Genomic DNA, 125,749 nt, shown 5'->3' with positions numbered 1-125,749 from the left:
GCCACCGTAGTTTTCTATCGCCGCCGTAATTGTTTGCCGCCGCCTATCATAAATACCGCCGCCGTGCAAACACGTTTTCGGCCACCCGACGTAGGGAAGATTAGAACGTGTCGCTGTCGATCAACCGCCGCGTACAAACGGGTCAGAGCGCGTATCGTAAGTACCGCCGCCGTAATTGTTTACTGCCGCCAAGTATTGTGATAATTAGCGCTATCAAACGTAATCAATCGTGCCTCCGGAACTGTCAATCGTTAATCTCCGTGCCGTCGATACGCCGACTGCCGTTAAGTCATACGAACGATCGTTGTTATTCGCGTCGCCGACTGTTGTTATTCGCGTCGCCGATTATTGAAGACAACAGCGCCGACAGCATAATATTTGAATATTATTATTATATTATAATTTCGCAGATTTGCACCGGTACCGACCATTCGTTATTCACGCCGCCGAATCATACTGATATCAACAGGGACTTCGGACGTTGCGGCACATATCTGGCAATAGCAGTAATTGTATATATATATATTAGTTGAATCTGCGAAACCGTAAGTGAATTGAAACATAATAATTGTGAATGGGAATCTATATAATTTCGCGAGTTATTTTATATTCATCAGCGTATTACCACCGTGAGGGTTTACGTCACAACGCATCTTATATTCTATTTGTACTCTTTTGTATTTAAATTAAATAAACATAATATATTATTTTGAATGATTTAATAAAGATTAATATGATTACCATTAAAAATATGTGTTATATTTTGTAAACGTAATAGGAATAGGTATCATTCCTAAACGTCACACGCTTGAGGGATGGGAGGCGATATCGTTGATATAGGGCTCTTCCTCTGCGTTTGTTAGCTATTAATATACGAATATATTCAGGGATCGAAGGGGAGTGGTTAAAGTGCTGCCTGTGTGTAGTGCTAGCACCCCATGCTGCAGTTTGAATAACAATCGTGAAATTATTAATGGCATCATCAATTTCTTGGGTGGTTTTAAGACTAATTTTAAGGTTAATGTTTCGATTAACCAAGTCATGGAATTTTTGCTTATCAGTGGTCGAGTGGAAAAGCTTTGGTGGACAGGAACGAATTGGAGGAGCAGCACTAACCGTTAGAAGGATAGCGGAATGGTCCGAGCTTGGTTCAAGCAGGTTGCTAGTCGTATAGTAAATGTTGCTCGGTGTGTTGTAAACAAAAATGTCAAGTATATCGTGTTTTTTGCGAAGTGAGGTTGGCAAATAAGTTGGTCCTTGAAGAACCTTGTAGCCTTTCTGAGTTAAGAACTTGTGAAGTACATTACCTCTAGGGTTGTTTGTGCGGCAGCCCCAGCTGTGATGCTTGGCGTTATAGTCACCGCCTATAATAAAATTATGGCTAAGAGTGCTAAAGTAATCTGCGTCATTTTGAAGGTTCATATTATGTCGTGGTGGAGAATATATTGCAGATATCGTGGTCGGTATGTTGTTGAGGTACATAAATATGGCACAAGACTGTAAATTTGGTTGACAGAAGTTAGGGAGGGTTTGGTATACCAGGGAGGTTTTGATATAAATTGCAGCACCGCCATGCGCAGTATTATCTGGGTGGTTGGGTTTTAGAAGATTATACCCAGTATTGGGAATATGGGAATACTTTGTGAAGTGCGTTTCTGATATTAGAGCAATATCAATACGTTTTTCCTGTAGTACTACTTGTAATTCATTTTGGTGATTTTTGAGACCATTAGCATTAAATAGGAGAATTAGAAGTGAGTTGCTTGTAGGAGATGACATATTTTTTATCTAGAAGTTTTGTGATTACTTTAGTTAGTAGGGCGATTAATTAATTGTTTTGAAAGGAAATAGATCCCGTTAAGATGGCCAAAAGGGTTTATGTATTTTTTATAAATAAAAACGCAATATTTCAATAACTCATTTTTATATTAAGGTCGGCCGGCATTCCATACAACGGTTACAAATGAACTGCTAGAGTAAAAAGTGAATAATACACACATGACAAACAAAATATATAAATGTAAAACTGGTCTGGCACGGGCGGCGATCGGTCGCTCTCGATCTTATCAACCGATAACGAACAATCCCCAGAAAACCCGCAATTATATAAACGGACTAAGGTATCCGTACGATTAATTTAATACTTTATGAACATAAATTCTTACAGTTCGGCCATTCTGACCTTTGTTCGTCTCGAACAAAAATTTTTTTTATATATACAGTAACTTAAGTTTTAACACTGATAATGGCAATCTTAACCTCGTACCACATAACTATGAGGGGAAACATATGAAAAGTAACAAAAATAAAAAAAATAAATAAATAAATAAATAAACATAGTATGTAACGCTTATGCGGCGTATCGCGGAACATTATACAATATTGAAGTTACATTAAACATACATCAATGAATATTACATCTTTTATAGATAAACTCATAAAATATAAAGTTTACATGTAAATAGAAAATAAGCAAAATAATCATAATAATAAATCGATTTACATCTATACTTGTGGTGAATGAAAAGAAACAAAAAAAAAAAATAATAATAATAATACTAATAATAATAACCAAATGCACCTATTTAGCAGCATAATAATAAATAACTTTTTTTTTTAAAAACGGATCCACATTTTCATGCGGTCCGGTCCAACGATACCTTCGTACGGACGCTGAGTTAATTGGAACCCCTCTATATCACTTACTATGTATCTATCCCGGTCTAGCACTTTCCTTATTACGTAAGGTCCCCGGAATTTCGGTATTAACTTTTTATTGTGTCCTAATGTCACATCTACGTTTTTTATCATTACATAGTCGTTTTCCTTGTAAATCGTCGGTTCCTTACGTTTTGAATTATACTGTATTTCATTCGATTTCTGTGACTTAATTATCCGTTCCGCTGCCTTAGTTCTCAGAACCTCCATTTCGCGCGGGTTATCGGTCACATTATTTTCGAATATTCTCCGTATCTCGTCGTTAATTTCACCTACCTGGTGTACACCAAACAATAACATGCTAGGGCTTTGGCCTGTGGAGCTGTGCGCCGTGTTATTGATAGCGAATTCTACCTTATGTAACACTCGATCCCACCTACTCGTTAACTCCGTTAACTTAGCCAGCATTGGTACTATATACTTATTCACTATCTCTACTTGACCGTTGGCTCTAGGCGTGCCTGTTGCAACTAACGTCAGTTTTACTGATTCGTTTTTTAAAAACTCCTTAAAATCAGTGGCCGTAAAAGACGTACCCCGATCACTAACTATCTGACGAGGTTTGGAGTAAGTTTGGAAATAACTACGCAAATGTTTAATCACTTCATCGGTTTTGGTCGTACGGCACGGGTAAAGGCGTACGAATTTACTGAACGCATCGACTACCACTAAAATGAATTTATTTTTATAACTGGTTTTCTCTAACGGGCCTAAATGGTCTATGTGTAAGATAACAAATGGTTTATCACCTTTCGGAATACTGAAAAGAAAACCTTCTTTTTTACCACTAGGTCTAGAGAACTCAATACATTTTAAACAATTATCTAAATAACGTCGTACTTTATTCTTCATATCGGGAAACCAATACACGCGAGATATGTTCTCAATAACTTTTAGCAAACCTACGTGGGCCATATTATTCTCCATTGTTTTCGGAACGTAAAATCTAATGCGCTTGTTTTCTTTGCGATAAACCAACCCATTACGTAATTCATAAAATGTATTATCGCTTGTTAGTAATTTATTTTTAATTTGTACAATATCGTCGTCTGTACTTTGTCGAACGGCGAGTGTTTGTTCAAACGTATTCGATTCCAACACGAGAATCGCGTGACAACGGCTGAATGCATCGACGTGTTGCATATTTCTATTCGGACGGTGAAAAATACTGAAATCGTAATTTTGTAAAAATAGAGCCCACCTGGAAATTCGAGTATTTACATCCTGTTTATTTAACGTTAACCTGAAGCTATCGCAATCCGTCATTACTTTAAAAGATATGCCGTATAAGATATACATGAAAACGTTTTATCGCATATACGACCGCCAGGCATTCTAGCTCGAAGCTATGATACTTCGATTCAACCGGAGATGTGCGCTGGCTAAAATAAAACACGGGTTTAAATTTATTGTCAGACTGTTTTTGAAGCAATATTGCACCGAAACCAGACGAACTCGCGTCGCAATGCAACTCAGTTTCCGCTGTGGGGGAATATATAGCTAATACGGGTGTCTTTGTTAGTACTGAACTTAAGTATTTGAACGCTTCCTGTTCTTGCTCACCGAAAATAAAATCGACATTTTTCTTTACAAGGTCATATAATGGTTTAGCTATTACCCAAAAATTACAAATAAAACGTCGAAAATAACTAGCTAATCCTAAAAACTGCCTGACCGGTTTTTGGTTTTTCGGGACCGGGTAATTAAGCATCGCGTCGACGTGTTTCGTACTAGCCCGTATACCGTGCTCATTTACTATATATCCGAGGTATTCTACTTCATAATATCCAAACGAACATTTGTCAAAATTAAAACGTAACTTGTGTTTTGCAGCTATACGGAAAACCTCACTTAATATTTTAAAATGTTCAGGGAAAGTCTGTGTTGCTATCAACATGTCGTCTAAATACACAAGCAGTTCCCCCCGACAAATTAGGTCATGGAATATAAATTGAATATACCGATTAAAAACTCGAGGTGAATTTGACAACCCAAACGGCATTCTCAGGTATTCATATTGCCCTATAGGCGTGACAAATGACGTATATGGAATAGAAGCTTCGTTCATGCGTACATGATGAAAACCATTTTTCAAATCTAACGAAGTAAATATTTTTTTCCCTTTTAAACGGTCTAATTGATCATCTATTAAAGGCGCTGGGAAATTATCTTTAACTGTAATTTTGTTAAGCTCTCGATAATCAACACACAGCCTGAAACTTTTATTTTTTTTTTTCACTAATACAATCGGACTACTATAGGGGCTATTACTTGGTCTTATTATGTTTTCGGATAACAATTCGTCGATAATATTACGCAAACTACCTTGCTCGCTATAAGACAACCTTCTCGACCTAAACGATATAGGTTGTTCGTGTTTCAACACTATTTTCATTTCAAAATTGCAATTATTATCACTATGTGGTTCTACATTTATTCGCGATAGGTATTCAACGTTATAAATTTTAATAAATTTATCATTTACATCACAGTCTAACTCGGGATTTACGTTCACCGTATCTGTACACACGTTTACGTCTGAGTTAAAATCAATACATAATATTTCGTTCCAATTATCGACTGTCTCTTTCACGGTCTCATTCTCGTTCACCTTAATTATGTTTACCTCATTATTTATAAACTCGACTTTATATCCCGGTTTTGTTAAAAGGTCTCTACCCAAAATCGCACTTGCACTCATAGTATTGTTTGATACAATATAAAATGTAACATTCATCATATTATTATTTACCAATACTTTTGTTTCAAAAATACCTAATACATCGACTTTCGCGCCATTAATTCCCGAAAAATTACAACCGTCCGCGGATTTAAGTACAAAATTATTATTCGGAACAAAATCGCGTTTAAGTAAGCTTACAGGACTTCCTGTGTCGACCATCGCGTTGAATCTGACATGACACTCCTCTCCCTCCACTGGTACATTGTATTCGCACCGAACTTCATACGGCATCGGGTACTCGTCTGTTGGCCCACTGTCGCCCTCGACGTCAATATTCATCAGCCCAGCCGACCTCGATTTTCCGTCATCACCGAATCGTTTCTTACGTGTAGGGCAGGTTCCTATTTGATGATCTGTCGCCGCGCATTCGTAGCACGCGCCCTTCTCCCTTCTCGGCTTTGGACATTGCGGCGAAATGTGGTCTTTCGAGCCACAGTTATAACACGAGCGCGTAGTTAGTGTTCCGGTTGTTACAGTTTTTGTCTGATCTTTCTTCGGTGTAGCTACAACAGTTGATCGCGTTACACCTGTTTTGTACGTGTCCTTTTCCTTAGCGTCGATAATTGTATGACGAATGCGACTCGAACGTGACGCATCCAAGCGTCCATATTCGACTACGTCGCTTAACAATTCGTCTTCGTCTCTGTGATTACGACTTAATAAGTAGACACACAAATCTTTAGAATATAAGCCTTCTAATATTTGTATCTTCATTTCATGGAAAGACATTCCAACCATCTTACAAAGATGTACTTTTTCGTGGAAGTACTCGTGGATGTTTTCATTTCGAACTTGAACACGACGGGACATTTCTTTCCACCGGTCACCGGTCATAACGGTACCAACAAATGTTTTGTGAAATTGTCTTTCGAAATCCGGCCAGTTTTCGATGTCGCGTGACGCATACCAATGTCGGGCTGCACCGTCTAAGTTTGCTCGTACGGATTGTAACTTAAAATTATCGGGCCACCGATGTAAATTGGCAACTCCATTCACAGTCCTCAGCCAGTCTAACGCTTGATAACCAGTGTTAAGACCATTGAAAACCGGTATCGACTTATTTAAATCCGGAGCAATGGTTATGTCGTTGAGTGGTTTATGCTGTTGCAATTTTAATAACTCCATGAGCATATTATTTTGCACCATCAGCGTATTGAGCATAGCGTTCGTATCGACTGCATTCACGCTCTCGACGTTCGATCCATTTTGCGAAGTTTTTTCCGAATTATTTTGTTCACCTAGTGTCCCTCCATTGGCGAATATATCGTGCTGCGAATTTTTCTCGATTAGTCGCACAGCACTTTGTGCATTTTCGTTCTGTTGTGCAGTACCCATGACGTTCAAATTTCCTTCATTCGCGCGGGAACGGGTAGTCATACCGACGATATTATTGGTATTCGGCATTTCCCGTATTTATTAAATTAACTTATTGTACTTTCAAAATTAATAATTAAACATTCAAATTAACATTAACATTCACAAGTAAAAAAAAAAAAAATTATCACACGCGCGATCTATAATCCCACTTCTGAAAACTGAAAGGAAATAGATCCCGTTAAGATGGCCAAAAGGGTTTATGTATTTTTTATAAATAAAAACGCAATATTTCAATAACTCATTTTTATATTAAGGTCGGCCGGCATTCCATACAACGGTTACAAATGAACTGCTAGAGTAAAAAGTGAATAATACACACATGACAAACAAAATATATAAATGTAAAACTGATCTGGCACGGGCGGCGATCGGTCGCTCTCGATCTTATCAACCGATAACGAACAATCCCCAGAAAACCCGCAATTATATAAACGGACTAAGGTATCCGTACGATTAATTTAATACTTTATGAACATAAATTCTTACAGTTTAAACTCGTCAATGAAGGTTGACATTATTTTGTTTATGTCTGGAGCAGGTGAAGGTACCGTATGATTGGAATGAAAATTGGAAGTAGCTTGGGCGTAGGTAGTAGTCGACTCTGAAGGGTGCGTTGTGGAGGCTTTCACTGTGTGGGTATCTTGTACATGGGTATTTTTATAGCTAAAATTATTAGATAAGTGGTTACTTGATTTTGGATTTTTTCTTCGTTGTAGATCTTTATATATGGTGTAGCCTTTGTAATTTGATGGATGATCGCCAGAGCAGAGAGCGCACTTGGGTGGGGCATCACGGGTGTTCGGACAGTCTGCTGATAAATGATGGCCACCGCAGCGAACGCATCGAGCTGGATAGCCGCAATACGATTTAGTATGTCCGTATACTTGGCAATTAGTGCATTGATTAATAGTTTTAGGCTTATAAGGTTCTTCCACCTTAATTTTTGTGTGGAGAAGTGACGAGAGTTGGAAGATGTCGTTGGTTCAAGGTCCACCAAGAACAGTGGTAGTGGATTTTTATTTACTTTATGCAGGACGGCTGAGACCTGCCTGACTTCAAAAAGACGTTGTTCCAGCTCAGATTTGATTAACTCCGGTGGAGTAGTTGGGTGAAGATTTCGAATGACAACTCGAGTTGGTTTATCTTCTTTGAGCTGGTAGGTTAGGTTAGGTAGGTGTGAAATTCGGCTTTTTCTTCTCTTAAGAAGCGGACCAGCATTCTGTATGAGTCTGGATTGGTTGTTATTATTTTGAGGCGGTATGCCAGAGCTTTGCAGTGAAAATTGTCGACACCAATTATCTCAATGAGCTTAGTGCACAGATCAGTAAAAGTAACATGTAGTAGTCTTAAGAATATTGGTGGGGGTAAAGCAGTCTTAGGTTCAACGTTAAGGGATGCCTCAGGTTTTTTAATGTTATTAGTTGTATCAGTCGTTGGAAGTATTGACTCGTGATCATTTGGTGATAGTACTTCGTAACGATTTGCGGAAAAAAAAACTATTTATTTTTATTTTTATTCACCGATGTTCGCGGAGAGTTTTGTTCGGAAGAGCTAGAATGATTTCGTTTACCATCCTTTGATGATTGGACCAAAGTCCATGTTTTCGATAACGTCTTCATGATCATTAGTTGTGTTTAAATGAGTAGATTGTGTATTATTATTAGGACTAAATACATGGACTAAAGACTAAGACCAAAAACACACCTATAAACAATAATGATTTATCAGACGATGAATAAGTTTTACTAATTGTTGTTAAAAAAAAAATATTGTATTGTTATATTTTATTAGTTATGAACTAAATATTTTTTCTGTTATTTCATTTTTATTTTTTTTTACGGTATTACTAAAGATTTTATTTTATTATTATGATACTTATATATTTTATTAAGTATAAAAAGAATAAAGTTGAATAAAGTTAAATTGTCAAAATGTGGTTTGTTAATTGCCTACCCCAAAAAATTGTTCCAAAATATGATAACTACGTTGGTATTATGTAAATGTATTCAAAAGTATATTAAATAATTTTTTTTTTTAAATATCATCAATATGTTATTTGTATCGTATGTACATGATCTACAAAATATAATATGAAAATATAATTTGTAGCATGCAATGGTGATTCATAAATTGGAAATGATGTATTTTATGGTTTTATAAAATTTTGAAATTGCTCTCTTGAAAAGTTTACTTTTTTCACATATCAGCTTTTGGCTCCCAACCACAGATATGATATGCACTCACCAAAGATGGGATTGCTGTGTGCCTCAGACGGCGGCGTTGTGCCTCTCCTTCTATGTAGTCATGACCAGGGATAAAATGCCTCGAACACAACTTCGAGCTTAGGTTTACAGGAAAACCTTGGTTCACCACGAATTCCACCCACTGAAGACGACGCACGTCAGTTGAAATTCTAAGGATGAATGTGATTTATAACATGTTATGTTATATTATTGTTATATGTTGGTTGAGATCGTAAATACCTGTGTATTGAAACGTCGTTGTCACCATCCATGTTTCCACATATGACACATAGTTTCACCATTGTGAATAGCCTGGATATGGAATAATGATATGGAATAATGATATGGAATAATATAATAAAAACATTGTTATAGAAAAATATAATAATAACTAATAAAATACTTGAACACTAAATCACAAATACGAAAAACAAATCATCTCGGTCGTTGTAATCGAATATTCGAATATTATTATGATGATATCAGTATGTTATCAGTGGTGATATATGCACCTTGGGTAGTTTAGTGTTATTTTTAGAATACTATAAAATGAATATTGTTAATAGTTTTAAAAAAAATGAAAAAACGATATACCGAGCTCGTATAATGTTAAAGCCACGAAACAAAATAGAATGAATGGGTAGATACGTCATGTTAATTTGCGTTTACCTAAGACACAAACAGCCTCATCAGAACGGCTAACGGGCCAACGTGGACACACAGTGTCAGTCACCAGTGAGTCCCAGTACGAATGTGGATATAAAAAACTTTAAAAACGAAACGCGCCATGGTAAAAATTGTGTGTACAATGTTTGCAGTGTGTACAGAAGCAGCCATTAACGATACGCGCTGCCAAACGCGCGGATAGGTAATAATGCTAATATTATTATGTCTACTGTACTTACCGGTATCAAAAATCACCTGATCCAAAAACAAAAACCCGGAATAAGGAAAGCACTTGTTAGAAGTCTAGAAATATTAAAATGTGCAAAAGAATCACCAAGGTTTCTGTGCATATACAACCTTCTCGTTCGAACGATGACCGTAGTCTGATGTTGGATAACACGGTACGGATCCGCAAAGCTTAGTTACCCTCTCCATTCCACTTCCGAGCGATAAGTTTTAACAAATTAGGGTCCAAAGGGCATTTAATGTTACGGACAGACGGTAATAAAAGATACAAACTATTTTTTTATAAAAAATGTGCAATTATACTTCCTAATAAAATAAATAACATATAAATACGTAATATTATATTAATCAATACATACATACATATAAACATGTACCGGTAGTGTATATATAATAATTATTTGTTATAAAAAAAAAAACGTTAAAAAAATGCAAAAACAAAAATACATTTTGTATGGATAGTCGCCGCCCAAAGTGCGCATGACGGATTCGAACACGGACCTACCTAGACACCTACGTTTGGGGATCCTACGCCTAACCTACCGAGCCACAGTTTGAGATGCAAATTATTGTCAAAACTTCAACAATTAAGCTGTGTGTCTATTATGTTTGAATAATAAATTTATACAATATACCTACGTAAATTATGTCTACAATATTTATTTAATCAAAAACATTTATATATCCCATACTATAAAATAATGACCTTAGTTATAATCAGGGCTCGGAACTTTATGCATTTGCATCTTTCTCAGGAAGCTGCATATTTAAAATCTGATTCGATACAAATTCGTTTCATGAACCATACAGTTGAAATACAAAAGTTGATGTTGCATATTTTTGCATATTTTACCAAATTTATATGATTATGCATATTTAAAGATTTTGAGTATATAAATGCATTTTATGGCAAAAATGTATAAGAAATCAACAACAAACAAGTTTTTGATAGTTGAATATTGTTTAAAATGTTTTCAAGAATAAAATATTTATTTTTCCAATAGCTGTCACTATTACCGTCGGCGACGCTCGCCCGCATAGTTTATAGTGTTTTTACTAAGAAATAAGAATTGGCTGTTACTCTTACCGTAATGACTGCACAGATTATAATTTATATTGAAGTCGCTCGTTAGATAAAATTAAACAAAATACCCATATACCAATGGGCAATGATATTGGCATATTGTATATTTGTGGTGTGTGTTAGTATGTGTTTGATCGTGTGTCGAAAACATATTCGATAACGGTGGTCTGTTACTTTAATAAATTAGTGTGTTCACTGTGTTCGTAGTTCGTATTGTTCGCTTACCGTGCTCGATTACCGCTTATGTGCCACGTAATATTCTGATTTTAATATTTGTCAGACAAAAGTTAAAATGCCTAATGAAAAAAAAAATTTAAGTAGTCGTTTAAATACTTTCGTGTCTGAGTTCGGTAAAAATGTTTTTAGTATTGACACTAGGGTATTATTTTGCAAATATTGCGAAACGAAAGTCGATTCGGAAAGAAGATCCAGCGTAATACAGCACTTGAAAACAGAAAAACATTTGCGTTCTGTTAAACGTAAAGAAAATCAAAAAGAGACCAAGTGCCAACAACTATTAACCAATGATTTACCGTCTAAAAAATCGAAGTTCAACCTGGATTTATGCAAAGCTATGGTCTCGGCTAATATACCACTAAATAAACTATCAAATATAGAGTTTCGGACATTTTTGGAAGTTTATTCTGGAAAAGATGTCCCCACAGAATCTGTGCTTCGAAAATTCTATTTAGACGACTGCTACAACGAAATGATGGAAAAAATTAGGCAACGTGTTTTCGACCGAAAAATTTGGGTGTCACTTGATGAAACAACAGACGCAGAAGGTCGGTATATAGCTAATGTAATAATAGGGACTTTAGAAGAGGATACTGCTGGTCCAATTTTTTTACTGAATACTGAAGCCCTAGAAAAGACCAATCACTCTACAGTTTGTAAACTTTTTGACAAATCTTTAAGCATTTTATGGCCTCATGGGATAAGACACGACGACGTTTTATTATTTTTGTCCGACGCTGCGCCGTATATGGTAAAGTGTGGAAAATCTCTGAATGCACTCTACTCTAAAATGGTACATGTGACTTGTGCTGCTCATGGCCTCCATAGAGTTTCGGAGGAAGTACGAAATCAATTTGGTACTGTTGATAAAATTGTAGCTAATGTAAAAAAAATATTTAAAAAAGCACCATCACGCATACAAATTTTAAAAAAATACGCACCGGATATCCCTTTACCTCCAGAACCAATCATAACCCGATGGGGTACCTGGATCAATGCTGTACTTTATTATTGTAAATATTACGAAAAAATTCGTGATGTTGTAAATATGTTGGACTCCAATGATGCTTTAAGTATAAAAGTTTCAAAAAAAAATTTGGTAAAAGAACACGTTCAAAATAATTTGGTTTATATTACTTCAAATTTTAAAGTTCTTTCTGAATCAATTTTGAAACTGCAGACTAAAAACATGCCTTTAGCTGAATCATTGAGTATCGTGGACAATGTTCAAACACAATTAAAATCCGTTCAAGGTGAACCAGGGAAAAAAGTCTATGAAAAAATGGAAAATGTTTTGTCTAAAAATATCGGTTTAAAAACATTAAAACAAATCTCGTCAATACTTAGTGGATCTATCTCCACCATGGATGGTCTTCCCGAAGATCTAACAACAAATGACCTTATTTTCTACAAGTACGCACCAATTACGTCAGTGGATGTCGAAAGATCATTTTCTGTTTACAAAAACCTTCTGAGCCACAACAGACGATCATTTAAACTTGAAAACATAAAAAAGCATCTTATCATTCAGTGTAATTCAGGTAAATATAATAATGAATACCTAACATGATTTAATAATCGCTGTATTTGATAAATTCTATTTTTTTTTTAAATTTAGGACTCTGGGAATAGATCCAGTATAGAACAGCTTCATTATCAAAAGAAAAATACAAATAAAATAAAAAAAATTTTGTTTCTGTAATTATTAATTATGCTTTTAAATACATCTTTTATAAAATAATAAATGCATATTATACCGCATATTTTGGTTTTTTTTTAGTGCATACGTATGCACATATTTCATGGTTTTTTAGCGCATAAAGTTCCGAGCCCTGGTTATAATTTTACGTTAAGCAATATAATGCGTTATAACAATATCAAGCGGGATATGTCGATATTCAATATTCGTACAAACCCCCATTACAAAAAAGCAACAAACTACGAACGCTATAAAAATTCTGTCAATTATGCTACGAACTACGCTGCTGCCGCGGCGAAGGTACGTGATTGGTCGCGCTATAGGGAATCGATGGGATGGGTCCGAAGGACTGGGGAAACGGAGCGGTGTTTAATTTTTTCCACCATGAGATCATCCATGAATTCCCTATAGATCAGCTGTTTTTCTTGTGATTTTAGAGTATTAGACTAGCTCTCAGAGCGTCGCTGGGGAGACCCCCAAACCCCCCCGGTGACGGTCATGAGTGTTTTCGATGTCAAAGCCACAGTGGTCTTGTGGTCTGGTCATCGACTCGAGCCGACACGGTGTATGGGTGATACGGTGGTCTGGTGATAAGGATCTGTGAAAAAAAAATAGTGATAAGGATTTTGGATTTATGATAATAATGGTGGACTTTGATAAGAAAAGTGGATTACTGATAAGGATGTTGGATTAATGATAAGAATGGTGGATTTGTGATAAGGATGGTAAATTAGTTTACCGGACAGCTGTAAGTTTTTTACTGCCGTCAAAAAAACCAAATCAAGTAATGAAATTCAAATATTTCAGATGGTCCAACTAATCATAATTTAGCCAACTCGATTTATTTGGGCCATTTGGGGTCTAGCAGGTCAGTCACCTCGAATGACGTTCACCGTAGTAATAAGGGTAGGCTATTTGACTTATCGTATGCCTGTATATAGTAATACCCACTCGGCGGCGGTGATATCGGCATTCGGCTCTCGGCGTCGTCCCGTGGCCCCGGGACTCGTACCGGAGAAAGTACGGCCAACCACGGCCTAGAAATTTAGCGGGGAACGCGAATACGTCTTCGTCCCGGAGGTCGGACCTCTCTAGGGGGGTTTGAGGCGACCCGCGTCGAAAATGTTTGAAAAATCGTTAAAAACGTGACGATGCCGCGACCACGGCGACGGATTTCTCCGCAAAGGCTCTCTCCGCGAACGGGGTGCGGCCGCGCGTGGCCTATAGATTTAGCGGGGAACGCGAATAAGGGGCGAACGGGGCCCGGAGACGTGTCGAAGAGGGCTAAAACTCAAATTTTTTTAAAAAAAGGCAAAAAACGCGCGCGATGGCGGCGGACGTAAAGCGCGTCGCCTCGGCCGCGGAGGGCCCGCCGGGAAAAAAGTGCGGTAGCGCGCGGCCTCTAATTTTGACGGGGAACGCGAATAAGGTCCGAACGGGACCGCCCGGGGACCCCCGGGGGGGTAAAAGTCGAAAATCTAAAAAAATTTGAAAAAAATCGCGAAGAGTGATCAGAAGGAGTGATAGCGCAGCGACGGCTCCGCCACCGCCGGGAGACCCGTTTTCCCTCCATTCTCCTCTATAGAAGTACGAAAAGTCGCCATAGGGGGCGCCCTCGGTTTCATGCTTTATATATAGGGATTATATATACGGACTAGCTCTACAAGCGTCGCTGGGGGAGGCCCCCTAACCTAACCGGGGTTGGCAAGGAGTGTTGTCGATATCGGAAGCCGCATTGGTCTCGCGGAGGTCTGGTGATAAGGATCTGTGAAAAAAATTAGTGATAAGGATTGTGGGTTTATGATAAGATTGGTGGATTAGTGATAAGAATGGTCAAATTGTGATAAGTAAAGTGGATTAGTGATAAGGATTTTGGATGACTGATAAGGATGTTGGATTAATGATAAGAATGGTGGATTTGTGATAAGGATAGTGGATTAGTTAACCGGATAGCTGTAAGTTTTATACCTCGATTTATTTGGGGTCTAGCAGGTCAGTCACCTACCTCGACGTTGGACTTATATGTCTCGGCAACAGGTATGCACTATGCATCGTTCATTAGTGCTACAGAAACTTCAAATTAAGTCATAAATTACGTGAAAAAAAATGTAAAACATTTCGGGCGTCCATGCAAATCATATAGCCGCTGTCTTTTTTTGAGTGTCTAGTAGGTCAGTCACCTCGAATGACGTTCGCCGTAGTAATAAGGGTAGGCTACTGGGCGGACAATGTACGACGGCCGGGTCACGTCATCAGGTATGCAATCCAACTGCGTCGAATCGCGAACAGCGTTCATTACTGTCGCCGAAAACGCAAAATTAAGTAATAAATTCCGTGAAAAAAAAATTCAAAACATTTCGGGCTTTTATGCAAATCATATAGCCGCCGTCTTTCTGGAGTGTCTAGCAGGTCAGTCACCTCAGTTAATGAGGTTTCAACGGAACTGTACGGAGTCCAAATAGGCGGTAAAACTCGAATTTTGAAAAAAATCGTAAAATTTTCGTTAATTACGAATAATATAGGCGGAAGTGATAGCAAAAGGTAAATAACGAAAAAAAAATATGGATTATCACGGCCGCCGCAAATTAACGATAATCCCGGCGACCGGCATCTAAACCACGATCCGCAAGTCATCCGCACTAACCTAAACCTACCTACCTACCTATCGAGTTGATGACTGACGTCAAATCTATGACTCTTAAACCGTATTGCGCAAAAAAATCTATCCCTCCGACGCATATATCCAAGCCTGTATATAGTAATAACGACGTGACGCCGCTAAATTAATTATTGTTGTTTATCAATTACTTATTTAAAAACAATATTTACTACACGTACCTACATAAGCAATATCAAACAGTATAGGCATATCATAATACAATTTAACTGCCAGAATTTAATTAAATACATAATAAGTTATATTTTGTCTATTAATATACATAATTTGACTCACCTAAAAACTGTAATATTTTATTATATATTTAATATTTAACCACATAGTCGTTTAAAATGTGCTCAAAACCTACATATATATTAGTTTTTTTTTTTATTTAAATAAGGCTTCAACTCCTGAGGTTATTAGGCTGGCCTACCTATATAGTATCCTCACAATATTATTACCTCAACCAAACTCACTTGAACTGTAATATATTAAGCACAACATAGTATACATGTACGTAAGTTTTGTTATTATTGTCTATTCTATAGTTGATTTCATATAATACTCATAATTAAACCTACCTATATAAGTTTCAAATAGTATATAGTCATATAATCATACAATTTAATTTCCAGACTTTAATTAAATACATACATTTTTATTTTCTTTATTAATATTGTATTATTTAAAATCTGTATCATCATTTGTATATTGTATGCTACAACAAATTTGACTCACCTAAAATCTGTAATGAATGAAGTGGGTACTACATAGTATACATTTAGTTTAGTTATTATTAGATAATAAAAGCAATAGCTGTGTATATTTTTTATTTATTAATTTGATTTTACGCTAAGCATTGAACCTACCCATATAGCATAAAAATATCTTATCAATATCATATAAATATTTGAGTTTTAATTTGAATAATATAATTATATCTCAATAAAGACTCTGCCGTGTTTTTTAATATTCAATTAATATCATATAGATTTTTTATGAACCAAGAAGTATTATACCATAATTATTAATAACTCATAAACACCATTTTGATACATTTTTTATATATACTTAATATGTTATGAATAACAAAATTATAATACTATAAATTGTATTCTTGCAATAAATTTTGATATCTGATGAATGTTAAATATATAACTATATTTTAATTATACATATATATATATAACAATTTTATATCTATATATTATACTATACAGTGTCCCACTGAGATCTGACAAATGAAATAACTTTTGTTCTAATTTTTTTTTTAAAAAATTTCTTTTAAATATAATTCATAGACTATTGCGCTACATTTTAGTATACATTTTTATTTTTTATTTTTTAATACTGAAAATAAAAAACTTAAAAACTGATAAAAAAAATTCCAAAATACCCAAAATAGCCAATTTGTAAATCTGATTTTCAGAAAAATTTATATCATAAAAACATTTATTTCAGTCAAGTGGCTGATTTTTTACCATTTTTTAAATATCATTATACTTGTTAAGTAACATACGATCTAGTTTATGTTAGAAACATTATAATTTCAAAAAATATAAAATTTTGAAATTATTTTATATGAACATTTTGAAATAGGTGCATGTTTAAATCTAACTATTTTTTTTATTTTATTTATTATAATAATAAGTTGTGTACTGGTGTATAAACTATATAATTCATGTGCTTATTACCAGAAATGTATAATACTATTTTTACAATTAATGTTAGTGTTTATACTTTTCATTTTAAATAATCCGTTGGCAGAATACAGTTATTTCAAAACGCAGTAATAGAAAAATAGAAGACGCTTTTAGCGTTTACTGTTCACACTTGCCTGTGGTATTGCGTAATCGCGGTGGCAGACGAGTTATTACCCGTCCATAACCTGTTAACACAAAAAAAAATCATCCCCACCCATAACTTACACAGTTATACAATATTATTCTGACACAATAAATATAATGATAATCACAGAATATGTCCAATTGATAAAGACGTTGATTGTTTATTACGGACCACGGACTAAGAATAGAATAAATGGTAAATTATCTTGGGCCGTGTTCTTGATCAATAATATAAGATATTATAATCACAGATTTCTAAAGTTAGTGATTATAATTTATAGCCTTAAAATAATAGTGATAAATGATAAGATACCATGTGGTTGTTGGTTGATAATCTGATAACGCTTGTGTTAGTTCTTCATAATTTTTATATGACTGTTAAAACACTTAAAACAAAAAGTCAAACTAAATTTAAATACGCATCTAATTATTTCATTATTTCAATCAAGTTGATATTTTTAAGTCATTGTAATTAGTGCGTTTGAATTTTTGTTAACTGGTTTAGTTTACTATACATATCTTTGTGTCTAGCTTATTTTAATATACTAAATGAAAACAATAATTCACCATTCAGATAATTTTATGAACAATATGTAGATGTGAATATTGTAGATATGAATATTGATTTATTAATAAATAAATTATTATAATAAAGCTTACAAGTTTAATTAATTGGTTATTTTTAATACAATGTGTCATTACAATGACTGAGTATTTATTGTCCGTCACTGCCCAGTAAACATTTATACGAATATAAAACGTATAATATACGTACACATTAAACTAACCCTACGTATATTATACGTACATATTTAGTTTAAGAATAGTTTAACTGTGGCATATTTTTGGGTCAAAAGACAGATATTTCACGAATATTATACGTTTAATAAACATTAAGTTTATACGTTTATTGATCGTATAACCTACGTATAGATTTGACGTATATGTTTCGTATAAAATCAGTATATATATATAAATATAACACGTATATTTTCCGTGTAAAACTGGTATAAATACAAACATTTCTTACATATATTTTCGGTGTAAAACTGGTATAGATACAAATATTTACCACGTATATTTTTCGTTTAAAAGAGGTATAGATCCAAATATTTAACACGTATATTTTCCGTGTAAAACTGGTATAGATTCAAATATTTACACGTATATTTTGCATATAAAACTGGTATAGATACAAAATGTATATTACCCATACCAAATCTGAAATTATGTAATCAATATTATATTAAATAATGTTGTATACATTATATATAGTAAAATATTATACAGTATTGTATATCATGTCTGATACACATAGATATTAAAACAGAAGGGATTCTAATAAATAAATAAATAATTACGTATTAAGTATTTCACTGTATATTGCAATACAGTAAATGTATTAAAATCAAAAACTTAAAAAACTTATTCCATACCTATATGGATATGTTTACATATTATATATAAATGAAAAAAAAAAAACAATATTATGTATCACTTTCTCCTTGGTGTTTGTTTTAACCAATCACTAATTTGGTTTTTTATGAGTGCTACAGGTTCATCAGGAAATAAGTGTTTCACACTATCTATAACAGAATTGTATATAGAGATAAAAAATGTATAATAAGTTGAATAGATTTTATAATTTTGACATCGATCAATCATCTGATCAGTATATAGTATTAATTTAATAATATAAATTAATTAACTTACCAATTAAAATAGTGTACAAGTCCATTTTAACAAATGCTAACTTTATGCCCCTTTTGCCATCGACATTTAAAAGTTTAGCTACTCTATTGTCCATTAATATTTTTAGCATTTGATAAGTAGTACGCTTGGAATCAAATGATTTCCCATTTCTGCGAAGTACTTGAGCCTATTTGATAATTAATTAACTGTTCAATAAAATAATAATGTTATATTTGTTTTAAACTTACTAGAATTTTTTTTTGTTCATCATTTGATTCCAGTGCCTTTAATTCTTCAACATTTTTTACTGGTATTTTTAAATTAGATCTATCAAAATAGCTTTTATCCTTATTATTAAATCCTTTGTTATTTACCATTCTGATTAAATCAACAAGATATTCTTGGTTTTGGCAAGGTCTACTTTTAATGTTTCGTTGTCTTTTTTTAATACATTTATCTGTCCTGCAACTGATAAAAGAGCTTAATAAAACAAATTGTATTTAAAATAAATATAATTTAAACTGTGATGTATACCATTTTTTAAGACATGACCAATATTCATCAACATTTGAGTAGTGTCTGGTACATGATCATCTATAAATAGTAAGTAATCAAAAATACAGTTGTTGAACATATTTAATTGATTAATGATGATAATATAGATTATTACCACAGATAGTTAATGGCTGACTATAATCTTCTACTAATGGCTGACTATTTTCAACTAATTTTTCCACATTTGGTAAGACAGTGATTTGAGTTGATGAATTTAATATAAATTCCAACTCATTAGCAGATTCATCACAATTGAATAAATCAAATGAATCTAAAAACATAAAAATTAATAGTTAATTATAAAAATATATTATTTTACGGTAATTATTTTCACAATACCTGTTGGTTGTGGAACTGTATCTACGTGTTGAATATATAGTCACTTTCATCACTATAATTTGAATCAATAGTTACTTTTTTGTTTTGTGTTTTCTTTTTACCTAAAAATGTAATAAACCAATTAAACCTAACCTTTAACTATATAGGTAATATTTGTAACACAATAAAAAAAAAATTACTTGAATGGGTATTCAGTTTCTCTTTTTCTTTTTTATAGTCATTATTAAGGTCTTCATCACTGCTATATGAGTTAAAACGTTTCCTCTTTATATGTTTTCTACGGTTTTCTGTCTCTTCTATTTCTGTTGAGCTGGTATAACAGAAATTTAATATTTTTTTCTTCGCCAATGCATGAGTTTCTGTCAATAGTAAAATAAAATAGTTTATCAAATTAAACATTACAATAATTGTATAATATTACCAACCGAAAAATTTACGTGGCAGACAGTCGTGTTCTTCCCACGAATTTAAAGGTTTTTTTTGTGATAAAGCAAATTTAGATATGTTTTTGCCTCCAGGCCAACAACAAATAAAACGCTTTGATATATGATCAACTTTAATCCAACTACAAGGTACCACTTCAATAGATTGTTCATTTAAAAATTCAACTATGGCAAATTTACTTTGATTGATTTTAATTTTGATTACAATAAAATTTGCTTCTAAATAGGAATCTAAAAAATATGAGAGAAAATAAACATAGGTACACTAAAAATATATGATTTTTGTACAAATAATTCATCATCAAAAAATAATGTATAAAACTATCATAAAAATAATAAAATTAATTTACCGGTTATATCTTAAACCTGTCCAATTTTTTTATCCCAATTAAAATCGACTTTAACATTTTGTTCAGCTTTTTTAGTTCCATGTTCAGTTGGCCAATACCATTCGTACATTTTTCCAACTACAGGGATTCCTGACTCCTTATTTATTATCCATGACTTTGGAACGATTGTTTGGATGTTTTCATTGTTACCCGGGGAAACAATGATAAAGTACGAAATGGCATTCGTCATAATTAACTACTAAAAAAATTAATTCATTATAACCACACAATTATGTTAACATTATTTCTATTCTTAACTAAATATACCTGATTAACAATTCGTATGTAATAATGTACATACATTGAAAGTTGAATGTGGAATTATATTAGTAGTTGGAAAATAACAGGCTTTAAATTTAATACTATTCACATGATATAATTTTAAAGTAGACGATAATTTGCTACATTCATACATTCCAACAAACATAGATGAACATGGTAAATTATAAATTGGGACAACTTTCTCAAATATAGAACAAACTATAAATATGTCACCATTTCTATTTATGACGTTTTTAACTAGGCCCACTTTATTTGAGGCCATAATAATACAATCATCTCGTTTGTTAGACCTACGTTTTATATTTTCTATTCGTATAGTAAATGTTTTCATAAACAAAATTGAATACTGACTAACTGAATCACAAGAAATATCTTCAGGTAAAGGACCATTAAAATGATAACCATCTAAAATGGGATAACTAACTAATGATTTAAAAATAGAAGATTCACATGCACGTTCTTCAGTGATACGATTATAAAGTTGGGTTAAAGGAAATCGACCTGGTTGTACTATTTTTTTTATATGTTGAAGATAATTTTCATATGGGAAAGAAGAAAAGTTATCTAAAACCCCATATTGTTTGGCATCTTGTGACAAATGAATAAGAGAATGTACATTATAGGAGACATTTCCGCGGCCATAAATCAGACAAAATGTTTTTACAAAATGCTTGCTTAAAGAATCAGCATACTCATTTTGAGTATAAACTGTAGTCTTGCAGCTTAATATACGCATAATGACATGGAATATAAAAAAATTGTTGTCAACAGGAATGCTAACTATGTCTTTAAAAAGGTAAGGTCCCGTGTATAACATAATTTGTCTAAATTCAGTAGCCTTAAAAGTATTAAAATTGTTTAAATCATTTGGAATTTGAGCAAAGTCTGAACAGATCCATTTCTTAATAATTTTCATTTTTTGATTTATTGATATAACCTGGTCTTTAGACAATTTAATATTATTACAAGCATCTTCCACTCGAGTTCCTTTAAGAATAAACTGCAGTATTTTTTTCATTATCCCAAGGCAACACAGATGCATATAATCCAGTGGAATAAAAGAGATAAGTCCAAGACCAATTATTCTCAATAATGGGGACGTTCCTATGTGATGCTCTTCATTATAACGGTTTGTGAAAGACTCATCAGTCCGTAATTGAGCTCTATATCCAGGAAAAGAAAGGCTTCCTGATAAATATTCACCTTCTTCTTCACACTTTTCACATCCAAAGTACCCAGAATGTCCCTTTACTTGTTTTATAAATGCACGAGCAGGAGCGTCGGCAATTATACCTTTAATGCAGACATTTAAAATTAAATCATCTATTTGTAAACCATTTGTTAATATTTCATTAAGTTCTTCAACAAATTCAGATAAATATTCATTTACACTAGAAGGTTTTTTTATTCCAAAATATGAACCAACAATAATAGGCTTTATAGAGTCATTTATACATAGACCGCACAATATTGGCCAAAATGAGGATCCTTTCTTATCTATTGGTAATCCATCAATATTGAACCATAATTCAATTACAGATAATTGATTCACATTTGGCTCAGTCTTATATAAATTAGTTAATCCATGCACAATACCAAAATGAATGTACTGACCACCACCAATAGATAAAATATTTATTTATTTATTTATTTATATTTATATTTACGGGTCTAGCCCTTTTGAAAAACAAAGTTTGATATATACAGATTTACAATAAAATTAATAAAGATATACATATGTATGGTATAAGCATTAACAGAGGCGGGAGGCGTCAACATTGGCAAGAGACATTAATCTTGTGATAGGTTCGTTTGCTAAATAATTTGAGGTGTGAGAAGGAATGTAGAAAGGAGCATTATTTCGAGAAATACGTTGAGGTACTCTAAAATTGATTAGGCTTAAAAGGTAAGGCGAATCTATGTTACCTGATATCAATCCATTTAGAAACTTAAACCCTAGAGTAATTCTCCGATTAGAAAGGGTGTCAATATTGAGGAATTCGGAAACAGGGACGTAATCGTGAGGCTGATGATGTATATTTAGAATAAACCCAGCGAAACTAAGGAATTTTCTTTGTACCATTTCTTTGTTGAGAGTTGTCTGCGGTATGTGGATTCCAAAGAACAGCACCATACTCTAAAATTGGACGGACAAGTGAACAAAAAAGAATTTTTAAGGATAGTCCTAGCTTAAAGTCGTGAGCCAATCTCTTTAAGAACCCAAGCATTTAGTAAGCTTTACAGCATATCATAGTGATATGCGGTCCCGGATCAAGAGAACGGTTGAACTTAAAACCTAAGTCAACTATCATTTCAACACGGGAGATTACCGAATTATTTAGACTGTAGGACCAATTAATTACAACATGTTTTCTAGTGAATGACATAATATGACACTTATCAAGATTCAGAGTTAAACCTAGTTCTTGAGACCATTTGTAAAAATTGTTTAAATCAGCTTGAAGTTTAAGGCAATCATCAGGAGAATTTATTTGCATAAATAGCTTCATATCATCAGCAAAACGGAGTAGCTTACAATGATTTAAAACTTTGTTAGCACTATTTACAAATACAGAGAAGAGAATTGGGGACAGATGACCACCTTGCGGAACCCCTGAAGAAGCTTTCAATACCTTAGAAGTAGTACCAAATACTTTTACTACAAAATATCTATCAGAGAGATAAGAAGAGAACCAAGTTATGAGAGGTTCACCAAATCCTGAATCTCTGAGCACACGAATTAATAGTTCATGACTCACTGAATCAAATGCTTTTTTAAAGTCAGTATAAATGACATCAACCTGACTATGGTTTTTAAATGCATCATAAATTAATGAGGTAAAAACAAGATTACATGTAAGTGTAGAACGACCCGGGCGGAAACCATGTTGCTCTTCCATCAAAATTCCATTAACCTTTGGTTGAATGTATTTTAAAGTTATAGATTCAAATAGTTTTGAGATATGTGACTGAATTGAAATTGGTCTATAATTCAAAGCACGAGATAAATTACCTGATTTCGGAATCGGTGTAACATTACTCATCTTCAATATTGAGGGAAAAATACCTTCATCCAGTGAACGCCGAAAAAGAGAGAATAGTGGAAATGCAATTATTGACCTTATTTGATATAAAAATTCACCACAAATTCCATCAGGACCCACTGACCAATTACCTTTGAGAGCTGACAGACCATTAAGAACATTATCCAAATATTGATGTTATTTGATCTAGGAGTGGACAATAATGTTCTTGAATCCATCGGAAGTGATTTTAAACAATCTAAATTATCTACTGATTTCAGTAATCTTAATAATTCTGTAGCATTATTTCTTGCAAGCCTTGAAGAAATTACTAGTGATGCTAATTTTGATTGAAAAGACTGTTTCCCAGAGTCACACTTGTCAAGATCTATTTTATTAAAATTTTTTTCGGATTCTTGTAAAACACTACAATTTATAAACTCTACTGGCTCAACTCTTTCATACAAATTTTTATTTACAATTATATTAGGATTTTGTTGAGATAATGATGTACTATCTACTTCAAGTACATTATGCTCAAATACAATTGAACTATTTGTAACATTAGCTAATGTGTCACTAATGGCTTTCAGTAATGACTTTTTTATTTCTCTTCGTCTTTTAGTGTGCTTAGATAAACTAGAACTTGGTTTATATGCATATTTTGGCATCTTCTAATAACAAATAAATCATATAATATAGGTATTAATATGAGTACCTAATGGGCATTTTAAATAAATGCCTATTATTATAATAACTAAACCTATTATAAAACACTTTACATACCTATTTAGTCTGAAATAGAGTGTTAATAATTTAGTATGTAGTTATATATACTTAATAGCATTAACAATTTTTTTATTGTGATAGCTGTTATAATATACCTACCTAATACATATATTATTTCAAGCTATATAGGTACCTATATAATTATATCTAATGAATTAATAGGTAATGTATAGTATTCCCTTATCTTCTTCTTTACATTTTGAATATTAATTATTTAATAGTGGGACATAGAGATTATAGAGGCAATATATATATTGCATATGCTGTCATTGAGATATTTTGTGAAAAAAAGTTTAACTTAATTTAAATTAATAATAATTAATAATTATTGTAATAAATAATAGATAACAAATATATAATACCACAAATTACTGCAGTAATATTGAAAAATATGCATAAAATGTTATGTACATTTTATGATATTAATATCATGATTGTATATATTTGTTTTACATAGCAGTTAAATTGTTAGTGTAATGTAAAAATTGTTATCGTACTGCACTTCAAAAATCTATAGTTCTATTACTTAATTACCATATTGTTATCTGCTTTACCAAAATTTAAAAAATTTTAATTCTATATAAATAAGTATTTAGAATATTTATAGATACATAACTATAATATATTCAAACAATAATTAATATAGGTACAATACATAGGTACATGTAGGTACTTACAACTGTATAGTAAAGTGCAGTATAGTCTGCTGTGAATTTCCAATGGCACTGGCAATTTGGGCAGATTAGCACAAAAAACAAACAGCGTCTCTTATAATTTATAAACGAATACGATGGAGTATGGACGAAATGCTTCGTCACGCCAACGGCCAAAAGTCAAATCAATACAACGGCTTTAACGGCTTTAACGGCTCGTACATGGTACATCAGCATAGGCGATAGACCGTCGAACGAAGATGCTGTGAGGCGTGAGCGGGGAGGTAGTTGCTTCTAGAATATTCTACGCCGACAGCGCTGTCGGCGGACTAGTTGTACTTTCACACGACGGGTAAACCGACGGACCCCGCGTAGCTTACCCCGCCTACGAGGAAGTAAACGTTGTCTGATTACGGGTAAACAAGGATCTGACACACTATTAAATCGTGATCTGACATCATGTTTCAGAATTCAGATCATAGGTAAACGTAAATTTAACCGAATCAGCTGATCGAGTTTCGTAGTTTCGCTTCTATATTGTTCTATGAGTAATTACCAGATGTACAAAAAAATGATTACCCGAATCGGTCGAGCCGTTACAGAGGATTTCACAGTTTCACACACTAACACCGTGACACGAGATTTTATATATTTAAATGATTAAAAACTCAATCATTTTACATGGACTTATAAGCTCCCCACGGCTCTGTGTTCTGAAAATGATCTGGACCCTCCCCATGACAAATTCCTAAATACGCCACTGCCCACTGTGGGTAAACTAAACGAATATTTTTCGCCCTATATACACGTTTCTTCGACCAACCAATTATAAACGTACTGTCGACGTTAAATAAACGTAGATACACCACGTAAGGTAAACGAATATAGCTCTACCTATCTTAAACGAAAAATAAACGAATATTTTTCGTCCTATTTACACGTTTCTTCGACCAACCAATTATAAACGTACTGTCGACGTTAAATAAACGTAGTTTTATCACGGAAAATATACGAATATGTATCAACGTATTTTAAACTTAATATATTCGTATATCCTTACACGTAAATCGATGTAAGTTCGACCAACCGATAATACACGTACGATCGACGTTAATTAAACGTAGTCTTACCACGGAAAATATACGAATATGTATCAACGTATTTTAAACCTAATATATTCGTATATCCTTACACGGATATCGATGTAAGTTCGACCAACCAATATTACACGTATGGTCGACGTTAATTAAACGTAGTTTTACCGCGGAAAATATACGAATATGCATCAACGTATTTTAAACCTAATATAATCGTATATCCTTACACATAAATCGATGTAAGTTCGACCAACCAATAATTACACGTAGTATCAACGTATATTATACGAATATTAATTACGTATATATATACACCAACATTATCTTTAGTATACACGTATATTATACGTGCTATGTTTACTGGGTGACTGTCAAAAAAGTCTATGTATAAAATGTAAGTATTAATAATTTGATTATACTAGGGATCCCAGATTTATTTTTTAAAAATACGGGACATTTTTTTAAAATCATATCTATACTTCAATATTTGTAATTTGCATTTTCATTAGTGTTTATTTGAGGAGGGGGGGCAGAGGGGACTTATGTTTTTTTAAACTTATATTTTTCTCAGTTACTAAATATTTAATATACTATAAAATAAAGTTAAACACAATACTAGATAGTAGAAACAAATATAAATTATAATTAAAATTAAAAACAAATATTATGGTCACTTTCCTATAATAAAATTTTAACAAAAAATTATTAATTTATAACATAATATATTAGGTGACTTCCCTATGATAAAATTAAAATAAAAAAAAAAATTAAACAAAAATTTAAATAATGTAGGAACATTTAGTTTTAGATACTTATTTTTAAACATCATTGATTATCTGCATATTTTTGACTAGAATGAATTTCTCTTTGTAGTTTCTCATTTTCCGAGAGAAGATGATGAAACTCAGCACAACTTTCATTGAAAAATAGTTTAACTGTAATCATAGCTTTTACTGTTTTTGTTTTTAATCTATTTTTCTCATCAGTCCACAAACAGTTCATGTGTGAAAATACCCGCTCAACACTTGCATTTGTTCCTGGGATGCATATGAAGAATTCTACAATTTTTTTTAAGTTTGAAAAATCTACATTTTCAACAGCTGATTCTACTTTGAAAACATCCACCCACATGTATTCTAATTTTTTGTTTGTTGGTGGAGTGTAATTCATTAAATTTTTCTTCAATAAAGTCATCTCATCAAACAATTTTGTTTCATCCAAATTAAGGTCAGGTACAATAGATTTTATTAAGCTAATACTTCTCAATATATTATCCCAATTAAAGTGTTCTTGAATATTTTTCAATGTTATCCAGGATATACCATTAAACTGGCTTAAAGTAGGTCTCACCCATTGATCAATATATTCTAAGCATGTTGAATAAAATAGATTTTTGTATTTCTTATATTGTATTTCAGTAATACACCCTTCATTTTTTAATTGATCAAAAAGAGTTTTTTCTTTTGATGTAATGAAATTACCTTCTTGTCTTCCAATTAAAATGTCTTTTAAGTAGTCTACTTGTAATTTAACTTCTATCACAGATATATCATTACCTTCAATTGACCGAATCACTGATGAAAACAACTCACATTGGACATTTAAAAACATTGCCAATAATAATGAAATCGGATTTTCAAAAAAAGTTTTGAGGACAAATGGGCATTTTTCTATTGAAAGAAAATATGATTTTAATGGACCAAACATTTCTATCAAACGTGTCAAAGCTGGATGCAGGGATAGCCATCTAGTTTTTGAATGTCCTAAAATAGTTTTGTAATCACTATTGACAAAATCACAAAATTCTTTAAGAGTATTAACACGAACCGAATAAATATAAAAATGTTGAAATATTTTGGATATAATCAATTGTAGATCAATTGGTAATATATCTGAAGCACTTTGAATGGCGTTATTCAATATGTGTGCTGAGCATCCGATTCCAATCATATTGTTTTTAACATTACCATTTAAATGAGTGAAAAGGTTATTTTTCCCTCGTCTAACTATACCTCCAAAATTTGTATTGGTATTGTCTGCTGATAGTGCAATTATTTTTTTTTCAATTTTCCATGTCTTTAACAATTCCCAAATATAGTTTGTTAGTTGTAACGCTGTTTCCCCGGGCAAATCAGTAAATTCTATTATAACTGTTTTTACACCTGTTTCTGGCAAAAAATAACGTACTAAAAGTGGAACAATCTTTAGATCTTTATGGTTAGACGAATCAATCATTACTGTCACAAAATTAGCAGCATTTAATTGATTCTTTATTAAGTTAATTGCATAAGGGAACAATACATTTACAATTATTGCTTGTGTTTTAGTAGCACCACAAGTAAATTTACTATCATACATTTTACGTAGTAACCCCGACGTACAATCCATTGATGAAAAACTTTGATTGTGTATGCAAACATGATAAGCCCAAGTACCTTCATTTATACAACGCAATTTATCAGCAGCAACATACATTTTATTTCCAAAAAATTCATTAACTTTCTTACTTTTACTTGATTCTACAGCTAATTTATGACGTTTAGTACCAATATGTTGTTTTATGTCAGATTTGCCGCCATGATCAATACTGAAAATAGCACCACAGCAAATGCATTCAATTTTTCCTTCATTTCCAACTCGTTCACACAATTTTAAAAATGTATATTCTTCCTTTAGTACGTCAGTGAATAAACATTTACGTTTAGGCATTTTTTTTGAAAAGTTTTAAAATAATCTTAGACTTAGAACTTTGAAAAGTAACGATAACCTACGCTCTACGTCTACAATGGTCAGTGATAAATTATAATACAATAGGCAAATCGTTCATATATTTTCATGATTTCAAACCGACGGTCATCAATATAGATAAGAATATTCTTATCTATCTCTATGCCGGAAGTCGAACGGTTGATAGCCGATATAGTATCAGTGTGACCTCAATACCAACAAAAAAATCATAGGAGATAATTATAATTTTTTTTTATAATCCAATATTTATTTATTATTTGATTTAGATAGTATAGTTTACCAATAATTTAAAATTTAAAAAGCTAAATAATACAAAAAAATTTAATTTTTAAAATAAGGTACATACGAGACGGATTATCCAAAATACGGGACAAAAGTGTTATTTTTAAACTTTTGTCGGGACACCGGGACACTTCCTTCAAATACGGTACAATCCCGTAAAATACGGGACGTATGGGATCCCTAGATTATACTATATATTTATTATTTTTTTACATACTATTTAAATTGTATTTTATCTTGTATGTAGTTCCATAAAATATGATCCAATTACTACAAGTAACATAATGTTTGATGTGCCGCAACATACAATGTCATACATTGTCAAAAAAAAAAAATCAAATAGAAAGTCTTACCTCAAAATGTAAATATAACTGAATAAAATCTTTACATTCTAATATTAATAGATATTATTAATTAATATTTTATCATTTTATTTTATCTTATAGGTAAAAGTAGCTTTTGAAATGAATTTTGTGATTCAAAATGTATACCTACAACATTGATGATCACACAATCAATATCTTGTCGGTTTAAGTATTAACATTCAAATAGTATGTAGGCTATATACACTACTAAGTTAATAGCATGATTAAATTAATTAAATTATTTAAAAAAAAATGTTATAGGTGTTATAATTAGAATCTTAGGAATACTGGGAAAAATCTAAAACTTTATAAAGTGCTAAGCAAAGAAAGGTTATTCTGAATTCACAAAATATGAGACTTATGGTCGTAAACTTCTAGGTTATAGAGACCTTTTATTTGGTTCTAAAATATGATTATTTCAATAATTTAAAAAAAAAATTTAATTTATTTCTCCGTCACTAATGAGGTGAATTATAAACAGATAATTATTTTTTTTTTTTTTTTTTTGTAGTAATGACTGAATTTGTTTAGTTACTAAGAGTTTTTAGATTATACACAAATACTCTGCTTATGCAATCCGTTAGGTATAAATTCTAAAAGTTTTTAGTTAATTAAGTGAATTTAGTCAGTATTTCAGAAATAAAATTATTTTACTAAATTTGTATCTTAACAGCAATCATTGGCGTGCACAGTTGTATACCGTTGACATAGGTTTCCTTCAATAATTAATAAACTATACTGCAATACTAATAAGCATAAGGTATACATATAGTTTAAAAATAGTTATGATCATGAATATTAGTTGTTTAATGTTCATGAACTGTTTATTTATAATAATTATTACTGTTATATTACAATTAAAATTAAATAAAAAAAGTTGATTTTTAAATTAAATGTCTGAGCATGCCTAAAACAGTTACATTAATATTTGATGCTTTTTTTAATATAACATGTATATTTTAATATTTTTCTACTGCTTAAAACAATTAAATCAAACAAAAATAATTTCAATCCACAATCTTCTTGATTTGTATATTACAAAATGGATAATTATTACAATAATTTAATTATTAAATAAAAGTTAACCATCACAGATATTGATTTGTGCAAGTTTGTTAATGTTGCTGTTAAGATACTTAAAGATAAAGAAATTGATATTTAATAATTATTATAATAGGGTTTTTTTATTTAAATTAAAACAAATTATATGTACAACAAACATATACTGTTACGGCCAGCATTTAGGTTGCTGGTAATGAATTTTTTCATTTTTGAACAGACAAGTTTTTCTATAAATGAAATCTTTGATTCAAGTGGCTGTAAATTATCTATTATTACATAATTACTCATATTAGATGAGAGGGAATTATGTAAAATTTGTTGCTCCTGAATGTAAATAATTTTAATTTAGTGAAATGTGTTGGATATTTTGTTTATTTGTGTATTTTATTATTTACTAAATTTATTTTTGCCAATTTCTTTTCTTTGTAATCTATTGCAGTTTTATCATTCACCTCAATAGTGGCCAATTTTTGTTTGAGTAATTCCTATAAAAATAACACTTAGCATATTTTTTTTAAATAATTTTTTTACTTGTACTTACAATGTCGTTCTCTAAACCATCATTTTTTGTTTTGAGTACAGACTATAAAAATATTGTAATTTATAATATTAATGCTATAAGAGTGTATTTATACAATTATAATGTTACACCTATAATTAGGGTTAGGATGTTTATGCACTAAAAAACAGTTAAATATGCATAAAAAAATAAAGAAATGTGAAAAAAAATGCATTATAAATATGTAATATGTAGAGATAAATTAAATTATTAATAAAAAATCATAAAAAATTTTTTTATCAGTTTTTAAGTTTTTTATTTTCAGTATTAAAAAATAAAAAATAAAAAAATGTATACTAAAAATGTAGCGCAATAGTCTATGAATTATATTTAAAAGAAATTTTTTAAAAATATTAATTAGAACAAAAGTTATTTCATTTGTCAGATCTCAGTGGGACACCTGTATATATATAATACATATTATATATATACCATTAGTAGCATAATATAATAATTATGCTGCAATGGTATACTACAGGGTGTAACAGAAAGAACTGACAAAAAAATAAAATAAACATTATGTTAATTAAACGTAAGACAAAAATTATTAATATTATATATTATGATGAGTAAATAATTGAAGAAATATAAAATTAAGAAAATTCCCAAAAATCATATTTTTAAAAAATATTACAATGTTCCAAATTAATATAGTCAAAAAAATATTTATATTTTAAAAATTCTAAAAAATAAACTATTGGACTTAGATAAATCTTTTTACCATCAAAATTGTTCTTATGATTATAGATTCATAAATTGGCTATTTTGAGGCCGCGTGCTTATATTACTTATATGTTATACCCATGATCATTATGATCTGCTGGAGCTATAGGCGACGTGCATGTGCGCAATATGCGCGCCCTAGTGGACAACATTCGAACTGTTGATGGTATACCGTATACGTCAATTATTGTTAATGGATATTGGCGATATTGCATATCTAACAGTAAATTAATCTAATGTCTTGTTTATGCGATTAATTTACGTATAATTATTAATTAATATAATTAAGTATAATAATATAGTAATTAATACAATACGTTGGTATTACGGGTTTATTTACCGCATCACAGTCATCTAACTGTAGGCCGTTTTTGTTTTCGGTCAATGAAATCATTTTTATTTGGTAGGTAGGTACCTATTAAAATATTCAAAATTGAAATGAGTAATCAGATCTGTTGTGTTGTTGGTTGTACAAATACATATAAAAACACGACGAATGTTAGTTTTTTTCGTTTTCCTGGTAAACCTCATGAAATTCTACAGGAAAATAAATGGATTCAAGCAGTGAAGCGAAAAAGGTATGTAGGTATCTAAAACTAAAACCCACCTATTTTGAATTAAACCCCCTTGTAAACCTTATATTATAACCTTATGTTTTAATATGAAAAATTAACTTTTACTCATGTAATATGTACTTAGTTTTAACTAAAACTGCATATAATTATAATCATTATATGTGGTAATTATCTGTTAAATTTTAGCTCTAACAATCAACCATGGAAACCGAATCAAAATTCAAGAATATGTAGTGAACATTTTATTGATGGTAAACCATCCAAACACCCAAATAGTCCATCATTCTATCCAACAATATTTCCTAAAATATACAAACAGAATGTTCCAGCACAAGAGAGTGTCAGTCGCTTCAATCGTTTACAAAAAAGAAAATCTTGTAGTACAATTATATCTACCAATTCAAGAATATCTAATAATTTAACTGTATCAAATGAACATGTCGGCCCTGATGTTGTAAAACACACTGAGGATAAATCTACTCAAACTTCTATGAATTTAATTAATAACAGTTTTGAATTTTCTTGTATCTTTTCCAATAACAATGTTAACACTCAAGCAAATATTGTTGGCTTAGATTCAATTTATTTTAAACCTAAAATGGTTGATAAATGTGAAGGTAGCGTAAACTATGACATCTTAGAATATTTTAGTGGTTTTAAGTCTTTAAAAAATGAAAGTCATTTAATATCTTTATGTGGTGTTAACTTTGAAACTTTTAATATTTTTCTAACATATATTGATGATCAAAATTATTCTAAAAAATCTAAAGAAGATAGACTTTTGTTGTCATTAGTGAAGTTAAAACTAGGAATTAGTTTTACATCAATTTCAATATTCTTTAATCTACACCGTTCCACATGTTCAAGAATTTTTAAAAATGTTTTAAAAATGCTTGCAGTTGCTACCAAAAAATCTGTGTTTTGGCCTAGTAAGAAATCTATTGTTTCCACCTTACCCCAATCTTTTAAACAACATTATCCAAACTGTAGGGTTATTATTGACTGTACAGAAATCAAAACTGAACAACCACCTCATGTTGATCAAAGAGCGTTTATGTACTCTCATTACAAATCTGCTTTTACTTGTAAATTTTTAGTTGGAATAGCTCCGTGTGGTATGATCATTTTTGTTTCAAAAGCATATGGTGGTAGAGCTAGTGATAGCTTCATCACTAATGATGAAAACTAGTAAACATACTATTATTAAACATATTTATATCTTTTAAAAATGATTAGTTATACGCAATTACTTTTTTATGTAATGTAATAAAATTATTAATAAATAAAGTATTGATATCATATTGTACAGTGTACACTGTTGTCCCATCAAAAATTAGATTTTTATCCACCATGCGCGCTTGAGTAGCATTCATATCAAATGCACGTCGCCTATGGTTTCGATGTCACAACCTGTTAAGCAACGATACATTATTTGTGCAATTTTATTCAACGATTATACTTATAATTAAATATTGTTTAGCTGATTTAATTAGTATAGGTACTATAATATGTGTGTAATATACATTGACATGTATTCGTACAACCGTACATTATTAGACTATTAGACTATAATAAAAAAGTTTTCTTAAGTGCATTTTATAATATAATATTATAATCCTGATTCCTTTATTTAAGATTTAAATACAAAAGTAACAAAATTAAATACTATTATAACTGTTTATTTTATGTCTTCTGCATAATATCTGTTATAACTAGAGACCGGAAATTTATGCATTTGCATGTTCATACTGAGTGTATGCACTTATACGAGGGTTTGAAATGTCAGCAAATCAGACCTAACTGATTCCATAGACCAAATTTAATTTTGCATATAATTGCATATTTGGAGGGTTGGGGCATATTTGTTCATAAATGCATATAATGTGCATATTTATTCAGTCTTAGTAAAATAATCAAACTATTTCATGTTTTCATTTTGGAAACTGGAATTTTTAAATATTGGTGAAAAAAAATGACTGTCAACACTCAACCTGATATAGAATATTATCTCGTATATAGTTCGATAAACTATTATCTGACAAATGAAATTATCTACATTAAACATACATGTCTTAAGGTTTTAAAAAATTTAGGATTCATTTATTGGCTACACTGCATATTTGAAAAGTGTGATATTAAACTGATATTAATTCGTAACATTTCACGTATCAGTGTATCTGGTATCACACTATCACGTTTAATTTACTGTTTGGTGCCAACGTGCTGTACTGCTGTGGTTTGGTGTTTAGTCAATTTACTAACATTTTTATTTTGCGCCTTTGTATCAAAAATCAGAATGTCTAAAATACGTAAAAATAATAAGTGCTTGGTAAACCAGTGGATTCAACAATATAATAAAGACACTATTGTATTTACGAACGATGGAAACATAGTCTATTGTCAGGTATGCGATCGACAAATACCATGTAATAAAAAATTTCAAATTACACAACACGTTCATACATCTTTTCATACTGATTCTTTGAAACGAAACTTGAATAATAAAAAACAAATGCTATTGGGAAATGTTTACAAATCTAAAACCAATAATTTTAATGAAGATCTCTGTCTGTGCTTAGTAGCCGCTAATATACCGTGGTTCAAGCTTCAAGTTCCACAATTTAGAGATTTCTTGCAAAAATATACGAATCAACATATACCTGACGAGAGTTTACTTCGAAAATCTTATCTCGAGCTATGCTATATTAAAACAATTGAAAACATAAGAGAAAAAATAGGGGATTCATATATTTTTTTAATTGTCGATGAAACTACAGATATTAATGGCAACTACATAGCTAACCTTTTAATAGGTGCACTAAGTAGTGAAAACTCTTACAATCCCTTTTTAGTTGCTTGTAAAAAACTAGAAAAAACAAATCATTCTACTATTTCACGCTTCGTCAATGATGGTTTAAGAATTTTGTGGCCCAGTGGTGGTAATGACGAAAAAGTTTTACTGTTGTTATCAGATGCAGCACCATATATGATTAAGGCAGGTAAGACATTAAATGTATTTTTTCCCAACATGATACATGTCACATGCCTAGCACACATGATTCAAAGAATTGCGGAAAAAGTCAGAGAATTATTTCCAAATGTTAATACACTGGTAAATAATTTAAAAAAAGTCTTCTTAAAAGCTCCTCATCGTGTAGAAATATACAAGGATGCCATGCCAAATGTACCCTTACCACCAGAACCTATAATCACTAGGTGGGGTACTTGGTTGGAAGCTGCCATCTTTTGTGCTGATCATTTTGACAAGCTAAAGATAATTATCATTGAAAAATTGCAAGATAAAAATGTGGTCAGTATACAAAAATGTGAAAATATGCTTAAGTTAGAGTCTGTTAAAAACTAATTTTTTTATACTTGTTAAAAGCATTAAAAAATTAGAATCATCTAAATTATCTTTGTTTGATGCAACAAAAATTGTTGATGAAACTATATTGAATATGGAAATCGTATCTGGAAATAATGGAAAAATTATTAAAGAAAAAGTTTTGGATTTACTACATAAAAATTATGAATTTAAAATGTTGAAGCAGATATCAGATGTTTTATCAGGAAGAGAAGGAAGTGTCTTACCCCCAAATTTTACACCAATGATGAGTTCTTGTATGAAATTTGCGCCTATAACTTCTGTGGATGTTGAACGATCCTTTAGTACATACAAAATGATATTAACTGAAAAAAGAACAAATATGACCCCTCAAAATATGGAAAAGTATATTGTAATTAATTGCTATGAAAACAAAAAATAATGGTGTTTTTTTAATTTAAATATTTTGTTACTATTAAGATGTTGAAAGGTCCAACACTTCTATATAATTTTGTTATGTTTTATTTCTTTAAATTGTTTTAAAAACATATTATAATGATGTTTTTTAATATTTTGTTTGTTAACTATTTAGATGTTCAAAGGTCCAACACTTTTATATAAATATATAATTTTGTTATGTTTTATTTCTTCAAATTATTTTAAAAAGCATATTAAGATGATGTCATTTTTATATTTAAATATTTTGTTGATTATATACAGGTATAAAGTAATATAAATTTATGATGCATATTTGAGCATATTTTTCAATTATTTCTGCATATTAATGCATATTTGGACCCTTTTGCTTTGCATATTTGCATCATATTTGCCACATTTTTAGTGCATATAATTCCGGTCTCTAGTTATAACAATTAACAACGCCTTATAATATATACGTAATTATATTAATACTTTTTCACAACAATTATTTTAATTTTAATTTTTTTTTTCCGTTCTGGATTTTGATGTAGTCAACCATTTTCCAATTATCAGAGCAATATCGTCATCACATGAATTTTTAAATTTGGACTTACGAGTTGCATCTATAAAAATAATTATGAAATAATATTAATATTATTTTGTTTATAATAAATTATAAAATACCAAAAATTACCAAATATTGCTTTATTTATCAGCAAATTTGAAAAGTTGTATTTGTTCCTCAATCCATGATATGTAAACTCCCTCAATAAGGAGTCCGCAAAAACTTTTTTCATAATTTTATGTATCATGTCGGGTAAGGATTTTCCTCCAATTCTGATAAGCTCACCAACCTAAAGTATTTAATAAGATTAATAGGTAGTAATAATATAAAGAATAAAAAAGTTTCAGTTTTAAAAACATAAAACACACAAAACTGTATAGGTAAGAATACAAAAGACCAAAGTAGAGAAAAAACAAGTAAAAAGTTAAAAATAAAATAATATGTAGGTAAATATTTTTAATGTCTAAGTATTAGATAATATCAATTTAATTTTAAATATTTATTAGTGTTGTAGTATACTGAAAAAATTTTTTTATTTTTTAAGGCGCCTATAAGTTTACTTACATTTAAATATATCTAAACTGTTTTACTTAGGTATAGGTATAAATATTGTTTTTATAAAAAAAAATAAAAATAAATCAAATAATGAATTACTTATTCAGCAAGTTGTTATTCCATTATACTACCGGAAATTATATACTAACAATAGTGAATAGTGATATAATATGACATTTCATTAAAAAAATCTTAAACATTTTTAATTTAGTAGCATTACTACATAATATTGTAACGAGCTGTGACTACGTATATAATAATAATAATGATATATTCAATAATAGACATAAATGCTGCAGGGAGCACGTAACCCCGGGCGGCATACATCGATAAAACTAATAGTAGTAATATCAGTAATCCCGGAAAGCCTAATAGTAATAACATCAACGGTACCGCACAATACGTGATAAGTACATGCACGCATTATCCGTATTCTAGGAAAAACGAATATTATAATAAGCGTAAAAGATCATGACTTTGTACAAAATATATACTCCTAAAATAACATAATTATACGAATGACGTCTAAAGGTGACCTCAGGAGTACACAGAGATATACCGTTTTTATACTAAAAATGCCATAGGAGGGAGCTATTAGGAATAACCGACGAGGTACGTCGATGGACAAGTGTCCATCAGACGAGCACCAGCAGAGAAACCACCAAGTCAATTATTAAGTCACATCTCGTTTACCAAGTTATTAGTTAATTATTTTGGACTTAGAATATTTACGTTTAAATTACAAATAAATCTACATAACTCATACAGTCAACTTGTTAATTTATTTCAAAACACTTCCATTATTTGAGCTGAAGTAGTTGGTTCGTTACAAAATTGGCGCTGTGGACAGGGTGTCTCAAAAGATACTAAGAAGAAAAGAAAAACAATTACAACATTTTTGAAATTTTTCAAAAATTTTGAAAATTTTTCCAATCTTCTTAATTCAATCAAGGAGGAAAATTCTTCACTGGATCACCGTTGGGAGAATTGATCACCTTCCAGCAACTCCGAGAAAGAATCCTGTACAACTACGTAATATAGCCAACTACAATCAACAGTAACCAAATGGAAGCACCCGCTGTACCAGCTGCGTTGTTGTGAGTATGCAGTATACTGCAATATAATTAATATCGGTGTTCGTCTCCTATGGTATAGTACTTGACCATAGTATATAATAATAAGTGAATAAAAATTAGTCGTGTTATATTATATACGAAATTTTAGGAATTTGTACTTTCGTTTCAATAAAACAAATTGTGTGAAATTTTACAATTGTTTAAATAAAATAAATCAATAGTTTTTCGAAGATTAAATTAAAATTACTTTTGAATAAAATAATAATTTATTTTGAAATAACGTAAATAATTATTTTAAATAAATTAAAAGTTATTCAAACCTTTAAATAAAATAAATTAATAATTTTATTTTCAGGAATTTTATGCTTCAATCAGTTTTAATAGAGTAAGCTAGATATTGTTCAGTACTTTAAGTTAATTCAAATAAAATAAAATAATAATTTTATTTTACAATAAAATTATTCAATCATTTAAATAATTTAAAATAATAAATTAATTTAACTTAGAATTTTCAATCATTAAATAAAATAAAATAATAATTTTATTTTACAATAAATTATTCAATCATTTAAATAATTTAAATTAATAAATTGTTTTAACTTAGAATTTCAAATCATTAAATAAAATAAAATTTTACAATAAAATTATTCAATCATTTAAATAATTTAAATTAATAAATTGTTTTAACTTAGAATTTCAAATCATTAAATAAAATAAAATAATAATTTTATTTTACAATAAATTATTCAATCATTTAAATAATTTAAAATAATAAATTAATTTAACTTAGAATTTTTAATCATTAAATAAAATAAAATAATAACTTATTTTACAATAAAATTATTCAATCATTTAAATAATTTAAAATAATAAATTGATTTAACTTAGAATTTTCAATCATTAAATAAAATAAAATAATTATTTTATTTTACAATAAAATTATTCAATCATTTTAATAATTTAAATAATAAATTTAATTTAAATCAATATTTTTCATTTTAATAAAATAAAACAAAATTTTAATTTTACAATAAAATTATTCAACAGTTAAATAAAAATAAAATAATAATTTAATTTTAAACTTAACATAATTATTTCAATTTCAATTTAATTTCAGATATTTGATTAAATTAAAATAGTACCTTGATTTTAAAATACATTTTCAATCATTTGAACAAATTAAATTAATAATTTAATTTTAAATAATTTTAATCATTTAAGTAAATTAAAATAATAATTTAATTTACAATAGATTTTCAATCGATTTAATTCAAACAATTTAACTGTTCGGAATTTTAATTTCATATTTAAATACAAATTTTTCAGATCGATTAATTATTGAACATTTATACCAAATAGTTAAAATTATTTAAGCTGAACAATTTCTATTTTACGTATCAATTAATCGAATTCAATTGTGTTGTGCATAATAATAATTTGAGTTAAATAATAATTTTATAGATTAAATGAAATACTTTTAAAAAAAAAATAGATATTGAAGTACAACGGAAATTCAAATTAATTATTTAGTGAACAAATAAAGAAAAGAATTGTTTTATTTTATTAATTATTTCAGAGAATAATTATTTTGAGAAACATTTTTATTTTTATTTTACTATATTAATTAATTAATGTTTATGAATAAATAGCTGAATTTATTTAAGAAGTTTATTAGGTAACAATTTCCAAATTTAGAGGTAATTAATTGAAATAATTCGTGCTAGTCATTATAATAACTTAGGAATTATTATTAAATTTTATTTTAATAAAAGGGGGTTAAGTATTATTGCTGAATATATTGGGGAATATATTGAGAATTTATTTGGAAGTTTTATTTAAAGGCCGTGAAGTAAGTCCTTATATTTGTTATTTTATTAAGACAATTGATGTCTGTATTTGGAAATTTTATTTAAAGGCCGAGAAGTAAGTCCTTATATTTCGTGAATTTTATTAAGACAATTGGTGTCTGTATTTGGAAATTTTATTTAAAGGCCGTGAAGTAAGTCCTTGTATTTTGTGAAATTATTTAGACAATTGTTGTCTGTGTTGAGATTTTATTGATTTTATATAGGCCGTGTTGTAAGTCCTTTTGTGTTATTTGATTTTTACGACAATTGATGTCGAGTTATTTTATTGATTTTATATAGGCCGTGTTGTAAGTCCTTTTGTGTTATTTGATTTTTGCGACAATTGATGTCGAGTTATTTTGTTGATTTTATATAGGCCGTGTTGTAAGTCCTTTTGTGTTATTTGATTTTTGCGACAATTGATGTCGAGTTATTTTATTGATTTTATATAGGCCGTGTTGTAAGTCCTTCTGTGTTATTTGAATTTTACGACAATTGATGTCGAGTTATTTTTGTTGATTTTATATAGGCCGTGTTGTAAGTCCTTACGTGTTTTTGAGTTATTACGACAATTGAAGTCGATATTATTGAATTTTATAGGCCGTGCAGTAAGTCCTGATATTTGTGAATTATTTGAAGACAGTGAGTCTATATTTTGAATTTTATTTTACAAGGCCGAAATAAGTCCTTACGTGTTGAAAAGAGTAGGTTAAATTATAAAAAAAAAAAATATATAATTAATTCAATTAGTACAGTTAATGAGAGTTACTATTTTTGAATAGATGTCGTATTGGCTGATTAATCTGAACTAATGCAAAAAAAAAAAAAAAAAAATTTAAGAGTAACTATTTAAATTAAAGTTAATTTTAAATCGTATTAATTAATTAAATTAAATTAATTCTAAGTTAGACAAGTTAAGTCAAAATTCTTATTATTAATTAATTCACTTTAAATAAATTATTAAATAAGTAAATTTGAATTGAATTATTGAAGCGATCGGATTGATTGTGGATAACTAATAACAATTGTTGTTCATTATCTATAGTTAATTGTTTGCTGATTTGTTTGATTATTTGTTTATTTATTTAATAACTTAATTGTTATTATACGTACTGTAGATGTTATTTATTGATTAAATTTCATTAGCGAATTAATTATTACGTACGATTTAAATAATTTTATACTAGCGTGTCAATTAATTTTAATTCTGTTTTCGTTTGCGTTGTTTAATTAAATGATTATGACTATTGATTAATGAGTCAAAAGGATAATAATACTAGTTTAACTGATAGTGAAACTGAAAGTGTACAATTAATAAATCAGGAAAGTAGAGAAATCGTATTAATTAAATCAACGAGTTCTGAGATAATTAATAACAAAGATAGTGAATTAAGTAACCCAATCTCTAGCCCTAAAGAAACCAAGAACGATACAAATAACGATATAACTATTATTTCTGATAATAAGGAACTATTAATTGACTTAAGTACAGAAGAAGGTTATCAATATTCCATAGATTTTGATAGGGAAAAATATTTAGGGGCTATCAGGGAAAAGAATTTATTAAATACAAGTATACGACCGATAATAGTCAGTGAAACTGAACTAAGACAAATAGGTACTCGTACTCAGAAAGGAATTATACACACACAGTTAGAACCAGTTAAACGAACTCGAAAACCCAAAATGCCTAACAAAATTCCGTTAGACAAAGCCACCCTTATGATCCCTACCTGTACCGGTGAAAGGGACGTGTACCAATTTATTAAGGCTTGCGATTTGGCTTGTTCAGCCGTGGAAAAAGATGACCTACCCATACTTATGAAATTTATTAACACCAAGTTATTTGATCAGGCGTTAAATGTATGTCGATATAGGGACACCAGTGATTGGGAGGGTATTAAGTTAATTCTGTTAGATGCATTTGAACCACAACAATCGACATCTTCATTGCAAGTAGCATTAAATTCCGTACGAATGAGAAACAATGAGGACGTAGGTGCATACGCGCGTAGAGTAGAACAATTATATTTCAATCTATGTGTAGCAAGCACTAAGGGAAAAACTACAGACCAAGCTGATACAATTCGCGATCAATTAAAAGAACAGACGCTGGTAGTTTTTATTAAAGGGTTAATACCTAGCTTAAAGACCATCGTAAAATCCCAAAAACCACCCACTTTGGAGTTAGCAATCCAGGTTGCTAAGGACGAAGAGACCGAGATTAAGTCTGAGACCGATGCATATCAATATTATGGAGGCAATAGTTCAGGTAGACAAGTAAACAACTCCACCGCGAATACCAGAAATTCTAACGGGCAAAATAATAATTACAATGCTCCGAATAATAATAGACCTAATTATAATTTATCTAGACAAAATTACAATCCGAGAGGAAATTTTAATCCAAATCCAAATTTTAATCGATCACAATATAATCGAAATACGAATTTTAATAGACCTGATATAAATCACGGTAATAGGAATAATGTTAATAGTAGTAATCAATATCAGCCTCGAGGTAATAATAACTTTAATCGCAATAATAATTATACACGTAATTATCAGAATAATAACCACGCAATGGCCACTATACTATGTTACCAATGCGGAGGAAATCATTTCGCTCGAGACTGTGTTCAAAATCGTCATACTAATAACAATAGTAACTCGCGTCCAACTAACAACAATTTCACGCGACAGCCTACTAATTACAACGCTCCGGTGAACATTATATGCACGTATTGCAAAAAATCTGGACATAACGTCTCTAAGTGTTTCAGGAAACAAAATAATGATAGGTATAATAATGATTCGGGAAACTCGCAAAGATCGGGGGACATGAGTGGCGCTCGCCCGATAAATTTAATAGCCACAGTCGAGGAAGATTTCGACGATGTTTACACATCGTATCAGTCTTAAACAACAATCACGTCACTTGTCAGTCTGCCAATATAAGAAAAGAATTTATAGAATTACTCATAGATACTGGAAGCGATGTTAACTTAATAAAATTTAGTGCTTTGACAGGTGACACATTAGTACAAGAAAACAGAAAAATATATTTAAAAGGAATTAATGATAGGATAGTGTCAACAATAGGACAAATTAAAATAACTTTAAGATTTAATAATGTTAATATAGAAACAGAATTTCAAGTAGTACGTAATTCGTTCCCTATACCTAAGGATGGTATTTTAGGACAACAATTTTTAATGAAAAATAAGGCAGTAATTGATGTAGCTAATAATTCGTTAATAATAAATAATAAGATAGTCAATAATGTAATTAAGGATGATTTATGTTTTAAGTTGAATCCACGGACAGAAACATTGGTCTCCGTACCAATTGCCGATCCGGCTATGGAGAATAAGAATATTATAGTATATAAACAGGAATTAATTAAGGATGTTTACTGTGCCAATGTGGTAGGAACAGTAAAATCAGGTAATGTTATAGTTAGTATACTAAATGTTTCCGAAGTAACCAAGGAAATAAATGAAAGTGTTATGAATCGAATATTATATGATACCGCGACAAGTTATGATATACATATGGTACATACTGAAATTAACAACGATAATCGTGTAAATAGGATATTTAATTTAATACGAAGTGACCATATGAGCATTGATGAGAAACAATCCATCTTTGAAATATGCGAACAATATTCCGAAATATTCCATTTAGAAGGCGATCAACTCATTTTTACAAATGCAGCCGAGCATGTTATTAATTTAAATGTTAACCAACAACCTATTTATCAAAGACCCTATAGATTGCCACATTCACAACAAGCTGAAATTAAACAACAGTTAGATAAAATGGAGCAGGATGGAATTATAGAACCTTCCAGTTCACCTTGGAACGCTCCGCTCTTACTAGTTAAGAAAAAGATAGATGCAAGTGGTAAGGAAAAGTTCCGTATCGTAATAGACTTTAGAGCTTTAAATCAAGTAACTTTAAACGAATTTCATCCCTTACCTAACATTACGGAAATACTCGATCACTTAGGACAATGCCAATTGTTCAGCGTGATTGACCTTGCTTCAGGTTTTTACCAAATTCCGTTATCTGAATCTTCACGAGAACTTACAGCTTTTTCTGCTAACAATGCACACTACCACTTTAGACGAATGGCGATGGGGATGAAAACTAGTCCCTCGACATTCCAGAGACTTATGGATAACGTATTATCTGGAATCATTGGAATTAAGTGTCTAGTATATCTTGATGACATAATTATCTATGGGAAAAATTTGATAGACCACAATAATAAGTTAATAGATGTATTCGAGCGATTACGAACGCATAATTTAAAGATTCAGCCAGATAAATGTGAATTTGTCAAACGAGAATGTATATATTTAGGACATGTTATATCTGAAACTGGAATAAGACCAGATCCAAAGAAAATTCAAGCTGTTCTTGATTTCCCTGAACCAAAGAATGTAAAACAAATTAAATCTTTTCTAGGATTATCTGGATACTATCGGAAGTTTATTGAGAATTATAGTTCAATAGCTAGGCCTATAACAAACCTATTAAAGAAAGACGTACCGTTTATTTGGAGTGAAGACTGTGATAGGGCTTTTGGAAAATTAAAACACGCTTTATGTACTGAACCCGTATTACAATATCCAGATTTCACGAAAGAGTTTATATTAACAACCGATGCTAGTGGAAAGGCGTTAGGTGCAATATTATCGCAGGGAGAAATAGGAAAGGATTTGCCCATAGCATATGCCTCAAGGACTTTAAGTCCAAGTGAATTTAATTACTCCACAACAGAATTAGAATGTTTAGCTATCGTTTATGGAATTAAGCAATTTCGACCTTACCTTTATGGAAGAAAATTTACTATCTTAAGCGATCACAGACCATTAGCCTGGTTATTTAATTTAAAAGACCCTTTATCAAAATTGGCTAGATGGCGAATACAGTTAGAACAATACGAATATGTCATTAAATACAAACCCGGAATTCAGAATGCTAATGTAGATGCCTTGTCACGAATGTATAGTATACAGGACATAAAGGAGGAGAGCTATAACCAATTTCTCGTAAAATTCAAAACCACATTGATAACCAATGGAAACGTTAAGGAAGTACATGGAGAATTGTTAGAATCACCTCCCGAATATCACATAGTTACTGAGATAGAAAAGTATTATAACTTTAGGACAGGAATTAACTACGAAATAAAGCAGAAATTCGGAGACACCGTTATTTTGAAATCTAATAAACAAGTAGGCGAAGTAACAAAAGTTAAACACGAAGATAGATATATAATATTCCTAATAACTAAAAGTAAGGCTAGACAGATCACTACGTACGAAAACTTATATACTACTCTATTAAATTTAAAACATTTTAGTGAGAAACATTCCTTAAATAAGCTTATAATGAAACAGTTAGGCCGAAAGGATGGTTTAGAATGGGACAAAGTCAGAGCTATGATTAGATATATATTCAGAAACACTGGAATAGAAATCCTAATTTGTTCAAAAATGGAATATACAGAGGTAGAAAAGTTAACCATATTCAAACAATTTCATGACTCAATACTTGGAGGACATGCAGGGATAGGCAAAACCGTTAGGAAGATAAAATGTCAGTTTAATTGGCCAGGACTCAAATCTGATGTTGAGGATTACATTAAGAAATGTGAGTCCTGCCAAAAGAACAAGGTCACCAATAGGAAAGTTAAGCAACCCATGGTCATAACCACTACAAGTTCAAAGCCATTCGAAAAAATATTCTTAGATATAGTAGGACCATTAGTAACTACTGCTTCTGGAAATACTTATATTCTAACAATGCAGGATGATTTAACTAAATTCTCTTTGGGAGTACCATTACCAAATCACACAGCCAATACCGTCGCTGAGGCTTTTGTCGTACATTTTGTTTGTATTCATGGAATACCAGAGACCATACTTACTGATCAAGGGACAGATTTTCTAAGTAAAACATTTACCGAAGTATGCAGATTACTAAAAATTAATAAGATAAACACTAGTCCATACCACCCGCAATCCAATGGGGGATTGGAAAGATCGCACCGAACCTTAGCTGAATATCTTAGACATTACGTAGACAAAGATTTAAACACCTGGGATCAATTATTACCTTATGCGTTATTCGTTTACAATTCGACAGAACATTCGTCTACAAACTATCAACCATATACATTGTTGTATGGAAAAGAACTAAATATTCCAGTAAATTTGAAAAGTAATCCAGAACCTAGGTACAATTATGATGATTATTTATATGAATTGAAGCAAAGAATGCAGGAATCTCATAAAATCGCTAGGGAAAGGTTAATTAAAAAGAAAATCAAATCGAAAGCTAATTATGATAGTAATGCGCATAGTGTAGAATTACATGTAAAGGATACTATATTGTTACGAGATAATACTCAACGGAACAAACTAACACCTTTATGGAAGGGACCTTTTGAAATTTTAGAAATATTAGATACTGAAAACATTATTATTCAAAGAGGAAGAAGAAAGGTTACAGTACACAAAAATGATGTAAAAAAGTATCACGAAAATCCAAGTTAAGGAATTATTAGAATTATACAAAGAAATTATTATTAAGAAATAATTAAATTAATAAAAAAAAAAATTATAAAAAAAAAAAAAAAACGTATATTATTAAGAACGTTGTTGTGTCAACAGACAAGCGGCCGAAAAGGGAGTACCAATAGGTACGGCGACCATTATTTATAGGGAACTCAGGCCACCGACCATTACAGGCCACGAAAGTGTAGAAGAATTAAAGACCGGGTGGGCACTATCGAAACGAGTGGCCAGAAACTTTTACGAAAACAATCCAAAGATCGACCGTCAAGCATGGACCGACTACGGAGTGTGGTGTATGAAGAAAGTAAAGGGTAAACCCATGCAAATGGCCGAGGAAAGGCGTAGGGGAAATTGAATTGCTGATAAACTATTAAATATATATATATTATTACTATAGACACATATTGTTTCATTTATTGAATTCTAATGACCCAATTACCTTAGGTAAAACAGAGGAATCTGTTATTGCAAGATTCTAACATGATATGACCGACAATAGGGAATGGTTAGGTGAATGTTTTTGTGAATTATTGTTAGATTCCATGGAGTGTATACCAGAACCAGAAGACCTACTGGAATACAAAGAATAACCAGTTAATTATATTATAGATTATTCGGTATACTGGCGATTCATGGACAAGCAGGGGTTACAGATGATGGAACAAAGGATAATAGAATATTGCTTAATGAAAAGACACCACTAGGAGACCTTGTGGTACAAAGCATAACTGGTATTCAGAACAAAGTGATAAGGTTACCAGACATATATAAACAAAATTGTAATTTACAATACATACGTATAAAATGCAATGGAATAATTGACGATGACAAACTATATCAGCAAAATGAGATATATCTATCCGTGTTCAATGCACTTACTGGGAGCAGAAGGAGAAGAAAACGAAGGAACAGCTGTAATACAACTCGGATTGACAGGAGAAAGGATAGTAATTAAACAAACACTATTTTTAGAACATACCAGAAATCCAGAACATCAAATCAATAACTATTCAGTAAATACGGAAAATTTAGAAAAGGAGACCAAGAAACGATCGCTACCCGACATTTTAGAAACAACCACCCAGTTGAACACTGCTGAACAAACAATGAAACAACCACCGGAACAATTGAAATCAAATGCAATTATCACTACGTCTACTACAGTCACCCAGTTACAAGATAAAGAAATTACCACGGAACAATTGAGCACAACAACAACCGAATCCAATCTTGTCACCACTGACAGTGAATCGCGCGTAACTACCACAACTAGAGAAGAACTCACCGAAGCCAATAATCTAAGGGATGTAACCGAATCCAGTGAATCAATAAGGTCTACTACAATATGCAAGGAACCAGCTAACAAAAACGGGTCAGAATCAAAATATATACATGTGTTAAGTTTTATAATGGGAATAATAATAATTACCATAATTATATCAGTAATTATGATAGCACGTTATTACAAATTGGTAGAAAGAAATCGATTAAATTATTTAAATACAATGAATCTTACTTCATATAAATCTTATGATGATGTAGACCTCGCAGATACCCAATTATAATTAAAAATATTCTACAAATTCCAGTGCTTCGAAGTTAATGTGAATCATGGTACACGACCTTTAGTAAAAATGTAGCCATGTGACACAGAAATGGAGAATGGACTGGGGAATTATAATATTAAGTATAGAAAGGGAAAACATAAGTATAGGTATGAGAATAGTTATAAGTATAGTAAAATTGTACTCAACAGAGGTACATGTAGCTAATTAAGATAGAGTTATTGAATTAAGTATATCAACAATTATTAGAACATGAATATATATTAACAATAGATATTACGATTTATTATTATTGGTTTGATACATTGAAGTTGACATGGAACATGGTTACATGACCTTTAGTAAGACTGTAATCATGTAACATGAAAACAGAAATTAAAAACAAACATTTAACATAATTATAGAAAAGTTCATAACAATATATTGTTATGATGAATTTGAATTATTTTCTTATATAGGTTGTTATGCATCCCTATCATTCAAGGGCAACTACCGTACATTAATGAAGAATTTAAAAATGAGACAGCTATATTTTTCGAAAATCAGGGCGAATTAAGAATTGTAGGAGCACACTGGGAACTTGTAACTTATGTACCTTTAATTAATTACGATATACGTTATGATCAATTATCAAATGAAATTACTAATATGTCCCACCATTGTAAGGATATAATATCTGAATACGAAGTATGCACTAGACTCGCACATGTAGTAAAAACTGTGTTTAAAGAAATAGCGACACAACGAGAACAAATGTATGAATCCATTGGTAGATATGTAGGTACTAACAACAAAATGTCTGCAGTTGACAGAAATAGGAGAGGGCTCATAAACATTATAGGTAGTGCTATGAAAACACTATTTGGAGTATGCGACGATGATTGCACCAAAGAAACTAATAATAATATTGAAAAAATTGAAAATAGTAATGAAAATATGTTACACATTTTAAAAAGTCAGACCACTGTTGTAAAAGCAGCAGTACAAGGAATAGGGAACACGACCACTGAAATGAATAAACTACATGAGGAATTAGTAGAAAAACAAGGTGAAATTTATAAAAATTTAAAGGCAGCAGTTAATCATACATATACTATGGAAACAATGATACTTAGTAATAGGATACATAACATTTTTACTGCACTAATCACACAATTTTCTTATGAAACTACGACTATAAGTGCCATAATAACAGCTGCTAGAACAGGGATCTTACACCCGAGTTTAGTAACTCCTAGAGAACTGGCTAGACAATTAACCCAAATCAAATTAAATTTACCCGTTAATCTAAATTTACCCATGGGGTCAAAACCAAATGAAATTTATGAATTAAGTAAGATAACTAAAATGGCCGTATATTATAGTAGAAACCAAATCGTTTTCCTAATTAAAATACCTTTAGTAATCGAACTAGAGCTAACATTATTCAAAATAATACCTATTCCACACAAATTTGACTTCCATCATAGTATAATTTTAAAACCAGAGTTCCAATATGTAGGAATAACCAGAAATAGAAAACAGTTTACAACTTTCACTGAAACTCAATTACTAAGTTGTACAGAGACTGAAATTTTCAATATATGTCCAGAATTTCAACCCATACAACATGAATCAATTATGCAACCTTGTGAAGTTTCATTATTCAAAAATCCGGATGAGCTACCCAGTAACTGCGAAGCAGGAATTATAGTAATTACCAAAAATATTTATCATAAACTAAAGTATGCCAATACATGGATTTATACCACTACTAGTGACACATTAACTATAACGTGTCAGGGCGAACAAGAACCATACATAGTAAAATTACAAAATCAAGGGTTAATCAATTTAAAGCAGGAGTGTAGAGCTTACGCCAACGATATAGTTTTAAATCCCACCAGAGAGGTTAGGTCAAAATATTATGTAAATTTCATACCCAAATTAGGAATAGGAAGCTTGACATTAAGAATTCCACAACTCGAAGCCATAACAATACCAAAATACACACAGAAACATGATGTACTAAAATTAGATAATGTACATGAGTTAACCCATTCTTTGAGTGACATCCAATCAATGATAGATAAGGAAACGGATAGGCAGAATGGAAACGTAGAAGACACTAAATATTATATGTCTTATGTTTTGTTAGGATTGATTTTATTTATATTAATTTTAATACTAGTAATATATATAATGTATCGTTACACTAATGTGTTGAAGAAACCCCGTACTAGTAGGGCAATACAAATAGGTGAACCTATTAGTAAAAGTAAATTTTATACACAACAAATGTATGAAACAATAAACAAAGATAACCCATATTCATACGAGTTACAATGACCAGTAGTACAATGTAAGTCGTATGAAGATAACGAGATAATTGAAAACAAAATTATGCTAAGTAAAGAAATGGCAAGTACAAGTAAATTAAATGCAGGTACTAAATTGCCGTCAATAATAAACAATTGAAATTACCGATTTGAACAAGAATAACAAGTTAAATATTATTAAATTTAACATAAGTACATTTGAAATTTGATTGAAGCATGGTTACTTGACCTTTAGTAAAGCGGTAACCATGTGACATAAAAATGGAAATTACTTATTGTTGTTATAGTAAAAGCACACTTATTATTATATTGGTCTATAATGCTATAGGAGATTTTAAATATTATATCATTTGTGAAATATTATGATTAACAAACATTATTGTAATTAATGAGAATCTAATCATAAACAATTTACTAATCATATATTATTGTATTAAATTAAAAAAAAAAAATGTATTAAAGAAATTTTTATATTAAAATTATTATACTATGAAAAATGAACATTACTATATTATATAAATGAAACAGTTATATTATATAAGATGAAAAATATATATTGTTATGTTATGAAAACAAGAATACTGTTATGTTATGAAAAACAAAATATTGTTATGTAATGAAAATGTGATATGTAAAAAAAAAAAAAAAGAAATTTATGTAAAATGAAAAACCATTATGTCATGAAAAGAAATTATGTAAATTGTCGTTATGACAATAATTAATAATTTATATATAATATTATTGTAAACTTATGAACTATGTAATTATGTATGTTGTCCATTGTTTTATGTAAACTTTCTTTCATGTACACATTTAAAGATTTTTGTAGTTCTACAAATTGTAGCCCTACAAAAACCTTTGAAAGGGCGATGAGGTGTAACGAGCTGTGACTACGTATATAATAATAATAATGATATATTCAATAATAGACATAAATGCTGCAGGGAGCACGTAACCCCGGGCGGCATACATCGATAAAACTAATAGTAGTAATATCAGTAATCCCGGAAAGCCTAATAGTAATAACATCAACGGTACCGCACAATACGTGATAAGTACATGCACGCATTATCCGTATTCTAGGAAAAACGAATATTATAATAAGCGTAAAAGATCATGACTTTGTACAAAATATATACTCCTAAAATAACATAATTATACGAATGACGTCTAAAGGTGACCTCAGGAGTACACAGAGATATACCGTTTTTATACTAAAAATGCCATAGGAGGGAGCTATTAGGAATAACCGACGAGGTACGTCGATGGACAAGTGTCCATCAGACGAGCACCAGCAGAGAAACCACCAAGTCAATTATTAAGTCACATCTCGTTTACCAAGTTATTAGTTAATTATTTTGGACTTAGAATATTTACGTTTAAATTACAAATAAATCTACATAACTCATACAGTCAACTTGTTAATTTATTTCAAAACACTTCCATTATTTGAGCTGAAGTAGTTGGTTCGTTACAAAATTGGCGCTGTGGACAGGGTGTCTCAAAAGATACTAAGAAGAAAAGAAAAACAATTACAACATTTTTGAAATTTTTCAAAAATTTTGAAAATTTTTCCAATCTTCTTAATTCAATCAAGGAGGAAAATTCTTCACTGGATCACCGTTGGGAGAATTGATCACCTTCCAGCAACTCCGAGAAAGAATCCTGTACAACTACGTAATATAGCCAACTACAATCAACAGTAACCAAATGGAAGCACCCGCTGTACCAGCTGCGTTGTTGTGAGTATGCAGTATACTGCAATATAATTAATATCGGTGTTCGTCTCCTATGGTATAGTACTTGACCATAGTATATAATAATAAGTGAATAAAAATTAGTCGTGTTATATTATATACGAAATTTTAGGAATTTGTACTTTCGTTTCAATAAAACAAATTGTGTGAAATTTTACAATTGTTTAAATAAAATAAATCAATAGTTTTTCGAAGATTAAATTAAAATTACTTTTGAATAAAATAATAATTTATTTTGAAATAACGTAAATAATTATTTTAAATAAATTAAAAGTTATTCAAACCTTTAAATAAAATAAATTAATAATTTTATTTTCAGGAATTTTATGCTTCAATCAGTTTTAATAGAGTAAGCTAGATATTGTTCAGTACTTTAAGTTAATTCAAATAAAATAAAATAATAATTTTATTTTACAATAAAATTATTCAATCATTTAAATAATTTAAAATAATAAATTAATTTAACTTAGAATTTTCAATCATTAAATAAAATAAAATAATAATTTTATTTTACAATAAATTATTCAATCATTTAAATAATTTAAATTAATAAATTGTTTTAACTTAGAATTTCAAATCATTAAATAAAATAAAATTTTACAATAAAATTATTCAATCATTTAAATAATTTAAATTAATAAATTGTTTTAACTTAGAATTTCAAATCATTAAATAAAATAAAATAATAATTTTATTTTACAATAAATTATTCAATCATTTAAATAATTTAAAATAATAAATTAATTTAACTTAGAATTTTTAATCATTAAATAAAATAAAATAATAACTTATTTTACAATAAAATTATTCAATCATTTAAATAATTTAAAATAGTAAATTGATTTAACTTAGAATTTTCAATCATTAAATAAAATAAAATAATTATTTTATTTTACAATAAAATTATTCAATCATTTTAATAATTTAAATAATAAATTTAATTTAAATCAATATTTTTCATTTTAATAAAATAAAACAAAATTTTAATTTTACAATAAAATTATTCAACAGTTAAATAAAAATAAAATAATAATTTAATTTTAAACTTAACATAATTATTTCAATTTCAATTTAATTTCAGATATTTGATTAAATTAAAATAGTACCTTGATTTTAAAATACATTTTCAATCATTTGAACAAATTAAATTAATAATTTAATTTTAAATAATTTTAATCATTTAAGTAAATTAAAATAATAATTTAATTTACAATAGATTTTCAATCGATTTAATTCAAACAATTTAACTGTTCGGAATTTTAATTTCATATTTAAATACAAATTTTTCAGATCGATTAATTATTGAACATTTATACCAAATAGTTAAAATTATTTAAGCTGAACAATTTCTATTTTACGTATCAATTAATCGAATTCAATTGTGTTGTGCATAATAATAATTTGAGTTAAATAATAATTTAATATTTAATATAGTATAACTCATACAGTCAACTTGTTAATTTATTTCAAAACACTTCCATTATTTGAGCTGAAGTAGTTGGTTCGTTACAATATTATAAAGCAATAAGTCGCTTCCCGCTGTCTGTATGCTTAGATCTTTATAACTACGCAACGGATTTTGATGCTGGTTTTTTAATTGATAGAATGATTCAAGATGAAGGTTTTATGCATTAAACACATGCATAATATAGTAGAGAAACACTGATAATTTATAAAAAGGTTTCTTTATTTTGAGATTTAAGATGAACATTTTTGCTTATTATATATGGTTATCATGGGTTTTATAATAATTATAGGTTGCCTTTGGTTTAAAATGGTTGCTACTAATTATAGAAGGTATTTGAAAGTAGGCTGGATTTTACTTACAGCCGCTTATCTACTCGATAAGCTGTCGCACATTGCCTATCATGGTGGCTTAATTCCACTTACTGCAGTGAGTTATAACCAGGGCTGTGAATTTAATGCACCAAAAAACTATTAAATATGCACTAAAAAATGTCAAAATATGCATGAAAATATGCACTGTAAAATATCAAAATATGCACTAAAAATATCAAAACATGCATAAAAATATGCTATTAAAATTTCGTAAAATATGTACTAATTTTTCAAAAATATACAAAAAACAACAAAAATTATTTTTTTAAATACTTAATATAATTGTTAAATATTTATGGGTATTACATGTTTATATAAATTTAAATTAATTGCGATCTTCATCATCGTCATTTACGGCATCTATATAAAAAAAATAAATATAAATATAAATTTAATATTTATTATTTTACCTCTAAAGTAATTATTGCATTGTACGATTAATGATTTTTTGAGATTTTAAAACTTGAAAGACCTCCTGTTTGGTGACAATATATTCTTATATAAAGAAAACGATCGTTCTACATCTGCGGATATTATTGGTGCAAACTTAAAATACGCCATGTCGCTACTGGTTAAATCTTCTGGTATATCCAAATCACCTACATTCTCTTCTTCGCCAGTTAATATTTTTGAAATATTACAAACAATTTGAAATCCTTTGTTTTTGTTGAGAACTGTTTGTAATTTTTCATTAATATCAATTCCAGCGGTACCTGTTAATTGACTAAACTTTGATGAAATATGTTCGATCCGTTTGATAACAGAATTGCCGCCGTCGGTGGTCACGCTCGGCCGACCGCCGCAACAACCATGTTCGTGTGCGCTGCGCGCCGGCAGCCGCAAGGTTGGCAATACTACCGGTGACCGTTACCGGTGCTCGACGCAGGCTATACGAATGTCTCTTCGCAGGAAAAAATTTTTGTCGGATCCATATCCGTGACGTTACTGTTATCTATGCACGTCTCTGTGATACCATTCTGTAATATTGAATGTCGTCGTCTTTTTAATAATTTAATTATATATTAAATATATTTAAATTATTAAAAAGACGACGACATTCAATATTATTGTATCGCTGATAATACAGAATGGTATCACAGAGACGTGCATAGATAACAGTGACGTCACGGATATGGATCCGACAAAAAATTTTTCCTGCGAAGAGACATTCGTCGCAGGTGAGCTCGGTCGTCCGCGCCACACTCTCCGGTGTCACGTTTTTACGACTGCTCGTCGACAGGGGTGGAGAAAAATCAATAGTCGTAACCATCGATAGCTTCCGATTGTTTGTAGTTATACTATCGATAACTATTGATAGTTTTCTATAGTATTTTTGTCTAAGTGCTGATGATGAAAAACAATTTTTTTTTCAATTTTGAATCGACGACGCCGCGGAAACTGCTTTCACAATAGACTTCTTGTCGAAAAACTTACCTAAACACTATATTAATAGTGATAATAAATAAAAACAGTATGTCATTATGTCAAAATAAATGATTTATTTTATTGCGTACAAATTATAACATTGTAAAATAAATATTTAATAATGAACATAATAAAAGGAACTTCAACAAACTTAGGAAGTATAAAATAAATAGTCCACTGTTTTGTAACAACATAAAAATAAAATTATTTAACAAATATGATTAAAGGAACTTTAACAACTTAAATAAACATAAAATAAATATTCCAGTTCTCTAATAACATAAAATGAAAATAAGTAATAACTAGTTTTTACTTATATAATTCAACAAAATAAAATGTTTAAGATGAAATAGGTAATTTAACAAATGATAAAAGGGACTTTAACAAGCTTAGTAAGTATAAAATAAATAGTCCACTGTTTTGTAACAACATATAAATAAAATTATTTAACAAATATGGTTAAAGGAACTTTAACAACTTAAATAAACACAAAATAAATATTCCACTGTTTTGTAATGATATAAAAAGAAAATAAGTGATAACTGGTTAACATCATTTAACAAATTAAGTACCTAAGTTTAAAATAAAAAGTTCTCTGTTTTTAACATCATATAATGTAAATAAGTTAATATCTTTATTAACCAAATAAAAAATAAAAATAATAATGTTGTAATAAAATGATTCAACAATTATGAGCAATTATAATAACCAATCATTTTGATTTATAAATATCAACATATTTAAATTTTTAGCTTTTAATCTAGACCGCCTGTCTGAAACAACTATACCAGCCTTACTGAATATCCTTTCAGATGGGACTGAAGTGGCAGGAACACATAAGATTTTTTTAGCACAAGTAGGAATAGTCCCAAGACTATCATTATTAATCTAAAATATAAAAATTATAATTTTAAATGATTTTAATTTTTAGGTAGGTACTTACATTCCAGAATATTAAAGAATCCATATCATTATTTGTATTAGGACGTTCCATGTATTCTTTTAAATAAATTATTGAATTGGCAGTCACTGTCCTGTTTTTACTTTTTTCAGCTATTCTTGTCTCTAGAAAATCAAATAATGATTTAGAAGTAAAGAAACTGTACATTTAGCATTATCAGAATATCTAAAAGCCTCTTTTTTCAATCTTGGATCTAATATTGTAGCTAAACGAGGTAAAGTACGTTCCTCATAATTAAATAATCTTGTTGTAACACTTTCAACTGTCTTTTGTAGTATACTCTTTCCTTCTGAAGTACTTGGTTGTAGATTAATAAGATGATTATAAATACCATATACTAAAGGTATAATCAATGAAATGGTAACATAATTACCTAAACAGAAAATTATCATATAAAATAAAAATATTTTAAACATTATACTCTATATTAAAAATTACCTGATACTTTTTTGGTTGCATCATCAAAACAACTCAATATTTCAATTAAATCTTGTAGAACCAAACTGTCTTCTAAATTTAAAACTGTAGGTGCATTAGGCATTCTTAATAATACAATTGTTATATCATTCTTCAGTTCTAGTATTCTTTTTATCATATGATACATGCTGTTCCACATTGTAGGAACTTCCTGAATAACTTTTAGAGGCTTTTTGTTTTGATTTTCTTGCTCAGTTATTAGCTTATGTGTTGCTATGTTACTGCTTTTAAAATAAGTCACCAAACTTTTACATTTTTTTATAACATGATCAACTTCTTTAAGTTTTAATGAATCTTGGACGACCAAATTTAGTGTGTGAGCAAAACAAGGAAGGTGGCGTATTTTTAGTATTTGACAAGCTTTAATCATTGAAGATGCGTTGTCTGTTACTATTGTAACAACTTTACTAACAATATCCCAATCTTTTATTATTAGGTTTATTTCTGTTGCAATATTCTCACTTGTATAATTAATGTCCATTTTGTTAGTGGACAAAACTGTACAATGCATTTTATAGTCTTTATCAATAAAATGACAAGTAACTGTTAAAAAACTTTCATTTGCTCTGGAAGACCATAAATCGCATGTCAAACTAACATGACAAACATTTTGAAGTAGAGCAAATAATTTTTCTTTACATATTTCATAATTTTGCTTTAATAGAGAGTCTCTTAACGTTGGCCTACTTGGTAATACATACCTTGGATCAAGTATTTTAACTAGATTTTGGAATCCTGTGTCTTCAACAATAGAAAAAGGTTGGAAGTCTTTACAAACCATTAAAATCAACGCCTTATCTATTTCCTTTTTACGGTTGCTGTCACGGTCATAAACATTTTGTTTTTTAAAATATGTGGATATTGAATGACTACTTTGAGTATCTTCATCATCTGACTCAACTATAGTAGATTGTATTTTTGGGTGCATTCTCTTAAGATGGTCTTTGAGATTACTGGTATTGCCACTGTTTCTGTACTCTTTTTTACATTTGCAACATTTTGCAAGTGTTCTATCTGTACTTCTGGTAAAAAAAGTCCAAACATTAGAAATTTTTCTTTTACCCATTTTAAGTTAGAAAGAGGAACGAATACTTATTAACAAAATTAAAAACTTAACAAGATAAAAATAATAAATACTATTATAATCACAATATAAATTGAAATTTTAAATTATTGATAGTGATAACGACTATCGAAAACTATCGATGGGGGCCTTCAAACTATCGATGTTGTACGATAGTAGTGACTATCGATAGCTATCGATAGCACTATCGATAGTTCTCCACCACTACTCGTCGACTCGTTTTACTCAGCTCGCTCGCTCGTCAGCCATCTTTCCCGTTTGGAAGTGCGACGCAAAAACGTGGTTTTACCAGATAGAGGTTGCTCGGCCGATTATCCGTTAATGTGTTTTGATCTTTGTTATTGTCTGTCGTCGTTCAGTTCTGAATCGTGTACGTCGATTAATACGTCGCGGACCCGTGTACGCAGTCGAACGTTCGTTGCTCCACCACACGTCGGTGAATACGTTCGTACTCGTGTTCAAACCTAGCAGTTCCGCAACTCCAGAATAGCAGCTCCGCAACTCAAGTACAGCAGCTCCGCCACCGCCGTTCATCAGCTCAAGACATCTGCCAGGGAGGCAGCTCAGTCGGTGTTCCCCGTCCCCCCTGAATTTGTTATTATATAATTTGTGTACCTATTGCTCGTGTTGTACAATAATACATGCGCCTGATAGTAAAACCACTTGTTATTATTTGATGTTATAATAATTGCCCTACTCTACAACAACCCTGAGGACCTTGTACCAGGCGATATCCGATTTTAAGGATCGTCGGGTCAACATTTTGGTAGTAGAGCTTGGTTGGTTGATCCATCAACAGATCTGGTACTCAGGATTCGCGTGAGTAATGCATTTTGTTCTTAGCTTTGGTGGATGAGTGTAAGGTGTACGTTTATTTATCCTTTCCCTCATTCCTATCGATAGTAGGTACCTATCACTCGGCAAGAGAACAGTAATTTAACTCAACCGACTGTTCAGTCATTACTTAATTGTTTTATTTATTGTTAATAATATAAGTCAGATTTATTATTTAGTGTTGAGTATTATTTACTGTATTCGTGCTCATGGGTTAGCATCTGTGGTAGCGTTATTTAAATTTACTTTAATTACCTATTACAATTAATTAAATTATGTTATTATACGGTGCTCTCTGGGTCAATTTATTTATTGTTTAGTAATTGTATTATTTATGGGTAATAACACAGGGTATTTGATAGTGTAGGTTTGTTCACTAGTTGCTGGTCTAGTTAGCACCTACCTCATTGGTTATACTATTAATTTGGGTGGTTTATTATTATTATTTTGTTGTCAGGATATTGACACCTGGGTTTTGATAGTATTACCTTTAGTGCAGTAGCGTTAATTGCATTAGGTAGTATAAGCCTTAGGTATGCGTCGTGGGTCGTGCCAAGGATCAGGTATTGTACTACCACTCAATATATTATTATTTGATTGTTTTATATTATCTTAACCTAGATAATAATCTAGGTTGCTCAATTGAGGGTTTTATAGCGCATGATTGGTTATCTAACTTGTTCTTAGTTAGTATAATTAATTAAATATTATATTTAGTACTGCGTCACCTGGGTACACCTGAGTTCTATTCAAGTTTATAATAGTTAGGTGCTCTCCTGTTGTTTGGACTTGTTTTAACTGTTAATAGTTATGATACTGTTTGTGGGTTAGTGTTTGTTTTGGTCGTTTGCTTAGTTATTGCCTACATCATCGCCACCCCCTATTCATATTGTTTTTTAATTGACTCGCTTATAGTCTTTTGATATTGCTCATCCGGTAGTCATTTATTTTACTCATTCAGAGTGGACTGATGTGTACCTACATAGGTACTGCCTTTATAAACTATAACATTTGTCTTTTAAGTCAGCATTTAATTGTTCTTGTTTTTTATTCGGCATCGTTGATCAGCGTTTGTACTCTGTGGTATCAGTATTAGTAATCTTTTGGTTTTAGTTGGCTTTTGATCATATCCTTCAAGTGCCATTGACTTCAATTAGCAATTTGTTCTCGCTCTAGTTCAATATTGTTATTCTCTTGCATTGTAAATTACTGGTGTAGGTAATATAATGGCTGGGGAACGTGATGCTCGTGCGAAGGAGCGTGCAGCGCTACGTAGGGACCAAGCCATCGCTCGGATTCGTCAGATACACGTATTGGCTACAAGCTCAGCCACCGATGAAGCTAGTCGAGCTCAATTAGCTGTGGCTATTGTGGACATTGATAGCTTGTGGGCCAACTTTATTGTTGAGAATATTAACCTTCTTGAAATACTTTCCGAATTGGATTTGTTGGGGGAGTTTTCTGTGAACGTAGAAACTGAGACCCGTGCTTTGGTGGTAGAAGCTAAGGCCTTGTATAAGGCATCTCAACCAACTTCAGCCTTTAGCGTCGGTACGGTTCAACAAGTATCGTACGAGGGTATAGTTGACCAAGCAAGTTCTTCTGAGGACTGCTCAGCTCCCTATACATCGATGGCTGTGACACCTATGATGTTGCCTGAAATCCCTTCACCGTCTTTTGATGGTGAATGTCAGAACTGGCCAGCCTTTAGGGACATGTTCGGCAACATGGTGGCCAACAACGATAAGATTCTAAATGTTACCAAGTTCTATTATCTGGTAGGGTGTCTACATTCTGATCCGCAGGAAGTCATAAAGGGATTTTCGATATCGAATGAGTCTTTTACTCTGGCTTGGGATGCGTTGATCGAACGTTACGATAAACCACGCAGGCTGGCATCGTCAATAATTGATAAGTTGATAGCCGCGCCGGTCGCGAGTTCTGAAAATCTTGCAGCTCTGCAAACCTTTATGTCGGTCTTCGACGAGAACATCACGATCCTGGAGTCGCTTCAGATCCCGGATCTAGCGTCGTTCCTGTTGTTTTCTTTGGCTGCCAGGTGTCTACCTACAATCTCGAGGCGTCTTTTCGAGGCTGAAAACGTTGAAGGATATCCGTCGATCCAGAGCGTGATCAAGTTCGTTAAAACGAGAATCCAGGTCCTTGAAAATGCAGGGGTAAAACCGGCAGGAAGCTCCTCCAAGTCGGCCAACCCCAGGAAAGCTGGTTTTCCTCGGGAATTGAAGACCGCACTAGTATCGACGTCCAAACCTCTTTCGGCCAAACCTAACTCGTCCAAAGCTGCGTCAACCAAATCTACTTCGGCGTCATGTTACGTTTGTTCCGGTGCTCACCAGCTAGCTGATTGTGCGAAATTTAAGGCTTGCTCAGTCGATGAACGCTACAAGATAGTGTGCAAGCATCGCCTTTGCATGGTCTGCTTGCTCCACGGGCAAATGTCGTTCAAGTGCTCCTCTTCGTGCTCCATATGCAAGAGGCGCCATCATGCGCTACTACATCGAGATCAGGAACCGTCGAATTCCGCTCCTCCAGCTGCCATGTTAGGTCGACAACAAGCTCCAACGGTCCTGCTCGGGACGGTCTTGGTCCATGTTCGAGATACAATTGGCAGTTGCCGGACGGTGCGTGCGCTGATCGACTCGGCCTCGCAGATCAGTGCAATCACATCGGCTTGCTGTAACCGCTTGGGATTACAGCCCTCGCGATGGACAGAACCTGTAACTGGTCTCTCCGGCCAGAAGGTCCCGGATGTGCAGGGTATCGTTCAGCTGACGATCCAGCCAAGGGATAATTCAACGCGCTGGCGTTGATAGCTGTATCAAGGTCAAGCCGTGGGTACTCTCTGCCATCACGTCAGATATGCCAGCTCGACAATTACCAGTTCAGGTAAGAGCCAAATGCAGCCATCTGACATTGGCCGACCCAAGCTTCGATGAACCGGCTCCAGTCGAGATGCTTATTGGCGCCGATATATTTCCCCAAGTATGGAAGAACAAGTGCAGCTCGTTGGGTCCAGGTTTCCCTTCCACTTACAGCTCGGTATTTGGTTGGGTGCTGATTGGTCCAGTTCAGGAGCATCCAGATATTGGCGCACAAGCCATGTTGGTATCGCTGGTATCGTCCATGGAATCCATCATGGAAAGGTTTTGGAAGGTAGAGGAACCTGAAGCTAATCCGCCTCAGTTCACCGAAGACGGATTGTGTGAAGAATTGTTTAACTCGGAGATGCGCAGGGATGGTTGGTTCGAGGTCGGTTCGCGGTACCTCTTCCCTTCCGCACCGGCCGTCCAGTAAAAGATTTTCCTGGTTCACGGCAAGTGGCGTTAAATAGATTCCTGCAGCTGGAGAGAAAACTATCATCCGATGAAGTCCTTTACAATACATACCGCAAGTTCATGCTCGATTATGAGAGCCTAGGTCATATGACTCTCGCAGAAGGTCCCGGTCAATACTTCATTCCCCATCATGCGATTCAGAAGTCCGAAGGGGACAGTGTCAAATTGAGAGTGGTGTTTGACGCGTCGGCAAAGTGCCATTCGGGTGTCTCTCTCAACCAATGTTTGTTGGTCGGGCCAAAACTGCAGCAAGACATCGTTGATGTTTTGATTGGATTCCGCGTACACAAAGTGGCCTTCACCACGGATATATGCAAGATAAATCGCCAGATTGAGGTGCTGCCTCAATACCGGGGCTACCAATACATCCTGTGGAGGGAATATCCACAAGCTTCGCTAAAAGAGTATACACTTAATACAGTCACGTATGGAGTAAATAGTGCGCCCAATTTAGCGTTGCGAGTCCTCCGCTACATCGCCGACACGGAATGTGAAAGGAGCTTTGCGTCATCAAACTTATATGGATGATATATGTGTGGGTGCAGAGTCGTTGGAAGCTGCTAAAACGCTTCAGTTGAATCTAATCAACACTCTCGCCAGATCCGGTTTGGAGTTGAAGAAGTGGGCCAGCAATACGCCAGAATTGCTGGAACACCTACGTCCTGAAGATTGCTCCAGAAATCCGCTAGCATTTGAGCAAAATGATGCTACGCACGTCGTATTGGGAATGCGGTGGAGTCACGATCAAGATTATTTCTCCTTCGGTATCAACAGTTTCAAGATGAATCCTACCAAACGTGGAGTGTTGTCGATGATTGCCAGAATCTTTGATCCTTTAGGTCTGTTGGCACCGGCAACGTTCTATGCCAAGTCGATCATGCAACGGGTGTGGGTCGCACAGATTAGTTGGGACGATCAACTGCCATCAGATATAGCTGAAGATTGGTGTGACTTCTATCATTCTTTAGGTTAGCTGGTCGGAATGAAGATTCCACGCTACATCGGTTGTTCCGCTGGATGTAGCTATGATTTGTGCGGTTTCTCTGACGCGTCCACGAAAGGGTATGCAGCGGTCGCTTACCTCCGTGTCACTGCAAAGTCAGGAAGTGTTGATGTCTATCTTCTAGGGTCCAAAACTAAGTTGGCCCCCATGAAAACCTCGACGATCCCACGGCTCGAACTGAGCGGAGCGGTGCTACTGGCTCTATGGCTGGGAAGAATTAAACGCGCTCTGGAACCTCAACAAGAGATTTCGAATGTCTTCGCTTGGTCGGACTCGACCATTGTGCTCTCATGGTTGGGCAACACTCATACCTCGTCTAAGACTTTCGTATCCAACCGTATCTTCCAAATTCAAACCACGATTTCTGTTTGACGGTGCGCAAACGGAGCTGCAGACTCGCTGGAAGCTCCTCCAGCAGTCTTTCCAGTTCTTTTGGCGACGTTGGTCTCAAGAATATCTGAATACTGTCGTGTATGCACTTTTCAGTGATACACCTCTACCGACACCTGAGTAACCAAAATACCATAAATTAACCGGTTACAGTTTGGCTCTCTAGACGTCGATATCGCTACCTTACTGTTTAGCCTTTCAATCCTCAACGACCATAAATTAACCGGTTTCAGATCGGATTGAAAGGATACAATTAACGTAGGACTACCTTCACCGTTTGCACTTTAAATCGTCAACGACCATAAATTAACCGGTTTCAGATCAGATTTAAAGCGTACGTAGAATCGTGTGGCTACTCAAATAAAACATATAATTTTCGGGTCGGAAACACTTTTATTAAAATATAAAACAAACATAAATAATTCAATAATTATTTAAAATACTTAGTCTATACCACGACTGCCGAATTACTCGTACAATAGTAGTACCCACGTCCTTGCTGTAATACCAGCGACAACGGGACTCCGTGTGCCTTCGCGTACGGCGGTGTTATATAGCAATATAATTATTGCTGCCTCAGCACATCTTGCTTCATTGGCCTGACCTATGTCAACAATTTATAATAAAATGTTCCCACCTATGTTATGTGTGCATTATAGTGACGACTGTTTACAATATACGACAGTCCCCGTTGTTTTTTTAAAAAAAATGCCCTCATTTTTAAGACTATGTAAGTATAAATTATTTTAAAGATTCTTACATGCTATATATTTTATACAATTCTAAAATTCCCTTTTATCCCCTTTTTTTTTTTTTTTTTACAATAGGTGTGATTATAATTAAGCTTAAAGTGAAAAAAAAAAAAATATAAATGATATGAGGTGACTTAAACCTAAACATTGTGTATTTATATAATATAATCTATACTTAATATTATGTTTTTTGTTATTTTACGTAGTTATATGAACGGAAAGGAAGTAGGATTATCTAAGGACAATTGATTTTTATTAGGAGTCTGTTTGGAATTGAGTTTGGATAAACGTTACAATTTTTTCAAACCCATCCCTGATTTTTTTGTTTATTATTTGATTCTTTTTTGCTGCTTCTGCTTCTTTTTTTAGTTTTCTGCGATGTTTATTTATGTTAAATGGTTTTTCATTATATTTAAATTTGTGTAAGTTAAATTCCACCTTTTTAATTGATTTCTTTAGATTTTTTATTGTTTTTATTTGGTCGTCTGCCATCTGAAACGAGTGTCATGGTATTAGTCTTTGATTATATTGAGTATCAATTTTTGTGATGAAATAATTGTAGCACATCCTTTCATATGAATATTTTGACCTTAAGAGTGCATGTTTATAATTTCTATCTGGTTTGTTGTATAATTGTAAGGAAATGGAAGTAATGATTGGGAAAAGGAAAAATATAAATATAAAATAATATAAATACAAGTTGGGTATCTGTTGATTGTAGGTGTTGTTGGTTCTTCTTTGTTTTTTTTTTTTGGTGTGTGTTTGTTAGCGATGCGTTTTTCCATCTTTATGTGTTAGTATTACATTTTTTTTTTTTTTACATATTGTGTGTTAGTAATCTTACTACTTAATAGTTTGAAAGTAGTGTTTTATTTTCGCCTATTAGTTATTTAAAGCCTGGCTGGGATTGGTGGGGGATTAAACAATAATTCTATTTTAATTAAGATTGGGAATATCTTATAACAAATAAACCCGACAATTATTGTAAGTATTGTAAGCCATGAAAAATAAATGATGTCTCCCCAAAAATCGTCTATGAATGACTGTGATATTTTCTTTAAAATTATGTCATTAAAATATTTTTCAGGGTTTTTAATTTGCTTGGTAATGTGAAAATTTGGTATTTCAGATTTCCAATTTGTATTTAATATCTCAGTTATATTGGTATAATACATTTCTTCTTTTTTTTCTTCATTGTCGATTTTTAGCGATTTTATGTTAGTCCAAGATATTGGTAAGATCCTTTTCATTTTGAATATGTTAAAATTGTTTGTTTCACAGAGGTACATTTTTAGGATAATAGTTTTTGTGTTATGCTTAAGTTCGTAATTACACGGGAGGTATATTTTTATAAGACCCGGGTGATTATAATTAATTTTTAATTTCTCCGTTCGTATCTTATTGTTTTTATTGTTGTATATTTTTAATAATAACGTGGGTTGCGGGTTTGTTATCGCGAATATATTTATCCCAATTTGCTTAATAATTATTGTATCATCTTTGCGTTGTTTCACACATTGGAAATAGCAATATTCATTAATTACATTTAGTGGTTCATTTTTGAATATAGATTCTACACATCTTGGGGAAAGTGTAATATCAGAAGAAAATCTAGGTATATAACACAAGTCTGTAACCGGTGGGTCGCAGTGTTGTAGTCATACTCTGTGATCATTGTTATTGGAGTTAATAGCGATATATGTTTTTTCGGAAAAAATTAAGCAAATAGATTCCTCAAATTTGAAATGAATTGGTATATATTGAAATAGTTTCCATTTTGCCATATTTTCCTGGATTGGAATTTTTATTTTAATTAAAATTTGATTTTTTGAAAATTGGCACTCTGTAATAAGCAAGTTGTAGTAAGTGGGTATGTTTTTAATAGGAATTACCAGTTCATAACCGTCTTTTAATAATACTTCAGATAATTTGATTAAGTCATTTTGCAGTATATTTGGTTTTATTATTCTAGTTGGGATTTTATGTAGTTTACAGTGTAAATGATTGCTCGACTCTTTTTCATAATTAGTGAATTTTGACATTATAGTTATTAAGCTAAATATGATTTCCTGAACGCCCTGTATTGAATTTTGTTGGTTATTTTTTCCTTGCATATCTTTATCTTTTTCTTCTTTAACAAATTCCATAAATGAATTTTTTAAGGTTTCTAAATTGTTGTTATTGTTTTTTGTATATTTATTTATTTCTGAGGTTATATTTATTAGGTCCCGGTGATCGGAAACAAAGGCATCTTTGAATCTTTTTATGTGTGTATTTAATAGTTCTTCGTTAGTATAAAATTGTTTTAATTGCTTTTCAGTGGCCACGTTACAACAAAAATGGTATAAATTGCCTAATAATTGTATTCCCCTTTTTGATTGTTTATTATCATTATTGAATTCTTTTATTAATTTATCTGACATGTCGAATGAGTTTTCCTCTATATTTTCATTTACATTTTTTAATAAGCTTAGTATTTGTTGAGTTATTTTTTACAGTAATTTGAATTTTTGTTTAAACAGTATTTTCCTATTTGCCAGACATCGTTATTTGTTTCTTCATCGTTTTTAATTTCTTGGGTGTATATTAAAGGTATGCTTTTGTCGTACATAACTGCTTCCTGTACTTCGTCGAAAAATGCACCTGATGACACTGTTATATCCATAACCTCCTCTGTCATCACATACGCCAATATTAGTGTTAAGAGAAATAGTTTAAACATGGTCATCTAAAACAGCATAAGGTTGTCGTGTAATCACTGTTAATTATTCTTATTATTATGATATTTTTATTCGATGCGTATATTTTTTTTTATATTAATTTTTCTTCGGACTATAACTTATTTGAGCAATATCAGCAATATTAGTTTTATTATTATTATTATATTATTTTTTATTTTTATTGCTATCTTTATTTTTTTTATATTTTAATGTTGTGTGAATATAACTAAAAACACGTAATATATTACGATGTTTAGACAAAATTATGATACTTATAATAATGTTACATTAAAATCGAGATTAAAATATATTAATTAGGTTTTATAGTCATCATAGTATAACTGTATACTTGTATAGTACTTAGGTACTTATCTTATTCTAGTTGACATTTTATGTAATAATAGGTTGCTACCAGGGCCTTCTTTTTTATATTTGTCTATATGATTAATTTGGCCTTTCATGATAAGGTTTTATTCTATTCACATGAAAAGTGTCTATGGTTTTTTTTCCTTTTAAAATTAAATCTACTTTGTAGTTTACGTCAGATATTTTTTCAATAATAGTAAAAGGGCCTCTATATTTATATGCTAGTTTCTTTGTTTTATTCTTTTCGTTGAAATCAAATTTTATCAAGACTTTTTGTCCTGGTTCGAAATTAATATTTTTGTGACTCATGTCATAATGTTTTTTCTGAACAGCTTGTTCTTTTTCGACAATTTTGGGAATAGTATCTCTAATGTTTTGAAGCTGATTTAATACTTTAGAAAAGTCAAACAATTCGTCGTCTATAGTTAATTTGTTATCTATAGGCTGACTTGCTTCCATACCGTGGAATAAATAAAATGGGCTTACTTTTAATCTCGAACTTGGGCTTGTATTATAAGCAAAATCGATCATTTTGTAATATAATGACCAGTCTTTTTGATTTTCGTTAACGTAATGTGATAAACTATTACAGATAATTTTGTTCATACGTTCGGTCATACCTTGGGTCTGTGGGTGATACGAGCTAGAGAAAATTTGCGTAATACCTAATTTTTTACACGCATAACCTACCTCCTTATTTTTGAAATGTGTGCCCCTATCGCTACAAAAATATTTAGGTACTCCGTAAGATGTTATTAAGTCCATTAGGAAATTTATTGTTGCTGCTCCGTCTGCATTTGTAACCGCCTTTGCGAAAGCCATTTTTGTGGCATTACAGGTAGCTACAATGAGGTATTTTTTCCCTCTAGAAGTGGGTAATGGTCCTAAATAATCAAATGTTAGTCTCTGCAGTGGCTTTCCAGATAGTAAGGGTATTGGTTGTAGCAAACCGTGGCCTTTGCCTGTTGGATTTTTAATCATTTGACAAGAAATCCATGTTTTTATACAATTTGTTGTATCTTTTATTATGGTGGGCCAATAATATTTTTGTTTTAGTTTTGCTAGTGTTTTAGTGATACCGAAATGTGCTGATAGCACTGATTCGTGATAAGATTTTAATATCGCATTAATTAATGTTTTTGGTACTACCAACAAATGTTTTATTCCGTTAGGCGACCAATCTTTAAAAAATAAAATATCATTTTTGATTAAAAACTGTCTCGACTTTCTTTTAAGTTTGGAGTTATTATTTCTGTTTATTGCAGAAATTATATCTATGCAAAATTCATCTTTTGATTGATTTTCTTTGAGTTTTTCCAAATTTAATGAATCAAAATTTGGGTCCTCTTTATTATTTACTTCTAAAATATCTTTAACTAGCAATGTGTTTACTGGGTAACGAGACAAACAATCAGCCGCTTGATTGCAGAGGCCAGGGCGGTGTTTTATTTCTATATCAAATTCTAAAAGTTTAAAGATAAATTTTGTTATGCGTGATGAAGGATTCTTCATTGTTTGGTAATATTGTAGACTTGAATGGTCGCTAAATACGATTACTTTTCTCCCTAATAGGTATTCCTTAAAATAGTTTACCGAGAACACAACTGCTGACATTTCTAATTCCGTAGTGGTAAAATTTTTTTCGCCGCCTTTTAGTTTCCTGGACGCGTAACCTATAGGGTGTCGTTTCCCGTTGTTGTCGCTTTGTTCTAGTATTCCTGATAGCCCTTCTAACGACGCATCTGTAGTTACGAAAACGGGATATCCGTCCTCAAAATGTGCGAGTACTGGTGCAGTGATAATAGCGTTTTTTAATGTATTAAAGGCGTTATCTTGAGATTGGTCCCAATGAAATTTATGGGCTGTTTTTGTCAGGTCAGTTAAGGGGCTAACGATCTTTGCAAGATTTTTGATATATTTTCTATAGTAGCTTGTGAGTCCTACAAATGCTCGTACGTCTTTTACTTTTCTGGGTATGGGGAAATTTGTTATCGCCCTAATATTTTTATCTAGTGGTTTTATTCCTTTATTGGATACTTTATGTCCTAGTAATTCTATTTCGGTGCCTAATATTGTGCATTTGTTCGTTTTTAATTTTAATCCTGCTTCGTCCAGTCTAATAAATATTTCCTCTAGTCTGCTCAGTGCTTCTTCGAAGTTATTACCGAAACAGCATATGTCATCCAGATAAGCTATCATAGTTCTATATAAAAAATCACTGAATAAGTTGTTAATGACTCTTTGAAAAATAGGGCCCGAGTTTTTAAAACCTTGTGGGATTCGTTTGAAATTGTATAGGCCAAAATCCGTGATAAAGGCTGTCTTATCTTGGTCCTCTTTTTTAACTGGAATTTGAAAGTAACCTTGGCAAAGGTCGATAGAAGTATAATATTTTGCACCCTCTAAGCTTCTAAAAAGGTCTTGTGATCTAGGTATAGGGTGCTTGTCACTAATTGTTTCATTATTTAGTTTCCTATAATCTACTAAAAATCTGTATTCGCCTTTCTCCTTTTTGGGAATTAAAAATACTGGTGCTGCGTAATTGCTTCTACTAGGTTCGATAATATTAGCTTCAATCATTTGATTTATTAGTGTTTTCAATTTTTCCCTTTGATTTGGGGGGGTTCCGTACGGAGGTTGAAATATAGGTTTGTCGGATTTTAATTTTATTTCACATGGTTCTACATTCGCACATCCAATATCTAACGGATCTGAGGTGAATAAATGCTTAAATTTGTTTATTAGTGTTTGTGTTCTTATACGTTGCTCACAGCTAAGCTCGTTGGATATCTTTATTATTGTACCCTGTTTATCCGTTATTTGTGACATTTTTGTTACTATTGTCTTTTTATTGTTAATAATTTTACTGTCTGAATTAATATTTTTTATTTCGTATTTATCGTGTTCAATCGTATTTAATTCAATGGCAGTTGCTATGACCATGTTTCTTGGTATATTACTATAGGTATTAGAGAAATTGTATAATACGACTTCGTCATCACTATTTAATAATGTTGTTTCTAGAGTTATTTTTTTATTATTTCGTAATCGCTCAGTTGGTTTTATTATATATTGTATTTGCTTGTCTTGCATCTTTGTGGACACCTTTAATTTTGACCTAGTCTTAGGAGCTATGGTAATATTTTCGTTAGATATAATTGTTTTAAGTGTTTTTTTTATGTTTGAACAAGGTTCGTGATCAAGATCGTTTTTAGAGTTTATATTATATGTTCTATTATAATTATACCAAACTATATCCATAAGTATAGTGTCGCCGTTTAACTTTAAATATTTTCCTTCGAAATTTATGATTAAATTATTTTTAATGTGGAAATCATTTCCTAAAAGTATCTTACAGCTTAGCCCATTTGATTACGAATGCGTCTACCAAATATGTTACGTTGTTTATTTTAATTTTTAAATCGATTTTTCCTAATTGTTCAAGTTCAGAATTATCTGCCCCTGTTATTTTAATTTTTTCTTTTGATTTTATTTTATTTTTATTGTTTATTAGTGAGTAGTCTATACAAGAAAGATTTGATCCGGTATCTATGATTACGTTTCTTTCGATATTGTCAAATCTTATTTTTATCGATAGAACTCTTTGTCTGCGTTCCATATCTGAATGTTGATTATAAATATTACCATTATTATTATTATTATGAATTGTAGTTGCAGTTATATGTTTATGCTGACTTAACGATTTCTCCGAATTATTGACTAAGGTCAGTTCATCGTCTTGTATACGTCTGTTACGGTATTGTCTAACGTAGTTTCCACATCTTTCGCAAAACATAATATCTCCGCCCTCGCACCAAAACGCTTCATTTTCATTATCCTTAGGTATGTCTAAATCATTCTGTGACGTAGGTAAAATTTCGCAATCTTGACAATAGTGGGAGTACCAAACTGTAGTTTTGTCAGTTGGTTTGTTGTTATTCATATTATAATCGGTATTATTATTTAGTATTTGGGTTTTGTTGTGAAATTTTTAGACGGTCAACACATTCATCTAGAAAATGATCTATGTGTTTTTCGACTGTGTGAAAATCTGGGAAAACTGTATTAATTGTTAAATTATTGAATCGACGTGGATGGTCGTTCTTTGTTACGATTCCTGGTGTCCAATGGACATTTTTATGAAATATTCCGATATTTTTCCTATTTGGTTTAAAATAGACTATGGCGTTTGTATAATCAAGTGTTTCGTATATAATATATAGGTTCATATTAAATTGGTCACAAATATATGCCAAATCGTCATCTTTGAGGTAATATCCTGATTCGCAGTTTGGTATATTAAGCATATTTAATATCTCTATGGTTTTTTTATAAATGCCGTGTTGTTTTAAACAGATGCGAAGAGCGTGTGCACCACAATCACCATCACTTAAAACGTTCTCAGATTTTATGAATGAACCGGCGATGTGTGTTATTTCTATTTTTAATTTGTCATCAATTTCACTATTAAAATTTTTACCTAACGTAATGATCGTAATTTCTGAGTCATTATTTTTTAAGTCTATGCTTTGTTTATCTTTTCCTTTTTGTGGTGGTAAGCATATTATAATATTAATTAGAGAATTTTGAAAAATGAACTTTATCATGGTCGAAATAACGTCCCAGTTCTTTTTATCTAAACCAGCGCAAATTTTGGGTAGAGCTAATATTTTTATTTTATTGTTTATGCAAAATTCCTTAGTACTTACTAACGTATTAAAAATGTTGGAATAAGTAGGTTCCTCGTAAAATTTGTTTTTTAGTAATTAGATACAAAATCCATTGTTTTTTGTTTTTTAGATATGCTACTTCGGTGGTTTTTTTTTCTTGGTCAATTAACTTGTTTACGTTGTTGAATTTATTTTTGAATTGTAACGCGATTCCTTTTGACATTGTTAGGCATTTACTAACGCAGTGGCCAATTGCAACATTATCCGGTAATAAAAAAATATTTGCTGCAATTTCAGTGTAATCGCATGAGAACTTTATTCTGTCATTATTGCAAAATAAAAATTTTTGAAATTCATTTAATTTATTTGAATAATTAAGCGTAACCATATTTTCTATTGTTTCCTCGTTGTTATAATTTATTTCTGTAATAGGTGGTTTTTTTTTATAAGTTGATTCGTACTAATTTTTTACAAAGCTTATATAATTATGTTTTTCACATTCCTTGTTTTTATTAAACTCAGTTATGTCAGTTTTGTAGTTAATATTATTTTGTCCCCGAGTTAGGTATTCCGAATTGTTTCTTTCTAACTCGGTACTTAATCGTTTTTTTGAATTGTACATTGGTCTGCATAGTGTCCCCTTTCATTACACTTGTAACAAGTGACTCTATCAAATTCTTTCTCGTAACGGTATCCATTATAACGTTCTGGCGTTCTTTCTCGACTATTTTCTCTGTTATATCGTTTTTTGGACTCATTTTTTCTACCCTCGTCATCGTAGTCACCCCTCCTTGATCTATCGCTGGCTCCTTTCTGTTCATACCTCGTATGATCACTATTATAATATCTAGATCTGCTGTTATCTCTACTTCTATTAGAATTTCTGTCATATTTTATTTCCCTTTCATTGTAATTCCTATCCCTGGAGTAAGATCTGTCTCTGTTCTGAACTCTACTGAATCTGTCATTTTGTCTATTATGATTTCGGTCGTAACTATTATCTCTAGAGTAATTATGTTTATTAGGTTTTTCGTAGTTTCGGTCGGTGCTTCGTTCTCTGTTTTCATAATTCGATTTATTCGGATACGGGCTATTGTTCCTATAACGGTTTGATTCCTTTTCGTAATTTCGGCTTCTCTCCTCTCTATTTTGTGAGTTATCTCTAAAGCCTCTATAAATATTTCTGTCATAACTATTTTCTCTGTTATATGAATTATCTTTAAAATTTACTTTTTTTATAGAATTGCTCAATTGATCGATATTTGCACTTAGTTCTTCGACTCGGTCCCTCGAATATTTGCCTACTTGCATTATTTGTTTATTTAAAATATCTGTTATTCATTAAAACCTGGTTGCCCTCTAGAATTTATTCTGAATTGCATGAGTTCGTATTTTTTTAAATTTGTTTTAATTTTAAATAAACTACTATTATCGTGAAGAGCTAATAGCGTTTAAAATTGGTTCTTTTAGTCCTTTTAAAATATAAGTGCATATTATGTCTTCTTCTTTCATGTTTCTTTCCACTTGCCTACATAAGTTTTCGATATCAGTTACAAAGCTCATAATTGATTCAGTATCTTCCTGTTTTCTATTTTCTAGTTTGGTTTTTAATAAGATAGAATAACCGATCGGTTGGAATTCATTTTTTAATTCTACCCAATTCCAATGTGTTTTAATATTTTCCTAATTTTCTAAAAATGTACCTGCAGTGTCTTTTAAAAATATGGATAAAAATTTTACTTTGTCATTGTCATCCCAATTGTTTATTAATCCCGCCTTTTCATACTGTTTAAAAAAATGTTTTATGTCTTCTTGACCGGAAAAATATTCGAATTTGGTTATCATTTTTTCCATTTTAGTTTTTGAGCTTATATTTGCTATAGGTGATTTCTCAGGAGTGCTTTGTGGTATAAATCTCGAGTTACTAAAAAAGGTAGTATTTAAGTTTGATTCTATTTTATTTGGACTATAGCTTTCTTCGTATATGGGTTCTTTTTGGGTTGTCTCGTTAGGGTCTAGGTTTATTAGATTACTATAATTTTTGTCAGAGGTTTGCTCTAAAATATTTTGATATAATGTATTACTAGTGTCTAAAATGTTGTCTGCCTGGGTTATTAATTTATTTGCGTTATTTCCTAAATCGTTAGTTATATTTTTAAGGTCGTTAGTAATTGATCTATTTTTTGTGCTATTATTTGTTTCTGGGCTTGAATCGCTTAAGTTACTTTGTATAAGTAAATCGTTTATGTCGATTTTATCTTTTATTGAATTTTTTTGAATTTCGTGTTTTTGTGGTTCGCTTAAGGTTTCTTCAATGTCGTCTAATTCTGTGATCCCTTTATAATATTTTGATAATCTAGCTCTTAGATTATCTACGGTTCCTACGCTTTTTAATTGTTTAGATTTGCATAGTTCAATAAGTTCTGATTTTTTATGTGAATAAATATCTGTTAATTTAGTAATTTTCGAACCTAAGGCTATAAGCTCTTCGTCATTCATATCATATTAAGATTTAATTGAATTAAAGAAAAATTTTGTAATGAAAGAAGTTGATTTTTATTAATATATTTATACTTAACAATAACTACTTAATTTTTGCATAATTTAAGAATTAAAATTAAAATATATTTTTTTTTTGAAATAAACTAAATACAATTTTAAAGGGCGAACAAAAATTAAACTAATAAAAAATTATTTAAATTATTAAAAAAATTAATCTACAATCCTAATATTAATATTTAAGTATATTACAAAACGTTGCTCACCTTGGCGTATATGTGTAGACGCACGGTTAGAAAAATTGTACTCACGCGGCACAAACGTTGTCTTGTCGGTAAGACAAAAATCGAACGCGTATTTGTTAGTTAATCGGTATACACGCACACAATTGCGTTCTGGGTTTCTACTGTACCCAAAACTCTTATAACTGTTATTTTAACTTGTAAAGCACTAAAAATTTGCTCCCGGTTACACTACCAGAAATGTACAATTAGTCGCACTTCACTTGTACAAAAAAAAAACAAAAAATTATATATTGGTGTACTCACGAGGTACAAGCGTTGCTTTTTCCGTAAAAAAAATTTATCGAACGCGTATGTGTTACTCACTCGGTATACACACGCACAAAATTGCGTTCTGGGTTACTACTGCACCCCAAAACACACACTAAAAAGTATATTTTACTTTAACAGGTAAAAACACTAAACTTGCTCCGGGTTTTACTACCCAAAACGTACACAATTGTCGTACTTCACTTGTACAAAAAATTGGTGTGCCAAGGGAAATTTTCCCAGACCACACGTAAAAACTGTTGTACTTCTCGTACATAAACACTTCGAAAAATTAAACGTGCCAAGGTTGAGGTACCAGGGCACACGCACAAAAAAAAATGTCTCCGCCCGTGAATAAGAACCCCGTTGGGCGCCACTCTGTGGTATCACCCGTATTAGACAATACGCGGTAAACCAACTATCGCCTTACCCTCGTATTCTCTAGTTAATGACACTCTCTAAAGTTAATTAGAATGGCACTGTTAACTCGTTGAGGTACGATGGTAGGCGCTTGTCAATTCTTAGTTCGTTCCTATCTAGTTGAAATGACTCAAAGATTACATATACCTTGGCACTATTCAGTTTAATAAAACTTCATTGACACATAGTACGTATATCCCGGCTCTGTTCCTATAAAAGGTAAGAACGTAAGAATGACTAAAATAATGTTTAACTCGGGTTTTCAGGTCGGAAACACTTTTATTGTATTAAAACAAACATAAAATAAAACACTTAGCAAATTCAGATCGCCTAGCCCGTACTACGATCGGCGTTTCACACGCACGTCGTAGCTACGTCCTCGCCGAATCACTCAGCGACAACGGGGGGCCGAGCCTGCGCGTACGGCGGTGTTATATAGAAAATATTATTGTCGCCTCAGCACATATTGCTTCGCTGGCCTGACCTATGTCAATAATTTACAATTTGAAATATTCCCACCTATATTACATATATATAAAATAATATTATTTTGACGACTGTCTGCAATATACGACAGTATGTTGCTTATGACAGTAGGTTCTTAATAGGCGGCAAATTTCACGATTTGCCCTCTCTACTGGGTTACTCTCCGGATGATAAATCGTTGTGTGCAGGTTGGTGATTTTCAACCCTTGCATGATTTTTTCCCATTTAGTACTGGTGAACTGCGTTTCGTTGTCGGTTAAGATCTTCTTGAACAATCCAATTGTTGGTATGTACTCATTCACTAGTCGTTTTATTATGGTATCGGTAGTGGCTCTTTTTAACGGATATAGTTTGATGTATTTGGAGAACACATCCAATATTGCCAAGATGTATCTGCATCCTCCCTGTCCCCTGGGTAGCGGGCCCATTAGGTCGGCAGGTACCATCTCCCTTGGTTCGGTGGGTAGGAGGCTTAGCGTCGGTCCCCTAGCCGTTATATTGCTTATTTTTGCTTTTTGGCATAGATCACACGTTTTGATAATTTGCTTAATCGTCCGATACATGTTTTTAAACTGGTGATCCTGCTGCAACAGTTTATATGTCTTATACGTCCCGCAATGACCGTATATTTTGTATGTTTCTTCTACCAGTTGTCTTATTGCTACTTCTGGCACCATGATCTGATACTCACCAGAGTGCGCTTGACGAAACAGTAAGTTCTGATGTACCATGAGATTATGATCGGTCCTTTGCGCGATCCTTTGTTTAAGTTTTTGAATGTGTTCATCTTGTTGTTGTAACACTTCGAAGTTTTTGAATTGGTCTTTTAACTCATTGCTGTATTCTAACAGTGATAATTTGTTGATAATGATTATCTTATTGCTGGTTGTTGCGTCGTCGGTGGGTGATTGCGGATACCGGGTTAATGTGTCGGCACCGACATTCTCTTTCCCTGGAATGGGTGTTATTTCTAGCTGAAACTCCTGGAGAAATGTGGCCCATCTGACCAGTCGAGCATTGAGTAGTTGACATGTATTTAGGAACGTAAGTGCATGATGGTCGGTTAGTATTTTAGTCTTATTTCCAAGTAAATAATTTCTAAATTTTTTACATGCGAAAATTATTGCGAGCAATTCAAGCTCAGTGGTGTTATAGTTTTGCTCAGCTGCTTTTAGTGTCCTACTGGCAAAACTGAGGGTTTGATGTTGCCCTTCTTCGGTAATTTGATAGAGTTCAGCCCCGAGGTGTGTTGTTGATACATCGGTGTTCAGGTGAAACTCTCTCTTGAAATCTAAGAATTGAATTATTATGTCCTCTAGAAATTTCTGTTTTATGTTGTCAAACGCTTGCTGTTGGATGGTTCCCCATGTCCATTTTGCGTCCTTTTTGGTCAGTTTGCTAAGCTGTCCGGTGTCTTGCGACATGTCCCTGATGAACTTACGGTAAAAGTTGATGAAACCAATGAAAGCTTGTACCTGTTTTTTCGTTTTAGGTGGTTGGAAGCTCATCACTGTTTGTATTTTATCCGGGTCCGTAGATATCCTTTTTTCACTTATTATGTGACACAGAAAAATAACTTGCTTTTTCAAAAATTGCGACTTTTTCCTGCTGATTGTGATGTGGTGCTGAGCAAGTTTTTAAAGATTTGTTCTTAGTGACAAATATGTTCTTGAAAGCTCGCTGAGGTGATGTGTATGTCATCTACGTAGATGGCGGCAAATTGTAAGATTTCCGGTCCTAATACTTGATCTAAGATTTTTTGGAATTCGGTAACTGAATTGATCAATCCAAATGGCAATACTTTAAACTCATAGTTACGGCCTTTGTGTAAAAATGCTGTTATTTCCCGACATTCGGCTTTTAGTGGACACTGCCAATAACCTGCCGTCAAGTCGATCAAACTTAGGTATTTTGTCCATGTTTGTGGGACATTCCCGATCCGGTATTATGACTGTGTTGATTTTTCTGGCATCTAGACATAATCGAATATCTCCATTTTTCTTTTCTATACAGACTATGGGTGACGACCATGGTGATGTGGATTTTTCTATGACCTGTAAATCTAGCATCCTCTGTATTTCGGCATCTACTTTAGGTATCCTTGATACTGGTATTGGATATGGTCGCTGGTAAATCAGTCCCCGGCTTGACACGTATCTGACATTGAAATTCGGTGATCTTTTCCGGTTGTTCAGAAAAAATGTGTTCGTAGCTGTTCAGCAATGACACAAACATTTGACTTTCTTGATCGTTTAAGTTGACGTGATCGTCAGCCAAGTTGTCGTTGATTTCTATGTTGAGCAGGTGCTCTTTGGTGATCTTTGGTTCTCTGTTGGCGAATGGTACAGTGATTGGTATACTATTGACTTTGAATTGTACTGTCTGTTTGTTGAACTTTATTTGTGCCGAATATTTGTTCAATGTGTCCGCTCCAATAATTCCTTTTTCATTTAGGCCCTCTACCTGAATGAAATTAGTCTGTAGGTAAATATCACCCATTTTGCATTCACAAAATATTTGTTTAGATACTAGTTGCCTTCTATCAGCGGGGAGAACTGTGTGTTGTAACGGCGGCCTGTATTTATGCTACTCGAGGCTCACTGGTCCCGTCCAAAATATCGTTTGACATTTTGCATGATTCTGGGCTTTAGGTCATTGTTCAAAGTGTTCGGTGATTACCATAATGTGGTGGAAAGAACGCCGATTCTTAATATGTGCTTCGCGTTCCGATAACTTTATCTGTTCCTTGGGAAAACTCATGTTTTCCGCGGGCGGCGTGCGTTCATAATCATTGCGCGGCGGCGGCCGCTATCTGTGGTTTTATGTCGCGGTTGGTTGGTAGATGTTCCTACGCGGCGGGCGATATTTGATCGTTGCTAATGATCATAATGAGAGTGCGCCACGTTAATGGCCACTCCGTTTTGTCTCATTACATAGTTTATATTTTAGTACAAACATTGACTACTACAGCACGACGCGACGTTCAAAATAGGGAGGAAATACCTCTCACGAGTCTTTAGGAAAAAAAAAATAATAAATAAATAAAAATACGTAATAATATATATAGCAATAATGATTTAATTCTAGTAAAGATAAGATAATTATAAATAACTGTAGAATAGAGTATACATGGTGATAAAGTTTCTAGTAGATTAATAATATACTAATAAAGCATGGCGCAGCTAACATCGGAATTACTATAAATTGTTAAATAAATAAAAATACTATTATAGGTTTTTGATCGCAATAACGTTCAATGAACGAGAGGCAGATAGTGAAAATCTAATAGGAAAAATAATAGAATTAAAATTCAGAGGACAGTTGGATTTCATTAATATCACGGGAGAAGTAGATGATGAATTTTATATTCCAAATTTAGACTACGAAAACAATTATATCGAAACTATTCAAATAAAATGCGAATTATCTGATAATTATATTAGATTGGATAAAGTATTGAATGCACCTAGAACATATTATTTACAAAAATTTTGTACGATTAATTTAATAGGCGGGAAAGATAAAAAATACGAAACAACATATATATACGAAGTTAACAAATGAAATGAAGAATAAAAAATTAATAGTATCTACGAACGAAACATTACAAAAAACAACGACACCGAAAATCGATGTTTATAAAATTTTAAAACAAATGGTTAACGATAGGGGAAATTCAACAAAAACAATAATTATTGAAGAATATTATCGGAAAAATGTTTTCAAAAATGTCTATACTAAAATGATGAAGGGACACAAACAGAATGTAACAGTAATCGAAAAAACCGAAAATAAGATAGAATCTAGTACAGTGATCAATATTATTAAAACAGAACAGGAAAAAGGAAATGAAATAAATTATACAATGATAATTTTTATTGTAACAATAATATTGGGGGCAGTAGGATATAAATATAAAAGTAAAAATAATTATATTAACTGAACGCCAAGTAAATGATAACATGAATATAGAAACAACAGAGTTTTGAAAATAATAAATAACATATAATTATTTGAAAATAGTTAAGTAATAAGAATAGTTAATAAAGTTAAAATAGAATATCAATAGTTAAGGAATATGAAATTAATAAAATTAATAAAATTGTAGGAATGAACAAATACGAACAATACTAACAAATGACACGGACGGAACAATACAAGGCATAGTACTAAATGGTAGGGAATGGTCAGAACCGGTGTACGAACTAGCTTTAGTCATCCCAGGTGAGGTCCAGTAGTCTGATGGTGTTCCACCATGTACTGGCTGCACCCTTCAGCTGCTGCGTGACAATATTAGTCCAGGCCGACCTATCTATACGTGTTTGGTACAATATCGATTCCGCTTTGTGTATAAATCGTACTGGGTCCTCGGGCGTTGTTCCGAGGAACTCCGGCAGCGAATGTTTCGCTGCACATACGTCATCGTATGGTATCAACGTCGATTGTTGTGACGCATATATGTGTGTGGAGGAGGGGGCATGGTATAAATTTGGTGTGTCATCGAAACGTACCGAACGGTCGGCGTGCTGGTTACCCGCGATATCAACTTTCACTGTATTATACACCAAGAAGCGTTGTGTGCAAAAGATAGTATGAAATCGCTTCAAAAAGTAATGGAAACTGTTACAAAAATTGTCAATTTCATAACATCTCGAGCTCTAAACAACCTACAGTTTGCCAAATTATTAGAAGAGGTCGAGTCGCAATACAATAATGTTCGATGGTTGAGTCGCGGGCAAGTTCTTCATCGATTTGTTGAATTACTTGAAGAAATACGTTTATTTTTGTCGGACAAATCTCAAGATTATCCAGAGCTCAATGGTTTAAATTGGTTGAATGATTTGATGTTTTTCACAGATTTTGCTGCAATTTATAATGATTTAAAGAAAAAACTCCAAGGCCGAGGTCATACAGTTTTAACAATGTTTGATAATATTAAAATTTTTGAAAAAAAAATTGAAGTTTTTTGTAAAGATCTACAAAATGAAAATTTGAAATATTTTCCTTATTTGAAAAAGCAATGAATAAATTCAAAACGTTTTAAAGATAATCAGCTTGATATGGAATTAATGATAACAAAATATGTAAAAATATTAAAAAATCCTACGAATTATTTTCAAGCAGAGTTCATAAGGTGTTAAGTTATCATCAACCATAGCTGATACTGACTTTAATTCATGGGCCATTTCAATTCCATTGATATCTGTTGAATCACCATCGGTAAGAAGAATTTGTAAGTCTTTGCAATGTTTTAATAGTTCTTCATGTGTAAGATTTTTTAGTTTTTTCATATTGTAAAGAAACGAAAAATTGTTATTATGTTCTTTTAGTTGTTCAAATCACGTTGTTCAATTCACGCTATTTATAGCTACATCAAGTGTAAAGTAATAAAAATGTATTTTGAATTGTTGTTTTGGGTCAATAACTGGTTCATCGTTGTGTTCATAATCAAAGTGTTTACGAGTACGTCGTGGTTTAATTCTACCCCGTGAGTTCTCAAAAACAGACTCTACTCCCATTTCTGTTGCAAGTGCTGTTGAATCTATAATCATTTTCTCAAAAGATTCTTCTGATCTCAGTTCATTAAAATGTTTCAATAAAGTTTTTAAAATGCCCAAAGCTAAAGATATGTCAAAATTTGGTTTTTGCATTAATTTACTGATTGGATTTATATGATTAAGTATGTCGTACCAAATGACAACAGAACAAATAAATTTAAATGTTTTAATAAGATTACATAAACATTCAGCTTCGTGTTTAACCATTGGATCTACATTTATATTTTCTGATGTTTCAAACAAAGCATCATAGATTTCACCTATGTAATATCGAAACGGTTTAAGTGCGTCTATTCGACTTTCCCACCGGGTTTGACTTAATGGTTTGAGTGTTAAGCTAGGGACACACTATTCACACGCCACGTCTTAACATGTCTTTACACGCCACGCGTCAACATGCCGATAATTTTAAATCGTGTGTTATCGCATTTATTTTTAAATATTATTCGATTCTGTGATCATATTTATAACACACAACGCATTCCTACTCCATTCCACGCCATACGTTTCAAACTATTTTGAAATACGTGTAACGTGTGATGAGAAATATCGTCATTTTACTACGAGCTTTCGACGTTGTCCTATCCTGACGATGTCCGCTACATATAGCGAAGAAAATTTAATAGAAAATGTACGTGCTCATACATCATTGTACGACATATTTTCGGAGGATTACAGGGACCAGAATGTACGCAAAGAAGCATGGGAAGAAATTGGTGATGCGTTAAAAATCTCACGTAAATACTATATTATTATATTACTTTATAACTTTGTAATAAGTCTATATACTTAATAGTCCCAAAAATATGCCAATTAATATGCAGTCAAAATTATAAAAATATGCAATAAAATTTCAATTATTTACATCACACATTCCCACACAGCAAAATTATATTTTCAAAATATTGTGGAAATATTGTCGTTACAAATTAAAATATTTGATTTAAACTGTCAGAATATTTTAAAATATTGTCAAAAAATTTTAGAAACATTTTTTGGCAGGAGATCAAACATTGTCACAATATTGTAGCTAGTTATTTTCATAATATTGTTGAGATATATTTTCACAAAATTGTAACTATGTATTTTCACAATATTTTAGCCATATATTTTCACACTATTTTACCTATATATTTGTATAATATTGTAACTCAATATTTTTGCAATGTTTGATTTATGCAATTTTAAAATATTTAGTATCAAATATATCTCAAGTTATTTAACTATGATAATATTAGGTTTATAACAGACAATTTATAGTACTACTAAATATATATTAACCATTAATAAAATATTATAAACTGGTTGTGTAATAATGTAATATGTATTTTATTTGTTTTTAACATTATATTGTTTAATTTATGTTTTTGGTTTTAAATTTTAAATTCACTATCCATTGGTATAATAATTATGAAAATTAAAAAAACATACTTTGAGTGAATTTAAACAAAATCTTTAATATATTCTGATAAATATATATTAATTTGAATATAAATAATGAAAATAAATTACCTCATATTATAATGAAATAATAAAATTATTGCAGTAAGTAATAATAATGTTTGAACAAAATCTTATATGATAATAACAAATATGTGTTCAAGTAAATACATACTACAGTTTAAAATAAAAAAAAATGTCTCACATAATAATAATAAACAATAAACTATATACTGCAAGTGAATATATATGTTTAAACAAAACTTAAATATGGTCTAGTATTAATATACATAAATTTGAATAAAATAACATTTATATTATAATAAAATAATAAAATAATAAAAACACTGCAGTAGGTAAAAATAATGTTTTAACAAAATCTTATATGCTAATATACAAATATATGTTTAAATATTATTATCAATTGAATTATCAGGATCGTGATTAATTTGCAGAGATTTTTCAGCCATTTTTTTCATTCTTGGTGTTGCTTGGGCCATCCAGTTCTTAATGGGTTTTTCAATATCAATGTTAGCTGTATCTTTAAAATTCTTCATTTTACGAACAATATCTGTAAAGTAATTATATTATATTATATTAATATATAATGTATTTGAATACAACTACTGTTGAACTGTTATAACCTAAATAATTTATAGTCAGTATAGTTATTAAATTAGTTTATAATAATATAATATAAAAATTTTGAAACACGGGATATTTGAAAACATGTTATTCAATTTTATACCTGAACTTAAATGATTATAAAATATTATAATGTAGTATTATTTATATAAATAATACCTATATAATTATTGTTTGAAATATTCAAACCAAATTTGGGTTCATAATACAAAAATAAAAATGTATTAATTATAGCTGTTATGATACATGATCTTTTATACATAAAAGGTTTTAAGACTAAAGGGAGTGAATAATTAGTGTGCTTATATAGTAATTTCCGTATAGAATGGCAAAGAAAAAAATATATCACACCTCAAATTCAAACTGAATAGTTTTTATTTTTAAGGTACTTAAGTTTATATTATGTCACATTGCATAAAGCAATTACAACCATTAGCAATGACTATGATATACTGATGTGTAAGATCTAGTGCTAAATAATATATCTAGCTAAAATACTATACATTTCTAAAATATCACATTTTGTATATTATAACGGTATATCAAATAATTGTTACCATATATGATGGAACAACACTGCAATGTTGAAAACTGATGTTTGCCCTTAAATCCAACAAAAGAATATTTTGAAAGAAATTGGTCAGTGAACAGACGCTGCATTATTTTTCGTATTGTTTCTGACAATGTATTTCCCACAAAACGAGATAGTAATATAATCTGAAAAGTAATAATTTTATCACCCAAGTTATAAATTAAGAAGTATATACATTAATATAATAAGTGTAATAGTACCGTACATTCTTTCAGCAGCCCCCCCCCCCCTCAGACAACATTAAAAATGACCTTTATATATGATGCATTTACTCGAGTAATAATTAATATAATATAATAAAAGTGATTTACACTATATTTACTTTCTGCGGAAAATAAGTTGTGAAGCATAATAAAAATTATGTTATAAATCATTAATGAATTATATATATAGGCCAATATATAGTGTTGAATTGTTAACATATTCATTAAAAAAAAGTATGTAGTATAAAAAAGGTGGTTGCTCGAAAGCCTGGAACATACCTACCTACATAAATATTTTTTAGCTATAATAATTATATATAGAGCAAATTATAAACTATATGCACCACTAACAATAATGGCAATAACTAATAATATATTATACTAATAAACATTCATACCACTGCATTTCTGTATGGTTTATCATTAATCAGCTTTTCTTCCATATTGTTTAGATCTTCATCGTTGTCAATAACTTCTAAATCCACATCATTATAATCATTATAGACCATAGCTGACCCTTTTGATTCTTGAGAATCTAACTTGGCTAATATTTTTTCCAACAATGATTCTTGGGCATCAAATCGTTTGTGAAAATGTTCTGAATCATATTTTAGGTTGGCCAAAGACCGCCTAACACATTTTCTGAATGCTGAGAAACAATTAATATAAACAATTTTTTAAACCTGAAATGTTTAGGTAGCTATATATAATAAAAATACCTTGATCACTTTCATCTGTAGATTTATTAGCACTTGACGGTGAAATTATTGGTTGGACTGAGTAATCAATGTTTTTATTTAACTGATCAGAACTAGAAGTGGGATGTGTTTTTTTTTTCTTACTTCCTGAACCATAAGAGACGGCAGTTTGCGATGTTGATGGTTCTTGATGGTCAATGTTATACCGCCCATTTTCTGGAGACATGTCATAATAACTATTATCCTTAAATAATTGACTGAAAGGAACAGTACTTTCTTTAGTTTTTTTCTTGTATAATTTCTCCACATCAGAATCATAATCAGTTGATCCTAGAGTTATTTATAAAAACATAATAAATGTAAGGTATAATTTTGTATAATTAATGCAAAAATGATGAGTAGGTGCCACCTTAAAAATATTTGTTTGTGAATAATAATGAGCCTGATTATTTTCTTTTACATAAAGATAAATATATAGTCATACTAGAATATAAAAGGCATCATTTTATTATCTCTTGTTAGAAAAGTGATTCCACCAAAGGCAACAAAAAATAAAATATATTTTTTTTTCAATTTAGAAATAATATGTAGAATAAATAAGGTCAACAATTAATATAAAAAGTGTAAGTTGAAGACTATGAAACATTTAATTCAGTTACCTACTTGATAAAGTTGATTTTTTCTACTAAATTGTTTACTTAATTTACTAAAATGCATACAAACTTATTTATTTACATCAGTTTGACATTTTTATACTAACCATTTGTAACAAAATCCATATTTTGACACTATTTAAAGAATTTTGATGCAAGTACATCTCAAAGTTTATAAGGATAGTAAAAAATGCACAAAATCAGATTATCTAAGGGTATAACTTATATCATTTAATTTTGAGATAGGTACGTAATTAAAAATACTTACCATCATTATCATCAGTTGTCATCAGTTGTTCATCAAAAACAGGAATTTTTGGTAAATGAGATTTATCTTTAAACTTTTTTGTGATTGGTGGAGACATTTGTTTTATTTTTCTGAGTTTTCTAGTGTTTTTATCATCATCATTTGAAGACAGTTCGGAGGTTTCTTGTGCTTTAATAGCTTTAGCTTCCGCTTCAACGTAACTATCTTCAAAATTAAAACAAATTTATGATTTCAATTATGTATATCAATGTAGCAATTTTAATTATGCTGATAAACGAAAGCTTATAGTCTCGCTTATAGTACTTACTAATATTTTCTAGCAATGGACGTGCTTTATAACTGCTAAAAGTAACTTCATCAGGCTTTGAACGACGTTTTATCATATTTTTTGTATCTGTTCTAAGATTTCTCTTAGGCCATTGGCATATACCATTTGAATACCAAAAGTTAGGCACAACATTAACTGTGTTGTCAGTTTCAAACAGCACAACCGTCCACATATTGCAACATTAACTTCTGTACACAAAAAGTTAGGATAAGAAAACATTACCTATAAATAAGTATTAATTTTAAATAATTTATTTGTAACATTATGAAATAACAACTATAATATACCCTGAACATATTTGAATAGTTATAATTTGTAAAATGGATTTTTAGAAAAGTCGGTAAAATTAATAAACAAATATTATAGGTACCTATACACTATATAACCAACATTATATAAGTATTTTTTTAACCAACATATAATAAAATACTTACTCTAAATTAATAACGATTGCTTTATCTTCTTTGATATGCAATTATAGCCTATAGGTAACCAGTTATTTTAAATTTATAGTTGCTTTTTTTTATTGATTACAAAATAATAATACCTATAGTTTAATTAATCAGCTAATACAAAATTTACAAAGTAAATGTAAGTATGTATATATTATTATCTGTATGTAAATTTAAATTAACTACCTAACCGTTAAAAATAAGTAATTTATGAAAAAAAAAAAGCAGTAACTTAAATTAAAGTAGTAATGTCTATTATTCTTTCATCTAACTACCTTATTAACATATTGTACATTATATTATAATAAATTAATTGTGGTGGAGAATAGGTACCACTATTTGTTTATTTTCAAAATCAAAAATTAATAATTTTTGTTTTATATCTGTTATATTAAATTGAACTAAATCATTAGAAAGATTTTTAACAATGTAAATGTCAAGTTTTGATGATTTTATAGGGATATCATATAAGTCTTCTTTTACATTAAATTTGTGTCCAATGATACTAGAGTTTAACATTTCAACAATTCTAACTATCTCTCCGCGATGAGTTATAACATAACAATTTGGCTTATTAGAATTAAAATTAATTTTTTGTTCATTTTTATATTTCCAATTTCCAATTTCACATTGCTCTTCATACCGTTTGATGACCTGTTGTAATGGTTTTTCATGTTTGCGAAGCATAGATTTTAAACTTTTCATATAATTTTCAAATGGAAAAGCACTACAACCGTCTAAAGGTCCATTTTGAATATAATCATCTGTCAAGTGTAGCAAGCCATGTATGTTATGTGATACAAATTGTTTACCATATAGCACTTGAAATGTTTTTACAAAGTATTCTAATAATTGTTTGGCAAAGTTTAGATATTGAGAAAGATCGGAGCCCAATAGAATTCTCATTGCTATGTTTAGCGCTAAAAAATGTTGATAACATTCCTTGGTAAGCACATTTTTTAGAACAACAATACCTGTATACAAAAGAAACTGCCTCAGTTCTGTAGCTTTCCATCTGTTAATTTCATCTAATGATCTTGGTTTTCTAGAGAAATCACTGGTGATATTTACCTTTAAGCTACAAAGTGATGTGCTAATTAGTTTTATTTTCCAACTAGGTAATCGAATATTAAGAGGTCCCTTGATCCAAAGATTAATTAATTTTCTCATTGTACCCAAACATACTAAATGCATGTAATCCATAGAAAACAATGAAATAATATCAATGTCTGGGATAAGTGATATACATGATATAGTAGTTGAAATGTGATGTTCTTCATCTTTCATACACACATAATCATCATGAGTTCTACTTGCACTACCATTATCAATGTAAGGAAAACAAACACGGTTGTTACAATATTCTCCTTCATGTACACAGCGGGTGCAAGAAGAGAAGCCAGAATGGCCCTTTATTCTCATAATAAAGGATTTGGCAGGTGCATCACAACATATTACTTGAATTTTAATTTTAATTTTTAAATTAGCAATAGTAATACCATTTTCAGTTAACTCTACAATTTCTGAAATCAAATCTTGTAAGAATTCATTGCTGTCTTTTGGTTTTTCATACCCATGGTATACTCCTACTGGAAACACATATTTATGATGAGGTTGTATGTAAGCCAATATTGGCCAAAATTGACTGGAGCTACATTTTGATAAAGGCAGTCCATCGATACCAATTGCGATTTTAACTTCGTCATCTAAAGAAAAAATTGATGCATATCTTTTAATACCATTAACCAATCCAAAATGATAATATTCAGCAGTGGCGCTCATAGTTCTCAAATTTAAAATTTTGGTTGATTTATTGTGTAGTAATGTCCTACAATCTTTAGGCAAAAAGTCAAGGCCGGCTTTATTTTTTAGTACGTCTAAAAGCGCATTTACAGCATTTTGAGGAACATTAAAATCTACTGCCCATTTCCCAATAGCTTGTTTAACGTTTTTTTTATGGTTAAAATGTACATCATCTTCATGAATTTCATTTAATCCACTTATTGGTGCTCCCTCGTTATTAGTTATGACATGCTGAATGTGGTCCAAGTTATCAAATCCAACAGATAAATTTTCAATTGATACATTCTTGGAATTATTTTCTACCATACAAGAACAATCATGTCGATTTTGATCATTTGTTATACTGTTATAATTCAAAACCAAATCGTCATCATCAACATTATTATCATCATCATCGGAACAAGATGATTCTAAAGCTAGCAGTTCATTTTGAATTCTTCTACGTTTGGTTCTATATGATCGCGAATTATACATTATTTATTATAGTTATGTACCTATATATATGCGCGAGTACGATAGTATTTTTAATTAATAATAAATCTATGTTATTTGACGGGGATATATACTCGGATAACTGTATAAAAAATTACTTTATTATATATAGGCGTATATATAATAAATGTAAAATTTAATATAATATGATTTTATACGCACTGTGCGTAGTGTGTATAGGTAAATGGTAATGTGTAATGGATAATGAAATATACCTATACGGTATAGTAACATATAATATTATATATATAATAGAAATATACCTATATAATATTGATGATGATGTAGTTATAATATATAATATAAGATATTATTATAATTATATTATAAATCATTGAAGTAACATAATATTAATATTAATTAGAATAAACCGACCTGAAACCAAATGTGTGGTGGTGCCTTGATTCCTTTTTCCACAGCAGGTTCACTTGACTCTAGACGAATTACGGCGTATCAACTATATTATTAAACGAACTGTGCGCGTACGATGGACGCAAAATGAACTCACTCGTAAGTAAAAACGGAATATATTTCAAGTTTAGACCAAAATGAGACGACTGCAGTAATATAAGTAACAAGTAACAACTAACAGAAAACAATATTTGTTGTAGGCAAAAAAAAGATTGACGTGCACACGTGTAAACGAATGTGTTATTAATATGTGCGACAGCGTCTAATTCTGACGTTTCTGCATTTTCGGATTGGCGGTTATTGATATTTTGATGAAGCTATAGGGATTTTCCACTGTATTAAATAACAACAATCTGTTAACAGATATTATTAGTTATTACTAAAATAATTATATAAGTAATATTACAGCCGATGCCGTGACCGTTATTATTATTATTCAACGAAGCGGTAGATTTACTAGCGCCTCCGGCGGCATTTTATGCATGCTCTCTTTACACTATATATTACGGGCTACGTTTGTGTGCGTATGTGTGCGTATGCGTGTGTGTGCAATGGCCATGGACGGCGGCTCAAACTCGCTTGCGCTGTATCTGCTGTGGGCTGTGGCGGCGTCGGACGTAGTATTAATAAACGATAACGGCTATCGCTGATTCGCCAATGAAACTATTATAGTTAGATTAGGTATCTACTATATTTACTAGGCATCTACTATTATATTTACTTAGGTAACTACCATACTCGCGTTTCGTGGAAGTTCTGTACAAGAACTTTTCAAAATTTTAGTATTTTTAAAATAACGAATCGTCTCAACCGAAATTGAGCAAATTCTACTCAGGCTGCGTAAACGTGTTTTGTCTATGTCGTACGTGTGTTGTACGGAGACAATAAATATTATGCGGGTGCACCATCGCCTTAAAACATCGTCTATAACACCACGTTTTTTTGTATTCTTCAAAATACATTTAGTATTTAGTTTAGATTAGAGTTTCTATTTATACGGCGGTTGTAATTCGTCGCGTTTTTAAACGCTACCCAAAAATGCGGTTGTCAAAACGCCGGAGCTTTATTATTATTAATACGCAAATCGTAATTTTTCCATTTTTTTTTTTTAATACCTATAACAAACAACGAAAACGCGACGGAACACGCCGCGTGCGTATAGACAAGCCCTTTAATAGATGGGTTATACGCTCAGTTAAACTGCGCTAACAAACTGGCAACTGCACAGTGTTAACTACACAGTTAAATTTGCTCAAACTGTACGCGTATGTAAATGAAAACCGTAAACTGCGCACAGTTCAACGGTTTCCACTCAGAATCGTTTTTCTTATACGATGATATAATATCATTGAATTCAAATTTAACACCATGCATTACAGTGACCCACTTGTAACCTACTGTACAGCAGAGCGACATCCACTTACCCACCTTTTTAATTATTTAACTACAAAATTATAGTTATCACTATTAATTTTATATTTTGGTATTATATTTGTCGTAACAATTTATAAAGTTTCCTTATATCATATTATAGATTAATATAATAACAATAGGTACTACGCGCTATTATAATATAATATAGTATAATATATAGTATATATATACTTCATTTGATACAATACAATTTAAGTAAAAAAAATTCAAATAAATGTTGAGACGTTTAGTATAGGTACTTTATTTATACTATTATATAGTTATAATTTATAACTATACATATATATAGCTAATTATATAACTTATAATAGTTAACTTAATTATAATGCGATAACGATAAAAAATAGTATAAATATAATATTTTAATATTTTCAAAACATTGGTGAAAATTGATGTATAATATTTAATATGTAAGAGTTTGAAAATGTTGTGACTATATTAGGGTTTAAATATTTGGAGATAAAATATTTTCAAAATATAAGATGGAAAATTGATACACAATATTTGATATGTAATTGTTTGAAAATGTTGTGACTATATTTGGGATTAAATATTTGGAGATAAAATATTTTCAAAATATAAGATGGAAAATTGATACACAATATTTGATATGTAATTGTTTGAAAATGTTGTGACCATATTTGGGTTTAAATATTTGGAGAACAAATATTTTCAAAATAACTGTATAATATTCTTAAATAAATATTTCAGGTACAACCTAATTCAAATATTGTGAAAATATTAATGTTTTCAAATTGCTGTGTGGGTTTTTACAATATTAATATTGGTAAGTACTAATATTTAAATATTTTAAAAAAGGTTTTATAAATTAATATATTTTTTCAAATTTTATTTATTATTTATTATTATTTATTTATTATATGTCAACTTAATATTTGTAAATACTGAGACCGATCGTTCGACGTCAACCGAAGTGGTTGGGTGATATTTGATCAAGTAACTAAGTATTGTTGGGTTTGTAAATAGGTATAATCAAGCTAAACGTTGATTATAGACTTACAAGTTTAGGTCCTAATCGATAAGTTACCTATCTTATCTTTATTTAAATTACTATTTAGTGCCTATCCAATTTATTTTTGATTTTTCTACTCGACAAAATATTATTTTATACACATTTTTAGAATGTTAACTTCAATATGCAAAAATACACAATGTACATTTTGTATTTCGTAAAGATAACAACAATATATAATAAAATAAAATAAAATTTAATTATCTTATATTCAATCAATTAACAATACACATTTTTCCTAAACGTATGATATACAAATAAAAATGTCATCAAAGTTTTAATATTAACCATTAAAAAACGAGAAAATTAGGGAATTTCATTAAAAAATTATAAAATTATTATAATCATTAATTGATTCTTCCTCTTCGAACCATTTCATACTGCCGCGGTACCGCACCATTGGTTGACAAAAAATAATCTCTATATTTATCACGTACTTCAAATGATCGTTGTTTACTATTTCCTCTTAATGGCTCTAAATTGTCAAGACCTTCTCCGATTTCACTTTCCTCGTTTATATCATCTAAATAATAATCATAATCATGACTACGACAAAGCATGTTATGAAGACAACATGCAGCAAGTACTATTTTGTCCACTGAGTTAGGCTGTACTTGTATGACTGTTCTAAATACTCTCCAACGAGCAGACAGTATTCCAAATGCGTTCTCCACAACACGACGTGCACATGAAAGTCTATAATTAAAAGTTTTGTTCCTCTCATTTCCAGTAACAGATACTCTACTGTACGGTCTCATGAGATATGGTTTTAGGGCAAATGCTTCATCTGCAACAATCACGTATGGCATAGGTTCTCCATTGTCTTCCAGTGGTGTATCTTCGGGTACATCCAACTTTTTGATTTCAAAAGCATTTCCTAATATAGATTTGGCGAATACATTTCCATCTGAGTTACGACCATAAGATCCCACATCAATGGTTATAAATCTATAATGAGCATCCACTAGAGCTAGTAGAACTATTGAATTTGATCCTTTATAATTATAGTATGCTGATCCTCCTTTTATCGGACACCTAATGTTAATGTGCTTACCATCGAGAGATCCAAGACAATTGGGGAAATTCCACAATTCTTTGTACTCCTTGCTAATTTTTTTCCAGTCATCTTTTGTAGGCTTTGGCATATAAATAGGACTTAATACTTTCCAAATAATATGGCAAACTTCCTCAACAATTTCTCTGATGGTACTAAATCCCATACGAAAACTAAAGCCTAATGATCTATACGATTCTCCTGTAGCTAAAAACCCTTATTTAAACATAATTAATATTAACTAATATCAGCAATATTGTAAGCAATGATAATTGCCGACAAAATAATTCTGAGGTTAGCTTGGTGTATAAAATATTTTATTTTGAATTCTTATAATCAATTTTAGCATACTAGTTAAACTTATTGTGCATTATAGCTGATAAGTGTAAGTCAGAATGGACGAAATTAAGAAATTGTTTCCTAAATTCGATTCGTAGACGCCGTCAAAAAACAAGTGGCCAGTCTGCCAAACATATTCCTGCATGGAAATTTTCGAAACAAATGGAATTTCTTCTACCTTTTTTAGAGAGCCGAGAGTAAGCATCCTTATAATTATTTAATTTAATTTAATTTAATATAATATTGGTTTGAATTTAATTTAGAACACACAGTAACATAGAAGTTCAAAACCAAGATGCAAGGCTGAATGATGTGCCAGAATTACCCGAATCACAGAGAGACCAGCTGCTTAGCCCAGAATTACACGAATCACAGAGGGACCCACTGCTTAGCCTAGAATTACCCGAATCGCAGAAAGACCAGATGTCTAGCATTGGACTAGATCACAGTTTATTAACTGCACAAAAAGCCCCAACGAAAAGAAAAAAATGCAACTATAACGAGGAAATGGTTGAAATAATGAGAGCAAATTCAAACTTCAGAAGGGAAAAGTATGAAAAAAAGGCATATATGAATCATGATGAAGTTGAAATGTTTTATTTGAGTATGGCTAAAATCGCAAAGCGCCTCCCAAAAGCCAAAGAGGCAAAACTTCGTATGGAAATTTGTAACAAAGTATCTGAAGCAGAGTTGGCTCATTTATTGGAAGTCGAAAACATACAACAACCGCAAGTATCAAATCAAAATCAAGTTTTAAGCTATCAAAATATAATGCATTACCAAAATCTCCCATCAGTTCTTCAACCGCCAATGTCAACATTACATGTGGTAGAAAGCAACAGCAGGTCCTCTCCATCCACTTACTCAGATTACTCAAATCAGTCAATAAGTACAACTTATAATAACGAAGAACAAAACTACAGTCGTTCACCACTGAACAACTTCATGCAGCCGAACTTCGATCATTCCAACAAGTACATTGAAGAAAATTCCTCAAATAAATATAAAGCATTATGAATGGCCAAGTTATATATTTTAGCATTCAATTAATTTTAAACTAAATGGATTTTTATTTTATTTTATTTTATGTTCAGATAAAAACGCATTAAGTTAATTATTTTAATCAATATTTTTGTCTAAGAAGTAAAGACATATTTCGAATTAATTATTTTGTTTTAATTGATTTTTTTACATTGTTTTCATCATACAAAATTAATAAAAATTAGTAATTAGTAATTCGTCATTCGGGGCTATGTGTACCTGAAGTATGTATAAATTGTAATTGAAACAAATTCATTTTGTGTTTGCAAATTTTGTTCGCATAAAATATTAAATAAATAAATTGCAATCATTTACTTACCTTAAACATACAGCTAATCTTTGCTCTGATGGTATAGCTTTCCGAAAATGAGTGTTTTGTTTTTTAATAGAATCTTTCACTAAATCGTGTAAGTAAGTAAATTGTTCCAATGACATTCGGAAGTACTGATGAAATTTATCTGGGTTATTTTTTAATTGAGGAAATAAGTTTAAAAAAACTCCTTTTTGGTTCCTTTCCGCATTAATTGGATGAACCCATAATTGTCGGTTACTTGTGGACTCATTTCAAAAAAATGCCACAGCCATTTCATTTAACTCTTCTTCCCAATCACTGTCGGACGAACTCGAATAATTCATAACTAATATTTTACTTAGGTATATGATCTCAAACCGAAATGCAAAACGGTACAGACGCAACTGCTTAACGTACACATTTTTATACAATTATGCAAATTTTTCGTACGTGGTATTCATTGCGTTGTGTGTATGTGCTCAATATATTATTACACGTCTTAACACGGCGTGGCGTGTAAAGGCATGTTAACACATGGCGTGTGAATAGTGTGTCCCTAGCTTTAGTTCTTTAACATGTTTCAAAAAAAATTTGCCAACGAATAGTTGAGGCAGAAAAAAAGTTGAATACTTTTTGAATTATATGAAAAAACCTACAGCTTCTTTTGAAGATTTTGCGGCATCATTTACAACAAGATTTAAGGAATGCGCACTACAAGGAACAAAAAATGCACGTGGATTAATATTTCGAATGTGCCGTTGGACTCCGGAGTGCACACCTTTCATATTGGCTCCATTGTCATATCCTTGTCCTCGCATATTACTCAAAGGTATATTCAGCTCACGTAATATGCTTAAAAGTACATCACACAGATTTTCTCCAGTACTAATTTCAACTGAAATAAAACCAAGAAAATGTTCACGGATGGTAACTTTTGAATCTTCAATTAACACAAAACGAATAATAACAGTCATGAGCTCCGAGTGACTTATATCAGGAGTACAATCTAGTATAATACTATAATACTTCGCTTCGCTAACCATAGTAACTATGCGAGACTTAATAGACTGAGCTAATAAATCAATCATCTCATTTTGAATATCTTTTCCTAAATAATGGCTTATATTTTTTTTACTATTAATTATTCTTCTTACATGTTCAGCCATCACAGAATCATACTTAGCCATAAGTTCAATTAATTTTAAAAAATGTCCATTATTATGTTTGAATAACTGATCAGATGATCCACGAAAAGCTAAATTTTGATGACCAAGAAATTGTACTACCGACATGATCCGTTGTAAAACTTCATTCCAATGCCTACACTCAGATTCTAAAATAGGTTGGTTTACATCATCAATTGTTTTTGTTTTTTTTAACCTCAATGACAATTCTAACCATGTACTATATGCGGTCAAATGATTTTTTGATGTTTCATGTCCTTTTAACATTTGTGTACAATGCCTCCAGTCATTATAGCCTTCTAAAGCCAACTTAGAGTTTGAATTATCAAATAGTTTACAGCAAAAACAAAATATTACGTCATTGGAAATAGAGTACACAAGCCATGTCCTTGTGACATTTTCTCCATTACTCATACTTCGTTTGTAATGAAATTGTGTGAATTTTCGTCCTTGATCATCTGAAGGAAATACAAAATTTGCATTTAACGGAGCAGGAGGACCTTTTTCAACCAACAATGTTTTAAAGTCGTTATTAATAATTAAAGGCCATTCAGCAGGGTCTGTACTAATATTAATTAAAGAATTAAAGGAATTTTGATTGACATTTTCTGTTAAACTTTTGTCTATTGTAGTTTCAGAAGGTACAGTGACTGCTTCAACTGAGACAGAGTCAAAAACCTCACTGGGTTGCATTACAACACTGTCTGTTATATTTTTGGCTACTGTAGTTTCAGAAGGTACAGTGGCATCTATAACTGAGAAAGAGTCAAAAACTTCACTAGGTTGTACAACTACAGCATTTGAAATATCTAATGACGAGGAAGAACCCGTTAAAATTTTTTTGATAGAATTAGACTGTTTTTTGATTACAGCTTCTTTTTCACGTTTTCTCTTCCTATATTCTGCACCAGAAAGTCGCTGTCTACCATCCGACATATTGGCGCTTTCTTAACTTTTTACTATATAAATAAAAAATATGATGTAAATTTCTTATAAAAAAAAAAAAATATGATAGTTTTAAAACGGGTTTTACTTAATTCATTGTATTTATTATTTACATAAATTACCTACTTAATATTAATAATTGTACAATTATTTAAAATTAAAATAAATACTTACCAAATTATAATTAATATTAAAATAATATGATATGTTGAATGTTGTTTGACTAAATAATGTGCACAGTACTCTATAATCGTTGACGCTACGACGCTCGTTGACAAACTACAATATACTAGGTACGTATAGTTCGATAGTTGTTACTCGTCACAAGTAAACTAGTTTGTATCGCTAATAATTATTGATTATTGTACATACGTTTATGGGGATCTTTATCGTGATTTGATTCGGTTCATGTTTGCTAATTGGAAACCACAAAGATAATCGCGAAACACAACGAGCGATAATGCTAGCGGCTAGCCCGCACATTATATTATCTACTAATAGTGCTTACTTAGGTACTTCATAAAATGACACAGTTCCAGTTAAAATAATATAATGAGCATTATTTTAATTTTATATTTACAGTGAGTAATGTTGAAAAATACATATATTTTTATTTATTGTGCGGTCGCACATGTCGCACGTGCCTTCCGCCGGCCCTGGTTATGTTATAGTGTTGTTATAAACTAGCAATTGAGTCAATTGCTTAGTTTATAAAGTTGCAGGTAGCAAGACCGTTGGTAGAGGATTTCTTTAGGCAGAGTTGATAAATAATTAGACTGGTTGAAAGTAAAGTTGTTTATTGAACTTTTATGTACAAATACTCTAAGTCTAATTTGACAAGTTGTTGCGTTGTCTTTCGTGAAGGTGCTCGCCTGTACTGTGGTGTTACACGTCTAATCTACAGGCCGTTTCGGGTCTGGTTTTATAGGGCCTCCTGCTCTCCTACTTCCTCCTAGTCTATCGACTTATCTGTGGATTTCACAGGACGTTGTTCAATTAATCATTGATACATTCCCACGCCTGGTTATTCCGAGAATCGTGTTCTGTTATCTTGTTTGCAATATATGTTATACGCCATCCGTTACTATTTAGATACTATGCATTACATATATATATATACACACATATACATATGTATATTCCATAACAATATTTAGTTGTTATATTCATACATTTATGATTTAAGATTAAGGTGAGATTGTAGTACCTATTGTAATGAGATAACAAGATTCGCATTGCCCTCTCGGTATCTTCCCATAGGTTTTCTAATCAGATATATGACTTTGATTTATCTAGTCGAATTTATATGTGCTATTGTTTATCTAGTTTTTATGTTGCCAAATGTAGTCGAAAGCGAAACGAGCACAATAATATATTATGCGTATTATTGGGTTCGTTACACCTCCCCTCTTAAAGTCATATTTTACTGTCCAAACATTGAAATTTGGCTCATTTCTAAATTTCAGTACAAGCACCTTCCCTAATTTACAATTTTACATTCATAAGTTATTCGTTACAATTACAATCATGTTTACAATAATTATCATTTTACAATTACATATTTTGGTTACATTATTTCGAAATATTCTCTTTTTGTTTTCAAAAATTTGTGGACAAATATTCGCAGTCTTGACAAAATTTTGAGTACCATATTGTGGATTTGTCTGTTTTAAAATTATTGTTGGTTTTATTTTTCTCTATAGTGTTTTGTTGGGATAATTTCAAGCGATCGAAACATTCGTGTAAGAAATGGTCTACATTTTCTTCTATAGTATTAAAGTTGGGAAAAACTGTGTTTATTGTTATGTTATTGAATTGACGAGGGTTATATGTTTCTGTTATGATTCCTGGTGTCCAATGGCAATTTTTATTGAATATCCCTATGTTTTTCCTATTTAATTTCCAGTAAATTATGGCATTTGTATATTCGGAATTTTCGTGTATTAAATATAAGTTAAAATTGAATTGGTCACAGATAAACGCTAGATCGTCATCTTTAAGATAGTAGCCAGATTTGCAATTAGGAATGCCGAGCATATTTAATAATTCTACTGTCTTTCTATATATACCATGTTGTTTAAGGCATATTCGTAGTGCGTGGGCACCACAGTCACCGTCTCCGGGTACATTTTCCGTTTTTATGAATGAACCCGCGATTTGTGAGATTTCATTTTTTAATTTATCGTTAATTGTGTTATTAAAATTTTTCCCTAACGTGATTATATTACTAGTTTGTGAACCATTGTTTTTAAAATATTTATTTTGTTTTTCATCGTCATTGTTTGGTAGTAGGCATATTAAAATTTTTATTTGCGTGTCTTGAAAAATAAACTTAATCATAGTAGAAATAACTTTCCAATCCTTTTTGTCTCGTCCAGTGCAGATTTTGGGTAAAGCTAAAGTAGTAATATTATTCTCAATACAAAATTTCCTAGTGTTAGCTAGTGTTCTAAAAATGTTAATGTACGCTGGTTTGTCGTAATATTCATTTTTTGTTATTAGATATAGAACCCATTGTCTTCCGTTTTTCAAATAAGCAATTTCGGTTTTTTTTTTTCTTTGGTCTATTAAATTTTGAACGTTGTTAAATTTATTTCTAAATTGTAATGCGATCCCCTTCGACATAGTAAGGCATTGACTTGTGCAATGGCCGATTGCGATATCATTTCGTAATGATAAAATATTTACCGTCTGTTCACTGTAATCGCATAGGAAGTCGGTTCTATCGTTATTGCTGAGTAGGAATTTTTGAAATTCGTTTAGTGGGTTCAAACTACTTATTGTTACGATGTTTTCTACAGCTTTTTCGTCATCGTCGTTTACTTCATTAGTTATTAGTTTATTTGAATTTTTTGATTTGTACCAATTTTCTACAAAATGAATATAATTATTTTTTTCATTTTTTTTTTCTCTGTTAAATTTAGAGGTGTAGATTTTTAAATTAATATTATTTGTTCCCCGAGGTAGATATTCCGATTTTTCTCTTAACTCGGGTGCTATTCGTTTTTTGAAAAATTGCAATCGTTTGCATAATGTCCTTTTTCATTGCATTTGTAGCATATTATGTTTTCTCTTCCATTAAATTTTTCCGGTGTTGAGTATCTTTCTCTGCTGTTGTCCCTACTGTGCTGTTTTCTAGTTGCGTCATCTCCACGATTTCTGTTGTTATATCTATTTCTGCTTGTATCTCTGGACCTGTCGTAGGAGTTTTTCCTATCCCTTGAATAAGACCTATCTCTATTATTGCTAATTTCTCTGCTGTTATCTCTGTATTTATGGTTATTATAACTATCTTTACTATTTTCTCTGAACTTATAGTCGTTGTACTTATCGGAATAAGGACTTTTTTCCCTATAATTGTTCCTGCCTTTGTAATCTGATTTGTGTGGATATGGACTTTTGTCTCTGTTGCGTGATCTATCTTCAAAATTTACTGTCTTGTCGTATTTTTTTAAATTGTTCATTTCGGTACATAGTTGATCAATTTTGTTTTTGTAATAACTGTCTATTCTTTCTAATTTTGTATTTAAACGTTTAATTTCTTGGTTGCTGTCTTTTGTTTCGGTATTTAATTGCATTACTTGTTTGTTCAAAATTTCTGTGTATTCGCTAAGTCCTGAGCTTCTTATTGCATAAGTTCATATTTTTTTAAATTTTCTTTTAACTTTTTTAAGTTACTGTTGTCGTGAAGTGAAATTGTGTGTAATATAGGTTCTTTTATACCTTTTAGTATGTAAACACAAATATCTTCCTCTTTCATATCCTTGTCTACTTGACTACATAAATATTCTATTTCCGTAACAAAACTAGAAATTGACTCTAAGTCGTTTTGTTTCCTATTTTCTAATTTGTCTTTCAGTATTATAGAGTATCCTATTGGTTGAAATTCGTTTATGAACTCGCTTTTTAGATTTTCCCATGACCAGTTTCTTCCTTTGTTTTCCAAGTTTTGTAAAAATTTGTTGGCAGTATCTTTCAGAAATATTGATAAGAATTTCATTTTTTCATTGTCGTCCCAATTGTTTATTTGTGCTGCTTTTTCGTACTGTCTAAGAAATGTTTTGATGTCTCCTTGTCCGGAAAAACTATCTGGTTTAATTATCATTTTTTCCATTTTGTGTTTTGGATTTTTATTTTTTAAATTATTTTGTTTTTCAGGTGTGTTTTCTATTACAAATTGTGAGTTGCTAAAGAAGGTGGTATTTAAGTTCGATTCAGTTTTAATTGGACTTTCGATATCTTCGTATATGTGTTCTTTTTTTGTTGGTTCGTTAGGATTTAAGTTTATTAAATTATTATAATTATTGTCAGAGGTTTGCTCTAAATTATTTTGATATAAAGTATTACTAGTGTCTAAAATTTTGTCTGCCTGAATTATTAATTTATTTGCGTTAATTTCTAAATCGTTAGTTATATTTTTAATGTCGTTAGTAATTGATTTATTTTTTGTACTATTACTTGTTTCCGGACTTGAATCACTTAAGTTACTTTGTATGAGTAAATCTTTAATGTCGATTTTATCTTTTATTGAATTTTCTTGAACTTCGTGTTTTTGTAATTCGCTTAAGGTTTCTTCAATGTCGTCTAATTCTGTGATCCCTTTATAATATTTTGATAATCTAGCTCTTAGATTATCTACGGTTCCTACGCTTTTTAATTGTTTAGATTTGCATAGTTCAATAAGTTCTGATTTTTTATGTGAATAAATATCTGTTAATTTAGTAATTTTTGAACCTAAGGCAATAAGATCATTGTCGTTCATATCACATTAAGATTTAATTGAATTTATGAGTTTAAAGAAATGTATTTTTAATGAAAAAGGTTGATTTGTATTGATATATTTATACTTACCACTAACTACTTAATTTTTGAATAATTTAAGAATTAAAGTTAAAATATATTTTTTTTTTAAATAAACTAAATACGATTTTGAAAGACAAAAGAAAATTAAACTAGTGAAAACTATTTAAATTATTAAAAAAACTAAACTATAATCCTAATAATACGTTAAGTATATCACTTAATTTAAAATATTTTTGAAGTTATTTAATATGGAATAAAAATTTTGAAAAAGAAAGAGAGAAGAGAAAAAAAAATTTGACTAAAAAATCCTATTTAGATAGTTTCCTTAAAGAACCTAATCTCCTTGTTTAAAATTAAAAAAAATTTTTTTTTTTTTGGTTATTAAAATTGAATAAAATTTTGAAAAACTTTGAACTAAAATTCTATTTGAATTATTTAAAAAAACTAATCTATAATCCTATTAATATGTAAGTATATTACCAAACGTTGCTCACCTTGGCGTATATGCGTGGACGCACGGTTAGCAAAATTGTACTCACGCGGCACAAGAATGCTGTATGTCGGTTGGACAAAAAAAATCGAGCGCGTATGTGTTTTACTCACACGCAAAAACTAAACTCGCTTCGGGTTTTACCGAAACGTTCACAATTGTTGTACTTCACTTGTACAAAAACTTCAAAAAAATTAAAACGTGCCAAGGTTGAGGTACCAGGGCACACGCACAAAAAATCAAAAAAAAAAAAATGTCTCCGGCCGTGGATAAGAACCGCGTTGGGCGCCACTGTCGTGTATGCACTTTTCAGTGATACACCTCTACTGACACCTAAGTAACCAAAAGACCCAGTGGCGTGGCGTGTATATAAGCAGTGTAAGCGTTGCTTACACTTTTTATTGTTAAACGTTTTTGGGTGTATTATTTTTAAATGACCAAATTAAATTCAATTTTAGCCATGATCAATGTGAAATAATATTATTGTTTATTATAATATTTTTTCATTGATTTTATAAATTTATATTTATAAATTGTTATTTGTTGTTAGTCTAAAAATAACATCGTTATTCGTTGTTTTTGAACGTTTCGGTCGTCGCGTCGGTTCATTACAAGCCAAGAATACTCGGTAAAATGTCCCCCGAACTTCCGCAGTCCGCGCACGCACGTTCGGCTCATCTATGCATTTTCTATAAACATGAGAAATGCGATGTGTGTGTAAGCGATTTCAATTCCCTTTCCTATTTTATAAATTAGACTATTACAGTTTATAGTATAAATTGTTTGTGTTGAAATTATCATGCGGAATAGTATACGCGGTGGTGGTACTGACATATAAGCGATTTTCAAATATGATACACGACGAATCAGCAATCATCGTGATTTTAATCGACATTTCACTTTATTTTATTTTTACCAATTGCGTTGGTATAATGGTATGACAAACAGTGCCGCACTGCCACTATTGTCTGTTATGACTATTTGACTTTATTTAATAGTTACGACTTACAGAATAGTACAGTTAATTTATTTTTTAACTTCAATTAATGTTAGGTTATTGTATGATATTTATATTTTTAATTATTTTATGATGAGTGATCATGTTCAAGATGTTAATTTTATTACTTGTGAGTGTGGCAAACAAGAAAATAATATGAGCAGTTATAATTGGCTATTGCATATAGCTTCTTGTGTAGTGCGAAAGTCAAAACTTACAAATAAAAATATAAGCAACTATTTCTCAAAAACGCCAAGTAAGTAATAACTTCATATGTTCTAAATGTCTTCTAGTTGTTAATGACTGTAAAAGTTAATATGTACTATGTAGGTATATTGAAATGACTTAAACATCAAACATATTACATATTATATGATAATAATTATTTAACCGCTAATATTAAGTGTTTGTCATCATTGCAGCAATCAATAAAAATGTTGGGTCAAACGAAATTAGTGTTGCTGTTGCACCAATTTCAGAATCCACAACTTCATCACAAAATACTGATATTGGATCAAAAAGTATGTCAATAATAAAATAAGTTATAAAGTAATTTTATTATCAATTACCTACTAATACAATCTAACAACATCTATAGTTTAAGTATTTCTGTAGTACACATGAGACATGAGTACGGGAGCTCAAATTAAAAAAAGTGTATACAATGTGTCTAAATCCGGTGCTTTTATTAAAATATTTCTATTATAAATTAAACTAGACTAGTGTATGTTATATTTTTTTATTCATAAAATATTACTTTTTTTTACCCATGAGATGAATTATTTCTTCAGAAATGTATTTATATAAAAATATATTGATCCAAATCTAATACAATGTATTAGAACAATTATTTTATTATTACTAGAAATAATATATAGTTATTTTTTTTAATCAATTATTTCAAATGATATAAATAAAGTTAAATACTACATAACAGTTTATTAGTTAAATAAAATTTCTAATGTTTCAAAACATAATTTGTATAAATGTATTACCTATATATTTTCTAATTTACGTTTTAGGAGGAAATTTAGTTTCAATAAATCAAGGACTTCCATTGTTTTTTAACACACCAAAAACATTTACTAGCTATCAACCAAATGATACAAAATTATCATCAGTTTCAAACAATGAATCACCACCAACAACTCAATTTTCACCTCAACAAGACAATTTGTCCAACTTCCACTGTGATATAGATAGGTTACTGGTAAAATCATTTGGCGCGCATACTTATGAAGACAAAATGGATATTGTTTTGAGAGGGAGGCCTACTCCTAAATTACCTAATTTGAAATCTAAAACTAAAAATTGTTACCGATATTTTAATGAATGTTTTTATAAAACATGTGACTGGCTTTGTGGTTGTTCGGATAAATTGTACTGTTGGCCCTGTTTGCTCTTTTCACATAGTGAATCGAATATTTGGTCAAAATATGGGTTTACTGATATGTCTAATTTTCATGGGTTAAAAACTAGACACGAATCAAGTCAGCTACACATTCAAGCCTTGGTAAATTTAAAAACTTTTGGGAATAATAGGATAGATATTTGTTTAAGTGAAAATTTAAAAAAAAACATAAATAAACATAATGAAAAAGTAGATAATAATAGGTATGTTATAAGTAAATTAATTGATATCACTTGTTTCCTTGCCAAACAAGAATTAGCTTTTAGAGGTCATGATGAAAAATCAAGTTCTTTAAATAGAGGTAATTTTGTTGAAACATTTAATTTACTCTCTTCTGTTGATGATAAACTAAAATTCCATATTTCAAATTCTACTGTTTTTACAGGCCTTTCAAATGACATACAAAATGATTTAATTAATTCTATAAAAAATGTTATAATTACAAAAATTAAAAATGAAATTAAAGATGCTGACTTCTTAGCAGTAATCACGGATGAAACAACTGATATTACAAAAAGATCACAACTCACAACAGTATTTAGATATGTTAATGACAAAGGTGTTCAAGAGAGATTTATTGGGTTTTCTGATGTTAGTGCTGATAGGTCAGCTAAATCTTTGGCTGATCATTTTTTTTCAATACTTCCAGAGTATATATGTGATGAGAACAAATTAGTTGCTCAGACATATGATGGAGCTGCTGTTATGTCTGGTTCTCATAATGGTTTGCAGACTTTGATAAAACAGAAATATAAAAATGCAATGTATATTCATTGCTATGCACATAAACTTGATTTAGTTCTTAAGCAGTCAGTGTCTCATATTAAGGAATGTAAAATATTTTTTACAAATCTAAACGGGTTTGCGGTTTTTTTCTCTAATAGTACAAAAAGAATAAATGAGTTAGATTTAATTGTTAAAAAACGGTTTCCAACTATTGCACCAACAAGGTGGAATTATAATAGTAGATTAATTAATATTATGGTTGAACATAAAAAAGAAATTAATCAATTAATGCAGTCTATTGTAGAAAACGCTGACAAATGGGATGGCGAATCAATTATATGTGCTAGAGGCTTTTGTTTGACATTAGAAGATTTTGATTTTAATTTTAATTTAATCATTTTTGGAAAAATACTTCCTTTAGCTAGGTACCTTTTTGATGTATTACAAAAAAAAGTGTTTGATATTTCATATTGTACTCAAAAAATAAATGAATTTAAGAAACAATTAAATGAGTATAGGCAGAAATTTAATTTAGTTTGGAATGAAGTAAATGACTTAGAAAAAAATAAAATAATCCCATCCAGAAATAAAAGGTGTCGAATGGTTCAAGTATCAGAAGATAGAAAAATTAACTATAAACGTTTATTTTATGAAATAATAGATACTATTTTAGTTAAAATTGATGAACGATTTTCTGAAGTATATAACTTAAAATTTATGGGGTTACTTGATTTTGAAAAATTTTCCCATTACAAAGATAATTTTCCTCAGGATAAATTTAGTTCACTTAAACAAACATATGGTCAGTATTTTGAATTTCCAAAGCTAAAGAGTGAATTGTCAATTATATATTCATCTGATCAGTTTCATCAAACACATATTTATAAACTTTTAGAATATTTGAGGGAAACAGATTTAACAACTGTTCTACCTAAAGTTACTAAATTATGTGCATTAATTTTAGCCATTCCTGCAACAAGTGCTTCTGCTGAAAGATCTTTTTCCGCTTTAAAAAGGGTAAAAACTTATTTAAGAAATAATCAAACTCAAAATAGACTTTCAAATTTATCTTTACTTTCCATAGAAAAAGAAGTTTTAATGACTACAAAGTGTGAACCTAATTTTCATAATGATGTAATTAAAGACTTTATAAAACAAAATAGAAGGATAGAGTTGTCTTATAAGTGAACTTGTAAACTAATAGAATTTGGAACTAAAAATTAGATTTAAGAAAAAAAACAGGACTGTTATTATTATTATTTTTATTATTTATTAACACTATTATCCCTACATTAGAATGTATAACTTAAAAAAATTGTTTCGTTTGTTATTAAAATATATTTAAAAATAAATAGCTAATGTATTAAAAATATATATGTTTTTGTTAATTTTGTTATATTATAACCAAAAGTTGTTGAGACACATTTTTAGAGGTAAAATTTGTAAGTATGCAACTATTTAATTATAGCAAGGTAAAATCAGTATTTTAAACTGAAGCTGCTTTTGAGTGGTGGTAAAAAAAAAAAAAATTAAGGTATAGGTGGGTATAATTTTTGGTGATTGCTTACACCACTGTTGACTCCACGCCACGCCACTGAAAAGACCATAAATTAACCGGTTACAGTTTGGCTCTCTAGACGTCGATATCGCTACCTTACTATTTAGCCTTTCAATCCTCAACGACCATAAATTAACCGGTTTCAGATCAGATTTAAAGCGTACGTAGAATCGTGTGGCTACTCAAATAAAACATATAATTTTCGGGTCGGAAACACTTTTATTAAAATATAAAACAAACATAAATAATTCAATAATTATTTAAAATACTTATGCCGGGTTGTATGAACGTTCATTAAATATTTAATGAACCAATAGTACGCTATTGAATGAATAAAAAGTTATTCATCCACTAAATGTTAAATAAACGTTCAATAACGTTATTGAGTCATTAAACTATTGGTTACCGGTCAATTAAACTAATGATCCGATTTCGGTTGAATAAAAATTTATTCGTTCATTAAACAGTAGTATACAGTAGGTACCTACGTCGGTAACTACCTATGCGTCTTGTCAATGCGTTACACCACTTACACACTCTTACATGTTACATTCTTGAATTTTTACTTGCTTTCCACGTATATAATTAATTATTAATATTTAATACCTACATCACAAAGTAATTAAATACACTTTGAAAAATGACTGATTCCGATTTCCGACTCATCTAATTCTGATGATGAAATGGTGTTGGATGTATTATTTTATTTACCCAGATCAAGATTCTTTCGGGATAGGTCAAGCCCATTGGAGGATTTCGACGATTTTGACTTTAAAAGTAGGTTTAGGTAAGTAACTAATAGCTATAATAACCAATAAGTTAAATAAAATGTAAATCGTACCTAATTTGATACACAATAAATGCATTTTTTTACAATAGACTATCAAAGGAAACTTTTGTATTTTTATTACATTTAATTGGAAACGATTTGCGACGTTCTACAAATAGAAGCTTCGCCATTTCTCCAGAAATACAAATTTTGGTGACTTTAAGATACTATGCTACAGGTACCTTTCAAGTATGTATAGTGTAACCTACATCAAAATGTATAGTACCTACCTATATTTTTATTTGTTTTTCTAAATGTAACGTTATATATTATGGTAAAGTTACTGTTGAACTGAACACATGTGTTGATGCATTAAGATTTAAGACCTCCGCTCTGGTCTATAATAGTGGCAATTTGCAATTTTTTCGCTGCCATCCAAGGCATGTATTAGTCATAAATGATTATATAAGTCTGTGCCTGGTTTTGAAACCAATTTAAAAAAAAATTTCCGAAATCAGTTCACTAGGTGGCAGTGGCGTGCTAGGCGAGTTTTTGATCGAAAAAATCGGTTACGGGCAGCCCTTAAGGGGACGTCGCACACTCGCACCCTCAAATTATGTTGTCTTGTTGTCTCCGTCTTACACAGTGAGGAATTTTGTATAGGAGAGGTGGCTAAGTATACAAATACAATATGTCTTTTATTTACACTTTTTATAGCCCCTTAGCCACCCCCTGGTCTTACATACGTACGCATTGCACATTTTACGCTCAGCAAATCACGTTTAGCTCCGTTATTTTAAAAATAAAAGTGAATATAAAATTATAAAATGTATCTAATAAAATTAAAATTAATATAAAAATAATCTTATAAAATTCAAAGGTAAGATTATTATCTATAGTGAATCACGTAGGCTTTTTTATTATATTTTAATTTTAAATCGAGTTATAAGTATTTTAAAATTGTAAATTGTTTGTAGGTACATCTTAAAATTAAAAATACTTATAACTCGCTTTAAAATTAAAATATAATAAATAGCCTATGAGATTTCCTAGATAATAATCTTACATTTTAATTTTATAAGAAGTCAATTCACTCTTATTTTTTAACTAACGAACGTGATCTGCTGAGTGTAAAATTATTATTTTTAAAATAAACTTCTAAAATAATATCCTTTGAAGGATTTGATTGTTATAACCGTTCCTCTTTAACTGTTAAAAATTGAACAAGTACTTTTCTATTGTACATAGTCACATACCTAGGTAACTGTCTACTACTCCTTTCTTTCCCTATATTCCTTAATAAAGGCCGTTATTGGAGATCACGTACACGTCCATAAGTCAACAATATGCCGAACCATAAAACGTGTGTCATTCGCGATTGGTCGTCTTCGTCCGCATTTTATCAACATGTCTAGGGATGCTGAAGAAATTCAGAAAGTTCAAACAGGTTTTTTCAGATTGAAAGGATTTCCAAGAGTGGTTGGGGCAGTAGACTGTACCCACATTAGGGTGGAATGAAACAATTAAAAAAAAATAAAAAATTTTTTTTAGTTTTTAATAGACATTTTTTTATGTATTTCAAGAGTATTAAAAAGTACAAAAACTTTGGAGGTCATGGGATAATTTTTTGAGGTGCCGCCACGTACTTATTTATTGTACGCATAAATACATAATGTAAATTTGTTTTATTTTAATTTTACATTATTGTTTACCAAAATAATAATAAAAATTATAAAGTTACTTATCATTAGAATTTTACTTATCATATAATTTTTTAATTTAAACAATTTATATTCTTTTTTTGTATTAAATGATGGCATTATAGCCCGCGACTCAATTCTAGCTCGTATAAATCCATCTCTTGCTGATTCACCACAAACCGCAGTAGATGCATCGGTTACTAACTTAACGGCTCTCTCAACAGCTTGAGTATGACATGGAAATATATTAATGTACTCAGCAACTTGTCCGGACATAACAATCTGAAAGAAACAAAAAATTAAGTATTTAAATTTAATAAACAGTTTTGTAAAATATATATATTACTTGATTCAAAACTTCATTTTCAATCATTGATAATATTGGTGGCTCAGTTATTTCACATTTGTTCCAGTCTACTAATTCAGTATAATCAGAAGCATCGAAATTGAGTAAAGGTACTTTAAAGATACGAACTCCTGTTGCTTTGCTAAGTCTTGAATTAAAAATTTTTTGTATAGCAAGTTCTCTTATACGCATTCGATCATCAACTAGCATACTTAAAAGAATATTTTCAGGTGCTCCAAAATATGCATTTCTTTGAATAACTGGATCAATAATTTTTTGGTAAGTATCTTGAAAATTGAATGGTTTGCCAGACATGTTTTGAACCTAATGAACAAAATGATTTCATTTTTATGTGAAACCACATGGGTGCATAAACTTTTAAAATAAATTCAGTTAAAGTTATTAGGTTTTCTTCCGGTGTTTCAGTGCTAATGTATAACCGCAAAATTCTATTTGCAGTAGTCAGCCACCTTGAATGTGCTTGTTTACCTGGATTTGTACGTGCTAAATCTATGGAACATTCACCATTTATTATGCTTACACAAATGTTGAATAAATATTTTTGGTCAGTACTTAAATCAATTGCGGTTTCTAAAAACGGCATATTACCTTTAATAGGTTTAAATTTTTTAACTGGTAACTTATGACAATTCTCTAGTTGTTTTCCCAGTGCTCCAGAAAATCCACGCGGTCCTGAAGTTTTTCCATCTAGATGTTGGAATAAATGACGCAAAGGTAGTTCGTTAGCGTGTAACTGACAAATTACCCATTGTAGTGGTTTATTTAGCTGTTCCTCTATTAGCCTAATAACACCCCCTTTACTACCAGTATTTACGACGGTCCCATCACAACCAATCACCAACAATTTTGAAGTACATATGTCGTTTGTTTTTAAATAGCTTATAATACTGTTTTTAATACTTATAGCAGTTCCATTTACAGGAGTACAATGTCCCATAAACCGAGACCCTGGCTCTCTTATGAGTGTAATGTGTTCTTCTGTTATTTTATTACGATAATATTTGTCATCTGTTTTTTGATTTATAAAAGTGTGGTCTTTACGTCCGTCAAAATATAGACTTTTCGGTTGCCTATCAGTTTGTATTTTTAGATCTTGGCGTTTCTTATGTCTCTCTCTCCTTATTTTCATTCTGTCAATCACATGTTGTTTATCATCAGTTTTAATTATTCCAACATCTTGTAGTATTGCACTAGCAATAGTAGCAGCAGTTCGATCAGATATTCCCGTTCTATCACACGCTAATGCTAGAGCTGGTAACTCGAGTCTCATTTGTGACTGTTTATTAGCACTATACGTTGAAGACAATGAGGACATTGAATTTGGTGAATAATTGGAATCTTCATCTGTATTGTCGTCATTGTCAGTATTATATGTTTCATCCGTTTCTATTGTTTCCATAATATTATTTACACACAGCTCTTTTTTATTATGTTTGTCAATTCGACTTGCTTCTATTTTTTTTCTGTGCATGTTTTGATTAAGTTTTTTTGTTGTTTTAACATCAATCGATGACATAGCCATATTTCTCATTGATCTTTGGTCTTTCAGAAACATTTGTTCGATAATGGGAACTTTACGAGATTTTTCACAAGAGCAAAGATAGAATTCAATACATTTGCAAGCTGCTAAATCAAATAGTGTATCTTTTGCATTATTCTGAAATTTTTCTAGATTTGATTTAAAAGTTAATGTATTTTTCCTGTTTTTAATAGATTTAATTATTTTTTTGTACTTATCGTGATAATTTATTAACAGTTGAAGTGCACGAATGTGCGATACTATTGGAATAGAGGCTTTCTGCCATATTTTTTCTACATCTGTCACTACTATTTCAGAAATTATTTTAACAGTTGGATCTTTTCCATTACTATTTTGTTTTAATTGGTTTCTTACTTGTAAATAGAACTTCATTACATCTTCATAGGTAGGTAAAACTAAATTACTAAGATCACGAGTGTCACCAAAAATTGGACATTTTGACTTAATTCTGGTACAAACAGCCATTTCAGAAATTAATTGAAAATTAAACGAATAAATGCGTTAATAACTTTATATTAGCACTGTAAAACGTCGTTTACGTCCACACTCGATGATAAATAGTGCGATACTAATCGTAAGTCAAATGATAATAATGCTGATTGCCTTATTTAATCTATTAAACTATTAACTATGGTCAAAATAAATTTGGTGATATCGTAAAGTAATAAAAATAATGATACTTAGGTTTTTCGTTTCCTATTTCTATATATAGATTTTAAATGCTCGGCGGCACCTCAAAACAACACTCTATAATGACAATTTTTTTTTTACATATTATACATACTAGAACACAAGTTTTCCTTACTATTATAAAATTAAATTACAAAATAAATATTTTCGTTCCACCCTAACCCACATACCTACGTAAACAGTCACCAAACAGCAATATTGGAGAAAGATTTCGAAATCGGAAAGGGTATTTCTCCTTCAACGTACAGGCTATATGTGATAGTAACTTAAAAATCATGAATATTGTTGCACGGTAAACATAACTATTTAAAAAATACATTTTAATAATTACAATTTACATACGTACTTAAATGAACCTATTGGTGGAGCATAAAAGTGATTTTTAATAACATCCCCTGAAACTTTTTGTGCCTACCTACTTCATAAATTTAAAATGTTACCTTAAAAACAACCTTATTACCATTAATTATAAATAGTAGTATTTATAGTAAAATTAACTAGTATAATTTTTACTGTATGTATGTAAGTTCTTGTATTATGATACTATGATAGTATAATAGAACAAACTAATACACAAAGGTATTGTTCATCTAAAATGTTGTTGTAGGTGGCCAGGTTCTGTTCATGACAGTACAATTTTTGATAATAGTATGTGTAGGGCTCAGTTTGAAAATGGAGAATATGGAAATAGTTTTTTACTCGGAGACGGAGGCTATCCATGTCGTGATTACATGATGACTCCTCTTCTTCGTCCCGTTACTGAAGCTGAGAAAAGATATCAGGTATTAGTATATTATTTATTGTTAGGAAACATTTAATACTACCATTAATAGAAATTAAATTTCTCTCTTTTCACTCTTAATTTTCCACAATCTGGTTCAAATATAATTTTAAGTTATAAGGAATTAAAATTAAATTAATCTAATACATATTTTTTTTATGATTTGTGCTTCATTAAAATATCTCCGACCACCTTCATTAAAATAACTTCCAGATAAATTAAATTTAGTTTAAAAATTATGCATTTAAAAATATCATTTTTTATCATAGAAAGCTCATATTGGTACAAGAAACGTTGTAGAAAGACTATTTGGTGTGTGGAAAAGAAGATTTCCGGTGATAGCTGTAGGACGCACACAGCTTAACACGACTATGACGACCATTGTTGCCACAGCTGTTTTATACAACATTTTAAAAGAACAATGTGATGAAATGCCAGCTGACGAAAATGCCGTAGATAATGACTTACTTCTGGAAATTGATATGAACCCTGTACGGCAAACAGGCAATTTAGTCAGAGGACAGTTAATTGACCTGGTATTTACATAAAAACCATTTTATAGCGGTATCAGTTAGTTGTAGTATGTATATTATTTGTAAATTTTTTGTATTATTCATTAGATTTGTTTATGTATACTAAATTTAAAATTATATATTTATTTTTCAAGTATAATAAATAAATTATTATTATACAGTTTTGAAAATGAAAATAAATATTGTTATACAGTTATAAACTTATAAAAATGAAAATAAATATTACTTATGTAAAAAAAATCAACTAATTTTATTATATAATTTTAATATTATAAGAAATACTTAAATTATGAACAGTAAGTTTTAAAAATTGCTATAGTTTAATTATTTATACGATTATACTTGCAAATATATATTTACTCAAGTCCAAACTTTTTTTTTTGTGCTTGAGTTCTAATAATAATATCTCTTCTTTAAATTTGTTTTGACGAGATTCACTTTCCAATCTTTCAACTTCAAATTTTACTTTTTGTGTCATAAGTGTTTTTTCTAGTTCACTTACTTCAAGGTCAACTTTTGCTTTTTTTAACCTAATACTGTGTAGTTCATCTTCAAATTTTGTGGTATTTTCTGTTTTTGCTAATCGCTTGTTATTCAAAATAGATAAACCTTCGTACACTTTCTTGGAACTTATCTGTTTAGATTCATTAACATTAATAATATTTTTTGATTTAGCGGAGATTAAATTTTCAGACAAATTGGATTTAGGAGTACAGGATGATGAAGGAACGGATTCATTTAATGATCTGGATTGTGGTTCAAGGTTATCACATGTCACTTCATAATTTTGTAAAACATATGCTAAAGCAAAAAAATCAAAAAATTAAAAGCAAGCAACAAGTCAATCATATTGTTAAATAATCATCAGTAATTAATAAAAAAAATTATATACAAACCATCAGTGTTGGGAAGTAACTTAAGTTATAAGTAGCTGTAGCACAATTACTTTTTATGCAATTTGATTACATTTGATTATTTATTCTTACCTGATTCACGATTATACAAATTGTTTGATGTTCCATCATCTACAGTATCTTCCACATCTATACTTTGATACCCTAATAAAATGATAATATTTATATATTTAATTTTGTTACAAATTAATTTATGTATTATAAATTGACATTAATAACATATTTGTATAAAATACCAATTGACATTATGGACCATGATATACCAATATAATAAAAATATTTACCTACCTGTATTGTAGTCACCATCACAATCTATTACATTAATCAGTGGATCCAATTGTTCTCCCAGTAAACCAAAAATTTTTTCCGTAGATTTTGAAATACTTGGAATGTGTGTACCTCCGCCTGTTATATACCTTTGTACCTATATAGAATATAAATAAAATTAATATTTTTTTCAATCAGTTCTCAATAAAGAGATAAGTTGAATTATAATCATAAACAGTAAATACAGTTTATAATTATTATATAAAACAAAATTTGAAATTTGAATATTATACAACATTTAATTTCAATACAAAATAACCAGGGTTGGGATTTTATAGCATTTGCATATTTCTTATGAGATGCTTAAAAAATAGCAGAGTAAGCTAAAAATGTGTTTCATGATACAGAGAACTCAAATTAAAAATTTTATTTTGCTTTTTTTGCATATTTTACGATTTTTTAGTTTTTATTGCTATTTTGGGATTTTTTGAGACTTTTTTGCATTTTTACCTGTTTTTGAATCAAAATCTGTCAAAATTTTATGAAATTATATTATAGTAAACGTGTTTTTAGATTTTTGTCAATTGAATTATCAAATAAATTGTAAATGTACCTATAGATTAAGTTAATAGGCCGATTACGATGATGCAACGCCGTACAGCGTTAATATATAGGTTTTATATAATACTACGATAATTTCGTATTAGATATTTGGTTCTAATTTTTGTTATCTACTAATTTTGTTGGGTTTTTTTTGTCGATTTCTACTGCGATTATTAATCGCCGATTATCAACGTTGTATTAGTCGTCTCGTGTGCCTGTACTCGTGTGTTACGTTGTATTTTCGCCGTTTATGTGTAGTAACTTTGTTTTAAAATGCCAAAAGTTAAATCATCTCTTTCGTGTAAACTCAATAATTTTGTATCAGAGTTCGGCGAAGAAGTGTTTAAGGTAGATGACAATGTATTATTTTGTCAATTATGTGAGTGTAAAGTAGTAGGATAAAAAAGAGAGTCCTGGAACCCCAGCCTGCTGGCTCAACCCTATACCTGATGGCTCAACCCGCGAAACCCGTTGCTCAACCCATATACATCTATCTATACACCTCTCTGCTCAACCCATGGGCTATCACATACGTACACGACATTCCCCCGCTACCCCGCTCATCATATACCCCCCACCATCAATCACGCACTTGTACGATATTCCCCCCGCCACTCTTCCCTATCAATTAGCCGCGGAAAATAATTTAAAAATTTATTTGCCGAACCGGGATTCGAGCCCGAACCGCTCGCTTTCCATACGACATCCTCACCGCTGCGCAACTTACTCGCTTATGTTGGCAAGGTATATTCTATCTCATTTAACAGGTGTTTACGACAATCGTTCACATACGTACGAGATGTATAATTCCCCCCCCCACCGCCACCACCACTATACCTTACAAAGGGCCGCCGCGAACGCGCGCGAGCCCGCCACCGCGTTATCATATCTATGTTATCAGTTATCACATCTATAAATACCTACTTACATACGCACTTACGCACAAACACACATACACATACATACATACATATATATATATATATATTACACACACGTTATACATCTCAAACAAACACACATTCAAATATATTATAATATAGTCTACATATAATATACATAGGTACTTACATATATCTAAACAATTATACACACATCATTATCACAAACCCCTGAACATATTATTATACAATTTATATACTTATTACTTACATATCAATAAAACGCATCATATAAATATGATATAACCATACACATACAAACTATAATATACTATTAAACATTATACAGTACTCTTCAGTTTTCATTCTGAACTATGTATATATAAGTTGTAATTGTTCACCATTTAGTGTTTTCAGTGTTTCTTCGATATTTTCAATAATATTTAATGATGTAGCTAAGGACATATTTTTCGCTTGCAATTTATCAATGGCTACAGATAAAATAGAAAAATTTGATTTAATGTATGCCAAGTTATTTTCAAGATTATAGACATCGGTTGTTTCATCGATGCTGACCCATATTCGCTTAGAAGATAATTTAGAACGAATGTTTTCCATAGTCTCGTTATATAATATATTATCCACATATAACTTTCTTAACGTGGTTTGATCTGGAATCGGATTTTTCATGTACGTTTCAAGAAATTGTCGAAATATTGGATTAAAAAAAGGTAAGAACGTAAGAATGACTAAAATAATGTTTAACTCGGGTTTTCAGGTCGGAAACACTTTTATTGTATTTAAAACAAACATAAATAAAACACTTAGCAAATTCAGATCGCCTAGCCCGTACTACGATCGGCGTTTCACACGCACGTCGTAGCTACGTCCTCGCCGAATCACTCAGCGACAACGGGGGGCGTGCCTGCGCGTACGGCGGTGTTATATAGAAAATATTATTGTCGCCTCAGCACATATTGCTTCGCTGGCCTGACCTATGTCAATAATTTACAATTTGAAATATTCCCACGTATATTACATATATATTAAATAATATTATTTTGACGACTGTCTGTAATATACGACAATACATAGGTACTTACATATATCTAAACAATTATACACACATCATTATCACAAACCCCTGAACATATTATTATACAATTTATATACTTATTACTTACATATCAATAAAACGCATCATATAAATATGATATAACCATACACATACAAACCAGGGGCGGACCCAGGGGGGGGTTTGGGAGGTCAGCTGACCCACAGTTTTTTCCTCGGTAAAATGTGGCCTCTCAAAATGACAAACTACATAAATATGTACAATACTACAATAATCAAAATAGAAATAATATTAAATAATAATATGGGTGTTGTAAGTCATTTATAAAATATACACAGGTTTAAGAACATTTCTATGAAAATATAATTTTAAATCATAAATGTATAAATATATTATGAATATTATGATGTATAGAAAGATATGAATACTGGGTATTGAAGTATAAATAGCGCATACGAAATCGTACGGCCAGCACGTATCAACAAATATTATAATACGGAAAAACTTGCATACCGTAGTACCGTACGCACGGCTGCCTTTACAAAACATACACTGATTGCCGTCTACCGATAGTCGATATTTTTGTTTATATAAATATATCTATTAAGTCAGTAAAATCACTTTTCTATTTATAGATTTTCTTATCGTATTATACTATTTTAAGTGGAATCTACGATTATTTTATATTATCATCCAATATCCATAATAAATATAATATGAGCATTGGTCATTGGTTGTTATTGATGTATTATAAATATTATGTATAAATGTATAGTATCATATTATGACGTTATATAAAACTATTTTACTATTTTGTCAACGAGCGTCTGTTCACTCTGTTCACTCTGCTCACTATCGTCTTACTGTGTTGTATTGTGTACTTGTGTTTTTGTCAAATATTTATGATGGAAGCTCCTAATAAAAAAATTAGACTATCTGGTGGAGCAAGGCGATTAATCAAAGAAAAAGAAAAGGCAGTTAAAGGCAATCAAAGTATTCTGTCATTCCTAAAATCAAACATCAGCCAAGAACCATCTTTGGAATATAATTGCAGTGAAGAGGAAGATAATCCACCCACTTTACCAACTCCTGGTGAGTATTTTAATTTCAAAAATAGAATTACTTATTTATTGATACAAATTTAAAACAAAAGTACATAAAAATATGAGATGCCTACAGCCTACTTCCTAAAAAAATTTAAAAAAAAATATAAATATATATTTTCAGATTTTGTTTCTATCTATGTGATTTTCTGTTTATAAATAATAAATATCAATCTAATAATTTTAAATACTTAGCCTAAAGTGTCATTAAATGTTTGTCCTGAAATTTGCATAAACAAATCTAAGTTTTCACATCAAAATAAATAAATAATATATTCTATATTTCTATATTTTATTTATTAAATTATTAATCTTATTTAGACTATTTTCTTAATAGTTATTACTTATTACGAATGTACTTATTAGATATGGGCTGATGGGCAATACTTTTATTCTAATTCCGAAGAATCAGAATCAAGATTTATTATAAAATTTATATCCAAAGAATAAATATTTATTAATAATAATTAAAATTCTCCTGTTTGATTTTTTTTTTTTAATATTAAATACCTGATTCATATTAAATAATAATTAAATTATAAATGAAAGATTTATCAATTATTAAAAAGAAAAATTATCTTATAGGTAGGTAATAAGATAAACTAAGAATTTTAAAATGCAGTATAATATTATATTTATAAATGCATTAGGTATTTAAATTTATATTTACTATTTCAAAAAAATGAATTGAAATACAAAAGTTGTGTGTGTCGTTATAAAATTGTTAGTTTCACTTTTCTCTAATTATTATATAATTATATTTAATAAAGTAAGTCTTGATTATACAATCTATATTTTATAGATATTATAACAGAACATGACATTCTACCTCCAGCTTCTTTCTTAAAAGAGGAATTATTAATACAAACATCTTACATGCCAGACGATTCAAAACATAAACAAGCAGATTTGATACCTTTCAATGATAATATACCACAAATGGACAATTGTTCTTCTTCTCAAACCAACAAACAAATTGAACTTGCTCAAAATGTTTCATACTCTACATTAATTGATAGATGCCATGATTATCCATCAGATCCATATTTATTTATTGATACTGTGTTAACACCTCAAATAATCAGAACTCTTGTTGAAATAGGGCCTTGTCAACCTGGTTTTAATAGTAATAATTATGTTTTTGAAGAAAATGAGTGTGGCAAAAAATTTTCTCCCAACTGGTACAACAAAAATGTTAAATCAGGAATGAGCTGTAAAAGGAATTGGTTAGTATTTTCTCCAAAAGCTAACAAAATGTTTTGTTTTCCTTGCTTTTTGTTTCGATCTGTATCTCAGCATAGTTATCAATGGTCTAATCCTAATAAAGGTGTTTCTAATTTCCGCAAAGGAAATGAAAAAATTATTAAACATGAAAAATCCAAGGACCACAGAGATGCAGAAAATGAATATTTAATTTTAAAAAGCAGAATTTCAAAAGACATTACAATCCAACAAAATTTAATGAAAGTTCAAAAGTCTCAAATAGAATTTAATCGAAGTGTGTTAAAACGATTAATTGATCTATCTTTATTCCTTTCAACAAATGGTCTTCCATTTCGAGGACACAGAGAGGACATTAATCAGGATACACAAAGTAAAGGACTTTTTATTGAAATAGTTAAACTTGTGTCAAAATATGATGCTGTTCTAGCTAAACATTTGGCCGAGTCAAACCGAAATGAGACATACTTGAGTCCGAAAATTCAAAATGATATACTTAAATGTATGGCAGATGAAACATTACATAAAATATTAAATGAAGTAAAACAAGCAAAATATTTTACAATTATTGTAGATTCGACAATAGATATTGGAAGAATTGATCAATTTTCTTTTAGCTTGAGGTTTGTAGATCAACAAGGAGATATCAAAGAGCATTTTCTGTGTTTTGAAGAACTACATAATGCAACTGCAAATGATTACTTCGTCATTATAAAAAAGTTAATGGAAGAATATAAACTAGATATTTCTTTATGCCGTGGTCAAGCCTATGATGGTGCCAATACCATGTCTGGACGATTTTCTGGCCTGCAATCTAAAATAAAAGATGTATCACCATTAGCACTATATATTCATTGTTGTGCACATAATTTAAATTTGGTGCTTATAGATTCCATTAGATCATCTATAAATGCAGTTTCATTTTTCGGTATTCTTGAGGCATTGTATACATTTATAACTAATAGTTTACCAAGACTAAAAATATTTGAAGAAGAACAAAAGAAAATTGATGGCCTAGTACTAACACTAAAACAACTTTCAGAGACAAGATGGGCAAGTCACAAACGTGCGGTAGACTCAGTATACATAAACTTGCCGGCAATTGTTACCTCATTAAAGCGAATCTCAGATGGAGAACTTCTCAATATAAAACTAAAAACCATTTCAGAAGCACAAGGATTACTTTTTCAAATAATGAATTTTAAATTCAGTTTTTTATTAGTTTTGTGGAAGAATATACTTGGAAAAGTTAATATTTTATCAAATTATTTACAAAATTCTAAAATTGATTTAATAACTGCACATGATATGGTTTCAACATGTTTTCTAGATATTTCATCTTTAAGAAATGAAGAACATTTTTTAAAAATAAAATGTAATGCTACTGAATTGTGTGGACAGTTTGGAGGCAACGATAACTTTGAGCAAGGACGTATAAGAACTAAGAAGAAAATACATGGTGAAAATAATTTAGAAAATATTATTGAGTCTGCTGATGAAAATTTTAAATGCAATACATATTTTGTTATTTTAGATTCATTTACAAATACATTAAAACATCGTTTTGAAGATTTCTCTAACATAGTTAAAAAATTTGAAGTACTTAATCCCAAAAAAATGTCAAAAGAAAACATAGATGAAAATATTATTTCTATTCAAAATTTATCAACATTTTATAATGTTGACGTAGATGAAGTAGATATAGAAGCGGAATACCGTTCATTTTGTTTGGTTTACCATCAAGTATATGATGAAGTTGAACCATTAAAACTTAATGAAGTATTGAAGTTCATGATATCCCGAGACATGGTTTCTTCTTATCCAAATTTATTTACTTTGTATACAATATTTTATACTCTTCCAGTCAGCAGTGCAACTGCTGAAAGAAGTTTTAGCAGGCTTAAACTTCTCAAGACATACCTTCGCTCAACTATGACAGAAGACCGGCTATCAAATTTGGCAATATTAAGCATAGAAAGCAACATAGCTCAAACAATAAATTTTAATAAAGTAATAAGTACATTTGCATCAATGAAAAAACGTAGAAAATTATTGTAATATTATACTTATTTTTTATATGTAATAATAAAAACATAATTTTGTATATGAATTATTTTTGTATTGGATTTTAACTACATTTTACTGTGAAAATGAAAGCAGTAATGCAGTTATTGGACATTAAGATAAAATAAATATACTGCAACTATATGTATACAAATATAATAATAAATATGTATAATCTCTTCTCAAAATCTAAAGTAGGTACTCAAAATTATTTAAATATTCCATGTAAGTTTGTTAAATGAATTTCAATTTTGATGTAACAAATAAAAAAAAAACATTAAATTTGAATTAATTAATAATATCAAAGTTTGTAAGTAAGTTTTAAATTGTATTAAAAAAATAGTTATGACTTGTGCTTTATCTCTTCAGTTATAATAAATGTAATCTAAATAAGGTAAATCGCGAGCGTAGCGAGCGATTTTGTAATGTTACAGTTGATTGAACCTTCTACATAGTGGCCTCTCGTAAGTGAGGCAGACCCACAGTACTAAAATCCTGGGTTCGCCACTGATACAAACTATAATATACTATTAAACATTATACAGTACTCTTCAGTTTTCATTCTGAACTTATATATACATACATACAAACACACATACGCACTTACATACAAACACACATACATACATACACACATACATATACATGCATACATACATACATACATACATACATACATACATACATACATACATACATACATACATACATACATACCCACAATCCACATACACATACATACATACATATATACGAACATACGTTATGCTCATAATATAATATAAGGTACCTACAACATCACACATTCACACATACCTATATACAAATATTATACCATGATATTATATACTTATTACCTTAGATCATATACTATGGATGGAGCTATCCGTATAATTGCTATAGCACCAAACTGTGTCCAACATCATCCCCACCACCTTCAACATTTCACGGTACATGACACTAATGCGCATGCCCGAAAATCAGTAATCAGTATCAACAATGCCAACTGATAAGTGATAACACATTTTTAATAACTATTAACTATATAGTTGTATATTATTGTAAGTACTAACTACTAAGTAGTAACAACTACTATTCTGAATAATGTTAATGCATAAGAAGTATTAATTAACATTTTAACAATATTTATTAACCTTTACATTTTACCATAGTTCACAATATTTAATTAAACAAAACTTAGTCCAAATTCTAATAAATAAACTAATAAATAAATTATGGTAATCACATTTGAAAATGTCTTAATTACATAAATATAAAAATTTTAAAAATGCAATACAACATCAAATATCAATACATAATTTCATTGCCTACTGATTTTTGAATAAAATTAACTTTGTCATGTTCCTCCGAATATTTTTTTTGGTGATTGATAAAGTATGCATTTTAGCAAAATGATGCAATCTTATGTTGACATAATGGCGGATTATTAAATGTATTAGTTGCGATCTATGATTATTGAAAACGTCTTGGTTCAATATGTGATTTTTCATTATGTCATTATTGAAGATATATGTTTCAGAACAAACTTCATTCATAGATTTAATGCATAAATATTGACTTATATTTTTTTTGGTTAAAAGTAGATGATTATTCATTCTAATAACATGTTCTGTAGCTAAGCAAATTTTTTGTATATCGGCAGATGTGTTAATTAATCCACCGTTATTTTTAATTTTTAACAGTAATGATACAGATTCATTGTTTTCATTTTCTAATTGGGATTCACAGATCTTACAAATATTTTTTTGCCTTTTGATTTTACGGACTATAAATCCACTGGTATATTTAACAACATCTATTACATAATCTTCTAAAGAAGGTCTTTGGTACTCATAGTCGTGATCAAACTCTTCAAAATATTGTGATTCATCATTATTGTTATAGTTAAAAATCGCATCAGCGTCACTCCTTTTATTTGCACTCACATAAAGAATGGTAGAGGTGTCCAAAAGAGTGCAGTTTCCCAATGCTGAACCACTTATATTGTGACGTAAAAGTAACCTTTTATACGCCGATCGAAATTGAACGGCGTTTGGATTATTATTAAATCCACCACGACTTCTCAACGCACTGAAAAACACCTCCAAGTGATCTTGGCTGCTTTTATATGAAAGTAAGTATGAAATATGAGGTTTTAGAATTTCATATAGTTTTAAAAGATTTGTTAAACATATAATTAGTCCTAAAAATCCAGTTTTACGCTGACTTTTCAATAGATACTCATTGTTTGGATTATTATTGTTGTTGCAATATGTAAGGTTTTCAACGTATTTTTTAAAATAAATTAAAAACTCTGATATGTATTGTTTGTTTGCATCATTCAATGGTCGGTAGTAATTTCCTTTTCCTAATTTGTTACGACAGTTTAACAAATCAAATACATTGTTTATAATTTCACAAAATTCTGCTGTGGGCTTAACTCCTGATAATAATTTAAGCTCTTCACAAAACAACAAACTACTACTTACACTTTGACTAAGCGTTTGTGCTGCTAGGCGCACATTCATTTTGTTTTCAAAATAACGTATATGTGTTTTTTTTAATTTATTGGCTGCATGTAGACCTTTAGACTCCTGTAACTCCTGTAATTTAACTATATGATTCCATTTTATTATTTCTCCTTTACCATTTTGAATTGCTTGTTTATCTCCTAAAGTATTGCGAACAAGTTTAATCATGTGAGACGCATCCCAAAATACATAAATTGGATTAAACTGTAATGGTGTGGATGGATTATTAAACCATGGCTTAAATTTTGGAGAAAAATAATCAAAATTTGATCCCAGTGAAGTGCACATAGATAAATTGCTGGGAGCTCCATCAAATGTGATAGAATGGCAAATTACACCAGTTTCTTGCAAAAGTTCAAAACACTTGGTCAGAAGATTGGCCCTTTCACTCCCACATAAGCTATGTATCAAAAAATATCCTAGAGGTACTTTCCAATGACCGTTAACGCAAACCGCAAGGAAAACCAAAGTATTTGTTGCTTCTTGTGCATTGTCAAAATCTTCACTGTCTTCTCCAGCATTAGTACCCAAGTCCACCCGTCCATAAAATTTACCATTTAAATAGGATATTTGCTTTCTTATTGACATTTCATCAATACAAATGTTGCATATTATTGGTTGAGGAGATTGTTTTACACGTAATTGAATAGCTTCAAAAGCTTCTTTTGTAAATCCGGGGTTACCGTCAACTACTGAATACCAAGTTTTTAATGTTGCTGGGTGAGGTAGTAAATTTTTAAAAGTTTTCCTGACAAACATATATGCCTTTGAAGAGTAAAACTGTAATGTAAGGGCAAAGCTTCGAATAGATGATGAATATTTACTATTGCGGTATTTTAATGCTCTATTTAAAATATCTTTAATAGGCTCAGAAGTAGTGTTCTAGGAAAAAAAAAAACCACTACTATTAA

At 30.6% G+C, this 125,749-nt stretch overlaps 11 protein-coding genes across 11 annotated transcripts; 4 read left to right on the top strand and 7 right to left on the bottom strand.

Moving 5' to 3' along the window:
* Positions 1-3,988: 3,988 nt before the first annotated feature.
* LOC132932937 (uncharacterized) lies at positions 3,989-6,865 on the bottom strand. Its single transcript, XM_060999281.1, has 2 exons — positions 5,600-6,865; positions 3,989-5,329 (listed from the first exon to the last, which is right to left on the bottom strand). The coding sequence occupies exons 1-2, from the start codon at positions 6,863-6,865 to the stop codon at positions 3,989-3,991; spliced, it is 2,607 nt and encodes an 868-aa protein (XP_060855264.1).
* Positions 6,866-35,391: 28,526 nt separating this feature from the next.
* LOC132932936 (uncharacterized) lies at positions 35,392-36,929 on the top strand. The gene is made up of 3 exons (XM_060999280.1): positions 35,392-35,456; positions 36,481-36,842; positions 36,901-36,929. The coding sequence occupies exons 1-3, from the start codon at positions 35,392-35,394 to the stop codon at positions 36,927-36,929; spliced, it is 456 nt and encodes a 151-aa protein (XP_060855263.1).
* Positions 36,930-57,079: 20,150 nt separating this feature from the next.
* LOC132932935 (E3 SUMO-protein ligase ZBED1-like) lies at positions 57,080-58,884 on the bottom strand. Its single transcript, XM_060999279.1, has 4 exons — positions 57,780-58,884; positions 57,565-57,714; positions 57,324-57,445; positions 57,080-57,268 (listed from the first exon to the last, which is right to left on the bottom strand). Exons 1-4 carry the CDS (start codon positions 58,882-58,884, stop codon positions 57,080-57,082), a joined length of 1,566 nt encoding a protein of 521 aa, XP_060855262.1.
* Positions 58,885-63,152: 4,268 nt separating this feature from the next.
* Positions 63,153-64,065, top strand: LOC132932934 (uncharacterized). The gene is made up of 2 exons (XM_060999277.1): positions 63,153-63,531; positions 63,638-64,065. The coding sequence occupies exons 1-2, from the start codon at positions 63,153-63,155 to the stop codon at positions 64,063-64,065; spliced, it is 807 nt and encodes a 268-aa protein (XP_060855260.1).
* A 9-nt stretch (positions 64,066-64,074) lies between these two features.
* LOC132932933 (uncharacterized) lies at positions 64,075-64,467 on the top strand. Its single transcript, XM_060999276.1, has one exon. The coding sequence runs from the start codon at positions 64,075-64,077 to the stop codon at positions 64,465-64,467; it is 393 nt and encodes a 130-aa protein (XP_060855259.1).
* Positions 64,468-73,590: 9,123 nt separating this feature from the next.
* Positions 73,591-74,304, bottom strand: LOC132932932 (homeobox protein 2-like). Its single transcript, XM_060999275.1, has one exon. It carries the CDS (start codon positions 74,302-74,304, stop codon positions 73,591-73,593), a length of 714 nt encoding a protein of 237 aa, XP_060855258.1.
* Positions 74,305-82,297: 7,993 nt separating this feature from the next.
* LOC132932931 (uncharacterized) lies at positions 82,298-82,714 on the bottom strand. The gene has a single exon (XM_060999274.1). It carries the CDS (start codon positions 82,712-82,714, stop codon positions 82,298-82,300), a length of 417 nt encoding a protein of 138 aa, XP_060855257.1.
* A 1,454-nt stretch (positions 82,715-84,168) lies between these two features.
* LOC132935683 (uncharacterized) lies at positions 84,169-90,910 on the bottom strand. The gene is made up of 7 exons (XM_061002299.1): positions 90,457-90,910; positions 87,314-87,522; positions 87,007-87,210; positions 86,107-86,415; positions 85,786-86,036; positions 85,150-85,309; positions 84,169-84,518 (listed from the first exon to the last, which is right to left on the bottom strand). The coding sequence occupies exons 2-7, from the start codon at positions 87,504-87,506 to the stop codon at positions 84,355-84,357; spliced, it is 1,281 nt and encodes a 426-aa protein (XP_060858282.1). The 5' UTR covers positions 87,507-87,522; positions 90,457-90,910; the 3' UTR covers positions 84,169-84,354.
* A 2,396-nt stretch (positions 90,911-93,306) lies between these two features.
* On the bottom strand, positions 93,307-94,179 carry LOC132932930 (putative nuclease HARBI1). The gene has a single exon (XM_060999273.1). It carries the CDS (start codon positions 94,177-94,179, stop codon positions 93,307-93,309), a length of 873 nt encoding a protein of 290 aa, XP_060855256.1.
* A 2,144-nt stretch (positions 94,180-96,323) lies between these two features.
* On the bottom strand, positions 96,324-97,805 carry LOC132932929 (zinc finger MYM-type protein 1-like). Its single transcript, XM_060999272.1, has one exon. It carries the CDS (start codon positions 97,803-97,805, stop codon positions 96,324-96,326), a length of 1,482 nt encoding a protein of 493 aa, XP_060855255.1.
* A 6,317-nt stretch (positions 97,806-104,122) lies between these two features.
* LOC132932928 (zinc finger MYM-type protein 1-like) lies at positions 104,123-114,194 on the top strand. Its single transcript, XM_060999271.1, has 9 exons — positions 104,123-104,360; positions 104,527-104,625; positions 105,127-105,816; positions 105,901-107,375; positions 108,653-108,829; positions 109,874-110,077; positions 113,048-113,157; positions 113,473-113,647; positions 113,916-114,194. The coding sequence occupies exons 1-9, from the start codon at positions 104,195-104,197 to the stop codon at positions 114,192-114,194; spliced, it is 3,375 nt and encodes a 1,124-aa protein (XP_060855254.1). The 5' UTR covers positions 104,123-104,194.
* Positions 114,195-125,749: the final 11,555 nt, after the last annotated feature.

Source organism: Metopolophium dirhodum, chromosome 1 (assembly GCF_019925205.1).
Source record: "Metopolophium dirhodum isolate CAU chromosome 1, ASM1992520v1, whole genome shotgun sequence".
In the NCBI taxonomy this organism is placed as follows: Eukaryota; Metazoa; Arthropoda; class Insecta; order Hemiptera; family Aphididae; genus Metopolophium; species Metopolophium dirhodum.
The sequence above is the reverse complement of the archived record's forward strand: the minus strand, read 5'-3'. Positions and strand labels throughout refer to the sequence as shown.

Coding starts and splice junctions, on each gene's coding strand:
- LOC132932931 (XM_060999274.1), bottom strand. CDS start 82,714: ATGGTTAAACACGAAGCTGAATGTTTATGTAATCTTATTAAAACATTT.
- LOC132932934 (XM_060999277.1), top strand. CDS start 63,153: ATGCTCGATTATGAGAGCCTAGGTCATATGACTCTCGCAGAAGGTCCC. Junction 63,532..63,637: donor AGTCACGTATGGAGTAAATA/GTGCGCCCAATT, acceptor GTGTGGGTGCAG/AGTCGTTGGAAGCTGCTAAA.
- LOC132932933 (XM_060999276.1), top strand. CDS start 64,075: ATGAAGATTCCACGCTACATCGGTTGTTCCGCTGGATGTAGCTATGAT.
- LOC132935683 (XM_061002299.1), bottom strand. CDS start 87,506: ATGTGGACGGTTGTGCTGTTTGAAACTGACAACACAGTTAATGTTGTG. Junction 86,037..86,106: donor TACAGATGAAAGTGATCAAG/GTATTTTTATTA, acceptor ATTGTTTCTCAG/CATTCAGAAAATGTGTTAGG. Junction 85,310..85,785: donor AACCATACAGAAATGCAGTG/GTATGAATGTTT, acceptor ATTACTTTTCAG/ATTATATTACTATCTCGTTT.
- LOC132932935 (XM_060999279.1), bottom strand. CDS start 58,884: ATGGGTAAAAGAAAAATTTCTAATGTTTGGACTTTTTTTACCAGAAGT. Junction 57,715..57,779: donor TGCAACCAAAAAAGTATCAG/GTAATTTTTAAT, acceptor TTTTCTGTTTAG/GTAATTATGTTACCATTTCA. Junction 57,446..57,564: donor ATTATTTAATTATGAGGAAC/GTACTTTACCTC, acceptor TTGATTTTCTAG/AGACAAGAATAGCTGAAAAA.
- LOC132932937 (XM_060999281.1), bottom strand. CDS start 6,865: ATGCCGAATACCAATAATATCGTCGGTATGACTACCCGTTCCCGCGCG. Junction 5,330..5,599: donor TGGTCGACACAGGAAGTCCT/GTAAGCTTACTT, acceptor AACATAATTAAG/GTGAACGAGAATGAGACCGT.
- LOC132932932 (XM_060999275.1), bottom strand. CDS start 74,304: ATGCAAGTAGGCAAATATTCGAGGGACCGAGTCGAAGAACTAAGTGCA.
- LOC132932936 (XM_060999280.1), top strand. CDS start 35,392: ATGTCTAAAATACGTAAAAATAATAAGTGCTTGGTAAACCAGTGGATT. Junction 35,457..36,480: donor ATTCAACAATATAATAAAGA/CACTATTGTATT, acceptor ACTTGTTAAAAG/CATTAAAAAATTAGAATCAT. Junction 36,843..36,900: donor AAAGTATATTGTAATTAATT/GCTATGAAAACA, acceptor GTTACTATTAAG/ATGTTGAAAGGTCCAACACT.
- LOC132932929 (XM_060999272.1), bottom strand. CDS start 97,805: ATGTCGGATGGTAGACAGCGACTTTCTGGTGCAGAATATAGGAAGAGA.
- LOC132932930 (XM_060999273.1), bottom strand. CDS start 94,179: ATGGGATTTAGTACCATCAGAGAAATTGTTGAGGAAGTTTGCCATATT.
- LOC132932928 (XM_060999271.1), top strand. CDS start 104,195: ATGATGAGTGATCATGTTCAAGATGTTAATTTTATTACTTGTGAGTGT. Junction 113,158..113,472: donor ATCATGAATATTGTTGCACG/GTAAACATAACT, acceptor ATGTTGTTGTAG/GTGGCCAGGTTCTGTTCATG. Junction 113,648..113,915: donor AAGCTGAGAAAAGATATCAG/GTATTAGTATAT, acceptor TTTTTATCATAG/AAAGCTCATATTGGTACAAG.